Source organism: Genypterus blacodes, unplaced genomic scaffold, assembly GCF_046128005.1.
Source record: "Genypterus blacodes isolate CSIRO-AG114 ecotype Tasmania unplaced genomic scaffold, CSIRO-AGI_Gbla_v1 ptg000131l_1, whole genome shotgun sequence".
NCBI lineage: Eukaryota > Metazoa > Chordata > Actinopteri > Ophidiiformes > Ophidiidae > Genypterus > Genypterus blacodes.
In genome coordinates, this window is record NW_027466933.1 from 942,361 (window position 1) to 1,083,946 (window position 141,586).

Consider the following 141,586-nt stretch of genomic DNA (forward strand, 5'->3'; position numbering starts at 1 on the left):
CACTCCCATGAGGAACATAAACATGTAGGCATCTAAAATCTCAAAGAATTGTTTTGCTCTCCCTGTGATCAAGTAGCTCTAATTAAGAATCAAAGGCTTCGACCCACTGTGTTACAAAGGCAGCCACCTCACGGCCTCAGACCCCTCTGGGCCTCGCAGGGCCGCTGGGGTCCCTGGAGGCCTGACATAGGCCTGACAGAGGCCTGACAGTCGCCTGACAGAGGCCTGACAGAGCATGAAAGACACAACTGAAGTTTGTCAGTGGGATAAGAATCTGGCAGGTTGTGACATTTTACAAGACATGAAAGGAGAGAAAATGTGATTTTCAGGTCACATTCATCAGTAATCACTGTGGTTGTGACACTGTAATGGGAATGCAAACAATCATTACAAGCAAGAACCAACAGGGATCTGAAAATAGAATTGCTACTGAATAGAGAAATTGAGGCCATCAATCTTTGATTATATGAGCCAGCTGTGAGTCAGGATGAGGTGTCCATGTTTGACACATGATGCTGTGTCAAATCAGTTCTCTCGGAACTGCTTTGTATTTTTGGAGGTCTTCAGGTCTTCAGAGGTCTTCAGGCTCACATGCTCTCAGTCTGGAGTTTGGACGATCATAAATTATCCCCAGAACGTCTGTCACTCCGGCAGCCTCAGGCAAAGCTTAGACGGAATAGTTCAGCACAAAATTTTCACTGTAATTCCATGAAATAGCTTCCAAGTCAGACGGTAGCGGCCAGGTGTTCCAGTCCTGTGCCTGCTGTCAAGTTGTCAATGCTTATTTTGGAGTTTAGTTGATAAGGAAAGGCTCCTGAAGTGTTTGTGCGGCCTGGGTTTGGATCCTCTCCTCTGCACCCCTGACACATATGGGTTAAAGCACAGAGGTTGACCATACAGAGGTTGACCATAGGGAGGCAGTGGCTCAGTGGGTAGAGCTTCCGCTTTGGAACCGGAGAGTCGCTGGTTCGAGCCCCTGCCGAGGTGCCCCTGAGCAAGGCACCGAACCCTCAATTGCTCCCCCTCTGCGAAGGGTGGTAATGTAATGTAAGTCGCTTTGGATAAAAGCGTCTGCCAAATGATCGTAATGTTAATGTTAATGTTATACACATTTGCACTCCATTTACAAGATTTTTGCTCCAGGCAACCCAGCTGTGCAAAGCTCTGTCCCTCTCCCACACACGCACACACACTGAGGAACAACCATATTTTTGTGAGACAATTTTGCTTGTCTGGGCCTCATGGACTTGTTGTGTTTGCTCCTGCTGATACTGTAGGAAAATACATAGATCCATACACGAGGACCCCGATCCAGCAGGTTCTCTATCCTGCCTTTGGATAAATTGCTTGCATCCCAAGTACCTGAGAGCACACCTGAGGACAAGGAGCCTGTTGTGTGGTGTTAAGATGTTGCATTTTGAGCATGGATGTTGAATAACAGCATGTGATGTGCAAACCCAGTACAACAGAAACCTGCAGTGGTCGCACGCTTTCTACTAAACAGTAAATAAGAATGAAGGAACTAAGAAACCAACTCTTATACGTAAACGGTCAAAGGAGAATATTTTAATCTGATAAAAAAAACTACAGCAAATACACGGCAACAAGTAGATCAGTTATTAGTCATTTGCATAAAAGTGACAAGTGAGTAAAAATAAATACCAAAGTCACAAAACCTCAAAGATAAAGATGAAACTCAAAGACATACAGAAATATGAAAGTTAAGTAAGCAATGTAAGCTTATACAGTAAGTAAGCATGAAGCTATGGATGTAGTTATTCACAAAACAGTTGTAAAAAAATTTCATTTATATAAAATATAGATTTTATTATTAAAGTGTAAAATATAAACTATACAAACAGTAATATGCATTGAATACATCATTATCAGCATCTTTCTGAATAGAGGGGCTAACTTAAGCTCTGTCACACACACACACACACACAAACAGGCTATGTTTTGCTTTGATATAACAATTACTATTTATTACTCATCTGGGTACACCGTGTCAAATTCTGGCCTCTGTATTTTATGAATATGTGAACACACACCACCACCTAAAGCTGGCACCAAGTACAATTCCATTATATATTGTATACATATATTTCTGCACGTTTTATGTCATCTTTATATTAAATCTGTTCTCTAAAGCTCTGTGTGAACTCCACCTGCACAAGTAACCATGTCTCAGCTGAAGTCATATATCTTGCACAGTTTGACGTTTGTCAGGTGTTTGTGACTCATAATGGTGATTGACTAGTCCTGTAATTAGTGAGATAAATGGCACTGAGTGGCCTTTCACCACCATCCTACCTAAGGAAGGAGCCAAACTATGTCACTGAAACTGACACTGCAGGATTATAAACAGTTTCTTATTTTTTCAATGCACATAAAAGTCACAAGAGCCAGCCACATTCTCTTAATGACGCTTTTACTGCTCCAGACCAGAAAGGAATGCTTACACACACACACACACACACACACACACACGTGGTCCTGGTTCTGGTTGGTGGAGAGGGTCATCCATTAACAGGAGCTCTTATGATTAAAAACGTTTGTGTGAAAGACACTCACTGCACAATGACCTCTCAGGCTGCAATCCAGCACACACTGATAAATACATCTTGACTGTTTACTGCCAATTTACCTGCTTTTATCTATCCCGGGGACTGGGTGGTCTGCAACAATTACTTTCTACACAGGTGCAAATTGCACCGCTAAGTAAATTCCTGTTGGCCAGAGGTTGGTCTGGTGTCTGCACGGTGAACACACAGGTCAGCGCCGGAGTAACGCTAAGAGAAAAACCTCTCCACTACCATAACGCAGAGCTAACAACCTCATCTGAAATGAATATACCACTGATTGAGTAAATATGGCGGCATTGTAATGACAGAAGGGAGGAGCTCTGTATGAAAGAGACCGAACTGTCAAAACTGTCGAGATTTCTGAAACCCTTGTAACGTTGCTGGCTGACAGGTTTGCGACCTCTGCCTCTTGCCTTGATGCCTGGGGCAGGGGGCTGTCGGACAAACATCCTCTAATAGTCTAGTGGACCAATTTAACGTTTAAGTGTAGGCTGACCTTGTATGCAAAGTTTGTCAGTGACAGATGTTTCCCATGGTGACTGTAAAGAATCTCATAAACAAAAGCTTGACATTACGTTTTTACAACGCATATGATACCTTCACCGCTCGCTCTAACAAGCAGCCATGAAAACGCGAGTGCGAGTGGCAGGAGGCCAGGCATTGTAGGGTGAAACTGAAGGAGCGCACAGGAACAAGCAGCAGAGAAAAGAACTCACCCAAAAGTCAGATCACAGTCAAATTCTCTGTACAGTCTCTCCAGGACGACACCACTCGGGTCAAACACAAGGAAATGGACGGCAGCACCTACAGTAAGAAAGGTTGAAGATATTGTCGCTGTGTTATGCTTTGTCTAAAGGTCTTCGCCTGGCTTTATCAGGTAGCTATGAGTTCATCTCAGCGTTGAGAGGACAGGATGATGAAAGCATCTCGCTGCTCTCTGGAGGGAGCGTGGAGGAGATGGTGGACAAACGCTGCTCAGGATGTGACAACTTGATGGAAACTGCTCAGTAAATTAGGATGGTGAAGAATGTAAGCGGTGTCCATCTCCAAACGCTGTCATCCAGGTCCCTAAGCTCTGTGGAAGCTCCTGTGTGGTCGACTCTGCGAGGGCCTTCAGAGAAACATCACATCAACATCACAACATTCTCTCGCTTGCCGGCTTTGCTACAAGAAAGTCAAATCTCTTTAGAATGGAATGTTTTGGTGATTAATCCCAGCGAGTTCGTCGCTACACGAACGGAGCTCGACTCACCTGGATTCACAAAAGCGGAGGCAGGCGGCATCGGCCTCCAGCTCGGCGCAGACGCACCGCTGAGCATCTGCTGAGATTCGTCCGGCGGGTCGGCCTGCGGCACGTCTGAGTCGCTGATGTCCACGGTAGCTCGACATTCCATAAGGCACCGTGCGCCTGGGAGGGGCGAGGGGAGGGGAGAAGAAGGGAGGGGAGGGGTTGGATCAAAACAGAGAAATGCGATACTTCATACATAATACTCTGGACAAACATTCTGCGCATTTATGAATGAAATGTTTCTGCTGGAAGTATGAGAGGTCCTATGAGACTTTAGTCAAACTACCTCATACACACCATCAAACTCAAACACACGCAACGTCAAGCTCAGGCACACACTATCAAACTCTCTCACACGCATTTCAAACGTAAACACACAAACTATCAAACTTAAAACTATATGAACTATGATAAAAGTAAGAGACTAAGGTTAAATTATAATAATATACTACTTCTACTAATATTATTATAAATGCCTCAGCGACCTCTCATACGGGAGTGTTTGTTTTGTAGTAACCATCTGAGAATAGGGAAACGACCCCGTCAGCGGACACTATATTATTTTATGTGACCTCTCCTCTCAGACGAACCCCGAGGTGTGTGAAGCTCAAGAATTTAGGGGGCAAACAGGAAGGAGAGCCCATGCGGAGCAAACACAGTTTGATGTTTTTATTGTCTTCTCGTTAGATTTATGGTCAAGCAACTTCTTAAGCCAATGGTCACGGTCAAAGAATCCCAGGCGGGGGAGACAGAATTTGTACACAGGAAAAATCTCTCGGGAGGCTCGACTCAAAAAGAGATCCCAGAAGCCTAATGTTGCATGTGAACGTTAAATCAAACAATCAAAGAAACTCTTACAACACTGCAGCCGCACACAAACAAGCTTTGTTAACCTAGGGAATGTGTTCTGTCTGAAAGCTGACAAACACATTGTCAGAGATAAACCACTTATTGGCTCATTTGTGGATATGAATCATCTGAGTGTAAACGCTCCTGACTCATCTGTTGGGAAAGCGTCTTCTTTCTTTGCCAGTTGACTGAATCTGACGCCTGAGGTTTGCCGACGAAGATGTAAAAGCAATGGAAAGCTTACCCTGCTAAACTGTTTCCCCTCAATCTGGCATTGTCCTGTCACAAGATCCCATGCAAGGAAGTGAGAATTGGCCACCAGCCCTAATGAATACCGTGTGTTCATGCTGTAAGCGACCCGAGCGTGAAATGGATGCTCAGCTGTTCAGCTCTGAGCCAACTGGGAGCGACACCTGCCCACATCTCTCCTGCATAGAATGAGTTCACCTTCCTCACTTCCTGTATCTGATGGAATCCACTTTTTTTGTCTTTTATTGGAATATGTCGATTTGTCTCGACTTGCTAATGAAGAATAAATTGCAGTGTGTACCTGCAGGAAGAGCTGATGGCGGAATTGGCACGGGAAGACAGAGGAAAGAAAGAATGTTCTCCAACTATCCTGCCATGGATTTTAGTACGGTCAGAGCTCACAGAACTCCTCTGCGGTTTGCCACGTTTGGTTGTTGTTTGTTGAAGCATGAAGCAATGAATTGATCCTTTTCTTTAATGCACTAATTTGGGTGATTTCTGGTTCTCGTTTTTCATGCTGTACTGTAACTGTTGTCATTTCCCTCGGGATAATAAACTTTCATCTAATTAGAAGATTGCCCACATTAATCCAACTATAATGTAATGGCCACAGTTTTGTGCTTAAATGACAGCAATGAATACTTCATTGGTTTCACTTCCTAAAGATTGATGACGTTCACGACGTGAAAAGTGCTGCCGGGCTCCTCCACCATCTCATCTAAAATGTTTAACATACACTTCTTATATCTGCAGGGTAAAGCTCCCATGCGAAGGGTTCAGCAAAACTCATAGTCTGTTGGGTGATGAACCCATAAATCAGGCCAGGAGTCGACCGATCATCCTCCAACTGCTGTGAGTGATGGCATTTCTGCGCGGCAGCCCGACTGTTCTCTCTCTGATCTGATGGGATGTGTGAGTATTTTGTCAGCCGATGACAGCCAGGCAGTAGATCTACCTTATTGATTTTGACACGATGGCGCTGAAGCCAACGCCACGTTAGAACGTCTGTAATGCATGAAATCGTGTCTGGATTTGTTTGGCAGAAATTGCTTACTTTTAATTTTTTTTAGGAAATTTGGCAGCTCCAGTTTCTGATACACACCAGACGGGCTCGTGTGCAGTGAGTCAGAAGAGAAAATGCATCCTCAACACTGACAGGATGTCATTACTATTCTACATAGCACCGTAACTGTTTACACAAGGAATTGGAGTAGAAATGATGGAAGTGACACATGGATCCTGGGTGTTTTCTTCATTCAGTTTGCTCCTCCCTGGTTTGGCCGTTACCCGTTCTTTCTATCCAAGGAAACTAGTGGAATGCAAGGGGCAAGACTCGGTTGCAGGCAACACCAAAATAACTAAAGAACAGTCTCAATGAGTCTCTATTCTCTGTTCAAAGGTCCAGGTAAGGCGACATACATAACAAGCCTCAGAGGTGAAAGAGTCCAGACATCCAAACACAAGGCAGACAAAGAGGGATTCTAGAAAATAATCAAAGTCCAAATTCAAAGACACAAGGAAAAATTCAAGGACAGGAGCAAAGGTAAGCCAAGAAACATAACGAAACACTCGTCTGACATCAGGAATTACTACTTGTACCGATGCTGCCTGCCTCCGCTTTTGTGAATCCAGGTGAGTCGAGCTCCGTTCGTGTAGCGACGAACTCGCTGGGATTAATCACCAAAACATTCCATTCTACAGACGGGACTTGTGAAAAATCTCAAGATGCAACAATTGGCAAACATACAGGCGAGTATGTATATACAAGCGGAGGAACTAATGAGTGAACGAGGATCAAGTGTATGAATGATTAGGTGTGATGTGATGGCAAGTGTGGGAAACTTTAAGAAGTACAGCCAAGCCAGGAAGGAGCAAAAAGGACGGGAACAAGCACACTTCAGGCTTACATTTCGCACATTTCCATATCTATCCTCCCCTTACTATCCCTGTGGAGGGGTGCAGGTGGCTGAAGTCTCTGTCCCAGCATGCATCAGGCATAGATCATCATCTCTATCATGAAACCCATGAGCCCTGATTCACAAGATGGATTCAAACCCACCACCTTGTGGCTGTGAGCACCCGCCACTGATCCACAGTGATGAAGCCGATGATGAAGATCAGTAGCAGTGATAATAGCAGTAATAGAATTAATATTAAATACAAACACGTCTAAGCTTGTATCTCAAATCCCCTTTAGCACATCAGCACCATGGACAGTAACCCATATTATGCGCTGATCAATAAAGGGAACGGACAAAAAACTAATCGATTAGAAGAAGGAGGGAGGACCGTAATGATCGAATACTCTTGCAGGAATGACAACCCGAACTCGATTGATGTAGGACTCGGCGGGGGAACGTCTCCCCACACGCGGGCCTGCCGCCACTTGAACTCGCGGAGCCTCAGGCAGCAAAAACTGAACGTGGTATGAGCTGTGTTTGGCGATTGCGCAAGAGCGACTGGATCTTGAGCTGCGATTACCTCACGTCAACCTCGCCTTAAATTGCGACTGTTCACCCTAGACGCGGTGCAGGTCCAGAGATGCCCGGAGTACAGAGAGAATACTGCAGTATGCCAAGTACTTTCAGTTGTACATGTGAATGGAGAGGTGTCTTACTCGGGGGTGTTGATCCAGATGATGTCCAGGTGGCAGTAGTAGATGCACTCTTTGTCCCTGTAGGAGTAGCAGGTGCAGCGCTTGGGTCGCGTCTTTGACGCCGTCACCTCGGCCCCCTGCGCGGACCTGCCGGGGCCGAACCCCGCGGTCAGACCCCCGGGCTTCACCAGGGCATCGACCATAAAAACACCTTATGGGGGAGGGGGGGAATATAGAAGTTACGCAGATGAAGCATGGAGTTAACAGTTTGTCGCAGCTCGCAGGGTTCGTACCTTGTAACAGAATCAACACCGGCGCGATGAGAGTCGCGAGTCTCGCGTGGATGTGTGTCCTCCCCATATCAGATAGTCCCCAAATCACTCATAATGACGTCAGAGCGCACTTGTTGAATTAATCTCCCTTTAGAGTCGAGTAAAAATCCACAAATCGCTCATCGCCTGTGGTCCAAATCCGTCAAGTAGCCGCAGAGCTCCGTTCATATTCGGCTTCCTGCCATGAATCTGACCTGTAACCTGCAAGGAAGAAGAAGACGACTTGTGTGTGTGTGTGTGTCCGCTCAGTGCGCTTTCTGTTGGAGTCTTTGCAGCGTTGATGCAGCGCAAAGTCTTCTAAAGTCTCCAGCAGCTTGAGGTTCCCGCCCACGACTCCGCTGCTGTTTGCCGCTCCGGGACACGAACACGTGACACCGTGAGACGCGTCAAATCAATTTGTACTGTGAGAGGGGTCCAGGTAAGATAGGTATAGAAAAGATCAGTCTCAATGTTAAGCTAAATTTTTACATTTGACCCTGACAAGTGGTGAAATAAAAACTGTAGAAAGACACACACACACACACACACACACACACACACACACACACACACACGCACATGCTTGTGTTACATACACCACATTCCAAAACCTGTGTTAACCCTCAAAAGCCCTCATCTGTGGGTATGAAAACATTTTTTAGCATTTTTACATGATTGACGGTTGACTACTTGTATTTAGTTCCGCCCAATTTGGCACTGAGGAAGTCCCAATCCATAACTTGTTGACTCTGTAGATGTTAGCCTGTAAAATGTAATAATAATACATTTAAGCAGAAACAAAGGCACACAAATAACACAAAACTGTGGACCAAACATTTCGCAACAATTTTGTGTTTCACACCTTTTTTTCACACCTTGGGCACATTTCTTCACACATTGTATATCATTACAAGGCTGGAAATGCGCCTGAGGGCAAAAGTTCTGGTGCATAAAGCTGTATAGGGTCACATCATTACGGGGACCAGGGGGTCAGGGGGTCCGGCTCTGTAACACCTTCCTACAACTATTTGGATGATGGATGATGACAGCTGTATCATGAGTCATGAATATGAAGGCTTGCAGGTATGGAGGAACCCCCCTTATTATACCTGGGCCCCTGAGGCTACAGCTTTGAGGCCCATAATTCGTCAAATCTGGACAAACTGACCTCAAAGTTGACCTACGACATATGCACAAACACGGACCACCCTGTTATCACACACCAGCCATAACGCCAGCCAGGATTTCTGCCTTAGCCCCCAAAATCATTATCATGTGTGCTATTCCTTGCTTTCCTCTGTAGACCATCTGTTGTGCATCTCCTGTAGCTAATGGACCAGAAAGTGTGTAAAGTGTTACAATGTCTCCACATGTTAACTGTAAATTCCATGTTTTCAGTTTGCCCAGTCAGAACACTTACAAGTCATTGCAGCTGTTGATGTAGGTGAGATATAAATCTGGGATTGTTTTCAGGGCTGAGGGGATAAATGGATCATAAAACAAGTACACAAAGCTTATATGTAACACATTTGAAGAGTTTATTAAAGTTATTTACTGGGTGCGTTTGTTTTGACTGTATGCGGTTGTTGACCTTTGGTGTGATTATCTTAAAGATTTTACCCTGACTGATGGCTACAATTACACTCTACTGGAATCTGTGTAAGTGTGCGGCGGGTGGAGGAGTGCCTTAGAGAAACAAGTGCACTGTACTTGCAAGGCACCTTCAGGAGCAGTTGGGTGGTTCAGCGTCTTGCTCAGGAACGCTTCCTGGAACCGGGAATCTTCCGATCCCGAGAAGGCCGCTCCAGCATCCCAACACGGCCGCACCAATCACAACTTCATAAATTATAGAAGCTATAATCCTGAGGGAGCTCAAGTTATTGGACCTCAACAATTGTAATTAGACCTGAAAAGGGTTTTAAATGTCTGATGACCTCAGAATATAGACTCTAGCCTAGGCAGAGTGCAGGCGTACTGTGTTACGCCTGCTGCCTGGTCTTAATTCATCTTGACTTGTCTCATTGTTTGCTCTCTAGCCATAATTGACTTTGGGGTTTTGTGGTTTCCATTTGTCAGAAGACCACTTCTTAGTTTCTTAGTGGAATACGTGGTTTTCGGGATTTTGGCTCATTAGACTGGGGTTTTAAATGTGTTTTTTTTAGCGTACATAGCTACATCATCCTTCTATGTGGGCTGTTCGGTGATGCGTGTCGGTTTTCTGCGTCTGTGAACGCAACACAGATAAGAACACTGGAGCTTAGAGGTGGAGGGAGCGAGATAGGACCGCCAGGGAGAACGAGAGAGAGTGTGTGTGTGTGTGTGTGTGTGTGTGTGTGTGTGTGTGTGTGTGTGTGTGTGTGTGTGTGTGTGTGTGTGTGTGTGTTTGTGTGTGTGTGTTTGTGTGTGTGTGTGTATAGACGGGACCAGCAGCAGATGTTGAGAAGCTTTACCTAAAACTCCTCTCAGATGATTATGAAAACACACCCACTTTACTGAACCTCTTACAACAATTTCCTCTGTCTGTGTGTTACCTCCTGGGGGAAATCATTACTATCACTCACACACACACACACACACACACACACACTCACACACACACATACACACATAGGGGACAATCATGAAACTGAGTGGAATAGAGGAAGCCCACATCCTGCTCGTTTCTTTTGCGGTGTGTGTTATTTTTTTCTCAGCCTGTCTGGTTTTTATATCGCTTGTGGTAATAAATAGTCAAAAGCAAGGTAATAAATAAAGGATGAGGATAAATATAGATGTATGAATTTGGTATAAAACACTGAGCCCTCCCTACACACACACACACACCACACACACACACACACACGCACTCAAACTCACACAGAGATTTGTTTTTTATCTTGTACCTAAATCACAGGCACTCATCTATTATAGATAAACTTGACAAAATGCCATTTAAAGTTCCCTTCTACCGTTATGTTCTGGGCATACGTTCCCATGGCATTATTATTCGAATATAATATATTCAGAACTTTTATTAACTATGACGGGCCTGTTCCGCCACAGATTGCGCTGCGCCGGTGTTCTGTGCCTCAGCGCTCGTCTCTGGCGCCTCCCCCACACTGGGAAGCAGAGAGAATTCCACACAAATGAAGACCATATTCTGTTCCCCTTCTCCTGACCCTAGTTGTTATGGTGGAATGCTGTTAAGCTTTAACATGATATACCCATGTTTGTAAAGCATTGTAGGACTGGTCGGGCCCCACACAGCGTTCATTTCCCCACAATGCATAGAACATTAAAAAGTATACATATATAGCACAGGTATCTTCTTGATTATTTGTTTGCATTAATAAATATTACAGGTTTTGACAATAAAATGCATTATTATGACCTTTGACCCACTTCTAATAGTCTGGAATTTGAATTCTTTACCTCATTCATTCATGTTTGATATTATTCATCAGCACAATAATGTTGCTGTTTTTTAAACAAACGTCCTGAATCTTTAAAGTTTATCTTTCTTCTGTTTTGTGAAGCGGTCAGAGGCCTGGACACCCACTGGTTCATATGTACACAGTTTGTTCCCCATCTCTCTCTCTCTCTCTCTGTGGCTGCCCTGTGAAGTGGTGATTATCGCCGCCCCTTGATTCAACACAGCCTGAGGGAAGTTCACCTCAGGCCAGTGTTTGGCTTAACTGTGACACATTGGGTATGTGCACTTTGGGAATCCAGCTTCTATGTTGTCCTGCTTTCATTGTTCTTCCCTGGAGTTTTGTAAGAAAACACACCCGGCCACATTGACGCCGCGGATTTGCAAGCTTGCTGCGGTGAGGATAACCTGGTATGGGTGAGAGAAATAACAAACAGACCATAATTAACACCCCTCAGCCGCCCTGTAGGAATGAAGATAAAGAAATGAGACGTCAAATCTGCACACTTGATAGGAGTGAGGTCCTCACAAGGAAATTGAGTTTTGGCTGTGATGTAACTGTACTGTACATCATGATATGAAAGGGACAGGACTGACACATCAGACAGTACATCAGCGAGACTCACAACTGACACTTACAACTGCATAGATCCAAGGGGACAGACAGGGTGCCAGTTTTTTGAATGTGAGGCATGTCCTGAAATGCAGCTGGAACATATTAAACACATCATGGAGAGAGAGCGAGAGAGCACATCTGGGAAAACATAATTTAAAGGCTGTTGTCACATATTTTTGCACACAAACTGCCAATGGTAATGAGTCTTACATAATCTATTGTTTTGAGCCTTCACCCTATCTCACCTTTGCTTCCATGCCCAGACTTTTCATCAACAGATGTGATAAGAAAATGTCCTCCGACTGGGCAGGAAGAATGAACTTTCCACCAAGAGCCATCCATCATCAAAAGGGTATGGTGTATATTACTTAAAGCACTCAAAGTCAACCTGATGTCTCTCTCATGAGACCCTGTAAATTCCACAAACAATGAAAAGTGTTCAGTAAATGTGGAATTCAGCCTCATATCCATAGAAAATGTTGGTTGGCAGTTGCAAGCTGATCCTTATTAACAGATAACACTCTAAGATATAATTAAATATTTTTCATGGCCAATAAGTACAAAACACTGGTAACAAAAATTCTTTAGAGAAATGACGGCCAAACCCTAAAGCCACGAAGGAGCCATACTGCAAAATATGAGCTTCATTAAAGACTGATCCTGGATCGGCCCTTGTGGTTTCAACAGTTATTAAGACTGATGGAACTCATGTTGGCAGAGGTGCAGTTTCTGGAAGACATGGGGTCAAAACAGAACTTTTACACACACAAACAAAACTTGAGAATAGCCCTCAGTCATGTACTGTTGTGGTGGTGATGGTGGCGTAACAGCAACTCTCTACAAAGCATTGCTACAGCTCGTCACCTCACACTTTCACTCTTTTAAATGTAATGGTCTTCGTGGTCGAATCAATAACCTGTTTCATCACAAGCATACACTCTTATGAACAAATCAATTGGGTTTGAAAGTATGGCCTGATGATTTAATGGAAATGGATTACAAAGGTGTGCTATTTTGATTTGATTGAAGTGTTTTTCTGTGGAAGATGATGTGGAGGAGACGGAGGGCTTAAGTGAAAGGCCACTGGAGATGAAAATATCACTCGTATGTCAAGCTGTCAGAACGCTGATGCTCTTTAAGCCAGCAGCTTTAAATCTATGAATGTCGCCAAAGTGCGCAACATTTTCTTGTTGATATTTTGTCTTTCCTATAATCATCAGATTATATCAAGTCCCTCACAGGAGAACATTTAGGATAAAATCCATACATCTTATTACATGTAACAGCTTTTATTTCAGTGCATTTACATAAAGTATCTGATTACAGCTTATCTGTGGGAGATAAATGTTTTTAGTTAGTCTTGGCTCTGTGGGCGGATCATGTTTCCCATAGCTGAGAGGCCTGGACTGTACAGTAAATTCATGTGGGTATAAGCCGTAGGTATAAAGCCTGACAGATGACCAGATCATGCAAGGTCCAGGTTTAAATCACATCAGTTCCTGCCTTCTCTGATTATTAACCAAACTGTCTGCCGACAGTTTGGTTTATTGTTTGAGTAGAGGTGGGTGGTTTAGAGAGAGAGAGAGAGAAATCTCTACTGCAAACACCTCAGCAGGCTGAAATCTATTTTGCTTAACTCTCACTTAAGTGTAATGTCATCATCAAGCATCTGGAACAACAAGCTGTTCAGAGCAATAAATGCAAATGTAATCACAAACTGGGTCGTGAGCAAATCCTTATTTAGCTATTTCAGAAACACATAAATATATAGGGAATGATTTAATTATTTGAAACTACTGGAAAGTCCTGATGGCACTGAGCCCATGTTTTGCTCTCTATGTGAACAAAAAACATAGGAATGCCACAGTGACGGACATGTGCTCCAAGGAGCGGTGGGCCACTGCTGCTCAGTCAGATGAGTTTGTGTCACCACCATGTGGTGATATACGGTACATGCATGTACTATATACAGTGTTATTGCAAAGGACAGGGCTGAGAAAGTGATATTTTTCTCTATGGTATTTGTTGTGTTTACTGTAGATTATTAACTATACTTCCAGTTTTTAATCATAATAATCTAACTTTGGAAATGCCTCCAGATACACGATGCAGACGTAATGCAGTGTAATGACTCAAGAGCAGGGCCACACACGGACCACTGAGAGGCAGTTTAAATAGTTAGAATTTAATACTGCCCACGTGAAAATATATTAGATAATAATAACTTCATACCATTTCTAATTATTGTAAAAAAATATATATAAATATCAAACAAAGCTTTCGAAACTGAAATCTACGGAACGCGCTTTGGGACATTTCCACCTGTTGGTTGCGTAGTCACCATGACAACAGCTCCCTGCCAACCTCCCCGAAGTCTTGCTAACTTGCTCTATCTTATATTTCCTACATACAATTTTAGAACCAGCGCCTGCTGTTATTTATTCGAAGTCCAACAAGCTATAGCAATGAACAAGGTGAGGAAGAAACGCTTATTTACATTATGCGGGGCTGACAGGAGAAAAGTACGGATAGCTAGTATAGCGCGTTAGCTGCGGGTCATCTGGTCGTGAGTCGCTACACCTGGTTGTTGTCATGCGTTAGCAGCGTACTTAAGTATTGCAATTAATAGTAAAAGTATTTAATGTTCCTCATTGTGGTTTCCATTCGTCACCTTTCCAGACATCTGGATACAAAGGTTCACATGACTATCAGAGAAGAATAGAAAGGTAAGATGAATACTTTGCAGTACTTCCTCTTAGTGATGTCTCAATGTTAGTGACATGTTTCAATTCTGTCCACAGGGAGAGAAGAAACGGTGTGCGTTACAGATGTGGCCAGTTCAACACCATACAAGATGTCCTCCGCCAAAGACCAGGCTGGGTTGAAGTTAAGGAGTGAGTATAGGTTGTGGTTAAAGATGCATCATGTTATTACTTTGATCATGGATGTGATGTTCTTTCTTGTTTTCTCCACAGGGATGGAGATTGGGACTTCTACTGGTGTGACGTGGGCTGGCTGAGGGAAAACTTTGATCATTCTTACTTGGAGGAGCATGCTAGAATAAACCATTTTCGCAACCATTATGAGGTAAAGAAGCATCAGTCACACACTTTTAGAGATTTTGTGCAGCAATCAGAATATGTGTATTTATCTTTCTGCTACAGCTGACTCGCAAAAACCTCATGGTGAAAAATCTGAAAAGGTATCGCAAAAGCCTGGAGAGGGACATCGGCCAGATGGAGGCGTCCAAATGTGACTTTTTCCCGTGCACTTATGCACTGCCCAGCGAATATCATCTCTTTGTGGAGGCGTTCAGGAGAAGCCCCGGCAGCACCTGGATCATGAAACCGGTTAGCCATTAAGACCACAGACTTGATTCAGTGTAATGATGCAACCTAACAGAGGACCTCCTCCTTGTTGTGCAGTGAGAATGTAGAATTCAACTTCATTTGATTATTTAGGTTGCAAAATCTCAAGGGAAAGGAATTTTCCTGTTTAGGAAGCTGAAGGACATCATGGATTGGAAAAGGGTAAACACAACTGATTTCATCAACAAACTGAAGAGGAAATTATCAGAAACAATGGATGATAATCAACTCACAGATCGTATTTGTCCTTATACAGAATGGCAACCGCTCAGAGGAACAGACTGATGTGGCTCAAGTGGAAAACTATGTTGCCCAGTGCTATATAGAGAATCCCTACCTGATTGGAGGTAAGGATGTGCAGAAGTGTCTGTCTGATGTCTTTGCTTCTTAACTGTTTATGCTTTTCCTCCATCACAGGCAGAAAGTTTGATCTAAGAGTCTATGTACTGGTAACCTCAGTGAGTAAAGAACTATAGAAATCCTTCCATAATGTTCCAGGCTCTAAGTTTAGGTGCATGAGTGGTCTTTATATGTATTTGTGAATTTGTTTTTTCAGTATGTCCCTTTGAAGGCTTGGCTCTATCGAGACGGCTTTGCCCGATTTTCAAGTACCCGCTTCTCCCTCAGCAGTATTGATGACCAGTGTATCCTTGTCATTGTGAAGGTGTCATCATTTATTTTGCCATACATTTAAATGTATGCTTTGCACTCACCTGATTGCATCGTCTGGAGGTTTAACGTTCTTGTGTGGCAGTCATTTTCTGACTAATGAGGGGATCCCTCATGAAATATTCAAGCAAAGTTTGTTTTAAGTAGCCCAGTTATGTGCCTAATTTTGCTTTCATTCATTCATTAGTGCATTTCCTTAGTGCCTCTATTCAGATGTGCATCTCACCAATGTGGCTATCCAAAAAACAGCACCTGACTATGATCCTGAAAAGGTAATTCAGTATAATGTCAATAATTACGACGGTATGTGATCATTTTGTGTGTGTAAATATAGAGGTTTTATCTTCATTACACAGTGTTGCTTTTTTCCTTCCTTCCTTTACCGTGTCTAAACAGGGTTGTAAGTGGCAGATGCAGCAGCTTCGTAGGTACCTGACTGCCAAACACGGCACAGAGACAGTCGAGACCATGTTTAAAGACATGGATAACATTTTTGTCTGCAGTCTACAGAGTGTACAGAAAGTCGTTATAAATGACAAACACTGCTTTGAGCTCTACGGATACGACATTCTGCTGGACCAGAACCTGAAACCGTAAGGGCTCGTCCACAAGTGTGCACATCACTACTCATGCTCAGTAATACCTACACAGAAAACAACATGCACATACAAGTAAACACATGCTTATTTCCACCCTCCCTGCTGTAATAACATACTTACATTGTCAATGCCTCATCCTTTTCAAACAGTCCCTATTATCTCATCCTAACCATTTGCTTCTCCTGAGGATTTAGACTAAGGCTAGATTAAAATTCATGTCATTATCCTCAATTTTACATCTCTTCAAAGGTGGTTAATTGAGGTGAATGCCTCTCCGTCACTCAGTGCCAGTAGTCAAGAAGATTATGAGCTGAAGTTCCGATTGTTGGAGGACACGCTACATATTGTAGATATGGAGGGAAGGTAAACGCCTATTTCTTCACAGTCATTATTTCTCTATTTCTGATTGCTGTTCTATAATCGCGAGTGATAATAAGTGTGTTGTTTCTATTTGCCAAGTGATTAAAATGTTAAAAAGGCATTCCATTCTGTGTTATGACATTTTTTGACAACACAAACACAAGTAGAGAGAAGCACATTGGAAAGGTAAAACATTGTTATAATCTGTCAACAGTTAATCATTTAGTTGCATTTCCTTCCAATCACACAAGGTGAAAACAGTCTAAAGGGACAATGACAACAGAAGTTCCCTGCTTTTAACGATTCTGAAACTGCAATTTCATTATTTTTGGTTTTATATCATTAGGTTGAGTGGCACAGAGAGGAGGGTGGGCGGCTACGACCTCATCTGGAACGATGGACATGTCTATAGAGACGATGTCAGTGTAGAAACACTTGGCGGCTCCTGTTACCCTGCCAACACACACCTAGGTAACCTGAATGTTCTCTAAATGCCAGCTAATCTACACAGAAATCTGTAAATATGCAAGAATATGCACTCAACTACCACCTTATGTGATTGTTTGGAAAAGGTTATTTCAATAACAGATACTGCATCTGTACCTGTTGTCCTTTGCAGGGTGTTTGAACGACAGAGAGAAGCAGCTCCGCCACCTCCTCAAACCATTGGCAGGCCAGAAGAGGATACAATCACACACATGAGCTACTGTTGACTGTCTGCCTGCCTGTCCTACCACAGTGGCACATGATGCGTATATGCAAGTGTCATCATGGTCATGATGTCACGTATGTGTGTGGGCGTACACACTCACTGGAAATACCTCAAAGGCCACAGACCCTACCCTTGAGTGTGGCGAGGCGTTACACTGTTTTAGTGTCTTACTTGTGAACTCTGCATACACTGAGCGTACCATGTAGATAGTTTATTAATGAATTTTAGAATGACAGATGGATTCAAGATTTTTTTCCATGCCTTACTAATACTTCATTCAACACTGAGAAAAAACATACAATACCACAAACTGGGTCAATATAATAAACACATTTACAACCATTCCCATCACCTTCTCTTTGGCTTTGATGCTTATTGTGAAAATTAAGAGAAGAGTTGCAACGTAAACAATGACGTATTTCTAACAGAAGAGGTGCAACGTAAACAATGACGTATTTCCGGTTATCTAAATATTTCAACTGATTCATGCGCTGGTGGTTTATGCGCGCGTGCTTGATGTGTGACGCACTAAAAAACAAGTTTGGAGCTCCTCGGCGCCATTTTTTTAATACCTTCAATAGTTGTTTTTGTTTTTACCCCCTCAACGGTTGTTTTTACGCCCTCAATTACTGTATCCGGGTTTGGTTCGTATCTCCTCGTATCGCTCGTACTAAACAAACTATCTGACGCCATAGGTAGCCGCTATATGTTGTGTTGCTTAGGCACCTTTTCAGTATCAGTGGCTGCTTTTGTTTATCCAGTGTCCACCAACTCTCAATGAATAAGGTTAGTACGAAAACGCATTTGCATTCCGTGGGATTGACCGGAGGAAAATATGGAAATCTAATTTAGCGCGCCCGTGCCGGTCAATATGTTCTGATGTTAAAGTAAATATTTATGTAAATCTAATTATTCCACCAAAATAAAATATACTTAAGAATTGTAAGTTAGTATTTTTACTTAACACCGCCCATGGTTGGTGTTATCGATTGACACTTTGGGATTCATGTCTTGGTTTCCATTCTTCACCTTTCCAGACATCTGGATACAAAGGTTCACATGACTATCAGAGGAGACTAGAAAGGTGGGATGAATACTTAACAGTATTTCTTATAGTTGTGTCAAATGTTCTTGAAATATTTAAATTCTGTCCACAGGGAGAGAAAAAGTGTGCGTTACAAATGTGGCCAGTACAAAACCATACAAGATGTCCTCCGCCAAAGACCAGGCTGGGTTGAAGTAAAGGAGTGAGTTGGTTGTGGATAAAGATGCATCATGTTGTCCCACCGTTGTGCATGGATGTGATGTTCTTGTTTTCTTCACAGTGATGGAGATTGGGTCTTCCTCTGGTGTGACGTGGGCTGGCTGAGGGAAAACTTTGATCATTCTTACTTGGAGGAACATGCTAGAATAAACCATTTTCGCAACCATTATGAGGTAAAGAAGCATCAGTCACACAGGATTCTATGCCACAACTGACATCAGAATAAGTAGCTCATATTTCTGTTTCTGCTACAGCTGACTCGCAAAAACCTCATGGTGAAAAATCTGAAAAGGTACCGCAAAAGCCTGGAGAGGGACATCGGCCAGATGGAGGCGTCCAAATGTGACTTTTTCCCGTGCACTTATGCACTGCCCAGCGAATATCATCTCTTTGTGGAGGCGTTCAGGAGAAGCCCCGGCAGCACCTGGATCATGAAACCGGTTAGCCATTAAGACCACAGACTTGATTCAGTGTAATGATGCAACCTAACAGAGGACCTCCTCCTTGTTGTGCAGTGAGAATGTAGAATTCAACTTCATTTGATTATTTAGGTTGCAAAATCTCAAGGGAAAGGAATTTTCCTGTTTAGGAAGCTGAAGGACATCATGGATTGGAAAAGGGTAAACACAACTGATTTCATCAACAAACTGAAGAAGAAATGATCAGAAACAATGGACGACGACCCACTCACAGATCTATGTGTCCTTATACAGGATGGCAGCCGCTCAGAGGAACAGACTGATGTGGCTCAAGTGGAAAACTATGTTGCCCAGTGCTACATAGAGAATCCCTACCTGATTGGAGGTAAGGATGTGGAGTCACATGCGCAGAAGTGTCTGTCTGATGTCTTTGCTTCTTTACTGTTTATGCTTTTCCTCCATCACAGGCAGAAAGTTTGATCTGAGAGTGTATGTGCTGGTAACCTCAGTGAGTAAAGAACTATAGAAATCTTTCCGTTGTCTTAAGTTCAGGTGCATGAGTGGTCTTTATATGTGATCTGTTTTTTCAGTATATTCCTTTGAAGGCTTGGCTGTATCGAGACGGCTTTGCCCGATTTTCAAGTACCCGCTTCTCCCTCAGTACTATTGATGACCAGTGTATCCTTGTCATTGTAAAGGTGTCATACATTAAATGTATACTTTGCACTCACACACCCGATTGCATCGTCTGAAGTTTAACGTTCTCCTGTTGCAGTCATTCTCTGAACAATCTCTCATGAAATATTCAAGCAAAGTCTTCTTTAAGTAGCACAGTTTGACCCAGTTTCTCAGGCTGTGCCTAATTTTGCTTTCATCCACATCCCTATGGATGCCCTGTTCCCCAAATCTCCTTAGTGTCTCTTTTCAGATGTGCATCTCACCAATGTGGCTATCCAAAGAAGAGCACCTGACTATGATCCTGAAAAGGTAATTCAGTACAATGTCAAGAACATCAGTGGCCAATGATAGATCATGTTGTATATGTTAGCTTTTCTGAAATGTATCCTCTTTACACAATGTTTTGGTCCCTTTATCGTCTCTAAACAGGGTTGTAAGTGGCAGATGCAGCAGCTTCGTAGGTACCTGACTGCCAAACACGGCACGGAGATAGCCGAGAACGTGTTTAAAGACATGGATAACATTTTTGTCTGCAGTCTACAGAGTGTACAGAAAGTCATTATAAATGACAAACACTGCTTTGAGCTCTACGGATACGACATTCTGCTGGACCAGAACCTGAAACCGTAGGGCTCGTCCACAAGTGTGCACATCACTACTCATGCTCAGTAATACCTACACAGAAAACAACATGCACAGACAAGTAAACACATGCTTATTTCCACTCTCTTCATCTGCCTAAAAACAAAGCGGTAAATCTGCCAGTGACAGGCTCTTTGATTCACTATAGTGCATAATGACTTAATCTTCCATGTATCTGAAAAACGAGAGTTTGTGCAATGATCCTGCTGTAATGAACATATAAGTAAACCCTGCAGTAAACATAGCTAGATTGTCAATGCCTCATTCTCTCCTTATCCTTATTATCTGATCCTCCATTGTACATCTCTTTATAGGTGGTTACTTGAAATTAATGCCTCTCCGTCGCTCAGTGCCAGCAGTGCAGAGGATTATGACATGAAGTTCCGATTGCTGGAGGACACACTACATGTTGTGGATATGGAGGGAAGGTAATTGAGTTGTTGCTATTTATCAAGCTATTGTGTTTAGAATGCATTCCATTCTGGGTTGTGACATCTTTGACAACACAAACAGAAGTAGAGAGAAGCACATTAGGAAGACAAAACATCCTGTGTCATAGCAACCAATTTAGTTGCATTTCCCTCCGGTCACAAGGTGAAAACAGTCTAAAGGGACGATGACAACAGAAGTTCCCTGCTTGTTTTTGACGATTGTGAAACTGCAATATAATTATCTTTGGTTTGTATCATTAGGTTGAGTGGCACAGAGAGGAGGGTGGGCGGCTACGACCTCATGTGGAACGATGGACACGTCTATAGAGACGATGTCAATGTAGAAACACATGGCGGCTCGTGTTACCCTGCCAACACACACCTAGGTAACATGAATGTTCTCTAATCGCCAGCTAATCTACACCGAAATCTGTAAATATGCAAGCATATGCACATAATTACCACCTTATGTGATTGTTTGGAAAAGGTTATCTCACTAACAGATACTGCATCTGTACCTGTTGTCCTTTGCAGGGTGTTTGAACGACAGGGAGAAGCAGCTCCGCCACCTCCTCAAACCATTGGCAGGCCAGAAGAGGATACAATCACACACATGAGCTACCAATTTATGACTGTCTACCACAGTGGCACATGACATTTGCAAGATGTCATCATGGTCACGACTCACTTAAAATACCTCAGCTGCCGCAGGTCGCCCTGTGAGTCTTGGGAGAGATAAGGCCGTTTCAGGGCTTTAGTTGTGAACTCTACATACACTGAGCGCAACATATAGATCATTTATTAAACTCTTTTAAGAATGAACAGCCGGTGGAGTGCAAAACATTTATTTCTATGCCTTACAAATACTTGCATTCAACATTGAGAAAATACATACAGTACCACAATCCTTCTGCGTGCGGGTCAATATAATATATACACACATTTATAACCAGATCACCACCACTCCCATCAGCTTCTCTATGGCTTTGATACTTGATGTGGATATTAAGTGAAGTGGCTCAAACAGAATACATATCACAACATTTACACTGATGTAATGTTTCCATGAATGAAGTGCACATGGCCAATCACAAGAAATTGATAAGACACTCTAATGTAAACATAATGTTCTAAAGACAGTTCCAGTCCGCAGTGGAATATGGAGCGGATATGCATGACGTATGCATGTTACACTTAAAAGTCCATTGAATGGTACAGCACAAGAGACATAAAAATACATTCAGCTCTTTTAACTTTGTTTTTCCTTTTGCGCATGATGATGTAAACATAACAGTGACAATGGAAATGAAAGTCCACCACAACACTTTTCATAAATATAACTATGGTATACAAAATTTGGAAAAATATGCATTCGTAGCAAACATTACGCTGTCTTCAATGACAGAAAGAGCTCAGCTCTAGGCAAAATATATTGTCATAAACTACAATTCAAGCCTATTGAAACGTGATAAGCCCTTAGGAACCAAAATTTAAAACAATTGCACAAGTATGTCTGGAAAAAAAATACATTTCTGCAATACACCACCATTTATTGCATCTCCTTCTTTTCAGGCAAGGACACTCATTTATCAAACATCTTCAAACATGAGGCACAAACAAAGAGTAAAAAAAAAAAAAAGTAACATCAAGTAAAGTGAGCATTGAGAATAAATACATTCCAACATCAAAAACAAGTTCACAAACGATGATGATATTGAATGACTTAAATGTAATGATCTATATTAAACGTCACGGTGGATGATTTGTATTTCTCCTGTTGAAAGCCGTCCAAAGGTCGACATTAACAGCGTATTGTGAGAAACTACTATGCAGTGCAACAAGAGTTCAGTCTACGTTAAAAGCTGTTTTTAGAATCCTGGTAGTGTTAACTGCTGCAGTGGCTCTCAGGTCCACAGCTTTTCTGATTGTATAGGTACTGTACATGTCGATGATATATCTGTATTCCTGTTCTACTACAAGTCTTATATTAATGTCAATACTTTGAATTTGCTGCTGTATAATCTCTATCACAGCTGTCCATCTACTGTATGTTGACCTTTTTGAAGGCTGCAGACTACTAAATGATGTAGACTGCAGTAGAACAGTTATTGTATGTTAGTAGCACACGTATTACACAGAAAGCGAGTACAGGTTCAGGCTCCCGTACATAAGTAACCACTAGGTAAAGCACTATAGGTCTATAAGGGTTACTTTGCAACAAAGTGCACATTTTTTGTTTTGCCATTCTGCTTGCTGCTCAGCGGGGCTTTGGAGAGAGACTGAGGCTCTTTAGCGGGCCGTTTGGTAGCCGTTTTAGCGGCCTGACCTCCTGCCTCCGTCCTCTGCCAGTCCTTCTCTACCCTCTTAGATGAGATGACCTCTCGCTTACTCGCAGAGAAGACGCGCTTCTCTGCACCAGCTGCTTTATTGCCACCGGGCTCTTTTTTTACATCTGTCTCAGAATTAGCTCTGACGCGGCTTTTTCTTACCTGACCTCTATTGTTTGGGTTACTTCCAGATTCTTGGGACTGCTTGCGAACATTGCCTGCAGCCTGCATCTGTCTGAGATGACTCCTTCCTGCCGAGGGACTAACTGGGGTCTGCGCTCCTCCACCTCCTCCTCCGCTGCCTAGTCCTCCTGTGGTCCTCCCTTCTGAGGAGGGGGCCCGGGTCTCACTGCTGCTCCTCTTGGCTGGCGCTCCAGGTCTGGCTTTGTGTTCAATCAGTGGGCTGAGCCTTGAGTGACGCTGATAGGCGTAGGCAGAGCAGCTCCCATTGCACAGCGGGTAGCGGATGTGACAGTGAGGGCAGACTGGGAAGCGGGAGTGCTGGTGCTGGGTTGCGGCAGGTGATGGGGGGTTGGTGACAGGTGCAAAGGGGAAGGCTCGCTGGCTGTGCCGCGGACCTTTAGGAGAGTTGAGTCTGCTCGGTGGAGCAGTGTGAGGCCTGGGCCCGTGGGCTGTGGTGGCAGAGGGGAAGCCCTGTGGCCGTGTGCGGCTACCGGGCGGGCGACTACACTCCGCTTGCACCGTCTGGATCTGGAGCCATTCCAACTGCAACAGTCTCTCCAGATACTTCTCTAAGGGCCCTACAGGCTTGGGTCGGGGGGCGCCGCGGCCTTCTGTGTGGAGAAACACTGCCAGCTGTCTCAGGCTCCAGCTGTTGAAGGGAGGAGGCAAGAATTCCGGGTAAATGTAGCTGGGTTTCTCACCGTCGTCTTCATCAGTCTCGTTCCCACGGGGTCCAGGGAAGTCTGGGGGGAAGTCATTTGTGTTGATGACCTCAGCCCGGAGGTTGAGGTGAGGAGGGGTGCAGGGGGTACAGGGGGAGGGCAGTATGGGCAGCCGCTCAGAGTCTGACAGATCACTGGCGCTGTCGGTGTCGTCCTCCTTCTGGTTGTAGTGCTGCCGTAGTGCCTCTGGGGTGGGGGCAGGGGACTGGGTTAGGGGGTGAGCCGGCATGTGACGGAGCCCTCCGATTGGGGAAAGAGGCAGGGAGAGGGCTCGCCGATTTTTCCCCATTCCCCCTCGATTCTGGTCGAGCTCGGCGGTGCATTGGGATAGCCGTGGATTTTCTCGTTTTTCTTCTTTCCTGTGTGCAAATGAGTGTTTGCGGAGTTGAGGTCTCAAATCTCCCTCTTCTTCGGGGCTACACAGAGAGATGAGTGTCAGGGAGAACTACAAGAGATTCGGATGTTTACCTGAAGCAGCAAAGGATAGAATAGGACTACAAACCCTCCTCCATACATACCTGGAGAGCTTGCTTGCATTCCTCGGAGTACCAGATTTACCTCTTCCACCTTTTTGCTGTGTACTCTGTAAAACAAATATGAGTAAATGTGTGTGATTATTTGTGCACACGTTCTCTGACTTCCTGAATTCCTTAAGCCAGATGACAAGAATGAAGCTGTTAGCCATCCTCTCACCTTTTGGACTGTTACCACCGTGTCCTTATCCTGACCTGGTCCCTGGAGGCCATTTTTCATTTGGCCCGCTGCTTTCTTCATCTTGTAACCTTTCTTTGAACTGTGGAAACACGATAGGACAGGCATTCCTCACACTCCGCCCTCAGCTGAAATATAAGGAGGCTGATTCTCGCCACACACCGCAAGAATGAAGCACCTACCTGGGCACCGGTCCGGTATTTTCAGTGTTTTTGACCCGTATCTTCTCCTTGGAGACGACGCGTTTCAGTGTCGTGGCTGCTGTGCGCTCCTGCATGATGGGCCCCATACTGCAGGTCGCAAGGGGGGTGTTCGGTTTCGAATCCAGCACAATTTCTTTTAAATCAACGACACTGTAGCTATAGAACCCAGCCTACATCTCGAAACAGACGCTCCATCCTTAAAATGAGGCTAAAAACACCCATTCTCTCCAGAGTGCTGCAGTGCATCATGCGCATATGTCGACGGTCTCGATCCTCACGATACACTCGTCCTCCTCTTTGGGGCTTTTCGTCGTAGGTTCGCTTCCCTGTTCGGCTACGAAGCTGCAGTATTCATCAATGACACGGTGACTGCAGTCTGGTCTGTCATCATTATCGCCATTAAAGCTCTGGGGCGGTCAGGCAGCGCATACGCTTTGTTTGGCTCGCCGTCCCTGTCAGATAGGTTTGTTTACCTGCCGCTCACTGGCTCCCCGCGAGCGTGAATGGGCGGACGCGGGGGATTCTGGGAGTTGTAGTCCAAACACGTCAGTCGCTGTTAGAAACGCGACACGTCTGTGCGTTTCCGTGTGTTCGGCTGTCGTTACAATGTCGTATTCCGCCCGGGTAGCAGACATGCTGTGTGTTTAAGGAAACGGAGAGCTATACCGCGCAAACATCTAACCGCCACGACGGGAATCACTCCAGCTCCCAGGGAACGTCAAGAGTGTTCCGGACCGTTCGTAGCTTCAGAGTAACTGCGCGCATGTGTGCAGATCTCCACCGCGAATAAGCTTCACACAAACATGTCTGCGCTCGTATCATCACAGTGATTCTGCTTTAACTCTCGGGTTTCCGCGCCGGACTCCGTGACGCAGCAAAACAGCCGCAATACAGCGCTCAATAAATGGAGGACCAGGCTGAGGCTTCATCCTGCGAGTTCATGTTTGTCTCCCGCTCCATATCTGTGTGTGGTGAGGCGTTGTGACGTCAGTGTAAGTGTTTTATACACAGATAACATCATTTTGAGCTTTGTTGTAAACAAACAAGACAACGCTACAGAGAGAAGTGCAGTCAGTCACGTCGCTCAGTCCTGCAGCTCACACACACACCCACTTTCCTGTTTCCTGCTGCGTGATCCCAGCTCTCCAGTTGTCTGCGGCCAAACAGCTTCGAAACGACTTATACAAGTGTTATAATGGGACTATGCTGCTGTCAAAGCGAGGAGAGCTTGGGGAGGAATGTGCTGAGTCACTAATGGATTCTGATCATGGCTGTCTGTCTTCATAGGTGAGCAGGAGGCCAGTTTTCACACAGCATGGATAGAGGAGGATGGTTCATCGGGCAGGACAGGATTTCAACAAGCGAGTCAGAACATAGTTCCACACACAGCAATGTGTCAAAGCGCTGCATGACTGCTAACCTGACTGGAATGCTCCAGGCTGATAGACCCGATGCAGAGAAGAAACCAGTGCCAATCCGCCCTCCAAGCCCCAGAGTCTCTCTGCCAATAGACCCGGTGCTCCGCCGGACGGCCTCCTGTGAGCCCCTGCCTAAACCCATCATCCACCAACGCTCACGCTCCCTCCCTCCCACCTCAGAGAAGAAGAAGCGATGCAGACATGTTGGGGTGCGTTTTGTCGACTCCTTGGGCCTCGACCTGGAGGATATCAGGCTTTTCCAAACTGGAGAAACTCCAATTGTACCGCATCATGTCATCTTCAGGTTACTGATGGCAGCAGAGATGGCAGATGAGGAGCACCTTGAGATCTCCTTGCCGTATCTTAAACCGTTCTTCGACCAGCAACCTGGTGACCACCCCGAGTTCCTGAATCGCCTGCATGTGCAGAAAGTCTGCCTGGAGAGAGTGTTGTGTGGTGAACTGGGCGTCACTGGAATCACACAGGTCCTCAATGTGGATTTTAAAAAGGATGTCACAGTTCGCTATTCCTTCACCCAGTGGAAGAGCTGCACAGAAACGAGAGCATCCTGGGTATCCACCATCACTAAGACCTGGAGAGGGGGTCAGCTCAACTGTGATGTTTTTCATTTCCACCTGCCTGTTCCACCTTTCCTGATGCAAGGGGCAGTAATAGAGTTTGCCATCAAGTACAAAGTCTGTGGGGCTGAATACTGGGACAACAACCACGGGCAGAATTATAAATTAGTTTTCCATAACTACAAGCTCACTGTGCCGAAAGGATGTGAGGACAGCATGGTGCACTTCATTTAGAACGATGAGCAAATAAGAGAGAAAACCTTTTTAGAGCACTTAACCCTATAGACTTGGTGAACTGATGTTCAAGTCCGTAAAACTGAAGAGACTATACTGCTAAATAACATCTGAGAGAGTATTTGGATTAAGATACTTTATTTGTCATATTACATACAATTCACGATCAAATCACATGCAACTGAAATGTGTCCCTTACGTATCACACACACATGTGAACACATTAGTTTAACAGCATTACAAATATATATTACTTTATAGTTTTCAGATAATACATCATTTTATTCATTGGTGTGTTAAATACATATTTCTTCAGTTTCTCCACACATGCTGTCCACCAAGTGGACATGTGGAAAAAAACAAAAATTTAAAAAAAAAAAAGTTTCAATTTTTTGCCCAAGGAGAGATAAAAACTTAGGAAAAAATCTTGACTGAGGCTGTCATTATAAATGAGTTTGCCATAACTACAAGCTCACCTTGCCATAAGAATGTGAGGACAGCATGAAGCACTTTATTTAAAAAGCTGAGCAAATAAAAGAGAAAACCTTGGGGCAGGACAGGATTTTAACAAGCGAATCAGAACAAATAATACAATAAACAGCCGATCTTCACACTATAGAACCTTTTTACATGATTTCATAACTGAAAGACTGCTGATCTTGATTAATAAAGCACAATTGCACATTATCATGTTTGTGTGTGTCTCGTGTCACGTCAACTATTAGCTGTTAGCTACAGGCTGAACTTAACTGTGATGGCAAGATGGTAAGCAGAGATAGTAAAAAAAAAAAAAAGTATGAGCGGTCCAAATACTCTGAAGTCGTGGCTCCTGAGGGGAACTAAAAGGAGGAAATCTGCGGATCGGGAGGAGGATATTGCAAGCAGCCTGGGCGACTATGAACTGAGTGTAACGTTAGCAGCTACATCATTAGTGGGAGTGAAGCGTCCACAGCACCGGTAGCTGGCTGCAAAACATTCAGGAAATATGACCCGAGAGTTGCATCAACCTTGGATTCGGCTGCTTATCTTATCTTATCGGTGAGCATCTACCTTATGTAATGGGAGTAAAAAAGTCTTGCCTTCTAAATTCATTGCAATAATTCCATATCACTGCAAATTTTTCAGTCGATATAGCACGATATATTAGAGGGGATCGCACAGTGTGAGATGAAATTACTCATTCAGCATCTGATTGACAATTACACCACATCAGCAGAAGTACACAGAAGAATTCAGAGTTTTAACTATGGCTTCATGGCACAAAACAGCAAACCTCCTGGTGTAAGATTGGCAGAGGGTTCCAATGACTTGGGCTTAAATGCCATTCAGAGCTGGTGTTTACTGAGTCATCTACCCATTATGTTTGGAGATCTTGTGCGTCCTAATGATCAGCACTGGTATTTGTTCATTTTATTGCTTCAAATAGTCAATATAGTGTTTTCCCCACCTGCTCTTTCATGTCAGTCACTTGCCACTTTATTGAAAGTTACAAGATGACATCTTGCCTGCTGGACTGTTTTGAGTTCACCAACAGACGCATTGTAATAAATTGCTGTGCAAAAAACAGCCAAATTCTGACAGTATAATACTGTTAACCATTAATACAGTACTTTATTGTAGAAAACATGCATTCTGGGCAATACTTACCATTTTCCATAAATTACAGTAATATATTGTGAATCGCATTGCATTGTGGGGGTGATTTGAATCAAGCCCCTGGAATTACGGAATTTTACAGTATTTCTAGAGGAGATGTTGAACAGAGCGGCGAAACCAACTTCACTTTCAACAATTATCCAGCTGAATTCTGCACTTTATGAGCAGGTTGTGAGGTAAGTTGAAAGGTAAGTTCAATATTCATATATCGTTCAACTTTAGTAGTAAACGTAGAAGTTATGTTACAAAGCTAGCTTGCAGCACGCTAATGCTGCTTTGTCGTCGAGGTTTTTGAATAGTTCAAAAAAGTTTGTCATATTCAGGGTTTTATTTTCAGCTGGCTAGCAGCTAAAGGCATGTTGTGCTTAGGGTTTTGGTAGTTTGGTCTCTTTTCTTGCATGTTTACCTGGATGGCTATCCTTAGTTTTAGCTAATGTTCAAAAAGTATTTTTAATAGAGCAGGTTAAAGCACTTTTTAATCACAAGTAAAACATATATTGAAAGTGGACGACAACACTAAGTTTCCCCAGAAAGCATGCTTGGAGAAGCTCGTGGGCAGTAGCTCAGTGGGTAGAGCTTCCGCTTGGGAACCGGAGGGTTGCCGGTTTGAGCCCCTGCCGAGGTGCCCCTGAGCAAGGCACCGAACCCTCAATTGCTCCCCCCTCTGCGATGGGTGGTAATGTAATGTAAGTCACTTTGGATAAAAGCGTCTGCCAAATGCTCGTAATGTAATGTAATGTTTAAGTTAATACTTAAAATGCACTCAGTCCACTTGAGATTTCATGGTTTTCTTTTGTCAGTTTTGATGCTATTGTGTAATTGTCATGGTATAGACTGAACTACAACATTTGTGTTTTGTATTGGCAGCTGTCATTGTTGTTAGATTTGCTTACAACATGTTCCCATGCCAGGTGTGTGGTACAGAATGTACCTCTGTATTGGCATATGTAAGGCACATGAGAATGCATAGGAATATTCCAAACTCAACTTTTAAATGTCTTAAGTGTCTTGTCTGAGTGCAAAAGGACATTCCAAAAATGTGCAGCCTTCAAATCCCATCGTACAAAGTCAGGAAAGCTACAGCTGGGTTAACCAAGAAAATCTGCTCGATTACTATCCTCTGCCTGAATTCACTTTGGGTGGCATGGCATTAATAGTTCTCCATCATTCTCTCCTCTCATTGTAGGTCAATGTCTATGTTGGTAGAAGGAATCAGAGGTATCATCCTCAAGGCATTGCCAAATCTTTCTGAAGAGACTCAGTTGCAACTCATTAGGCTTCAAAGCTCTGGCCTAGAATCAATAGAAGACCGGAAATATGTACGGCGAGAAGACGTGACTGACCTCCCACCTGTTATTAACCTCCGTAAGCTGTTGGATGCATTTAAATCAGGTAGGGCAAATGTAACTCAATGTTATATTCAAATCTGGAAATGAACATAAGCCACCAGCTAACAGGTACATTTTCACAATGTTCAAAGTTCAAAAGTTTTTTCAATCTACCAGCTACTCTGTCACGCCACCATCTTAACAGTGACTTACTAATGTGTTCTTTTTCTTTGTTCTAGAGACAGAGATGGTCACGCCAGATCTTCAGATTCTTCCAAGCCCCACACTGGTCTCAAGCCCAACTCCACTGGAAAGCAGCTCTCCACTATCAACCTCACCATCCTCAACAGCCACTACATCGACAGACCTATCCTACTCCAGCAGCACAAGTAGCAGTGCTGTGCTTTGCTGATGGGCAAAATATATGCTCTGAATCTGAGCTATCGCAAGGAACTTAACCCTTGTATTATGTTAAGGGTCAATTTGACCCATTTCAGTTTTTGTGTTGATCAAAGTACTGGTTTACCTTTCTTTTTCTTCATGAAATTTTGTGACTTTTCCTCATCTGGGGTCATGAACTGGTGTGTAAAATCTGGACACTTTCAAGTGTAGCGTTAGGTCTGTGCAGATTTTGGTTACGATGATTGATGATGTTGGCGGGTCATTTTGACCCGGACACTTTAATGTGGCTAAGTAGCTGTTCAGATCCAAAATAAATCCCCAATTATTTATATTTTGACTGAGTCTGGGTCCCAGGGACCCAGATGTGTGGAGGGGAGGAACTTTCTCTCCCTTGTCTCCCTTGAACCTTCTCTCCCTTGTCCTTGTCACCATTCTCATGTCACCTCTTTTACAAACACACCAAAAATGAGCTCCAGAAGGTTCACAGCTGAGGAAGCTTTGTCGTTGATTTTTAACTGGGATAGTGATGCGGAGGAAGAGATTTCAGAGACAGAGGATCTTTTTAGAGACCGAGGACAATGTTATTGATGATCCAGATTATCAATTTTTCTATGATGAGGAGGATTCAGAGGACCAGTCTGCCGTTGTCTCTCCATCAGATGAAAATCAAGGAACGCAGAAATAATCATCCACAGAGGGGACATGGGCATCTAAAGATAATATAATATAATAATAATAATGTAATATAAAATGGTCAACATCACCACAACAAAGCCTAGGCAGACTGTCATCTTCCAATGTCATCAAAATGACTCCCGGTCCTACAAGATTTGCTGTCACACGAGTTGATGATATTCAATCAGCATTTCAGCTCTTCATATCCCCACCAATAGAGAGGATTAGACTGGACATGACTAACTTGGAGGGGAGGCGTGTATCAAGAGAAATGGAAGCCACTGGATCAGACTGACTTGCATGCTTACATTGGAATTCTGGTTTGCGCTGGAGTGTACAGATCAAAGGGAGAAGCAATTTACCGTGTGTTTTCTGCAGATGAAAACACACGGTTACATTGTGTCCATCATGTGGAGAACATTGAAAATGTTGAACATTGAAAATCTGAGAAAATGGGGCAAGTTAAATTTTAGAAAAACATGTTCGTGAAGAGGGATAAACTTTAACTTATTAGTTCTTAAATTTAGTGTTGGAATTAAAAAATTTTTCTGTTTAGAATTTAGTCTCTTTTCTCAATGTTTATATTTTCTTAAACAAAGTTGTTATTGGTTTAACCTGTTTTTTTTGACTGTTTTGAGTGGATTTACACAGTACGGGTCAAAATGACCCGCAACATAATCAACGTGATTTTTTTTCAACATAATACAAGGGTTAAATATACTTTTGAAGTGTTTCAGAAGCTGTTCCTTGATCTTGATGGACTGAAAGCCCGTGCAAAAGTAATGAGTCTCAAGAACGGTATTTTCTGAAGATTCCACTTGTTTCACAGCACTATCAGATTTTATTCAGATTACATTGTTTTGTATTTTGAAGGCCACTGAAGTGGCTACAAAACTGATAGTGTAACAAAAGGGAACTCAAGACAAAATTCGAGATTGTTTCTCTGACAAGTTGCTTTGGTCTTTTGTCAGGTTGGCGAGAGGGATGACGCCAAAAGAGAGCTTCAGCAGTGCACAATGGCAGTGTTTGTCATCAGAGAGGAGGAGGATCCGTTAAAGCCACCATGTGACATAGGCATCATTCTTGAATGTGTAATTGATGGCAGATCATTAAGCACCTCCACACCCTCTTAAATAATTGCCTAAGTCATTTTTTTTTTACAAAAATTATTTTTTTGCCTAAATCATCTCATGATGCTGGCCACCTCTGGTAAAATTGCCTACATCCTCAGTTAAACAGATTGTGCCATTCTACCCCTTTAGTATAATTGCCTATGTTTTATTTTGCCTAAGTCGTCATAGTTCGGAGCGACGGTTGCGGTTATCAGAATCGCAATGCATGTGTGGCGAATGCATACTCTGAGCTTGCAAGGAAATATGGGGTACTAATAACACAGAAATACCTTGTTGCAGGTCATACACAAATGGAGTGTGACAGCATGCATAGTACTATTGAACGCAAAATAGTTGCAGATATCTTCACCCCAAGAGACTATGTCATTATACTCCAGACAGCCAGAATCAGGCCATCACCTTACCATGTGAAAGTGTGTGTGTGTGTGTGTGTGTGTGTATATATATATATTCAGTGAATTGACATACTCTATCTTGCATATCAGATGCGCTTTTCAAGTAGAGTTAGTTTTCCGATTTAAAGTCATGAATAAATGTTCTGCATTGCTTTCTGAAATTATTCAAATTTCCCATTTCAGGTGGAACAGAGCATTTGACATGTTGGACACTGGATGATCAGCCTTGAGGGTCATGTCATATGTGAGGGTATATCCAACCAACGTTTGTGACAGGGCTTGCTGCTCTGTTTTCCGTGTACATCTTCAACCTACAGAAACCAGGAAAACGCAACCTGTACACTTGAATTCATTCAAAGGTAGGGCTTATCCAGTGTTGTCGATGTCCTCTCTCTCTCTCTCTCTCTGACCAATTCATATATTTGCAGATTTTTTCTATCCAACTTCTAATTTCACAGTATTGTGTTTAACACGCGCTTCATTGGAATTAACCCAGAAAGAGGGACAAAGTCCAGCCGAGGATAGATAATCTCCAATAAGACCGGGGGAATCGTCCACAAGAAGTCTGTAACAGTCAATACCAATGTCTCTACTCTGCTGAAGAACCTCGTGGACTTTGAGTGGAATTTCTTATAGTGAGGGCTCTCTCCCAGGCATGATATCAACACAGCCATGGTAACTTTTTAAAAATGTATTTTTTGTAATGTATTAATTATTTATTTAGTCTTTGTTTGTTTATGATAAAAGACGTGGTCAATGCTGAGTTAAGCTAAAACGTTTTAGTCACATTTTGTATGGCGTGTTCTCTTTTTAGTTGGTAATTGTTCATGTGTTTCAAATAGGTATATTTCCCCCCCCATGTGTTAAAATCAGGGCTGCAACACAGCTGCCAGCACTTTACAGGACAATTTGTTACAGTGCACATTGCAGAGAAGTTGGCAGAGGAGCTATTAAGAGTGGCAAATGAGTGGCAAGTACAGGAAAAAGTGATGTGCTGTGCGATTGATAATGCTGCAAACATCACCAAAGCCATCAAAATTCTGACCCATGAATGAATGTTGCAGTGCACCCATGCACCACCCATGTCTGGCGCATACATTAAACCTGATGATTAGAGATGCCTGAAGCTTTTACCCTGAGGGTGGTGAAAACAACCTTGGACAAGGTAAAGGCTAATGTTGGGTTTTTCCACAGAAGCACAGTTCATTTGTTTTTGTGTTAAATCAAAATAAAAGCTTGATTAAAATATTGAACAAAAGTAAGAATGCCTGCTTTGGTAACAGAACAAATGCAAAAAATTAGGTAACTATGAGGCTTCTCATACAAACACTGAATGCAAAAGGGTTTATCAACACACAAACCATTCATATTTGCCAAGTTAGGCTAAAATATAAGGCTTCAGATAATAAATTTGAAGCCGTTTGGGAGCCGAAAGAGCTCTACAAAAAGAGCCCAACTTCCCATCACTAGTCCACAAGCTTATGTGTGAGGCCAGAGTGGTTGCATTTCCATTCCATTTAGACTGTTGGGCAAATAAACAGAAAGCCAGGCTGGAAAGTTTGTGTGATGTATGATGTTTGTGTGTGACAGAACCATCATGGACCCAGCGGATTCATGTTTCCTCCCAGCCGTCCTCACCTCAGCCTGGTCGCCACTTTACGGCCGCAGTCCGTCCCGTTCTCCAGCCAGCAGCCTCGCTCACACGGTGTCGCCCTGTACGGAAAGGTACATGCAGAAGGACCGAGCCGGACCTTCGCCTTCCAAGCGCCAACGGAGGGTTTCTTTGGGGGCGGGTACTTGCCGTGACCCAATTCCTGTGGCGAATCTGGAACCTCCATCTTCCCAGACTGCCGCGGCCATGGGGTGGGATTTCTCGTTCGGCAAGGCGTTCCTTCGACTCCCTGCTCCCGTGTCAGTAGCTTCCATACTCCCTGCTCCTGTGTCTCAAGCTTCCGTTATGTTACAGGTATCGTGGCTGACAACCATGTACAAGGATTATGTATTCTGCAAAGCAGAAACAACAAGTGAGACAGACACTTTGTGTCTGTATTGCTTCGCCTCGCTCAGCAGAATTTATTTCCAATTCAGTAAAATACAAAAAACACATTACTTTAAATTTCTTCTTTCCTGTTAACTATTCCTCAAGATTTTCAACTTAAAAGTGCATGAGCTTTAGCATATTACAACATTTTCAACTTTCAAGTGTTAAACGTTTTAGCAACACATCTATAAGAACACACATTACAGTTATTAGCAGAGATAAGTTGACGCACCTTGTGGCGGGAAAGCTAACCCCGAAACACACCTTGCAACACTGTTTATAAAACTCTCCAACTTTTCTTTTATTCAAAATCTAAACATCACTCATTCGAACTTTGTGCTAAGTAACATTGCATCTTCCTCTCAAAACGTTACTCACCTGCAAAACAGATGAGACAGGTACTTTTCGCCTCGCTCAGCAATATGAGGGAAATCAATGCACGTGCGTATGAGACGTAAAATGACTGCCGCAAACAGACTGCTGTGACGTGCTGCAAACAGTCGCTCGACTAGCGCGAAGCGCCCCCTGTTGGCTACAGCAAGAAATGTTCACACAGCAAACAATGAAACAAAAATGAAATGTTGACGCACACATGCTTTTGTTACCGTTCCTGTGCCTGTTGTTTCGTGTCCTCCGTGGCAGTGTCTCCCTCTCGATCCCCAGTACTTTCCCGTGCGCTCGACTCCGGACCTCCGAAAGGTGTTTCCATTCTTGTATATATTTAATAGCAAATTTAATTTAAGTTTTGAACAAATGTGTAAAAATAAAAAATCAGTTTGATGATGTCTTATTATTTAATTACTATTTAAAACGATCTAACAAATCATTATCGTCATCGTTATTAGCTAGATGAGGTCTTCTTATTTATTTATTACGAACGATATAACCAATCATCGTAACTCAGGCAGTTAGTGCGAGATCTGTTATGCGCATGCGTAGTGGCAAGAGAGAAAATTGGCGCGTTTGCTTCTGGACGGAACTAAATTGTCAGACGCGTTAGAAGAAGTTAGAAGAACCGCCGTTTCATGGTGTCCTAGCTTCATTCTTGTTATTGTAATGTATTTTTAGTTCCTATTCAAGTCATAAAATGTGTTGTCCACTTGTGAACGATCTACACGGACCGCGGCGGCATTAATATGTATACTCATTCTGTTTGGAAGTAGCAAATGTAAGCTAGCATGAGAGACAAGAAAATGGCGAGCTTTGTTTAACGTTTACAAGACAAAAATAAGTAATATCAAGGTTTAACCGATTTAATTTGATATAAAGAGTAGATTAGATAGGAACTGAGCCACAATATGTATGTTGTATTACTAAAGCTAACTCACACTGATTTATTGCTGTAATTTAAAGTAGTAGTAAACATTTAGCTTATGGACTTTAAAATGGATCTTTTACTTTTACAGTCAGCTGAAAGACTGTACAGTTAAAGCTGTGTTGGCTCTCCTCAGTGGGACAAATGGCGCCTGGTCCACAACAAGAGCAGGTAGGAGGGAAACACCTGGCATATGTAAACAAGATAACAAAAGCGAAACTGTCAAAGCTTATTGAGGAGTCAAACGTGTCCATTGATTGCACTTAAACCTAACCTACACAGACAGTCTGTATATCCTATATATCGATGAACCCTCTCATGTGCAGCTGGAGAAACTCATAGACGCAGCATTGAAATGTGGGGATCTGCAGGCACTGGCCTTGTACGTGCATCAGGATCCATATGAAGCAGCTGCTTTAAACTGTTCCAAACTGTTTCTCTCCAAACTGGACAAATTATTCAGCAAGGTAAAACAGAACCAAACATACTCTGTGATATTTAATACTGTTTTGTTTGTGCATTTAACAATATATCTATTTTCTTATGAAGGGCTTAGATCAGAAAGATGTCAAATCAGCCAGTTTGGTTTTCACAGTCCTCTACAAATGTGGGAAAGACTTGATGCTGCCTGGAGGACAAGGATTACCTGGGGTCATAGATCAAGGCCTGGTCAAAAAGATAAGTATAGCAGGCGTTTAAGGTACTTAAAGTACTTAATTAATGTCCTTGGGCACATATTCATAAAAACTGCATATGTGCACATGGTTCATTGGTTTGAGAAATGCAGGCAGCTTTGGATCCAATGTGGCTCCCAGAGGAATGAGACCCTGCTGAACCTTTCGGAGTGCTTCTTTGAGTTGTTAATGGTGAGCTAATATGGAGCAGTAAACTCAAATGTCTACAGATTTGTGCAGAATGACGTTTTGTGTGAACATGTGAAAGTCAAATCAAACGTGCAAGTGTCCATTTTATAATAACACTCACATTTTATTTTGCCAGGCTGTTCATGGAGCATGCAAAGATGGTATGTCATCTTAAGTGAAAGCTCTTTCTTTTACATGACACGTTTCTATCATCCATTATTGATGTGGTATTAGTGCATCATGTATTTTACAGGAACATACAAAGTCACAGAGTCCTTTCTGTATCCCATTGGCCAGCTGGCTGCAGACCCCAGAATCCATATTGCTGTCCAGAAAGAGGTTTGGAATAAGATTTATAATTTATTTAAGAAACTTTATTAAGAATTGTGGATCAGGGTTGTGCTCAGAAATGAATTTGATCATAATCTCACCAAAGGCCATTCGGAAATTCAACATAATGCTGGACAAAATCCCCATGGAGCTCAAGAAACAGAGGAAGATCCTGACTTCTCAGGAGGCCTCAGATGTCATGTACGTGTGTGTGATGGGCCTCACCATTTTAACATAATTCTTGATCGTATCTACACACAACTCAGAATCCTCCTTGTATTTCTACAGGATCAAGCTGGCTAATCATATATTTGAAGGTGGTGGTAAGTTTGCTCAGCAGAAAAAATGTCCCCACAATATGAACAATAAACACCTCAAAAATGTGCACAACGCTCTTTTCTTGTCAGATTACGACTTGCAGGTCACCTTGGTGGAGGCATTGTGCAGAATAGCCTCTTCCACACAGAGGAAAGAGCTATCGAAGCGCTGGTTCAGCATGGATTATGTGGCCAACGGCTTTGCCAAGATTCGAGATTATGAGTTTGAGACGGTAAATGAAATGCAGTTCAGCTGAGCGCATCACCCGTGTCCGTCACCGTCTTTGTTAGCTGTTTGTTTCACTACAGCGGTGCAGTAAACCAGCCGTCTCACAGGATTTCATGTGAATGTGTGTGATTTCAGGATTGCCGTAAATTTTTGAACATGGTGAATGGGATGCAGACAGACAGAAGGTACACACACACACACATGCCATAACTCAGGGCCCTGTGCAAAAACTGAGAGAATGAATGAGAATGGTTATGTTAGCACTTTCCCCATCTCAGTGATGTCATTCACACATATAGTATAGAGATGTAACACTCTGTGGCAACATTAACATATTGTCTTTTGATTGCATCCATATTTGCTTGATGGGGCTGTGCTGTAGAATAACAATCTCCTGTCTGTATACAGAGTGTACTCCTACCCTTGTATGGAAGTTTATCTGGATAATCATATGGTCAGTATCCACGGAATTTCATTTCAGTTTTTATGATGTGTAGGAAAATTGGGAATTTTACTTTTATTTCTTGCATGGGATCTGTTCAATTGATAAACACTCAGTAATGCCTGGGAACAAGTAATGACATTACATCAGAATGTCTTTATAGCAGTCTGTATACATGTATGAGCTCCATTGTGTGCTGATGTTTTGACACGGTGCGGTTATTCTGTCAGCTGCTGAAGCCGTCTGATGATAAACTGGAAGAGTTCTGGATCGACTTCAATGTTGGAAGCCGCAGCACCTCTTTTTACTTCTCTTTGGCTGACACAGAGGTACTTCAACATTCAGCTCACTTAATGTTACATCTATGTATTTAACAGTGGTTGTACATGTAGTAGATACTGACATTGAGTCCTACAAGTGTGAGTTTTGAGTGCCGTTCCCTTCATGCAGGACAGTCAGTGGGAGACGATATGCATCACTGAGAATGAGGTCCAAAGCTACACAGTCACAGGTAATCAGCACACAAAGAATATTGAATTACTGCTAGTTTTAGTACACAAATAGGCCACTTTGTTACATGTTGATAGTATCTGTCTACACACTAGGTTCTTTGTGATACATAGTCATAGAAACATTTGTGGCACTGGCATTACATGTCTTTTGAGTGTTTGCCTTTATTATGATGTCTCTCTCTCTCCCTCTCCCTCTCCCTCTCCCGCTCCCAGAGGAGGATAAGATGCAGGTCTTCAATCTAAAACTGTCGGAGGTGGTGATCATCGGTGTTGTGGAAGGGTCTAACCTCACCATCTACTTTAGCTCCTGCCTGGACATCCTGCGAGCCGTTCATAGTGTCTATGGACACGGCAAGAATACAGTAGGGACACCACAACCTGATGATCATTCCGTTTATGTTTTGTTATTGAGTGTTAGAGATATTACAATGGCAGAGAAAATAACTTGGCACACTCTAAGAAGATAATTTGACAGCTTTTATTTTTAATGAGTTTCTCAAGCTTAAGGGTTGGTCTGTGATTGAACTCGTATCATCTTGCACAATCTAGGATTGCTGCATTCTTGGTTCTGCTCCAAGCAGAGTGTTAAAGTATTGTTCAATCAGTATTCACAAAGCATTATTGCTTGCTGTTTGCTTCTGTCTGTCAGAGATTTGTAGGAAAGAAGAGGACATCTGTAGTGAAGACCACAATCCAAATTGTTATGGATGAGAACTCCCAGGTAAAGAAAAGCTGAAATGACTCTTTAGTGACAGCTATTATGGAAGGAGGAGTTATCACCATTGCCAACACATTTATATCAGTTAAGAATTAAGTTTATGTGAAATGTTAAATGTGCTTTGAGCATTTTGGAAAGCTCAATATTTCATGAACATCAATAGTTTGTGTTTGTCGTTCCTCTTCTGTTCCCATGCAGTCTGTAGTTCCAGAGAGTCAGATATCTGCCAGTCAAAGTGAGAAGAGTACTGCCCCCTACTGTTTACCAGCCCCTCCTGCACTTGCACAGGTGAAAGACATTTGTGTTCTATAAACATCAAGTACAACGTGTGGCATCAAGTCTGCATGATGACTAAATGTACGGAGTATATAAAGTGTGAGTGTGGGACATCCTCACAGTCAGTCTGGCTCAATCTGGTGCAGGAAATTAAATGGTTTCTATTCTGTAGCTGTAAATGTGCCGTGAAGGGGGCAAGAATAGAATGTTATTGTATGAGGTCACAGAGCCACAGAGTTCTGCTCTGAATGGTTTACTCAGGGTTTCTCTTTTGTCATCCAGATGGTGACACCAGCCAAGTCAAAGATGTCAGAAGCCACCACCTTCATCACAAGCAGCTCAGGAGGAAGTCATGGTGGCAGCGCCATCTCTGCTGCCAAGCCATTACGTAGGTGACGCTTCAGTCTGTCCTGTAAGAAGGTGCTGAAGGACCAGGTGTGGAAAGAGGAATGATAGAATAGAAATGAAGAAATTAAACAATTTAAAGCATATGTAACGTTTTAAACGCTTTTGGCTGAGACATTACAGCAAAATGATACAGATATCTTCAGCTTCTTCTTCTTCAGCTTTTTCACCTTTTGCTTGGCTGACATATTACAGTGTGAATTGAGGGACAATTGACTCAACATATGTTAATGGCATGTATAGTTCACATATCAATGTCCACATCTACCATATTGCCTGAGCCGGTTCACATTTTTTCTATGGGTGCAGTTGATCTAAACCAGGGGTTGTAACATTGTTCTCTTCTCCCTTTTGGTCTCTCTAGGCTGGGGTAAAGAGAGGCCGTCTTTGGATATGGTCTATTCATGTGACCAAGAGGGACAAAGTGGACAGCTAAGCACCGCTGCTAAGACTGGTCATGTCACGAGCCGCAGCAGTGCAGTGACACTGGCCACGGCACAGCAGGCAGGAAACACGCTGTGTCGCAGCGAACAAAATGGGACATTGTGTTTGTTTTTTGTAGTTAGCAGTTGATTTGAGTCACTGTCTGACCAGAAGATGTAACATTTAAAACATTTAAAACATTTAAAGACACACACACACACACACACACACACACACACACACACACACACACACACACTGGTTTCACTGTGTTCTTTTGTCACTTATACTTACTCATCTTATCTGCTGCCTGTTGTGTTATCTGTGTGTTTATCTTACAGAATATCCCACTGGCAAAAGCAAGAGAGACGATTCTAGCAGGACAAGGAAGAGAGCAGGAGCCTCAGGGTGCAGTATTATTAGACTGACATTGATTTAACCCAGAAATACTACCACAATGTTAGTGTGACCTGATCAGTGACCCTTTTTTACTTCCAGAGCAAACATTCATACCTGACACCCAACCCACTGGGAACAATGAGAAAAACATGTAAGCAAAGTGACGTTTGCTTTTCAGCTGTTGTCATCATAACCGATCTGTGATGTGTGTGTGTCCATGTGCACTGCTGCTGGTACACCAGTGTGTACAGCATTTAACACGCTTATGTGTGTAAATTGTAGATCTTCTAATAGGAACAAGCGGAGGGTTTCTGAGACGGTAATGCCCACACAGAAAGAGAAGTCAGGTATGCAATGATTTCACTCTTCTATCTTCACTGTCTCTAAGGTGTATTAGAAAAATAGAAATTGTTTCATTAGTTCTTCCTGCAATGTTGCTTTGATGCCTCATAACGATTTATTGAAAAAATAAAAGTTTGTTCTCTTAAGAGCCCCGGTTGTGTCTGGAACAGCTGGAGTGCCCATCCTCAGCCCAGGGAGCAGAATCAGGCCAAGTCAGCTACAAGCACTTCCACAGCGACCTCACTCAGCGCCTGCAGAAGGTTCTCAATGAGGGGACCTCAGCTCCGCCACTTCAGGAGCCAGGACGGCAGTCTGAGATCAGGGAGGACTGTCGAGATAGAAGCTCTGCTAGCATGTGTAATGCCCCATTGTGTGTTTCTAAGGAGCGGCAGGTCAAGAAGAAGGGTAGAGCTAAAGAGAAGAGAAAGGGCCAGATTGCATTCAAAGCAGATGCTTCTCCAGCTAAGGCTTCGCAAGCTAATGTCATGAAGGCCACAAGAGTTGAACTTCCTGGGGCCTCCTCTAGCAAAGAGATGGTATGTCTATCTATGTTTTGAGCAGAGGAATATCTGTGTTCTGCTTCTTCATGTTGTGTTGGCGTGTTGCTTGTGTTTGTTTCACTCAGAGAGATGCAGAGGTAGCAGGCAGCATGGTGAAGCTCATCTCCAGCCACTACAAAACCCTCCCCCAGTCCACAGCCAAGGCAGAAGTACACACTGACCTTCAATGCTTTTTTCCAGCATCTGTCAACAGGTAAACACACTGATGACTGCAGGGTGTGTAATGTGACACTACAGTAAGAAGCTGCAGTAAGTTAACAAATGTCATAGCTAACAGGACGGCACCAACTGTTGACTTTTGTGTGTCTATGACAGGCCAGTATTTGATAGGAGCTGGGTGTCGGCGGCAAAAGTAAGTGATCATAACTTGACCTCCTATAGTCGAGGCACACAGCAAAGGTTTTCGAGGCACACCTCCAAGTTGTTAACAATGACCTTGATTTGCTATAGACGGATGTATATGGAGCTGTAAGCGTGAGGAAACCTCGGGCAAAAAACCCCAGGAGGAGGTGAGGTCGCTCAGCAGAAGCTCTGGATTTGATCTTTGTGCTATCAGAGTATTCCTCTACCTCATGTCTGACCTTTCTCTATGCTATAGTGAAGATATTTTTGCATTCAATGTTGACGAGCCATCGCGTATTGGGGTAAATATTACTCAGATTTTGTTGTTGAGTATCTACTTGCATGTTGTTTTGGTGGTTAAGTCGCTTTTTGATGCTTTTAAGGGAAACAGCAAAGTGTTCACTGATGCCTCAGCGTTATGGAGCAGGTTGGTCTTGAATCTGCCAAAGTTTGATGTGTTAAAATCTGTCCCAACTTAACACTGTTCCTGTTGTTTAACAGTGACGTCCGTGACTCCTTTATACTCCCCAGCAAAAGCACAACAAGAAACAACAAGAACAAACAACCTGTGGCAAAAGTACACTTTGATTTCAATGATTAAGAGCTGTAGGCATCCATGGTTGTGTGTGTGTGTGTGTGTGTGCTCCTGTACTTAATACAAGCATTTGAAACATTTCTTCACCATGATGGTCAGAAATAGAAGGATAAGCATGGTACGGTGCAGGGCGAGCAGTCAACGCCCATATCTTCTGTGCCTTGTGTGTGACAGGAGACACGATATGTGAAGAGGCACTTGTTCAGTGACACGGACACTGACTATGCCATGACTGAGGTCAGCTGGGTCAGGGAGTCGTGCAGGAAACCCAAACCCAAAGTTGCCAAATACTCCAGACAGGCCCGTGACAAGCCCAAGACGTTTGCACCGGATTCTTCGTGTAGGCTTTGGCAAATTGAGACTGGATCTTTAGCATTTAAGTATTTAAGCAAGCACACTATTCAAAGGGAATGTATGCTGTGTACTTGCAGCTGAATCCCCAGATATGGTGCCTCCCTCTTCAAAACCTGTAAAGGAAAATACCAAACTCAGTAAGGTAAGACAGTAGAGCTGTATGTATCTCTATTATCACTCTGTCTACACAAATACTTTCTTTACAACCCTGAGATTTTCTAGTCATCCACAGTGTGTCACTGTTGTTTCAGCAGAAGAAGTCCTGTATGAAGGAAGCTGTGGTGCAGCCAAAAAAGCCACCAGCAGGAGCCCCCAACAGACCCACAGCAGCAAGCAGGAGGCCTCAGAGGGCTGCAGCCTCCGCCACCAAGAGCTACAGAGAGCCAGATACTGAGGACAGCCAGTCAGAGCCAGAGCAGCTTCCTGTTCCTAAGGCACCACACACACACACACACACACACACACACACACACACACAAATGTACTGTATGTTTTATGTTGGACAGTTACAGTGGCCACAATAGACTAAAGCCAGAGTTTCTTTCCCTATTGCTCCTTCTCCTTCACTGACCAGTGGCGAAAACTTGAGACAACTTATGAGGAAGCTAGAGTGACGAAGAAAACTGTGAGCAAGCAAACCAGCAAAATCTATAGGAAGCTACAGAGTGAACATCATAGCAGTCAGTCGGAGTCTGATCAGCCAGCCAGTCCCAAGGTAGAGACCTCTATAGCTACAGAATATATAAATACAGATATAGATAGATGGAGTTACCCTGATAAAGTTCTACATGACATGAAGCATCTGTATTTCTAGCACAAACTGCATTTGACAGCAAATGATGACAAAGTTCAGCCACAAGCAGGTTCTTTCTCAGGTTTACTGGGCTCCTGAGCTCAGGAATACTACAGATTGTATGAATGTACATAGTTAACATTTTGGATGTTCCTCCTCTGGTAGCCCATTTTCTATAAATGTGTTCACAGTAGTGTTGCATTTGTTTCCTTGTCTTTATTGTTTGTCCGTCCACAGAAATGGGTCTTAGGCCAGCATGGGACAAATGGGAAGGTGCCTGTGGAGTCTGCTGGAGTAAAGAAGAGAAAAAACATATTTGAGCAGTCATCCATTCTTCCTTTAGAGCTGGAAAGCAACAGCCCATCAGATTTAGATCATCACAGTCCTCTCACAGTGGGTGTCCATCTCTATCTACCTCTTGGATGAACGAGGCTTTACATTACTGCATATATACATTACTGATTATGATGGTTGAACCTTTAAAGTCCTGTGGCAATTTACACATTTGTGCATACATGAACTATTGGCTCTCCACATAGGGTTCTTGGTCATATGGTAATGGAAGTGTGTCTTGGAAATGGTTTTGTGCAGACCCTAATTACAGTATACAGTAAGTGCACATTGTGTTTGTGTCCTCTGCAGCAGAAACCTCGCGCCTTCCAGAAGCAGAAGAATGAGAAGATGCCTCGGGCATCTACGAAGTTAACTAAGAAAAACGACTTCCCGGTTCAAGAACAAACCAGTGCATTGAAGGATTCCTGGGCTGCTCGCCAGGCCTGTGGCTCCCCTTCACCCATCGAGAAGATGAGGCTCAAGTGTATGTGGAAAACCACGCGCCGGCATAACGGCTATGAGATCAAATATGCTACATATTTCACGATTACTAAATTATAATGTAATAGAACTTTTGACATGGCTCAAAGAGGTTTCCCATCATTAACACACACCGTTGTTTAGATTCTATTCAAATGTATGAGGGTCTGTAGCGGTGTGATGTGTGCACATCTGACACATTGCAACATGCCTCTGTCACGCTCAAACACAGTTTTCTAAATGAGTCACAAGTCAAGTTCTTCCGAATTTACAAAACAGGTTCACTTGGCCCACCCAGTTTCAGTCATGATTATTGTTGTTACTGCCTCTAAGAGCTCAACACATCCTTGTTATCTGTGTTTGCACAAAATGCATTTTAATGTGATCTCCCTTTTGTAGAATTTCTTTTAAAGCCTCAAAGTGTTGCATAAATGACCTGAATGCTCTTGAACCTCTTTACTGTAAGTTGATACGAGGGAGAGCATGTATATATTGACCCCCTGCTCTCTGTGCACCTCCTGAGACCAGCTGTTGTGAACATCTGTGCTTATCTTGGACCCTACACAGCTGCTGAGATGTTGCCCCCAACCTTGGATGTGGCCTGCTCGCCTCTCCTGACTCCACAGGGATCCCCTCTCCCTGCATCTCCCTGCCTCCCCCTCCAGGACACCCCTTCGCCCATCCAGCACAAACTTCACACCGCAGTCAGCAGTAAAGGGAAGTCAAAGCCCTCCTCTTGCTGCAGTGAGAGGTTCATCACATCTAAGACTCTGTCCCTCCACTCGGCCCCGTCACTGAGTCGTACTGGTCAGACTCTTGCTAAGGGCCCCAGTGCAGCGCAGGTAAAATAGCACTTTACCAAAAATCGAACCTTTGTTGATGTTTGTAATGTATCAAAATGTTAGAAAGCTATTATATACCACATGTTGCCATTCACCTTCCTAGTATATCAGAGACTTGAAGCCTGGAATATGATGTAGTCATTCAAAAGTCTGAGCACGTGTCCTCTTCACTCCATATAAGTCATCCCACATTATTTTACATCTGTGGGTGATTCACACCTTTACAACATGGAACCTGTTGACGTCAACTAGCGGTCATGTGAGAATTGTCACTTGAATGGAGTCGTGAAGTATTGTATGACTGAAACCTTCAGAGGGAGTGAACCTAGAATTTAAGGCGTTGTGTCCTGGACCAGGGGGTCGCTGGTTGAAATGTCCAGACCACATGAGAAAACGTGCATGGAAAAATAATGAAACTCTTCCTACAGCATCAACTTTTGAGGTTTGAGGCTCCCACTACTAACAGAAGTCAGGGCTAAGTAGAAGCTAGAGAGACACTTGGTGACATGGGGCATGGTTCAGATGGGAAAATTGACTTGGCTGGTTGAGTGAGTTTGGTAATGAGGCATATCATGTTGGAATTACGAGTGATGTTCTGAAAGATTAAGCAGCTTGGTTGAAGTGACTTATTTAACACCAGACAGCAGGAAATAATGTTGCGACTCTCCATCTGTCCCTGGTAATGCACTCTGGAAAATGTGTTATTTAACTGTCTAATCCATGAAGAGCATGGTGATTAGATAACAGCCTAATGCGCTGCCATATTCCTCCCTGTCACTCATTCACTCATGACTTCCTGTCCCTCTTCACACCAAAATCACTTTGTTTGTCTCCAGATAAGTCCTGTTGAGGCTCTGCTCTCCGTACTCCAGTCTCCTTTCCTGCTGCCCTCTCAGCCCCTGTTGGCCTCCACAGGACTGAGGCTGGACAAGTCTTCCGTCCCCTCTCCTCTCCAGTCACCGTCCCTCGGAGACACCTTTGGTCATCGCCTTCATTATGACTTCAGTAAAGTGTCTCCGATGTCCCATATTTCCCTAAGCAACTCATCCACTAAATCCTCCTCTCCCAGCAGAGTGAAGGGTAACACCAGTGCCGCCCAGGCTGTGGCTCATAAAGTAGAGGTAAGGACGGCTTTCCAGCACTTTGTGTGTAATTATCTTAATGAGGAGAACACAAGTGGGAAGGGAAGAAGTGAAATTGTAGAGTGGTGGAGTCTCAGCAGTGCAGGGAGAGAGACCTTGTGTTGCTTTTACCTTGATGACTAACACATTATGTTCCATCCTGACAGAAAACACCAAGTTCAGACACAAAACCCAAGTCTGTACAGAGTCACAGATCAGGTGAATATGCAACCTGGACCTTTACAGGTTTCCTCCGGGCCTCTCTCTCTCAAATGAGAGGCCAGAGTCAAAGCATATCTGATGATTGATTCACATAAAATAGATTTGCACCCCATGATGTCATCCCTGTTGTGGATCATGTGTGGTTCCTTATTGCAGGACCCAGTCACAAGCGCCACTTCTCCCATTCCTTGTCCAGCAATTCAGAGGACGATGTGAAGGTGGAAAAGAAAAGAAGCAAGTTTAGAGGGCGGCACTCTGCTCGGCTGAAGCCAAGGAAGTTGCTGGAGCCATGTAAGACATACATCTATTTATTACACCTCCTTGTTGTGAAATGACAATGATCATATGTAGTTGTGAGTGTTATGAGCAAAGCCAGCGTAGTTTTTATCTACATATCGTATGTTTGCCATCATTGTCATAAGCCTACCGCACTGTTGTAGTGTGCTCTATAATGTCACTTTAGCTGAGTCCCAGTCGCCCTCTTGGTGATTAATATGCCTACTGAACGTGACTGTGTTCTCTGTAGCCCCAGAGGTGTCTGCTGAAGGAGAGGCGAGTCAGGCCGTGTCCTCTGTCCACGCCGGGAGCTCCAGTTACTGTGAGGTGGAAGCGCAGGACATAGACGAGGAGACAGAGTTGCCCACAATCAGCGGAAACACAGATGACGTGTTCCAGCAGTTCGGCACGGAGCTCAAGAAGAAGTTCCAGGTTTGACACCCATAGTGACACAATGCTGTAGAAAGCAGAAGAGCAAGAGAAAGAGAGAGGCATTGGTTGCTTTACCGCCTCACTGCAGTCTGTCTTACCCCTGTTTCACTTTACACCACTGGGAATATTGTGTGTGTTGTTATTCAGGGCCGTTGTAAGATGGTGGAGGTTTACAGTAAGCAGTCTCTGAAGACCGTCCAACAGCACATGTCCTCCCTCAACGTGGAGGTCAGCAAGTACAGGTCAGTCAGAATGCCAGTGCCTCCCCTGGGATGAGTCGACTAAATCAATTTAAAAACATCATAATGTGGAGCTCTGAGTGATGTCTGGTTGTGTGCTAAAGTGAGACATCTACACCTCTCCTCTGACTGTCTGTCTGCTGGTGTCAGGTTCCCACCATGGCTGCTACTTTGTTTTGTTACAAGCCTCTTGTCTCACAGCCTCCATCAACAGCCAGGGTCGTTTGCGTCTCATTCAATGTAGTTTTCCTTCATGATCTCACTTTGTCTACCTCAGGACACAGAGGCTGGAAAAGGTCCAGCAGGTCCTCCTGGAGGAGATCCAGAACCTGGAGCAGGAGAGCTTACTGAAGAACATGGAGAAAGACCTGGCAGTAGGTTTAGATCAATGTTATGATCACAACATATCCTGCAGTATAACCCTGTAAGTGCTTGGGGAGCATTTGTGTTACGTTGTGTCCATGTTGTGTTTCTCTCTCACAGACATACTGGAAGAAGCAGTCTGTGGCCTTCAGTGCTTACCAGCAGCAGGAGGCCAAAAGGTGATATTTAGGACGTGTGTGTGTGCGTTGTGTATGTGTGTGCTCCCTGAAAGAGCCATGTTGGTCAGTGTGAAGGACTGAGTGGAGCTATCACTGCATTCATTCCAGCTTCATTCTCACCTGGACAGCGCTCATATGTTCATGTAGAGAGCTTTAGCCCTGATCCGGTCCTTCTGCTCCTCTATGAAGCAGGTTTTTCTTCTGGACTTTGCCCATGTTGGTATCAAGTCATTGTTCATTCTGTCCCTTAAGATTCTCTCAGTTCCTGCTGCTGACAATCACTCCCACATTCTCCCACTGCCACCAGTCTTCACAGTAAGGTTGGTGTGAGAGGGTTGCAAGCTGTTCCCCTCTCTCTGCCAGCATTTTGCATTTTTCTTTAATCAGATCCCACATTCTGTCCCTAATCCATCGCATGTTACTTCTTCTGAGCCATAAGCCTTTTGTTCCGGCGTGGTTTCTGTATGACCGCTCTGCCTCACAGGGCAGATATGTGCTGGATGCTGTCCTGGTGTGTTTGTGTCGTATACAGTCTGCTGCATCATGCACGGTTTAATATTGAGAAAAGTGTGAATGTGTTTGTGTTTGAGTCCATAACCTTTAGAGCAACTACACAACTCTGAACTGTTCCACATAACGTGAGCATCTGTCTGATCCTTTACCTTCGGCCTGTGTGCGCTCACAGCTTCTTCGCCTCTCCCTTGTTTGGTTTCTCCCTCCAGATACACAAACCTGAAGAAAACCTTGGAAAACAACGTTTGTCCCAGCTTGGAGCACGAGCAGCAGATATTCACATCCCAGGTGTGATCCTGAGGACGTACCTTCACAGCTAACACCCGATATATGCTTCACTTCTGATTAGCGGTGCAGATACTCGGCTCAGATAGCAAACGCAGGGCACACTGCTTTTGGCCGATCATGTGAAAGCTTCATTTGTCTCACGGGGTATTTGTCTGTTCCCGTATCGAAAGAGAAACGTGCGTGGCTTTTAAATATACCTCACCTCTGCTCTGTCTGCCGTCATTTTTTTGCTGAGCACTTAGCTTTTGTCATTGTCTCGTGTCAAACTGCCCCCTGCGTGTCCCGACGGTGGCATCATCTGTCACCGCCACCTAAACCCTGACGCTTTGCCCGCTGCTTTCAGATGTGTCACATGAGGAAAGACATGAAGTCGGTCCAGGACAGACTCGTCTGTGAGATGGTGAGTCTGCACCACGCCGCTGACCCTTCAGCTTCAGAATGGTATAGTTACTGTGTTGTTCTGCGCGTGTGTTTGTGTGTGTGTGTGTGCCCTGTACAGCAAAAGGGAGAGATCCAGACGGTGAAGAGAGGCCTACATGCTTTGTTTTTCCCTGAAGGAGCCAGATTTTGAGTTCAACACGCTGGAGCCCAAGGTCTCACCCCCATAGGTCATGAACTACACACACTCTGCACACTGAGCCGTGTACTTCAGCTCTATCACAGCAAAGCCTTCAGTGTGTTTCCCGTCTCCTTCTGCCTGGATTATATGGGACTGTTTTCACTCAGTCTCTGCTGGGCTATGCTGGGCTGCTGGTGTTGCTACAGTTCTACGGGTCTTCATTTATTCATGTGTTAATATATTGGCCTTTACACGTTCTTAGCTTGTACTATTGTACTTATTAATGATTCATGTTGGTTATTTAAGCTTTGAAAGATGACACAGTGCCTCTGAAGTGTAAAGTCATAATACGGGCCTGTTTAGGCAGGAGCCACATCTGAAATGTCAAACATAATAACAGTTCTTTAAATGAGTTCTTTAGCCTCGTTCTGAATTGGAAAACGAAATAAAAATGAGAGGAGCCGTTCTTACAAAAGACCTTGTATTCTGAAGACAAGTAGTGCTTACAAAGGTATTTCTCTTTTCAGTGAAGACATTGTTATTCTGTATGTACACTTCATATCAAATTCACCCCCGTAACCCCGCCCACCCCCAGACCGCACAGTCCCAAGTGACACGTTATTCGTCGATTAAGAAAAGGTGAAGCTGGTCACATGCACAATCCCCCCCCCCCCACACACACACACACACTACACGGTTCACACCGCCGTCTCAAAGTCCATGAAATAGTACAAAAAACAACACTGACTGAATGACAAGATTGTTTTTCCTCCGCTCTCATCCAGAGAGACCGAGCTTCTTCTGCAGTCCTCTTTGTCCAGCCAGCTTTCATTTTAGAGACACACAGTCGTCTCCAGGACACACTGCTGCGAAACACGTCCCTCCGCCTGCGCCCCCCCAACCCCCAACAGCGATGTTATGATAGCCGAGGGGGACTGGCAGAATTGTAGAGAAGCGCTGAAGGCGGGAAAAGCTCCAGGCTCTTTAAAAGCGTCACCGCTGAGCAGCTTCTCACAGCGCCAGAAGAACATTTGAGCTCAGCATTTCTTCACGGAAGAAACTCTCTGCTTTCATGGTCGATGGAACCTGTAGACGCAGAAGCAGAGAGGAGAAAAGGTGCGTTAGAGGCGTACATCACGGCAGCAGAAGGTGCCTTTGTGGTCGTACCCCCTTACATCTATAAATCTCTTCAGGGGAGCTATTTTTAGCACAGCCATTAACGTGCTGAACGGAAGGATGCCGACTCTCTCCTCTCCTCCCTCTGGGTCACTGTTACAACACGCAAGGTGTTTTCTGAACACGCTCAGCCAAGGACGCTGTGGCATCTGATCATTTGTCCCTGCTGAGGATAACCTGCCCTTCCCCCATCGAACAGAGCGCCACATCTATCTTTAGCTCCTCGCTCTTCTCTGGCTGAGCAAGGAGAGCTAAAATTAGACTCCAGCAAACCAAGAATAGAGCGCATATGCCTTCCTTAGCGCACATCCTAAACACACACAGACACACACACACACACATGCTCTTGCCCAATACTGACCTGGTTAGGTGTTTGCTTGAGGCGTGCACTTCCATCTCAGTGCTTTTGAACTCGTTCAGCTCTTTCCGGATGGCAGCCTGCAGAGGGGACAGAGAGGCCGTTAGTGTGTCCCTAAGTGCCCCGGGTTCACGGGGGGACAGTGACCTCTGAGCGGCCCCAGACCAGCAGAGAGGCGGTGTAATGGAGACTTCGTGATCGCATGATAACAGCAACATGTGGTGCCGATGGTGTTGATGAGCTCTTTGTTGACAGAGCAGGTGAGATGAGTCTGTGACACAAAGAGGCTCTGACACAAACACCTTCCACTCTGTTTTTCCACTCAGACCCACCTTGTCTGCCGCAGAGAGCCGAGTCCACGGCTTGTCTGCTCTCCTGTCGTAGTCCTGAGCTTTGGCCACTTCCACGTAGTCGCTGAAGCGGATCAGAATCTTTCTGTCGCGAAGTTCGTCTACTGTCGGCCGCTGGTTTAGCTGGGAAACAAAGGAGTGGGTACAAAGGGTTAGAGTCAGAAGTGCTTCATCACATATTACTCTAGGGAAAATGTAGTAGTTATCAAAACAAATAATGATATGTAAAGTTTATAACATTAATATAAATGATTTTTGGGAGATTCCTCATATTAGAGGTTTCAGAAGTTATTATCCGGTTATTAAATCAAGATACTATTACATTTTCAAAAGAAGATAAGCTGAATCCTTTATTTTGAGATATTAAAACAATAATATGTGGCTTTGTATAGAAATGCAGTATGGAAAGCACTGATGGAGTGCTTTATTATTGTTATTATGATGATTCCATTAGACAGTCCATGCAGGTTGAGGTACAGTAGTGTAACAGCAGCAGTACCTTTCTGTTGAGCCGCTGTTTGATCTCTCTCCTCTCCTCCTGCTCTGTCTGGTCGTTTCTCTCTGGAGGAAGAGAAATCAAATCCATATTTTAGATGCAAAACAACAACAACAACATACAGTATATAACACAAATCATCTAACGTATATATCTATACATAGAAATGGAACACAGTAAAAGCTTTGTTGTCTCCACTGACTTGACTAAAGCACTTGAGGTCTCATGCATGAATAATGGAGCAGAGCAGCAGCATCAGACTCAGCCCGTTGTGGTCTGAGTCTTATTTTGAAAACAACTTCAGCAGCGTCTCACACTCACGTTTCAGGATGTTTCGGCTCTCCAGCTCCTCCACATTCGGTCTCTGGCTCAGCCTCCTACGGAGAAACACCATAACCACGTTTTGAACCATCTCGGATGCAACTCTCGGGACTAAAACACTCCTCCTCCTCCTTCTTCTTCTCCTTTACACCGGCTGCAGCTTCCTGACTGTGCGCGTCCCCGACAGGAATCCCCTATACTGTCTCCATCTAGCATCCACACCGCGGCTGTGATGCTTGGGCAGAGGCGCTCCCCACATCTGGAACGACGACACGCAGCGCGATCCTGCTGTTTGTGCTTGTCGTCGTTTTTTTTTTTTAGCAATTCGCTCTGAATCTAAGTTCGAAGCCCGGACTCTGCATCTCAGGTGCGGCCGCTGTTTGGATCAGCAGCTCCGGCGCTCTTCCACTACTATCCTCTCCTCACACACAGGCGCTTTTGAGTCGGGTCGTGATGGGCGCGCCTCCCAGTCTCCCCGGTTACTGCGCGTGTCATTTGTAAGAGGCGGCGCCTAAAAGCAACATCCGCCCACTCACGGCTTTCCCCAACCTGCTGCTCCCCGACGCGAGCAGCCCGGAGTACACACGCTGCTCCACACACTCACGCTACTCGGACACATTGAATAGAACACAATAGAATCGTTTTAGGAGCTAGTCACGGATTCTGTCTAATGCTTTCAACACGTGGCCAGAAGTATGTGGACACCTGTTAGCTACATCTTTATGGTACAGAATGTAATAATGGTGCATTTAAATACATTAAGCACCTTTCAAATAGAGTGTGTTATTAAATATCGCCTTAAATTGTCCACTCAGCCTGCTTGTGTGTATTCTATAACAGGGGGAGGGGCTTATACTGCTGCTTTTGGGGGGAATCCCCAGTCGTACCAGCTCTGATCTCAGCCTCTCCCATCACTGCTCTCACTCAATCCCTTTAGTCGTTATTCTTTACACTATGATTCATTGTTTTTGTACTATTTAACGTAACATTGCTTTAGTGTTAGTGGGTGTTAGGGAGGGACGTGCACGTGTTGTTGTGTGTGCTTTTTGTATGAATCTTTGACTGACAGCTTCTGAACCTCGAGGACAAAGTATCTTAGTATTTTGAGCATACTGGAGCCCCGACCTCACTAATTCCCTCGTGGACAAATGGACGCAAATCCCTGCAGTCATGATCCCAAAATCGGGCGGAAATCCTCAGGAAAAGAGTGCAGGCTGTCGTAGCAGCAGATGGCAGAGGGATCACATACAGTAGAGCAGATATACAGTAGAGCAGATTGAGCATAAAGAGAGTCTGACACGCACATCATCCGTCCATGGTGTTCCACTGTCAATTCTTGTTTTTTTTAGATACAGACTTTCTACAAAAACCACAACGATCTGTGTGGTCTGTGTCTGATGAACGAGCTCCTTTAGCTTTTCTCATCATCAAAGTACGGGACTTATTCCTTCTTTGTATAAATAATAAATGTGACCTGTACAGCAAAGCCCAGGTCACACACACACACACACACACACAAACACACTGCAGCACACGTGCCTCCACAGACGTGGAAAGGCCAAACCCTGAAGTCCTCGCAGCAGGACTCCCTTTTATCCCCACACCTCAGCTTAAACCCCAACCTTTATAGTTCTGGCCTTGAAAAGGAATCAAAGTTAGGTCACAGGTACTGAGACCCAAACACCTACAAAGCAGCTCAGGTGGAGCGGCACACGTGTGGCACTGGGTGGGCCGGGACCACATACACATACCTGCTAATGAAGCCATTGTAGCGGGCAGATTCTTGATCAGACTGGTTGAGTAGATCTTTAACTTAAAGTTGAATTAATGCTAACAACAGAACAGAACAGTAGAGGCTTTGTGTCATAACAAGTTGTTTTCATCCAGCTGAGGTATTAATAACACTGGCAGGGATCCTCAAGCGGAGTTCAGGGAAAGTTACTCACACTTGTAGATATTTATACCGCCTGTTATTCTCAGCCGCCTCACAAGTCAATAAGGTATTCCAATAGATCCAGACAAGCAATTGTTAGCTCACACGTGGTTTACCAGAATAGCATGAGGAAGTATTCATTAGCTCAGCATCCCAGACGGGTTCACTGATGAGCTGTGAGCATAACAATGTGGAAACACCACAGTGACAAAGCTGTCTCAGGCAATTTCATCATATTGTGCGTAATCAGTACCCAGGAATACGAGCGTCTGTCTCCAAAGATGCATCGTCCCTGTGTGATTTTTAAGCTTAATTAGTTTCCTATCAAGGCGGTTCTGAGTGTTTCAGCCTCGTTTCTTACAAAGCAAAGCAAAGACAAAGCGCTGCAACAGTTGTGAGTGCATCGCAGCTGAAACAGAGCAAACAGAGAATCACTACTGAAACCCCAGCGGAGACGGCATCCACTATATTATTGACCCGGCCGCCGAGTTGCCTAGCAACAACACTCGATATCTTGGAGACAGTAGTGGTCTCCCGCAGCAACTTCACACTTCTCCCTAGCAACACACAAATGGGATTTCACTCCTACACACCGAGCTGCATGTGTTTATATAGAACCGCTGTCTATTTATAGAAGGAGTCTGTTACCTTTGTTTCTCTCTCTGAGTTAAATAATTCAGATTTCTCCGTCCGTATAAAGACGCTGCTCCAGATTTACTCCATTGATTCACAGCTTATTGTTCTACATCTCGTGATGTAAATGAACCAAAGACACCGCCTAGGTTTGACTGAAGAGAGGCAGAGGCATTACTCGGCCCACATGGCTTCTTAAAATATCCACATTTTTGATATAATTGCAGCATTAAGGCTTCCAAATGTAGTCCCTGAATGCATCACGCTGACGCAGAAGCCCCTCCTGGCTTCGGCGTTACCATTTGTTACACAGGATGCTCTGCTGTAAAGTGAGCTGAAATAGAAAAGTGTAACAATGCCAGAGAAGAGAAGAATGGAGGCGATGTCATCAAAAGCATGAAGACTTCTTGAGTGGGAGGAAGAGGCATTTAGTCTTTTTTTTTTTTTTTCCTTTAATTTCAAGCTGCCAAACTGAAACAAAAGAAGACCAAAATGGCCATGGGCGTGCTTCTGTCTTCAACCAGTACAGTCTCCTGCCCCCACATGCCATTATTCCTGCCTTCACAATCCCCAAACAACATCGTCACACGCAGGAGCTGCATTATTGAACAGAGTCGGGAGCTAAGATTAGAAACAGGAGTGCGGGTGCAGCAGAAGTGCAGGGGCGCGGCGTCGCTATAGATAGAAAGGTCATCCATCAACTGACGCGCCGGACGGAGGGAGGGAGGGAGGGATGGGATGGATGGACGGACAGACGGATGGACAGACGAGGTGTCGCCCTCCACCTTGAGCCCTGGCGGCATTTTCTGCTCCATCTGCAGCAAATATGAGCAGCGTTTCCTCCCAGCTGCAGACAGGAGGGAGGGAAAGAGGAGATTGGATCTAAGCCCACAGACCTCTGCAGGCGTCGGTGATGGATCGTTTTGTCATTCGTTTTGAATACCCGGGGGGGGGAAATGAGCGTTTCTTCTCTGATCACTCTGCCCTCCTCTTCACCATCTCGCTGCTATTTTTAGCCAGGATTCCCTCCCAACCGGTGCAGTGCGCAAACTCATTTATAGCAATGCAAACACAATAGGATGAAAATGCATCTCGCCTGCTGCTAATCAGGGAATATTGTTCTGAGGGAGATCACGACTCCAATCCAACGCCCAGCAGCTCTCCTAGAAACACGTCCACTGTCACCAGCAGAGCAGATCTCACAGGCAGATCCATTGTCCAGAGCTGTAACAGATTAACCCTTCAGATCCAGATCTATATACAGTAGACAGTATGTATCTGCCTCTGTATCAGGCCTGAGTCCAACCTGTTGATGCTCAATCACAGGATTCACCATTGGCTTCTATGTGATCCAGAGATTGAAAGTAAGCAGTCATAATGTCCGCTTAGTTTTGTTACATAAATTTTGCAATTACTCTCAGTTGAATAGTCTGAATTTCCTTCTCCAACCGTTTCCCTGTCCTCTGTCATTTCTAGGTGCATTATTTAAATTTGTTTGATTTACATAAAGTTCTCTTTAGCTCAGCCCTTGTGTGTACCTTCCTCTTTTGTTACGCTCTGAGGCAGCTCGTACATTCTCAGGGTCGGTGCTTTCAAAACACAAGCACTACTCTCTGTGGAAAACCATTTAAGTGTGTGTGTGTGTGTGTGTTTGTACAAATACTCGCTGCTTCTCTAAATTCCTCCGCGATGCAAAGGTTTGGGTTTTTCCAGCCACATCAGCAGGAAGTAAGAATTGGTTTGTTCTAAAAATGGAACTAAATCAAAACGTTGCAGTTGTCTGATCCCAGTGGCGTGACTTTGAGGAATCAGGTATTTACAGTGTAGGTGCAGCCGCTCTCACCGCTGTGCTACAAGTGGAACCTCCAGAGCTCTTACGCAAGCCACAGTCACACTACACTCCCCCTGCTACATAAACAGTTTGCCTGCACACACACACACGCTTCTTCTCAATTGATGACAATGTGGCATCTTCCTCTGGCGACTCTAAGAATAGACCTGAGTCGTCTCAGACACAGACACACACCTCTTTCCTGGCTGTGACTGACTGCTCAGCAGGTTGCGTAACGTTACAGCAGCGTGCCTCCCTTTGGCACCCCGGTGTTAAAGAACCAGGGGCCTTGTGACGCATTCACACAGGCGGCTGCTGCTGCTGCTGCTGTCGTCTCGTTGGACCTTAGAGGAGGTCTCGGTTGTAGATGAGAAAACTGAATGTTCTCAGGCACAGACGCAAAAACATCAGCGTGGCTTCATGTACATGGAAAGTTCCTGGAAGCAGCGTCACTACTCCCGACATGGAGAGGCTGTTTGTGTTTTGATGACATCTGCAGGTTAACATGCCTGCATATTCCCTGACACAAGATTAGAATTTCAGCGACTTCATTCAGTTTTGCAGCCGGTGCAACATTAATCTTCCTCCTATTCCGCCCCTTGGGAATCTGCTCAGTTGAAACCTTGATTAGTTAAAAAGGTTATCTGCTCAAACTCAACAACAACAACAACAACAACAACTTCCCACCATCAGGGCCGAGCCCGGGGGCAGCGTTCCGCCCGAACGGTCGGCTCGGAACAATGGCAGATTACACAGCAAAAATCGAGTCAACACCAAACAAGAAGATAATCCTTTCAAATCTGATTCTCTACCTCGCTGCCCCCTACTGTGTCGTGTCACCGCATGTCCGTAAGTGTGTGCTGCAAATCCCGTCAGCACCATGGCCGGAGCTGTGATGTGTTTGTGTTGTTTCATTTAGTGGCCTTTTGTTTGCAAAAACTGATCCAAAAAAAGACAGATTCTCCTTTGCTGCAGCACTACTGTGCACACAGAGTGAGAACAGGTGATTTTTAATTACTAGTCGTTGAACTGCTTGTGATGACTACAATTTTTCTTTGAAATTTTTACTCAATTCTATAAATTTTTCAGTTTGTTTTTCTTTTAAGTCTTTCTAAGATTTTGAATTTTTTGTTTTGAATCTTTTATCAGTTATTTCTACAGTTTGTTCCCACATTTTCTTTTTCTATGTCTGGAATTCTCTACAAACCTGACTGGAGGCTGGAGGGGGACTCGTCCAGATTCTGCTCCTCTGTCTAATGAAAGTTAGCAGCGCAGCTTTTAGTCAAATTAAGATTCAGTGAGAAGTAAAACAGCAGATTTATTTCAGACTCTAGAGGGTTAATTGGCGGCCTGTGTGATAGAGTGGATAATAACAGGAAGGATATTTGTGGTAGAGCAGAGACGAGCTTGATGAATCACATTAATAAAACATTTAAAATTGCCACCACAAGAGAAACTATCCAACCTGGCATCCCAAAACTGGATCACACCGGCTTTATTAAACTGATGTCATCAGTTCAATCGGCACCAGAGGCACAGACGGCGATGTCGAGAGGATTTCATTGCTTACTTGGCAAGTTTCATCTCAATCTGCTGTCGGATTTCCAGGCGCTCCTGGTCGCTCCGTGCCGGGAAAATGTTCCTGTCCTCCAGTTCCTGTTTGCTGGGCCGGTTCCGTAGTTTCACAGTTAACAGCTCCTTCCTTAGCCTGCGAGGAAGTGTGCCTGCACCCACGCATACATGCATTTATACACACACACACACACACACACAAGCAGGCCATTAGTAATCAGATACAAACAGGAAACAAACTTCTATCGCCGGCTCTGTCAGAGATTCCATTTTCCGTTTTATATCATAGCTAAAACATTAAAGAGTCGATGAACGAGGTCGTCCATCACTCCTGCCCGCTGATATGAACGAGCATTACATCCCATAAAAGCCCCAACCATCGATCTGAACGTTCTTCAAACTCACCCGAGATGACAGAATCGTTCCAACCCTCCAGGTCGTTGGGGAGGCCCGAGGTGTTGGAGAAGCACTGGTCCAGCCGCACGTTCTCCTTGTTCTCCTCTGCCTCCTTCTTGGGCCAGTCGCCCCCCAAGCAGATGCCCCCCAGGGCCGGCGTGTGCTGGTTCTCCGAGCTGCAGGAGCGCGAGAGCCGTCCGTCAGAGCACCACAGGCGCGGGGGCGAGCCCTGCTCACACCCGTCATGGACGCTGAGGGGACATAAATGTCATAATGATGAGGATGCAAAGATTATGGGGATTAAAGGGGAAACAGCAGCTCAGGATCATTTATCAAATGAGGCAGAGGAAGTAAGCAAAGCCTTGAATGAGTCAGCCTCATTCTCTGACCTCGTGTTAGTGGTAATAGTGTCAATCTGCAAAATCATTGTCATCAGATTAATGAAGCAGAGTACAAAGTGCAAGAATTCCTTTTCTAATCCAGAGTAGAATTAAGAAGGAAACCCTGAAAGCACTCCATTCAAGTACAAGTTGCTCAACAGTACATTTACGAGCTCCTTCCTTACATCTCCTGCCTGTTCTTGGAAGCGAAGGCTCTCTGTAGTTCCTCCATAATGCAGCTAGGGGGCATAGGAGGGTGCATCATATTGCCTATATGTGGGGAGCCCGAGGTGTTGGAGAGCCCTCGGAGCGGAAGGGTCAGGGCAGACAGGCTCTCCGGGGCCCTGGGGGGAGGCTCCTTGGGGAGGTAGGAGTTTGGCAGGTGAGTGGGGAGCGACGCAGGGCCTGAATCTGCAAGGGAGGAGGAGCAGAGAAACACGGGTCTGAATCTGACCTCCAGCTTTAGATAGAAGAAGCAGCATGTACATGTACGTATAGAATCAGACCTATATATATATATATACACCTATATATAGTCTATGTGCTCCACTGACCTTCTCCGATGTTCAGCTGGGGGAGAAATTTGGGAGGTACTTGCGGCGGGGAGGTTCCTAGCGGCATCTCCTCTTCTGACCTCTCCTCCATCTGCTCCCCTACATCCTGCAGCCCCTCTGGCATATCCCCAATGAGGGGCACGTCCTCCTCTCTCTCCTCCTCGGGCTGAGGCATGTTCTCCTCCACTCGTTCACAGTCTTGGAGAGGAGCTGCAGAGGCACACAAATGCCACAAAGTCAGCCGGGCCATATCAAGATGAAAGAAAGAAAACAATGTCAATGTTTAGTTTTATTTGCCATTTGCCACTTCCAGCAGATGAGGGCAGCAGAGGTTAATTTTATGTCATTGAAGCCTCTTTGTCTCCCCCTATTGGTTCACACTGAGCATAGAACATAGACTCAAACATAATGTACACAAATCCATTTCAAAGCAAAGGTTCTCATCATGGAATTCATGAAATATGGACTACAAACCTAAATGTTATTACTCTATGCACAAATACTATCAAAATAAGCAGGATTTAGTACATTTGCGTTCATTGAATGCACATTTAAACCCTCTCCCCCTATCCAGGGCCTTTCATCAGATTGATCACAGTTATCTAATACACTCTCATAATCAATCTGCTGTGGCTGAGGCTCATAAACGAGCTTCCCAACGATCCATTTCCCCCCCCGTATCCGTTTCCTCCTCTGCTCTGAGAGTTTCCATTGATCTGTTGATCTCTGAGCGCGGCGTGGGGCTGTCCTACCTGGAGACGGGTGATCCTCCACGGGACCCAGGTACTCCACGCTGCTGACGTGGTGCGGGGTCAGAGGTCCCCCGAAGCCCCCGAGCAGGATGCCGCCGTCTGAGCAGCAGCCCTGTGTGGGCGAGCTCGGGTCTCGACATAGAAGACTGCTGGATAATGCTACATCTGAGAGGGGGAGGGGGGAGAGGGGGGAGTGGAGGGAATACAGAGGAGCCAGGAGTCAAATGCATGAAATGAAATAAAATTGAATAAAAAAAAGAAAAAAAAAGATTAAATTAAATGATTGATCAAAGAAATACATAGATATAGTCATTAATAATAATAAAAAATAAAATAAATGACTTCTTCATAAATTCATTCATTTTAATATAATTTTACATAATTTTGTCTAACAAAAAAAAAAAATTTTTAAAATCAATTTCAATCCATAATGTAGAGTAAATCATAAATGTATTAATCAAATAGCATTTTCTAAATCTAAAGGTGCTGACGGAGGCGTGTGTGAATTCCTGCAGATGCTGCCGGCTGCTCGTCTCCGTCTCATCTTAATTTGATGAGCACATACTTAATTCAAAGGGTTGGAGTCGTGTCTCTCCACTCCCTCCCACTCATTATCTCCCCCTGACCTGCTCATTAAAGCAGCTGAGGCCACATGTCTGTATGTGTGTGTGTGTGTGTCTCTCTCAGCAGGTTGCCTCTTCACCCCGCCCCCGCTCGGCGCCCCCTACCTGTGGCGCTCTGCTTCAGCTTCTCATTTTTCTTTTTCCTCCACTTCCACGGCTTGAAGAGGCGCCCCAGGGTGGCCAGCTTGCTGTTGCGTCGGATGGGTGGCGTGTGGACGCCCGACACCAGGCAGCCGGTCCTCAGCACCCTCTGCTGTTCCACGACCTCTACTGCAGCGGAGACAGAGATGGAGAAGAATGGGTGAAGAAATGTAAGCATGGAGCCAAACAGGAATGTGACGGCGACGGAGAGAGAGAGAGAGAGGAAGTGAGGGAGAGAGGGAGAGAGATGAGAGCACAATTAGTATCCCCGCTTTACTGAATAACCCATGATGGACTCCAAGTGCTGTGAACTGATTGAATTAGAAAGCCTAATCTGATCAGGCCACACTCCCTCTGGGCCGCTGCCTCCCTGTGAATCCCTTCCCCTTCCAGCCGTACGTCACATATCAAAATAAATATGTCTCGCACTCCCAAACACTGCCGAGGGCACATAAGGCTCCACAGACGCAAAGAAAGCCTCGTAAGACTACAAAAGACTGATTTCCCCAGGAGACCAACAGGTGTGCCAGCCTCTCCGCCTTCCCAGAAACGGCATTAGTCACGCTGCTTGGTACAACGGGGCCCCTGTGTCTCATTGTGTCATCCTGTCTCCCTCTCAAAACGCCTTCCCTCACAAGATGTGCTCCGATCCATTTAGTACAGGGACCACATGTTCCAACAACACACTGAGTCAGAAGTTCAATATCTCAACCCTGGTGCAGGAACATGAGGTGTCAGGTCCATCTTCAGATCCATTAGAGACGGGTTAGTGCTCTAATCTTTACTAATATTGGACAAACAGACGTCTTTCGCAGTTTAATGTCCAGGGAGAGACGAAGAACAGAGCTGAGGATCAAGATTGACGACCCGAGGAGTTACAGGATGACATCATCATCTCAATTAAACAATCTCCTCTTACCCATTAAGATAAAACAAGGCGAAGAAATGCATTTTTGAAACCAACAGCAGTTTAAATCCTTAATCTGTGACACGACACGTAAGGCACCGGATGAATGTGTGTGTGTGTATAGAGCACAACAGAGCAGAATACAGAGCGGTACAGTAGAGCGCAGCACAGATCGTTTCCCTCCTCTGCCTCGGCTTTACGTTCACGTCACAGACGAGCGCTTCCTAACGCCGGCAGCCCACTTCTGTCTCCTCTGCTCCATGTTCCATTCTCTGTTGTTATTGTTATTCTCTGCACACGGTGGCTTGGCTTCTGCATGTGCCGGTGTGTGTGTTGTGTTGTGTTGTGTTGTGCGTGCGGGCAGATGAAAGCGGGGAAATGAAAGAGCGCAGTTTGAAGAGCTTAGTCCAACTTATTCATTTGTCAGAGAGGATGTCCTGAAATTATACTGTTCTATGGGGGAGGAGAGAGCTGGAGTTCAATCAATTATGGCTGTGACTCAGATCAGGAAGTGCAGGTCTGCGTCTCTGTGGGTCGAGAGCGCTGTTACATGAAGTCACAAAGAGCCAAGCAAGAGGAAGTGTGTGTGTGTGTGTGTGTGTGTGTGTGTGTGTGTGTGTGTGTGTGTGTGTGTGTGTGTGTGTGTGTGTATGTGTTTGTGTGTGTGTGTGTGTTGTGTGTGTGTGTGTGTGTGTGTGTGTGTGTGTGTGTGTGTGTGTGTGTGTGTGTGTGTGTGTGTGTGTGTGTGAGAGACATACATGCTGTACGTCAATGTGACCAGAAATGAGAGTGAGAGGAGCCGGAGTCTTTGTTCAGATGATCAGCTGAGGGGACTAGGATTTGGAAGGGGTGGGGGTGTTGGAGAGGAGGAGAGGAGAGGAGAAGGAGAGGAGAAGGAGAGGAGGAGAGGAGAGGAGAGGAGAGGAGAGGAGATTGACATTTTAACCCTCAAAGTTCCTGTAAGCAGGTCACTTGACCACACACGCTGGCCTCAGTGTGTCATCATGGCTGCTGTCACACACTCAGCGTGGCAGATGAGGCGCCACACGCTGAATCCAGGTCAAGCTTGAAGGAAACACACCCAGAGAAGGGAGGGAGGAAAAAAGCTTAAGCAAGAGAAAGAGAGAGAGTGGGGGTAGGAGGAGGGGAGAGAAGGGTGTCTGTGTGTGTGTGTGTGTGTGTGTGTGTGTGTGTGTGTGTGTGTGTGTGTGTGTGTGTGTGGAGAGGAGGGAAGGGGAGAGGAGGCGGGGTTAGGCCCGCTGCTGTTGCCATGGCGACCACATCCAGATGCTGCCGCAGCAGTGAGAGCCAGCGGGAGGAGCGAGTCAGTCTGTAGCGGAGAGGAGGAGAGGAGAGGAGAGGAGGAGAGGAGCCCCCCGCTCAGACCCAGCCACATCTAAAGGCAGCGACAACCCCCAGTGCATTGTGGGTAGGGGGGGCCAAGCCACATGGAGGATGAAATCCGTCTGCGTTTCGAAAGAGGGAAGGAGATGGAGGGGGGCGGGGGTGGAGAAGGGGGATTCCAGGGAGCAGAGGAGAGGAGGAGAGATGGGAGGGGGCTGTTGCTATACGGAAGAGCTTGCAGGAGAATGTGAGCTCGTCCAATCACAGAGCAGCTATTTATAATGCATATCAAGTAACTCTTCATTTTTCATAGAAGTGGTGGCTCTTCAGAGGAAATGACAGCAGCTCAGGATTCAGGTGGAAGCAAACACAAAGAGGCGTCCACGGTGCCGCCCGTCAGCGCCGCACAGGCCACGTGCTCGCTAATTAACATGCTAATGCAAACAGGCTTTATCAGAGCCACGCGTCACGCCGATGCAGGCGGCCGTGAGCTCATTCGCTACACGCCAAACGCAAGCCTGCACAAACTGTAAACACACCTCACATCAGCTGTGGCGCTTGAAGGCTTTAGGATAAAACCACACATTTACACAGAACAAAAAGTGAAACATAATTCATCAAACATCGTCAAAAATACAGTGACACAAAACAAACGAACTCTACTGTATATTATGTTCTGCAGAAAGTGCAGCGTTGGCTCAAAATGATTTAAGAGAGAGTAAAGTCTGTAATATGGTAATGGAACTTGGCAGCAACACAAAGTACAGCTGTGCGCCGCCAGAGGCCACGCCCACTCTAGCATCATGTCAGCACAGTAATGAGCACGACATTCTTGCTTCAGCCCGCAACGGAACAGGGAACGCTCCGACTGATGCAGACGCCCCACATATCACATCATAAACAATCGCTCTGATTGGCTCATTTAAGCAACTTATGTAAACACATGTTAGCCATTTTGGATCAGTTTGGAGGCAGTGAGACAGTGACGGCTGGTCAACAGGGGGCGCTACAGTGGAGCTAATGCACACCTGGATGAAGTGGTTTTAATGAGAAGCAGGATCCTGAGTCGCTCAAATGAAACAAACATGTGCCAATGTTGCATGGGTTGTGTGCGTGTGTGTACGTACGTGTGTATGTGTGTGTGTGAGTGAGAGAGAGTGTGTCACTGCTATGGTGTGTCATCGCAGCTCAGCACACCTGACTAGCAACAGGTAACAAAGGAAAATGCAGTTATAACACGAATATCTTCTTCTAACGTAAACACTGAAATACTTTGCACTGACCACAGTTTGACCCCACACTCAGACACACACACACACACACACACAGCTGCCTCAGGTGAGAGCGAACCGACAGGACGTGAAAGGTCGTCACGCTCTATTAAAAACTCAGGAACTCTAAAAATAAAAGGTGACTTCAAGAGAGATTAATCTGTTACTGCAGCTTCATCTGCAAATGTCATTCTGAGGCAAAACCAGGCAGGCGGAGGGAGAGGAGGGAAGTGTGTGGAGACGAAGAGCGACGAGGACGACACGGACACGAGCTGCTGAATGTTTGGATTTGTTTTTTTTTAAAAGGATCCTCTCATAAAAAACCCCTGAATCAGATCTTGACTGAGTTCTGAATGGAGTGCAGTGAGTCGGTTGTTTGCTATTCTGAGGCGGCCTTGGAGAGGAAAGGGAAGAAAGGAAATACTACACGTCCTTCACTCCTAAGTCTTTATTTGGCTTCTCATTGAGTTAAGCTTCATTTACAAACTACGGAGGAGAAATGTCTTTCTTTACTCAACAAGGTAAGAAAAGTGTAAAGGACGATGGATCACATGATGAAGAGGAAACAAACTTCTTACTCTTACTGGATTTTTTTATGTACAGTATTTTTTTTTTAGGGATTTGAACCTTTACCCTTACTTCATTTTTTAGGTGATTTTGAGTTGACATATTAAAATATTATTAAATATAATTTATTTATTTATTTATTTTATTAGCATTGTGATTTTATAAATAATAAAGAGGTAGGTTTCTTTGTCTAAATTATCTGTGATTTGTTTGTTCTGCAGTATTCAGTCAGTAACAGTAAGTATTCTCACTCTTTGAGCTGATAATGGAGGCAACACGTCCTTCCTCTCCTCCTAATCGCAGCTATAAATATCACCAGACCGACCCAGGACCCCCGACGTCTCTGAAGGGCCCACAGATTGTAGCGAGCTCGCCTCCACCGCCGCCGCTCGTCCGCGCAATTGACGGAAAACGTGCCCTTGAACGCATCGCCTCCTTACCCGCTGCCACGCCAGCCAACCTCCTCGCTTTACCCCCTGGCACTGCAACTGTGCCGCCATCTGTCTGTGAACCCGCTGCTTTGGGGGTCCTGCCACAGCCGGGCTAACAGCTACCAGGGAGGGAGAAGAAGAGGAAGAAGAAGAAGGGGGGGGATGGACACGAAGAGTGTGAACGCAAGACAAAGGCTGAGATCAAGAATGACGGCCAACCGCAGAAGAAGAAGCAGAGAGAATGATGAGCATCGATACCATCAGACCAGGTGTGCTTCTTCTTTCAGATTCCTCTTTTCATTGTTCTGTTCGCCAACACATAAACGATGAAATGAGTGATGACAGGAGGATATCGGGTCGTCATTCACAAATGCATTTCTGACGATTTAGTGAGCAGAAATCTATCAGCCGTGATTACAACCGACGAGGTCACATAGGTCACATCCTGTAGTCACCTGAGTGTCAATCAAACTGCTGCTGCGTAAATGAATAACTTCAGTATTCTGTATTTTTTTTTTCCTGGATAATTCTTCCCCTTAAAAAAATCTCACTTTCTTCTAAGCTGTCATCTTAAAGCTCTCCGGTCGTATGTGCGTGCTGTGAAGTGTAACTAAGGGAACAGAGGCGATAAGAGTCTGCAAAGGTCAAACCTCCACGTCATCAAAGTGATTACAGGCCGAGTGTGAAGCTCAGGCGTGTGGGCTCCTGGCATGGAGTGAGTGGAAGTGATGTCAGCGCGGCCAACAGCCAATGGGAGAGGCCCGGGGGCACTTGTCTTGTTTGTCACCATATGTTGGTGTTGGAGAATGAGGAGCAGTGGGAGGCGTCGCGTGTCAGCATCCATGATCCAGAGCCGCTTCATTCTCTGCTTCTTCTCTAAAGAATCTGTTCCTCCAGAGTGGCGTGAAATGCGGCGGACAGATCGGCTTAAGGACGACGTCACGCTCGACAAACGACAACAAAAAGTCACAGAAAATACACAAGTGTGCTCAGGAGGTGTTTGTTCTCTTTGTTTACACTAAAGATTCAACTTATGTCCCCTTTTTCCTCTCCTTTACATTCAGCAGGTGTTCCTCTGCTGAGTCCCTGAGACACAGAAACTGGAACATGAATCCTTGGATCAGGCATGTGGACATTTTGTCAAGTCTTTACGTTTTTGGGCGGCGTTCCCGCAGAGCGAAATGTCATCCAGTTCCATCAAAAAGCTCCGGCCAATCACGTAATGGAACGTCTCGCCCGGCACGTCGCTGCAATCTATCACATTAATCTCACAAGTGCGAGATTCATATCGACTGGTTCAGCTCGCGTTCCAACGTCCCAAAGTGCTGCTGGCAGGAGACTGACAGAGAAGTCAAACTGCAGAAACACACCAACATGGAAGAAACCCCGTCGGCAGTTTAGAGAGACTTTCCGGGAAAAAAAAACACAAAAAAAGGTTGCAGTTGTATTGACGGCTGTCAGACTCGATCATATTTAGCGTTAAAAACCCTACAAGTGTTGTTAAAGCTGCGGTTTGTGGGTGTTTGCAGTCACAGGGTGGCTTGTTAGAGAGTCCAGCCTCACAATCAGGTGGGTGAAGCTTTGGTGTGTAATCTATTCCTGTTATTGCCACTGATTTAGGTCAAAGCCTGAAAAATTCATATGAGTGTGTGCATTGAAGAGGGAGGAGGGGGGGGGGGGGGGGAGTGTGTGAGAGCAATTACTCATTATACTCAGCATATATGGCAGGGCGTATACTGTGTGTGTGTGTGTGTGTGGCTGCAGCAGCTGGTCCCTCAGATCACTCTGGACTCCCTCCTCTCCTCCTCTCTGCAGGGAGGGAGGCACATCGTGGTCTCCAGGCAGGAAAGACAATGGGAGGTGCACAGAAGATACAAATACAAATCACCGCGGTTACGATGTCGCTCACACTTCAGATTCGTTGGAGAGCCTGCGGCGACATGAGCGGGGGCCGGGGGGGTTTGTTTAGGGGCCTGAGAGATGGATGTATGATGACAGGTGTGAGTTTGCCGTGGCAGTTACAGCGCCTGAGAACGCAAGAGGAAGAACGCAGTGTGATCACGTCCACGCCGCCATCATGGAGCCATAACTATGCAAATCCAAATGTTTGACACATTAAGTAGACAGTTCTTAATGTAAACGCTCGGTGGTTTACATTAGAGACGTAGTTTGAACTCTGAGATGGAGACAATTTGGTTAAGTTGACGTCCTGCAGAAGAAGAAGAAGAAGAAGTGAGGAGCACTCGCCCAGTATTGATTTCACGGCAAGCTCGTTTGTAAACAACTGATGGAAAAGGTCTCATTTACATTTTGTTCAGCATTTTCTTTACATTTTTTCTCCTGGAATCGTATTGGAGCCCTGCAGTGTAAGGTAACGGTCAAGTCGCTCGCCGCCTCTGACCTGATGGAGGCACGAACGCGTTTAAGCAGCGTAGACGTTACACGCACAGGCCCGTGTTTTCATTAAAGCGTGTAATAACCGCATCAAAAACCACGACACGGATGTTACGTGACATACTGGGGACAGAGCGCACACAGTCCTGACATCATGAACTCAACTCATCTGCCAAACCAGAGATTTCAGGTTCTTGTTCTCTCACTTTACTCCTGATGTTTTGAAGCATAGATTCTATTAATGTACACACAGAACGTCTGCAGACTCTGGCGAATATGAGACGCTTGCTCTTTGTGCAGATCTAGCTCCTTTTCTGCTGTCTAGTGTGAGCCAGATGAAAGACAAATCAGAAACTGACTGGAAGGGCTCGGCTGCAGCAGGGAAACTGTCTGCAAAGGGTTCCCACGGTTACAGATGAGCTCTATTTGTACAATTGGAGTTTCTCGTCCGGTCGCTCTGTGCCGGAGGGATGCAGAGGTGGGGAAGGAGACGTGGCGTTTTGTCTTAGCGGAGGTACGGCGTGATGGATCAAGGAGCCGCAGTCCATCAGTCAGTGGCGTGTGTGTGTGTGTGTGTGTGTGTCACCAGTGTGGCCTTGGACCAGACTGGAATGTTTGGCTTACATGGATGTGCAGCATGAATAGATTGAAATTGTAACTTCTGTCCCTCAGCCTGTTGGATGGAGATCCCTGCTCCAGCCCGGCGCTGTCCGCGGTGCTGAAACGCTTCCTGCCTGTACCGCACTTCCATACATCCTGCTTCAGTCCGGCCGTGGGATGAAAAGCTTCAATTAATTTCCCTTCCTCTTCCTTTACCCTTCTAGTCGAGCTATCGGATCCATCTATGTATTTAATTTGCCTCCTCCTCAGAGGCCGAGCTGAGATGTTCAATAGCGTTCCGGAGCCTAAGTGCCCATCAAGCTTGACAGAGAGCTTCACAACACTTCCCCCTGGCCTCTGCGGTGCTTTAAAGTCAGCCAGGCCGCCTCTCTCTACACTTCCTTCCTTAGTCCAGCTATAGGTGACTCCCCTCTGCACCTCATCATCTCCCCCTGACTGGATCTGAACAGGTGTGAGGGCGAGGAGGGAGGAAGGATGGGGGAGGGAGAGGAAGGCTGGGCCCGTGTGATTCATACTGCAGTTTTGTGTGTTTTGACCAATTGGAAAGTGATGGAAATGAGGTGAAATGTCAGATTTACAGAGATACAATGATGAACTTTACTCATCCCCAGACTTCCCAGGGTCACTGAACGCACAACAGATGTGAAGGATCCACCTGTGTGTCAGATTTACAGATCTCCTTCTCTACTTCTAACCTTCCAGATTGTGTGAGGACTCTTGTTCGTCACCTTAAAGATGCCAGAACGTTCTACTGAGCAACAACACACACACACGCACACACACACACTGGACCAAATGTTCATTCTGGTGGATTAACTCTCATTAGTATCTGCTAAATTGATTTCAACAACATTTCTAACAGTGAGTGAGACAAATTGCCGGCCAGAAGGTCAGAAGCTCATCTGAAAACATACGGGGAGCTCAGCACTTAGAAAATGAGTGGTTAATGGACTAGAACGTGTCAGAGCAACAATATTGTCCTTTAAACAGCCAGCGAGGGCAGGAGGGGGGAGGGGGAGGAAGAGGAGGAAGAGGAGGAACCTGCTCAGAGGGTCCAGGAGCTCCTCAGGCTTCCAAAGCTCAAACACACTTAACGTTCTCCTCCACGTCATCCATCATAGTGACCAGTTAGCAATTAGGATAACATCTCCTCCTCCTTTCCTCTCCGCTCCAGCCTCCTTTCCCCTCGCTCCCTCCACTCTTCTCACACACACACACACGCTCAGAGCCCAGAGGAGACCCCGCCCCCCTCTTTCTCCACACACAACTTCTCCGGAGCTCCGCTTAACCTTTGCCGTTTGGGGCTAAGCAGCTCCATTACGTGCTGGGGGTCTGTGACAGGTGTGCAGCTCAGGTCCTCGCTCGCCCCTCTCTCGCCCCTCTCTCTCTCCCAGGGCCGCCTGTACAACTGCCTGGCTCCTTCTTCTTCTTCTTCTGCTTGTTCTTGCACATTCTGCCCGTTTTTTCCCCTTACTTCCTCATTGCACAAGCTTACACACAACCTGCCATTTCTCCGGCAGATCAACGCACACATGGATGCACAAGGCAACAACACACAGACGCGCAGGTGTATTCGTGCAGATACACACACACACACACACCAACTGCTGCAGCAGCACATGGCTCAAACGCTGTCAGAAGGCCTAATCTGCTCTGCGCCCACAGGGAGCGGGCATGATGCGAGGCTTTTGTCGCCGTTGTCGTCGTCGCCGTGTTTTGCGCCGGGAGCCAGCGAGGGCGTCGGCAGAGAGCGAGAGCCCGACAAGCCGTCCAGATGCAGCTTATCTGCCGCCCCAGCGCTCAGCGGGCTCAGAGCCACAATGAGACGACAGGACTTCCAGCTCTGTTAAACCTCTCACACACACACACACACACACACTCAGGAGACGTTCTTGCTTTTGTCCCGGAGAGCGAGTGCCTGAGGAGGAAGCTGACTGAAGCGCAACTGCAGGGAAATCTTGTGTTTTACCAGCTTCTTCTGTGTGTTTGTGCAGAAGAGAGAGTCTGAGTTGGGTTTGTTTTGCTGAGTTTGCAGGATGAACTTCACAGAGTAACAGAGATCTCCAGCGACGACACGTTTCTCTGAGTGTGTGAGACAAAACTGAAACCGTGTAACTTTCCTCCACTATCAAATAACGCTGAGTTAACTTAGCTGCTGAGTCCTCCTGCTCACTAACGAGAGGAGGATGAGACCGGAGCTGGACGACAGTGAGAGCTGATATTCCCCGGCTCTCTGCGCCTCCTTGAGTCGGTGATAAGTGTTTCTGCTCAGCCTCTGTGGGCACAAAGAGGCCGACTGAGCCGCTCTCCAGTGGATAGACCCAACAGGTGGCCCTGACTGACTGACACCGAGCCCCTCAGGCTGCCAGAGAACACCAAACGGTACCGCAGTGCAGCCTGAACTGTGTGTGTGTGTGTGTGTGTGAGTACGTGTTTCCTTATGTCCTTCATGATGCAGTTGGCGTAATAACAAACAAAGAAAATACAAAAAAAGGTCAGAAGAAGCAGAACAGGTGCTCGCTGATCCACAAATAGGACCCCAAAGTCATCGCACGTGTGACTCACTGCTTATAAATAGAAACAACAATACAGAAGCAGCTAGAAACGTAAACAAGAAGCTGCATCTTGTGACGCAACACACACATGAAAGAGCTCAACGTCTGCCTGGCTGTAAAGATCATAAACTATTAATCACTGGGAAGAAAACACATAAATATCTAAAGACAATCTTGGTTCTCACGGCTGCCAAATGTGATTAAAAACTCAATGACACGTTTCAGGCCCTTTTATTTAAAATCTTACAGTAAATATGTGAAAGCACAAACGATTAGTGTCTACACACACACGTGATCGCATCCTGGCCCTCACAGCTCTCACTCCTTTCTTTTCCTGTGGTTGTAGGTTTTTATTTCTCTGTCGACTCAAACCTCAGTGGGTGAGTGCAGGTGTGTTTCTGTGTCGGCCCTGGAGTGGGAAAAGTAAGAATTCAGAGAGAGAGAGAGAGAGAGAGAGAGAGAGTGAGAGAGAGAGAGAGAAAGAGAGAGAGAGAGAGAGAGAGAGAGAGAAAGAGAGAGAGAGAGAGAGAGAGAGAGAGAGAGAGAGAGAGAGAGAAAGCAGCTAATAATAAAAAAATTCTGTTTTTCTTGCAGTTTTTCTTAACTACTTGAGTTCCTGGTGCTTCATTTCCTTCTGCACAGTAGCAGATTAGTTGCTCCACATTCTCTTCCACGCTAACCTCTGACCTCTGACCCTGGTCCCCCTATCAAAGCCTCTGAGACCTCCACGTCCATCGCTCCTTCTCTCTCTCTCTCTCTTTCTCTCTTTCTCTCTTTCTCTCTTTCCACCCAAAGAACAAAAACATCAACAAATTCTCCTTTGAGCTGTGTCGTGGCTTCAGTTTGATCCGGACCGGCCAAAGAATCCCGAGTCCTTTCAAACAAACAGCACTGATCAGCAGGAGACGGACGGTTCCTCGCCTCATGTCATGGCGGCTGCCAGACGCCTCAGGGGAGTCGAGCCCACAGAGACCAAATAAAATGCTGCATTAAGCTGAAATGTCAAATATTTACATGTTCATTAGCGGATCATTACGCAGAAACAGCCAGAGTGCCGCCAATAAACTGGGGCCAGGATCCATGACGGACAAGATGGAGCTGCAGCGAGTCACAACACGGGACCCCGAGACTCAGTGCAGTGGATGTTAAGGAAACGCATTTATCCCACCAAAGGAGGCGCCAGCGTTCCCAGGGATCTCTAATTTGTATCGGTCCATTTGGCCCAATCAGACTGGAGATGGCCGTCATGAGATGCCCCATAAACAACACATCTAGGCTACAAACAAGAGCTTTATTTATGACCTCCAGCGCCGTGGACATTTGCCGGTGTGACACATTTATAAATCAGCGTTCGCTGGCTGCTGGACCGGAGCAGAAGAGCTCCTGGGCCCGGATGTCAGCTGGAGAGCAGAGCAGGTAGCATCTCCTCCCTCTGAGCGCGAACACAGCGTGTCAACCTGTTTTGACATTTCCCGCCTAACAAACGCAGACTTCAAAGGATTCCGAGCCCTCGAACGAAAAGGAGACGCGGCTAATGAATCTCTGTGATCTCGGGGTGTAGCTGAGGGTCGGGAAGGAAAGCAAAGTGTTTCTCTTTCAAACTCAAAAGAAATTGCCTGAGAGAAGTTGTTTCCACCAGAGGAACATCTGCCTGCCTCAGCTGTCCTTTCTGCAAAACAATTTGTACACATCTAACGTTTCTACCCGTTCCGTTCCTGCTTCCCTCCTCCTCCTGTAGCTCTTCCCGACGCTCCTGCCCGACTCCTCGCCAGCTCGTATTTCTCCCGCTGTCCTGCCAGAACCTGAGCTGAAGGATGCTTTTATGGAGCGGAGCCACCGGGGCAGCCGTGCCTGGACGCCTTCCCCGTCCGCAGAGCGTCAAGGTGTCCTCTCCACACCATTACCTTGGTCGACACTCCGCAGTGACTTAGTGGAGCTTTGAGCGAATGTGACGTTTTATTAGCCCGGAGCATCTAAAGGGTCCTTGTCTGAGCAAACTAACTAAACAGTGGGAGATTTTTATATGGCCGCCGCTGTTAGCAGACTTATGTTCCTCACCAACGTTTAAATATAGCTTTAAATCAGCCGCTCGGGGGGAGAACGCCTCCATTCAGAGCTGCTCCAGACAGACGCAGATTAACAGGACACATATGCAGTAGAGCGGCACGTACAGTAGAGCAGCACGTTGCTCTGACTCGCCACAACATTCAACATAGCGACGCTGCCTGTATTGACTCTTTGAGTAAGCGGATGAATACGGTGTCAGCCTCCGCAGCTGTAAGGGCCACTGTGTTAGGACAGGGGGGGGAGGGGGGGGCTGTCCTTGCTAAAGTAATCAACCACCCAGAGAGGGCCAGGATGTGTGTACTTAAGGCCTCCAGACACCAAGGCCGACGTCCAAGCAGTGACAACAGCCTGTGTCTTTGCTTTGCGTCATGGATCCACATTCAGACACAAACGCAGCGGCGCACGTTGGACTGCGAGGCATCGAGAGTCAATATTCCCTCCGGTTGAGAGTCCGCTTTGTTTAATCAAGCGCCACCAAACCCCAGCGTGACAGTATCACATCCACCTGTGTGTGTGTGTGTGTGTGTGTATGAAACAACACACGATTGGCAAGTAAAGCACAAACAGTCAAAAGGTGAATGACTCTGTTTCATAAAATCTCATTCAGTCGAGTGTTCTTCATGTGTGTAAAACTGTGTGTGTGTGTGTGTGTGTGCGTGTGTGTGGGAGACAGCACTGACTCTCTCCAAGCCCACACATCATAACCACAAATAGACCAGTTTAAGCAGAAAAGACACCCCGAGCGCCGTGGAGAAGCTAGAACACAGAGCGTTTGTCACAGGGTAAATTTAGCAGTCACACATTCGCACGAGTCCTGAGCAACACAGAGTGCTGGCAGGCTGCTGCCCCGGACACTAATGAAAGATCACTTGGTTATGTGCACAGAGACGACTAACAGGCCGCTGACAGACGGATGGAAGAGCTGTGAGGAGGCAGAGCACACACACCTGCCTCAGCCGTACATCCATACATCCAGTCTGTATGCAGGCTGCATCACGTGGAAAACAGGTCATTGATCACAGCACTGATCAGCTCAGTGTGTGTGTGTGTGTGTGTGTGTGTGTGTGTGCTGTCAGTGTCAGAGCAATATGGGAGCAGATGTGCAACATGCAGCAGCCAAAATTCTCGGATCCATGTGGCTCCTGGGTAACAAGGATGAAATATGTGTGTGTGTGTGTGTGTGTGTGTCCTTCTCTGTGCTCACGCTTTTGATAAGAGAGCAGCGAGGACCACACACACGCCGGGTTTTGTGCAGATAAAGGCAAGTGGCATCACGCACAAAGCCATAAATAACACCTTGTGTGTGTGTGTGTGTGTTATTGTGTGTGAATGGCCTCCACGCTGGATCCACCAGCAGCGGCTACAGGCGTCTATTCCAGCCGAGCAGGAGGAGGAGGAGGAGGAGGGAGGCGTGCAGAGTCCATTCACAGATGCTCGCTCCAGCTATGCCACATTAATTTTCAATTTGCATCTCCACGCCTCGACATTACGGCTCGTTTTTAGTGTGTGTGTGTGTGTGTGTGTGTGTGTGAGTGTGTTTTTGTCACACTCTCCCAAACGTCTGGAAGCATCTCCGCGCTAATTACCGCTCGGTGTCCCGGCGTCCCACCGCGCAGGCATGAGCCGCCTGCATGCAAACCGCTGCACCGCCGAGCCGAGCGACGGAAGCTGCGGCTTCACGGAGCGGAGACGCACAAAACACACAGAAATACAAAATAAAGAGACAATCTGATCCAAAGCGCTCTCTTACCTGCGCTGTGCACCAAATCGATGTCCGGTTCGGGGAGTATGTTCGGGTCACTTTGAGACCTGCCTCGCTGCAGACAGCCGTCTAATCCGTCCGATGAAGCCATGAGGAGGCAGCGCAGGAATCCGGGGATGAAATATTAAAAAGCCCGAGCGGAGGCAGGCAAGGTCAGCGGGAAGATGGAGAGATGAGAGGCTGCAGCCGCTCCGAGCGTCTACCAGGGAGCCATGGCTGAGCAGAGACTCCGTATATGTGTGAGTGTGTGTGTGTGAGTGAGTGTGTGTGCGTGTGTGTGAGTGTGTGTGAGAGAGCCTGTGTGTGTGTGTGTGTGTGTGTGTGTGGATGTGTGTGTGTGGATGTGGGAGGGGTGATGTACCCCCGATGATGCCCGTCCCTGTCCAGCAGCCTGCTGCACACACACTCATGCTTTTATGGATCTTACTGGATATTTGTATAAACCAACACACCGATATGATAACACACACACAAACACACACAGAGACACACACTCGCCGCATCGTTTATTGTCACGGTTCCCCCCGGTTTGCGGCTCTGCAGAGTGACGCTGTGCTCTGCCAGATGCAAACATTGTAATTAATGATTCCACCAATGATATGATACATTAATAGGTTAATTAGTGTGAATGCACCGCTGGGTTGTGATGTATGGGTCAGGAGATGAGTCAGACATGTTGCACACCTAAATTATCATTCATTTATTTTAATTTATTTATCACAGAGAAAAATATATTTGCTTTTGTCGAGCTCTCGAAAATAGAGTGTACTGTTATGTGCAACAAATCTGGAAGAAATATAGGAAATAGGCGATAAATATACACATAAATTATATTTAATTTTCCTCATGAATTTGATAATAATCTGATGAAACACTAAGATACACAGTGTTTATGCGGAAAGAAATTGTATTGTTCATTATGAGCAATCCAAAGCCTCGTTAAATATAAGGGGCACCGTTAGAACATCATAAAAAAGATATAAATAAAAATTTGCTTTGGCGTTTGGGGTTTTCTCGTAAAACGTCTAAAAGTGTCATAAAATACTGATAACAAAGCAGCTTCGCGTCAGCGCGCCACGTGACCATGTGGAAGCAGCTCATTGGCTAGTGGAAATTGTGACACAGAACACGGAAGTGCGCTGCAGTTGAAGATAGAAAAATGGCAACTCGGTGGTTCGGCTTCCCGGTTATACTGCTAATTCTCTGCACTTTACCGGTTTTTGTCCTGAGCAAATCCCCCGAAACCACACCGACAAGTGACCCCGATGCGGCTACAGTCACTGACCCGCAGGTAGATACCGAAACAGCGGAGCCGACGGTCGAGGAGAGGCAATGGGAAGCGACCGAGACAGGTGAGCCGAACCCTGGTGGCGCTCCGGCCGAAGAACAGGCCACTTCTTCCGGCGGAGCAGCTCCAGCCTCACCGGCACCGCCACCCAAAGATGACTTCCAGGAAGAACTGGTCATCAGGCCGCTTCAGTCTGGAGATATTTACTCCAGCTTCCAGTTCCGGACCCTGTGGGACTCTGACTTCATGGGCGGAAACAAAGGTCTGCATCCCCACAGCTTCAGCCTGTCGCCCCGTCAGTCTGCTGTTTGAAGCTCATTTACACTCCATTACGTCAAACTTTATAATATGTCATTTGTTATATTTACAGTTTCCCACTACCGGCTGTTCCCCAAGTCCCTCGGTCAGGTTATTACCAAGTTCTCTGTGCGGGAGCTACACATCTCCTTCACGCAGGGCTACTGGAGGACCATGCAGTGGGGGCAGCCCTTCATGCCGGCGCCGCCCGGAGCCGAGCTGTGGGTCTGGTTCCAGGACTCTGTCACTGAGTGAGTGTGGACACATGGAAGCACCTGAACGCATCTTTGTCTGAACGTTATTATTATTACTATTTTGCACCAGAGTTCATCAGCATCAGAGAGTAAATATGTGTCCTAAAAGCACATTTATGGCGCAAAGTAATTTATACTATATTTAAACTATATCTGAATAATAACTTACCAAAAGCTAATCAAAGTTACAAAGAAGAATGTGTGTTAATTTTATTGCAAATGAGCAAAAAGTGTGAAAATTGTGATTGAGAGGAAAACGCCATCTAAAAATATTATTATTGAGAAACGGATATTAAAGTCAAAGTACTGATGACTGAATGTTCTTATGAGAAATGAAACATCAGAGAGGAGTCCAGCTGTCGTGTTGTGTTTAGAGGAGCAGATTTTAATAATAGATGTGCTGCAGGCTTCATGAGTGTGTTCTTTTGGACAATTAATAATTCACTTGGTTGGTTTCATCCCTCTGCTCTGTCAGCGTGGACGCCACGTGGAAGGAGCTCACCAACGTCCTGTCCGGTATCTTCTGCGCCTCGCTCAACTTCATTGACTCCACCAACACCGTGCAGCCCAGCGCCTCCTTCAAACCGCTGGGCATCAGCAACGGTAGAGCCAGGAACTCCCTCAGCCCACCACAGCTTCTGCAGAGCTTTGTGTTCTGTATGAATTGTTGAGATTGAGTGTGTGTGTGTTTGCCTTGTAGTGACCGACCACCGCTTCCTACGCTATGCCACTCTGCCACGGGAGATTGTTTGCACTGAAAACTTGACGCCCTGGAAGAAGCTCTTACCGTGTGGCTCCAAGGTGTGTGTGTTTCTTTCTTTCAACAAGACACAAACATTCAGTGAAATCCTTCGCTCACCCCTCAGATCGACTCCTCCTTCATCTTTCAGGCGGGTCTGTCCCTCCTGATGAAGTCGGAGAAGCTCTTCCACAGCAGCTTCCACTCCCAGGCGGTGCACATCCGGCCCGTGTGTCAGGACTGGCAGTGCAAAGCCACGTCGTGGGAGCTGAGGCAGACACTGAGCGTAGTGTTCGACCTTCACACGTCTGGACAGGGCAAACGAGGTGAGCCGAGCCCCGGCGCTCTGAAAGCATACACGCCCTCAGCTCGGCTTCTCGGTGATGTGTTCAGGGCCTGTCTGACTCTGTCCTGTTGTTGTTGCAGAGTGGTCTCTGTTCAAGATGTTTTCCCGGACCCTGACTGAAGCCTGCCCGCTGGCCTCCTCCAGTAAAATCTACATCGACATCACAGACAACCCGCAGGTTTGGTGGAACTCTCTCCGTCTCCCAACATGCTCACGAAAACAAATAGTGTGTGTGTAACCGGAGCGCTGCTGGGTGTCGTTTTGCAGGGGGAGCAGTTTGAGCTGAGCCCCGCCACGCCTCTGCTGACTCAGGCGGTGGTGTTGGGCGACAGACGGACGTACGCCGTGTACGACCTGACTCAACAATCCACCTTCGGCCCCATGCGCTCGCTCAACCTGCTGCTGCGCTGGAAATCCACCGAGGGTGAGTGAGAGCTGTACGCACCTCTGTGTGGATGTAATAAAGCAGAGAGGTGGAGTCAGAGAGAGTTACACATGAAGTAGGAGCACTTATCAATCTTCTATACACTTGATATTATTCCCATGATGCATCTCTGCCCCTCTCCCCTCCCCTCTCAGGCGACTCACTGCGCCCCCTCCTCCACGGCGAGCGCTACGTGGCCGGCTACGGGCTGCAGACGGGAGAGATCCACACGCTGATGTACAACAACCACCCGTACAGGTCTTTCCCCGTGCTGCTGCTGGACACGGTGCCCTGGTACCTGCGTCTCTACATCCACACGCTGACCGTCACCAGCAAAGGGAAAGACAACAATCCCAGTACGTCGCTCCGACACGAACGAACTCCAAGTCTCCAGCAAACAGAGACTCATGTTGTGTCTATGTAGTTGCAGTGTCTCGCCACAGGGAGGAGCACTCGAGTCGTGTTTTGTGTCATTATGTTTTTTAAGGGTCAAACAGTTTGAGGTCTTTCTTGGTGTTTTGCTTGAACGTTCTAATGAGACGTTGTCCCTCCCGTCCCCGCCAGGCTACATCCACTACCAACCGTCCAAGGACCGCCTGAGGCCGCACCTGCTGGAGATGCTGGTCCAGTTGCCCCCCAACTCCGTCACCGAGGTCACCGTGCAGTTTGAGAGGGCGCTGCTCAAGTGGACCGAGTACACCCCCGACCCCAACCACGGCTTCTACGTCGGGTGTGTGCTTCAATTCACAGTGAAGGTGTAGGTAGGGTTAGGTGTTTCAGTTTGACTAAATCCTCTTCTTTTGACTCTCAGGTCTTCCGTTATCAGCTCGCTTGTGCCGAGTATTGTTGCCATGGATACAAACAGCTCTCAGGAGCGTCCACTCTTCAGCAGCTTGTGAGTACACAGCAGTTTCTGACCTTACAGGAGGAGAATCTGCATTTCTCCTCAGGCAGGCTCAGTTTGATGTGATGTAGCTCAGCTAAGAGCTTCTTCTTTTTCTTCTTCTTCTGTTCGCCTTCCTGCAGTTTCCCCTGTAAAGAGGAGTCCAGTTACTTTGTGCGCATCTACACCGAGCCCCTGCTGGTCAACCTGCCCACCCCGGACTTCAGCATGCCCTACAACGTCATCTGCCTGACCTGCACCGTGGTTGCCGTGGGCTACGGGTCACTCTACAACCTGCTGACCCGGAGCTTCCAGGTGGACGAGCCCAGCCCGGGATTGGCCAAGCGGATAGCCAACGTCATCCGGAGGATGAGGGGAGTGCCGCTCCTCTGAGCCTGCAGGGAGGAAGATGTCGTTTTTAGTGGAAGCACTGGTAAATATGTGACATTCAGGGAAGAACTGAGTCGAGCACTGAATATATGAACGGTACGAATGTTTGGAAAACCGGCGACTTGAAGGTTTTTGTTTTCAGATTGAGGAAGATAAAAGAGTTGTCTTATGAACTTAAAGGTATTCAGGGCAAGTTCCAGTCTAAGACTGCTTTCACATGATGAGTGATGTGGAGACATGGAGACATGGAGAGTGTCTGCATGATGAGCAACTGATGACCAAGAGAAGAAGAAGCAGTCTGGATTGACCTTTTTAAATGTTGCATTATGGAAGAACCGCTGAAGGGGAAGAGTTCCTCTCAAGCACCCGGCTGTTTGTCTGTTCATACCTCAGTCTCACCCTAGCAGCTTTTCTGGACATAACAACACAATGCGTCCCACGGCTCTGTTCTGTGAAAGAGTTGCACACGGTCCAGAAGACAACTTCCTGTCTGTGTGGTGGATTTTGCGTCTACGCTTGCATCTCATCTGTCTCTGTCTCTTCACTCAGCCACCTGATTTTAATGATTAAATAACAAAGTATGTCATCAGTAACTAACAATATAAAAGCTAAATTAATAATGCATATGAATATTGACTAAACAGACATCAGTGTCGACATGGCAACGTAAATGAGATGAGGTCACATTTAGCAGTGATGCGTTTGAGACAGAAGAAGACACTCGCTCTTGTTCTCTGTTTCTATCTCATCCTCTCTCTCGGTCAAAGCCGGTGACCTCTGACCTCAGCAGCAGTGTCGGTGGCGCTCGTCGCCCTGGAGGTCAGGAGTCACCGCTCGTCATGTGAAAGCAGCCTTCAGGCAAGAAAGTGTCGACTTGTGTGTGCATGGAGGGAACATAAGGGCTTTGTTATGGTTTGATAGGAACCAAAGCTGTGCAGCACTTTGCAGCCAAAACTCTCTTCTTGTTTTGTTTCTTGTTTCATTTGTGGTTTGCAGATGGGGTCGGTATCCCTGAGCACCTTTGGGCTCCGTGTTGCGTTTACACACAAACACGAGATCATACAAACACACAAACACACACTACAGTGACGTCGACCAACACTATGCATGTTTCTCACACCTACACAGATCAAACACACACACACGGAGGTCAGACGTTGCCAGGTCTGATCCCAAACAAAGCAGCATCAAACCTCAGCTCTGGAACATTCAAAGCCCCTGCATGTTTATTAGATTCCCCTCTGTAATGTTTATTTGTAAGGAAACATCCAACGCCTGGGGAGAGAAGAAGACAATTTCTAAATTTTCCAAAAGAACAGTTAATTTATTGAATATGAATTCTTTTATAAGGGATGGAACTTGTTTGTTTTGTATTTATTTTCAGCCACTATTGCCTTCATGATGGGCAGCACACACAAACCAGACACACAAACCAAACACACCAGTGACGATGTTTGCACTCATCGCTTCAATGTGGAATCATAAACATCTCGCCACCATTAAATCAGACTTTTCCCGGGGGGTTGTTGGTTCATTCAGGTCAATGCGGTTGTGTTCAAACTGTCATTGAACACTTTTTAGCCATATTTGTAATTAGTTTTTACAATAATAATCCTGTTTCCCCTGCCAGGAAACTCCGTTGACTTGCTGCTCAAACAGACAGCAGCTATAAGAATGTGTGTGTGTGTGCAAGTGTCTGAAGAAATGTCTCCATTATTGCCTTTTCATTAAATTGCCTAACAAATGAAACGTGGTATTTGTTTTGTTCCGCTCAGTAGCCGTGCGCAGAGAGAGCCGAGCCGTCTCTTCCCTCTGTAAACACGCCGCCTCAGCACAGGCCGCTCTTGTGTTCGGGCCGCTCAGCGTTTCTCACCCTTGCACACGTTTGGCAAAACAAACCGGGGGAAGAAAAAAAAGCAACATTCCGCCCCAGCTGATGCTCATCATCTCCGCTCGGCTACAAGCTCATGATTTTCTCACGCTGCTGCCTCATTGTTCCCGATCTGTGTTTGTACGATTCATAACCACACTCGCAGTTCATATTCTTACATTTCTTATCTGTAGACTTTGTCCTTGTGTGATTTGTGAGGATGTGGTGCAGCGACTCAATGCAGCAGAACTTCTTGGCCTGGATCTGAAGCCCTTTCTGCCAGTAAGCTCTTTCCCTTTCTTGGCACATTTTGTTTGTTTTCGTAGCCAAGCTCTGGGCTTTCTGGGCCCATAAAGGAAACCTCTGTGAGGGCTCAGACCCCCGCAACCGCCAAGGTGATAAAAGTAGCGGAGACTTTAGGTTCTGGAAATGTTTATTGGACTGAAGTACAAAGAGACACCGAACGGCTCCAACTGTTCAAACGTCACAGGCACCTTATATTACACACCTTATCCTTACATATGTATATCCTCCTTTAAAGCAGACGTGAATACTAAAGCACTACAATGTTGCAGAAGCGACCACTTCTGTTTTAAACTACTCAAGTAAAAGTAGGATCCTGAAGTATTCTGTAGTGAAGGTCACAGCTGGTAACTGTCAGAGGGCCTCACCCTGTGTAACTTCCCTCTTTCTATCTGTAAATCTGTTTGATCAAGTTTTACTGCAGTATTACTAAGTATACTAGCATGTATTCCAAAAGGTACAAGCACACTACAAGCTATAACTACACAAACCAGAGTAATAGCAACACCACACATAAGGATCAAGTCAGAATATCTTTGTGGAAGCCAACGCTCCAATGTGCCGGTAAACCTGTGAGAGTGGTGCGATGAAGGATGCTCGTCTTCATCCTCATCACCACCTCATCAGCAGGGCTCAGTGCAGGCGTGGCCGCAGGTCGTCCTGCAGCACTTCTGCCTCTCTGGACACTCGCCGTCATGGTGGCAGTACTCGGCACACATGGAGGTGCCCTGGGGACGGGGGCAGCGTCCTGGCTTCACTGAGGGGGGGGGGGGGGGGGGAGTTAAAGGCCGTTAGAAGGTTTGACATAAAGCGTCCCTGCTGTTGTTTGGCCTGCAGGTCTCACCTGTGTACGGGGGCATGCACTGGTGTCCGCAGCCATTGGAGCAGCACTTCTCCTCGTTGGGACAGTCGCTGTCATCCGAGCAGAACTCAGCACACATCCCGTTTCCCCAGAGCCTGCGGGGGCACACGCCTGGCTTTGCTTCATGGACACAGATCAGTAAAGACAACAGAAATGTCATTTAGCACAAGATGGGGGTTAACATGTCTCAGTAAAGTGGACAATCAGGAGGAGGCAAAGAACACGTGGGGATAAACTTCTCATGTGATCAATCTCCAGTCAGATTAGCATTAACCAAACAGAATGATTTAGATATAATTGCTTTTCCAGTTGAACAAATATGTGATTTGTGTCTCTTACTGAACACTGGGGGGACACAAACACCTCCACTGCCAAAGACGCAGCATTTGTCGTCCCCGGGACAGTCTTCATCACATTTACACCCCGTCTGTGATGGGACAACCTTCAGAATGCGAGGACAGTTACCTGGTAAGAGACAATGAGGACAAACAGAGTAAAATGATCAGCTGTGAACCATCATGAAGTTTACTACACATAAACCTATGACCATCTAGGTGTGACCAGAATCAAACTCACCTGATTTGCCTTCAGCTCCAGCAGCAAAAACTGCATTTAAGCTCACAAAGGCTAAGATCAAAGCCCAAACTGCCCAGGAGTGTGTCTCCATGATCACTTGTGGAGCACAAAAATGCAGTTTGGACAAAGATCCCAAAGTATAAAGCTGCAGGATGAGCAGCCCAGCCGGAGCACGCTGGGTCCCTGTGCCTGCTGGGTTACGATCCCCAAAATATAATATTCAATTTCCATCATTAAATCATCAAAACAAATTATGCATTTTACACAAACTGACACCAAATCCTGAGTAATTAGAATCCTGAAATGTGAAATGTTCCTGAGGTCCCAAATAGCAAACTTTACTACACATTACTAACTCATGACGTGTCCCCTCATGTCCCCTCCTGTCCCCTCCTGTCCCCTCCTGTCCCCTCCTGTCCCCTCATGTCCCCTCATGTCCCCTCAATGAAATGAATGTTACATGAACATATTTTAGGCAACGCACAAATGATTAATAGATGTGTGATAATCAGAGAATAAGTTAGAATAAGAGTCTTTATTTGAAGATGGATGATGTCATGGGGCAAAAATGTGAGGAAAACAAAAGCACCTTTGCCACATTTGGAGCATTTTCTGCCTGTAGGCTCTTTCCATTCTTCACATATTTCATTTGTTTTTACAGCCAAGCTCTTGCTTAGAAAGCCCATAAAAGAGTCGACTGTGAGAGTTAAGACCCAAAAGCAGCGAGCTGATAAAAGCACAATACGTCTTAGCTTCTGGACGTGTTTATTGGGTGAAGTACAAAGAGACAGAATGCCCCAAATCATAAAAAACACCAAAGTACCTCATTGAAAGTAGAGTGCATACAGCATGTTGTCGTTTTAAGGGGCAGTGAAAATTATACCAATGTTGTAAAGTACTCAGGTAAAAGTCTGAGTAGCAGCTTATAGCAGGCACAAGTGGAAGAGCCAGTGAAGCATTCTGACTGCATTACAACATGAACACAACCTACACAGCAGTCTAAATCAATCAGCATCCAGATTGTAGCATTACATAATAACTGCAGGCTATTCTGCTAAAGAATCTGACTAAACACACACAAGGTCATGGAAATGAATGGGAATTCCAGGAAGATTGCCCCCCACCCCCCTTTTTTTTATGATTATCCCACATGAATGAAATCAAATAAGAGAATGTGCTGGAGGATGCAGATCGGAGCATCACCGCTCTCCGGTCAGCAGGGGTCACTGCAGGCACCTGGCAACACTTCTGCCTCCAGGGAAAACTTGACCATGGATTGTTGCAGTACTCGGCAGGATTCACTTGTACAGGAGAGAGAGATAGAATGAACCAGAGGCACATTTACAAGGTTTCAGGCAAAACGACCAGAAGAGTTATTAAAGGTTTGAGTCCCATAGCTCACCATGCACTGGTGTCCACAGCCATTGAAACAGCATTGTTTGTTGAGGGGACAGTCTTCTTCAGTAGAGCACATTTCCACACATATACCCACCATGCCAGGATCCCGGCGAGGGCACGTCTGTGGATCAGCTTCATGAAAATATAAAACCAGAGAGATCAATATAGAAAATAGAAATGTTTTGTTTTAAAAAAGATGAGTGTTTTGGTCACATATCAAACCTCTGAATGGTTTCTTGCACTGATATCCACACCAGGTGGTGCAGCATTTCTCTTCCCCGGGACACTTGCCGTCATCATAGCAAGTTCCGCGATGCAGACACCGGAAATACCCCCCTGTCCTGGGAGGACACGTGCCCGGCTTCACTTTAGGAACAGATTCAAACAGACGGATCAATTTATGAAATAGAAATATTATATTATACATTGTATTATTATCACATTATCATAGATTAACTTCACTATGAGGCACACAAAAGCCTGAGCAGTTATAAGGTAGAAAGTGGTGTGTGTGTGTGTGTGTGTGTGTGTGTGTGTGTGTGTGTGTATGTGTATGTGTGTGTGTGTGTGTGTGTGTGTGTGTGTGTGTGTGAGGGTGTATATGTCTGTGTATGTGACTGTGTGTATATGTGTGTGTGTGTGTGTGTGTGTGGCTGGACTGACTCCTTGCTCATGTATCTTACCTGTGGCTGGGTCCATGCAGAGCCTTCCACAGCTATTTAAACAGCATTTCTGTGTGCCAGGACAGCCGCGGTCGTCGGAGCAGGGGGGCAAGATTGAAAAGGGACACGGCTCATTGTTCCACCTCCAGCGAGGACACGCTCCTGGCTTCGCTGCATGGACACATCAAAACACAGAGCTCAATGTGGAGAACAGAAGCTGTTGGCCGATGAACATTTACAAGAAGGTAAAGACACAATCCTATGGAATAAACCTCCAATACTGCTTATTAATGGTGAATATGAAAATCATCTGACTAAGCTTGGTGACCCAGCAAGTGGTGAAAGGTCACCAAGGGGTTAAATATGCACATACCATTGTGATCATAGCATCTGATTCCAAGCAAAGTGGAAAGCACCTAATGATACCATTTCTTCCACCCTGAAATGTTTCACAGCCTACCATTACATCGTTCCTGAAATTCAATCATGTGATCTATGGGCCAATCTGAAATCTGTCCATAACACAGGAATACATTTGAAAACAAAAATGAACAGGATGTGTGTTTGTATCTGGGGCAATGCGATACAGATCAAATCTCTGCTCAGACAGCAATAAAGCAATCAGAGTAATCAAAGGTGCACTTGTGTGGATCTTACAGAGAACAGGAGTGACACAAGCTCGGTGGCCACAGCATTTTAGGCTTCCAGGGCAATCACGATCACATTTACACTTCGATGATGAGGCAGAACTCAAAGTGAATGGACAGGAACCTGGTTTGGCATCTGAAAGAAAGAGACAATGATGGCGAAACACAGAAATAGAATGAGATGTTTGAAGACCAGATGATAACTGATCTGATGATGACAACAAGATGATCAACAGTGCCTTCCAATGATGATTCTCATCCTGTGCTTGAGAGCAAATTCAATCCATTTCTAGGACTTTGTAGGCACGCTTGAAAGTACCGGGTGGTTGGAACTGGAATATTCTGGAACCCTGATGTGGATTGTGAGCCGAGTAGGTCCAAGCCAGGGACAGCAGACATTTCAAGCCACTCTGATCAGCCTTTACTGAGTTACACACACACAACCCTTCAAAGGAAAACTCACCGTCTGATCCGCAAAAAGGATGTGGCATGAAGGAAAGGCTTGAATTTACTTTCACAACGGCTCCCAGAGTCAAAATCAATACACAAACTGCCCACGGATGAGCCTCCATCTTCACTGGTTGAACACAAGAATGAGTTTGACAGACAAAAATCTTTTTATATATACAGGTGAGGAAGATGAAGATGAGCGGGCTAGCAGGGGGGAGCTGGGTCCCTGTGCCTGTCAAGTTAAATCCTGTAAATATGGGCTTATCATACTATTTCTACTACTACTACTACTACTACTACTAATAATAATAATAAGGAATATTTATCAACTGAATTAAACTGTCCACTTACCCAGACTACCTGTTTATCAAATTTGGGGTTATAATTGCCCACTGAATGCTGCGATTGACCATTACAGAGAGCTTTATAATAATAATATAATAAGTCCGACATAACTCAGGAGCAAAGAAAGGCAATGCTCTCTTTGCCTCAGCTCACACACTTATTACAACTGCTTTATAATAATAATATAATAAGTCCTACATAACTGTATTTTCATTTTTGAATTTATTCCGAATATACTTTTCAACCACATAGAGTCTCAGTAGTTTGCTGTAAGTGACACCAGGTGAGTTTAGTCTGGAAGTGATTGATTATGTTTCATATGAACATGAACTATCCAGATCAAAGCTCCAGTCCGACCTCCTTAAACTGATTGTTAGTGATAGTTTAAAAGCTGCTTTCAATCGGGAATGAACGTGCGCATTGTTTGACCCTTCCTGAAACTGGGAGGGACACCAATAGCATTTGTGTTTTTCTAGGACAGCTATCATCCCATTTTCACTGTAATCAGATAGCGTCACTTCCCCCGGTATTCAGACAAGAGGAACAATTGAAATAATTGCAAAGAAAGAGGACAAAAATGAAAAACGATCACAACAGATCAGTGAACTCAAATATGACATCTGGGAACACCGGGCCAGTGGCATCAACTAACTAGAATGAGGAGAGGCTTTATTCAAATATAAATACATCAAATAAAAACAAGTCAAAAAACAGGTCAGTATGTACTTCAAAACAAAACTGATGGTCTGCTATCAGGTTTGAAATTTACAAAGTCTTTCCAGTTCTAAATCAGCTGTATCTCCATGTTCACACATTCTTTGTGCGAGGACACTACATTCTGTTATCATCCCACCTTTCCTTCTGATGATAGGGTATCTACGTGGACAAACACCGTCATCTTCAGTATCTTATGCACTGGGCTGAGATAAGACTATTTGTTTATAATCCTTGTGTGTGTGTGTGTTCGTGGCTCTGTAGGCAGTTTTTTTTTTTTTACTGAAATTCCCTCTCCACTTGCAGTTTGTTTCAGAATGAATGGATGGATGTTGTGAAATTATTATGATTAGTAGTAATTATTATATTTACTCTGGTTTAAGATTATGAAAATGCTTTAAAATTGTGGTTTGAGAAATGACCCCCAGAAAGACACAGTCAAATCTGAGGGACCATGTTTACACGTGTTTACACCTGTTGTAGACACATTCAGGTCATAGATGAGCTTGTGACATGTATGTTCACAAATATGATTGTTATTTCCTCAATACTCTGACCAGATCCGTCATTTGGTGTCTCCTGTTGCTTGTCCCGCCTTGCCTTTTCTTCTGAGATTCCATCTGCTGTAGATGAAATTTACTCATCACTCGTCATCCAGAGTTGTCTTTGGGTCTTGTTCAGCACAGGTGCTCCTCTTTCTGTACCAGGAAACACGCAGGGATGTGTCCTATTAGATATGAGACGATTTGGTCATTGATATGATTCAGGAGCCTGATCTTGATAGAGTTGTGCCAGCCTCTGCGATGACGTACCGTTTCAAACCACAGGGTGACAGTGTTGCATTTTGTGGGCCAGGCCTGCACAGGAAACAGCAGCAGATTGATCATATAAATAGCAGGCTGCACTGAGAGATGGCAGCTGTTGAGTGATAAATTGGGGGAAGAAACCAGTGTGTCCTTGAGATTGAATACAAGAAACAAACACTGCAATTATGTGGGCATTCACCAGGTTTGTTTAAAGTTCAAGTATGGAATTCGTTATTATGTGGCCATAAATGTTCTCATTCCGTTCGTACCAGCTGCAACCATAATGACCTTATGTCCATTGGTACTGTGTAAGAAATCCTTACTTAGAACAGTCAAAATAGTCTGTAATCTTTTTTTTTTATTATGAAGTTTAGATAATCTGCAGATGTAATTAAAAAACAGACTCAAATAGACTAGTTAGATTTGATGCAATAACCATAATATCATAGCCGAACTGCAACATAACACTGAAAACGGAAAAGTGAAGATTGAACTCAAGTCACTGACAGGTTTGCTTCACTTATTTTTAGAAAAACTGATTTCTGGAATTGTTTATTTCCTTCTAAATGTTAAGCTTGGTCAGATTGTTGAAACGTGAGCACCAGCCTTAAATGTGTATGTGTTTCTTATGTAAATCATATTTATTGATAATAAGTTTGATTGAATGTATTTTATAATCAATCTGGTAAAGTTAATAACAGGATGGATATAAAAAGACCCGATAAGACATGAATGCAACATATCCCGCCCACCTCGAGCTCCTATTGGACAGTTTTCCGCCTGTCAATCATGTTCGAGCTCACTGTTGAGAAAGTTAGCGGCAAGTTTAAAACAGGTTTTAAACGCTGTGACACCAAAACGTCTCGGCGCGGCAGGGAAATGTCCCAGCCGGCAGCGGAGCCTCACCTCCGGGGAGGAAGAAGACGAGACGACCGCTGACAAACCGACAGGACAAGATAGGGGGAGCGATGCTAACTGGTCAAAGTTATTTACGGACAACCCACCCGGATGTTTTACTCAGGTGAGGTAAGAGATGTTTTATGTTATCATTAATATGACGTTAACGGTATGTTATTGCGACTGTAATACAGGACATGATGATTTAGTTGTCGCTGATCCGCCGTGAAAAGACAAACAACACTCTGAAGTATGCTAAACAACACGAAGCCAATGTTTTTGAATGACGTCACCGGCAGCCACTTTAGTGTTACACTATATGCCAACATGTTTACATCCAATGTGAATGCGTAATGTAACTAAATAAGGTGACGAAATTAAGTAGAATTCAGGGACGAGAAAATGTCATAATAACTAAAATGTATAGAAATTATAACGGAAAGACTATGACAAAAATGAGTCAGTAAAAATGTGTGTCAAAATTAGCATAATCTTTCATTTCAGACAGTTCTAACTGCAAGAAACAGACTGGGCACATTCAATATAATTAATAAATAAATAAAGGTTTTCTACCTCGGTAAGAAAAATATCAAATCACAAAAGAAAGTGTTTTTGCTCTCTTTTATTAAATATTTTTGCGGTGTACATGAATAAAACAACAAAATGTTCGATTTGCAGTACCCCTCATCGCCTGTAGGTGGGGGTATCCACTTTAAGATGTTATCCAGGTCTTTTTTCTTTTCCCCCTCTATTTTCTGTACATTTACTCTGGTCAACCACGTTACAATGAAGCAGGATTACAGCGGAACAGAGATTATAACAAAAATACACCAAATATATAAATAAAAATACAAATCCACTGTGCACATGTTTTTCTCTGGGGTGTTTTGTTATTGTGATAGCTATATTTGCAGATGTTGCAATGCAGTGGAACTATGTAAATGTATTCTGTCTTGCTTTGATTTGACTGACAGGTATCCCCCAAACCCTTAAACAGGGCGCATTGGAGGGGTTATTATATTATACAGGGTGCAGTGAGTGGCAAGGAGTAATTTTACCCCCAGGAAAGCAAAGGCCATGCAATTTACATCCCTGTGAAGGTGTTGTACTGCATCGCTTATAGCAAACTCTGCAGCCAATAGGATCTTAGCTGAGGGCTTTTTAAGTCTGAGATCTGTTGTTCGTCTCATTTATTTCTGGGACTCTGACATTTCTGACAGGTGAATGGGTGTCAGTTCTATGCATTGCCTACTATACGTATGTATGTATGCACACACACACACAGGACATGCAAAGGAGGCGGGGGGTATTTTCATAATTTGGTGTTGGTTTGTGTAGTTTGTTGCTTTCTCGCCACAAACCTTGTGCGTTCCCCTGCTGCCCCCTCCCCCTTCCCTCTCTTTGCCTCGGATTTCTTTTTTTCCCTTCTTCTGTCCTTGGGAATTCAATCATGTAACACTGTAGCTGGATACCGTTCCTCTATGTATTCATGTAACAAAGCTTGGCGAGTGGGTGTTACTGTATGTCCTTGAAATGATGTAGATGGTATCACTTTCACTGCTGGCTGTGAATGTTCAATGTGGGAGCTGGTGGGTCGGGGTGTGAGGGGGGGGGGGGGGGGGGGTGGTCAGTGCGACTGTAAGTAAAAGTTGGAACAGATTTGAGAGTGGTGAAGTATGCTTGGTTGTCCATAATGAAGCAATCAGGCTCAGTTTGGCCCCACTTTGCCTTTTCTATTGTTACCAAAGACACACGCAGATGGAAGATGAAGACGAACAATAGAAAATGGATACGCCCGCACAATAGAAACACAGAATGAGGAAATATGGCTGACATGAGGTAAAATGAAGACATGTCAGCAGATATTAGCATTTGGGCTTTTGATCGTCCGACTCCGCGGCGGTGCTTTAGCATGAACGGCTCCAAAATTCAATATCCACATCTTATCTCGCCAAACAATTAAGACTGACTATTAAGACAAATGATTATTGCTTTTTGAGGGCCCGCGCTTTCTTTGAGAAACTGAAAGAAGATAAGTCAGATAGAACAAACCTGCTGGCAATATAATCAGTATTTAGGTGAACAATGCTGCCTTTGGAACTCTCACTGTATAAATTGTACTTAAGTATTAAGCTGGAACACTCTTAGGGGGTTAAAGAAGTAAAATAAATAAACAAATCTTCATAATACTGAAGGCATTTGCATTTAGTGTCAAATATGTACCAGCAAAATGTAAAATAGGATATAATGTCAAAGAAAATTAAATAGAAAGAATAAAACACAAACTTCTGCACAATTTACTGCTGGTTGGTCAAAAGCTGAAGATATTGAGAGTAACCCTGATGTACAAGGGCAACACAAGCAAGTAAAAAAAGGTCAAATGTAGGCTCCAGAGGTTTCTGCAATCCCGGAATGAATATTTTGAATTTTGGAGAACAAACCAGAACTCCAGTTTCCTTGTCGGAACCTTGTCCTGTGGAAAAGCAAAGTCATATGCCAACATGATAAATGGACACAATTCCATAGATCTCTCTCATATTGTTTCCAGACTGACCCAAAACAAGTCTGAAGGCAACCTCTTGACCTCTAAGCCCCTCCCCCCCAAGGCCTCCCACAGTCAAGCGTGTATTGCATTGTGCATTAACCTGCCATTGACCTCTGTATGCTAAACCTCTTAATGTTCCACTCTTAGTTTATCTTCCTGGGACTGAATCAGATTTTGTGTCTCAGTTCAGCCCCCGGCATCCACAAATGAATGCTAGGTACAATGTTGGGGGGCACAGGGGCCGGGGAGGAGGGGGGTAGGGGGGGGGGGGTGTCTCATCTTTAGAGGACATGCATGGAGGTGAGAGCAGATGACATTATGCCATCTGATGGAAAGAGAAGTTTCATTTTGTGGGCGTAAAGACAGAGTGGTTGTTTTCCACACTAAAGGCCCCCTACAGGCTGGAAATGTAAGCATGGCTCCACTTTAATGGCTGTAATTATCACTTACAGGCCCGGGCAATTATTCCTATTGTTATTATGGCCAATGCGCTTGACCGCCCCGCCCACAAATGCCTCTACTTATTCCACTAATACGCAGAATAATGATAATCCTATGATAATGTTTTGAAGTCAAAATAATACTAATGCCTCTAATGATGAAGCATGCTCAGAAATCCCTCCCGTCATCCCATTGTCTCCTCTGGCGGAGGAGCAGGCCCCCACGGCCCCATGGGAAATCTGTAATGTATTCAGCCAGGCCTTGGGAGTAAAATGAAAACAAATGTGGTGTAATAAAGGAGAGAAGATGAAGCGATTCTGTGATGATGCTCTCTACCAGCCCTATAAATCAAAATAAAAGTGGAGCAGGTCATACGTGCCCCCCCCCCCCGATATACACACCCAGACCCACTCCCCGACACACGCGTGCATACACACATGCATACACAAATATAGAGGTGAGAGAAGAAGAGGAAGATGTGGGAAGGTGTAGGGATAAAATCTCTACACCTTCTATTCTTAGCAAAAAATAAAAGATTGTCACTGCATACATTCTGCTACATTCCTAACAGATTTAAAATGTGTTAGACATTAAAATTAAACCTCATAACACGCTAAATTCTCTCTGATAAATTCGGCATAAACTCAAAATTCTCCTCTTCTTCTGCACTCCAAAATCAGCGCCACATGTTCCAGATTCAGAGAATTAAACGAGCTTGGAAGCCTGTAGCAGCAGCAGCAGCAGCAGTACCACTGTCCGGCTGTAGGGGCTGCTGTGGTGTCAACATACAGTACATGCAGCCAAACCATGGTCCCAAACAGAGAGCGAGTGCGTGAGAGAGAGAGAAAGAGAGAGAGCAGGCGTGATGAAGCTCATTATGCAGGGAATTCAAGAAATTAAAATGGTTTAAAAAAAGCAAACAGCTGGTTATTTTGGCCCAGATTTGAAGAAAACAGCTGAACAAGTGAAAGAGGGCCTCACCTTCATAGAGGCCGTCCACATCGCCGTTTTACCCATGATGCCGTGTGCTAGGATTTAAGGTCAATAACAAGCAGTCTCTCTCTTTACACATATATATATATATAAATCTTTAGTATATTCCTGCATTAGCTTGTGATGAAATGCGAGCCCATTCCTTCCTTCCTTCCTTCCCTCCTTCCTTCTACCTTCGGTCGCTTCTCAACCCTTCGCTAACTTTGAAGACGGCAGGGCGACTTTCTCTCTGACAAGGTCTCTGCTTATTACACAGATAAAGAATAGCAAACAGAGAGGACGATAAATAATTGATACCTAATAAGTTGAAAAAGAGCACGGCGGGGCTGTTTTTTATATTATTACTATTATTATTTTCGGGCCCAGAATAGAGAAAGCCTCCTCAGTTGTTTATTTTCTCCTTCCCTTCTTTCTTTTCATGTCCTTCTCATTTTACGAGCCATGAGTCAACACAGCACACGTAAATGATATTTTGACACAGAGAGCCATGAATAATGCATTTGAATTTACTTTTATGCCAGAGTTAGACCCCCGTCTCAGCACCCTTCCTCCCCCACCACCTCTCCCTTTTCTCCTCTCTGTTCCCCCTCCTCCCTCCTGTCCCCCCTTCCTCTTTACCCCTCTTCCTCCTTTTTCCCCTTCCTCTCTTCACTATTCATCCTCATCAGCCCTCATCCTCATTTCTCTCTCTCTCTCTCTCTCTCTCTCTCTCTCTCTCTCTCTCTCTCTCTCTCTCTCTGTGTGTCGCTACCTCCCTTTCTCCTCTTGTTCCGTCTCTGGTGCGAGTCCTCTGTCAGGCAGCAGAGATGAGAGCTATGGTACAAGTCACTACACTGGGGGGAAAAGAAGGAATTCATGAATGTGTCAAGATCTGGTTTTGAGGTTTTTCAAACTTATTTCCTCTTATCCAAGGAAAATAATCTTAGAAAACACAAATTGCGTCAGCGTATTCTATTTTTTGGATTTGTCCTGGTGTGATGTTTCAGGAGAAATCAAGATGGCGTTTCTTATTTTATGAGCTCCCTCAAAAGTCCTCTTGTTTGTAATCCAGTTCAGAAAGTCTCATTTTCTTTAAATCTGTCAATGCGGTGAAAATATTTCCCTGGAAAATTCTCTCCCCTATCGTTTCAGGAAACCAGTCGGTGACGGTTGCTATGAGACATTGTCTTGCATATTCCATATTCTCACGCCATTACTGATTTTGCTATTGTTTGCTCGACTCGACCGAGTTTGGCAGCGACCTGCTCGAGTCGCCGGCACAATGCCACACAAATGGGCTTTTAAGAGTCGCCTGCTTATCTGCAGAAACATATAAATTATAGCTAAGAAAGTTGAGGGTACAGAACGTGCCAGGTGTGTCAAGTTTGTCCCGCTGTCCTCGGTGATGGACGGGTTGGTTTGGTTATTGCACAATGGAAGCACTTGGAATTGACTTGGCAAATAAGTGAAGGAGTACTCGAGGTAAAATAATGCAGGTCAGCGCAACAGAGAAACAAGAAAACATTAATTTAAGACAAATCATCAGATTCGAGCAGCTGTAACTCCAATTTCATGTTTGTATGAAGCTAAACTAAGCTAAAAATATCTACCTTTGAAACATCACCACTTTGTTACTGGGTGAGAAGAATTCCCCCAGATTACTCAGAGATCTGTGACCTGAAGCTCCATCAGCGTTTCTCCTCCTGCTCGGGTTCCTGCTCGCTCATGCAGTTTGACAATCACCACTCTGGAATTGTTCTCCAAAGTTACACCGCACAAGACTGTTGGAAGGTTGTGCTTCAACTTTTTGGAAAAAGTAAAAAAATGTCTCCCACCACGTCTAATTCCTTGGTTACTGACCAAGCGATGTTGTTTTAGACGAACCGGCTGCGAGGCGAGCGGTCCTCCTTTCCGCGTCTCGGGTTTGTTGCTGCCTCGGAGGTCAGCAAAGCCATTGATGAAGCCAACAGCACACATTGATTCAGTGTCTAAATTAATCATCCATAACTTGATCTGTTTCAACAGAGTCGTCAGCAGCCGGCATACTGCAGCATCAGCAGCGATCATTCTTCTCTGCCACGCCGCTGATGTTTCGCCCTGGGGCCAATCACACATCACACACACGGCATGGGTGGGTTTTTTTCTTTTTTGTTAACGAAATGAAAAACATTTATTCTCATTTATGGGAGAATTCACCTCCTGACAAAAGCAGGAGGTGAGGAAGAAGGAGCTCACCCTCGCCATCAGGCCGCTGCTCTCGGGCAGCCAGGCCAGATTTTCCCAAATGAGCGTCTGTAGTCCATGATGGAGTTCCAAAGTATCTCTGTTTGTTCTTTATACACTTCATAAAAGGCCCTGTTAACATTTATCTTTTTAATATCTGGCAAAAAAGTCTTAAAATGTGTTTCTGGGAAGCAGAATACAAATCAGGCCACAATAATAAAACACTATCTGACATTCAAAAGTGTTTCAATTTGACTTAATACGTTTGTAAATGACATTTCCGAGGCGTTCATTCTTTGTTTTCAGATCTGTTTTAATGGTTTAAGCCTTAAAACGAAGGAACGGTAACATTTGAGTCTTGTCTAGCAATTTTCTTACTTTGCAAACTAAACCCAGAATGAAAGAGAGTGAACATCAACACACACACACACACACACACACACACACACACACACACACACACACACACACACACACACACACACACATTTGATTTTTATATAGACACCTCTGCAGTTTTAACTTTTCACTCTTCACCTCAGCTGGAGCTTCTTTAGATCAAATCTCATCACACAGAAGTCTGAATTTACACAATCCAGGTTGTGACACCGGCCCCTGCAGCCTATACAGCATAATCTACTTAATTTATACATTTGAGTAACAGAATTTCTTATCCCTTTGGTGCCAAATCCCTCCGCTGCCACGAGGCACCGCAGGAGCCGGGATGAATAATCTGCGTCATCCTCATTTGCCTCGTCAACCGAGCTTCTCTTCATTCATAATTCACGTTTGATGAAAGCCGCTGACCTGAAAGTACGGGGAGGGAATTGGCGCTCCGGAGTAGGACTTTAACGCTGCATATAGCCGTCCTGTACATGCCTGCCAGGAAACATCAATAACTGAGTCCAATATCAACAGAGGGATCGTGTGTCGTTGGTGCTCGTCCACATGGGAACACGACACTGACCAAGTTACTACACACATACTTTAGATTTTAATGAACTCTGCAGCGACACGGGGAACATCTCTGTGTTGTGTTTTATATGTAGATACATTAAGATCTCACAGGAATATAGTGAATTATTAACATAAGAAATGGGATTGAAAGTTTTACTAGAACTATAAGCAGTGTGTTGTAGTTGAAGTAGGGTTCCATCCCTCCAGAGTTCTACAGGCCAAACAGCAGAACTCTGTTGTCAAGTGGTCCAAAACATTATCAGGACACATTTGAGGTAATTCACTAAAGAAATGAAGGTAACTATGGGCTCTTGCTAAATACACAACACAAGGATTTGAGCTCGGATCAGAACTTTCCATTTAAATAAGCAGATTAATCAACTGTGTCGCCCCGACCTGCTAATGAGGAAACTCAGCTGCACAAAGCATTTTTTCCTCCATTCTGTTGTTTTTTTCCTTTAATTTGTCATCCATCTGTGTGTGTCCATGCCGGGCCCAGGAGTTATCAATCAACCCGTGTGGTCGGCTCAGCAGAGAGATCACACACGGGCGTGTTTTGACATGAGACGGGAACGCTATAGAGTGCTCTCCATTCAGAGAGGGATCTGACCAAACACGTTTTTTACATCAGCGTGCATCATGTATGCACGTGTCCACATGTGAGTGAGTCATTGTGTGTGTGTGTGTGTGTGTGTGTGTGTGTGTGTGTGTGACTCTGCTGTGACCCAGAAATGACTTCTTCCCAAAGGCATTTCAAAAGTGCAAACACACAACATGCACTTGCGTTGTTCCAGTTGTGATGTGTGTGTGTGTGTGTGTGCGCCACATATCCTCACCTATGTTTATGTTGAAGCATGTCACACACATACACACAAACACACACACGCTGTAACGTGTCCAAGACATTTCAGAGTGCAGCAGATTTTAACCTCAGACAAGTTTTTGCTTTGTGTTTTAGTTGGCATCACTTTGTTCTCCGTCCGTACAGCGAGCAACAATGGGAACAAACGCTTACGATGACAAATAAACTGTAAATTAGTGTGTCACCCTTACCCACAATGCATCACCCTTCAATGAAAACTCAAAAAGAGAGGATGAGTGCTGTTTAAATGATTTTTTAGGAGGAAAGTGGGTTGGAAACTGCCAAAATAATCTGGTAGAAGAAGTTTCTCAGCCTTAACAAGTTAGATCCTCTCTCTTCCCCTTTGCTGTAAAACAGGAGCAGGTTTCACTTTAAATCTATAGGCTGTTTAATCACAGCTAAGTGCATTAGTCACCACGTTGGCCTGAGGGAGGGAGTGTGTTCACAGCCCATCATTTGCCTCCATATCTGAGGCTACCATGTCCCTTTAAGCTAGACTCACTCGCATCTCCTCTCGTCTGGTTTCTCCAGCGCAGCCGTTTCGTTTTGTCTCAAGCTTCTCAAAGCGATAAGACGAAAAACTTCCCCACTATAAAAAAAAGTGGGGCATTAAGACAAACCGACCTTCATCGCCACGCCCGTCCTGCATCGGCGTGAACATCATGGTCTGTACTGAAACGCACCACATGACTCATCTGGGAGTCTGAGTCATTGTTTCTACCTGAATTCAGCGTCTCAGAGTCTCAGTTCTACCACAGACACACAGACACACACACGGGCGCACACACCTACAGACTTCACACAGACCGAAGCTGCCACCTCAGCGTGCCGCCCACGCTCGACTTAAAAACTGGGACGATCTCTCGTCTTTTCTTAACGGCCCAAACGCTCGAAAGACGCCATCGTATCGACTTCAGCGGGGCGTGCGTGGGGAGCTGTGTCACTGCTGCCTAACCTGTGACCTTTAGGGAGAGACGTCTTTGCCTTAATGCTTTTCAGACAAACGTCTAAGCTCGGTTGAAGTCCGTCCTTTGAGCTTTACGAGAACCGTACCTGAGAATGTTAGTGATGGTGTCTGAGAACTACAAGTAAATATAAAATAAACAACCTAGAATAGTCAGATGAGCAGCTCGAGGGAGGGAGGGAGGGAGGGAGGGAGGGAGAGAGGGAGAGAGAGAGAGAGAGAGAGGGAGGGAGAGAGAGAGAGAGAGGGAGGGAGGGAGGGAGGGAGGGAGGGAGGGATGGGAGAATGGCAGCTTAAGTGAAGGATGGCTGGTTGAATGACTGATAGATAAGTAGATGAGGGGATCGCTGACTTTATGGGTGAAGGGTTGCATGGATGGATGGATGGATGATAGATTGAGCTGATAGTTGTTAGATGAATCGGCGGATGGATGGATGAACAGGTGACACGATGGAAAGAACACATCGTTGATAGAGGGCTAGATAGACGGATGAATAGTAGATTTATTGATATCTTACTAGATCTTAAACAGAATAGAACTGTAGAAGCATTATATGATCAGGAATAGGTAGAGCACACACACACACACACACACACACACACACACACACACACACACACACACACACACACACAAGCAGGAACAAAGACCTTGGACTCAGACTTAATCAAGTAAACTTCATGTGAAGTTGCAACCTCTCTTTGAAATGGATGCATCTGTGCCATTATAGGGAAATAATTGTGGCCACTTTCATCCTCCGCGCAATTAGTCTCTCTTCTGTGAAGTCGTCCGTCACATAAAGGACAAGAGCAGACAGAACCTCCGTCACTTTAATCATTCCTCCCTCTTTCCCCTCCCATCAGAATGGATCCAGTTCCAAACAGTTGAATGTCAACAGCTCCCCGCATCCTTCAGGCCGCGTTCAAGCTTTGTCTGAGGCGCGTCGACGTCACCGGCGACGTTTTCAACACCAGGGAACGCCGCGGCCAAACCGGGATCGACGTTAAGTGGTTAAGGTTAGAACAACACTGTGGTCGTGGTTAAGAGACAAATGAACTCTCGCTTCCTGTTGCGATAATGTGATGTGAACACACAAGCGTTGGGTGTCAAAGTGCTGCTTTGTTTACACGACCGATGCCCCCAAAGCCTCAGCAACACACACACACACACACACACACACACACGCGCTCACTCAGCACTTCCTGCTTTGCTACAAAAACATCTTTTTTTGCAGCAGGACTTTCTGTTCTGTTTAATAAGAAAGATAAATGAATGTACGCTTCAGTTTATTACGCAATGTGTAGGATGCAGGGATGAACTCAGCTGTCTGTGTGTGTGTGTGTGTGTGTGTGTGTGTGTTATATGTGGTTAAGAGAACATAATCATGGAAATGTGAACAAAATAAGGATCTACTATTTATAAAAAAAATCTCGAATTTTTCAAAAAAAAAGACCCAAAAATCCCACCAAATGTTTTATAAAAATGTTTGTATTGAGGTTGCAGCTGATTGGTGACACACACACACACATTCACACTGCAGTGACACTTTCATTTCACATTATTCTAGTTTCCTTGCATTATGTTCATATCTACTTACATACAGTACTTACACATACTTACACATTCTGCCTCTGATCCCTGTTTGTCCCGGTAATGGCAGATAAACGTGTCCAGCTTAGCTTCAGCCCTCTGAGCAGCTCCCCTCCCCCTCCTCCCCTCCTCCCCACCTCCCCTCCTCCCTCCTCGTCCACTGATCTGCTGTGGCATGTATTGTTTTGGAAAATAAATCAGTGGAGTCTTTCCACTTCATGCACGCGTGACATCGTTTGTTTCCCCTCTTAACTCAATTATTGTCACTTAGTTCATCTGCAGGGCAGCGCTGACCTGTAGCTACAGTACGCAGGGAGCTTCATACGCCATTGCCGCCCGCCGCCGCATGAGGAGACGCCCGCACCTCCGGCCCGTCCGTTTGTAGCGAGCGTGTCATCCGACTTGTTTTTCTGTCACCCAATCCTCCCCCCTGTCCCCCCTCTCTCTCCCTCTCCCCCTCGCCTCAATCAAATAAGCTTTAAGGTAATTGTGTCTTTGTGTCATCAGGCACAGGAAAAATGATAATCCATTCAATTGTATTCAGTTTTTTGCTGTTGCTTTTGTGGCACCGAGGATTTAGCAAAGGCGAATTATGAATAATTGGCTTTGATCCAGAATGTGGGCTGAATAATAACGCCTGATGATATCGCTGATCGATTAAAAAAAAGCTCCAGCCTCAGTTCAAACCTTAGATTTGGCCCAGAAGCTTCCTGCTTATTCATAATCGCCAAACCCGTAAACATAAATTGCACCACAAAAGTCACGTTGCGGCGATGCACAGTAGTTTGAGTTTAACCTTTAACCTTTGCTGCCTCATCAGCAGCTGAAACGTCGCCTGGTTTGGATGCAGAAAGTCAACTCTGTGAATAATTTAGCATTAAACACGAGAGGGCCAGATGTTATTGAACACACACATTAGAAAAGGTCTTTGTTGTGTCAATTAGTTGATTAAGTATCATCTACTATGTTGCCACCGGAAACCCGATCGGCTCTTAAACGGATTCATATTACAGGAGATGAGGGGGGCGAGAGAGAAAGGGGACATTTTCAATTACATGTCAGCGTGTCTGACTGACAGTGGGGCAGCATTTGATCGGGCTTTTACTTTAATTGCTCGCATTTCATTAAGTGTAATCATTTATTGTGGAATTTAATCAGCCGGGGATTCAGCGAAGCAACTGTGTGTCGGCCCAGAAACGGACTTTAGAACACATTCAGTCATAGCAGCGCAGGGTTTATAGTTACACACACACACACACACACACACACACGCAGCAATAGTGTTCATTTATTCTTCATTTAGCAATTTGGACAAACAATCCTCCAATCAGCACTTACGACGAATAACTGAGCTGAAAAATCATTTAAAAGAAGAATCCCTCACCTTTTGTAATACTTCATAAAGTTTATAAGATACTTAGAAAGCTTTGAGGCAACTGGAACTCCATGTTTTTATATTTCTTCCCACACAAAATACTTTCTTCCTACACAAAATACTTTGAAAATCTCCAGCAAGCCGACTGTGGTTTGCACGGGGAAAGAAGAGAGAAAGAGAACAAGAGCAGCTTAACAAAGGAGAGCGAGCGAGCAAGGGTGGATATGAGAAGAGAGAGAGAGCGCGAGAGAGAGAGAGAAAAGTAGAGGAAGATGAGCGCAGCAGGGAAGAATCATCCTTCTAAATATTTAAGCCAGCGCCTGATCCTCAGCTGATGGGTCCAGACCCGGCTTCATTAGGTCAGGAACATCACAAGACCCCTGATCATCCTCCGCCGCCTCCGCTGACCTCCCAGCAGGACGCTCCGGAATGTTTCTGACTCCTCGTCCACTTCTTCCTTCTCCTATTCACCTGCGACAAGGAAGTGAGGAAGAAGAGAGGCGTGAGTTAAAGCGTTGATTTGCTGAATCAAACTGAATTTTAATCCAAACCGTGAGCGCAGATAAGAAGAAGACTGCTGTGAGGAAATCTGCCCTGTCAGCAAAGCAACAACAGTTTATAAACCCAAAGTCCCAAACAGATCCAATACATAAACACTGAATGAATGTTTAAGTTCAGGTGAAAGTGTCTTAGTTTGCTTCCTCTAACTCGTCCACTTCTTCTCTTTTTGCCGCAGCACTGCTGAGTGTTAACACGGCCATTTTAGGTCTCTAACAAAATGCTCCTGCTCTGCTCTGATTGGCCGGCTGCCTCAGGCCCGAGTCATAATAATAAAAGTCATAACAGCACAATGGAAGAAATATATATATATATATATATGTAGTTGAAATTGAGGTCGCAGCAAAGTGAAGCAGAGTTTGTGCGGCTGTGAGAATGTGTGAAAAGTCCTGTAACTTGAAAATGTGTTTCCCAGGAAATGTGTTGGAAAATGATGAAATCTCCTAAAAGTTTTGCAGAACTTACAGAAATGTTGGATGTCGGATGTTCTCGTTTGTGTGTGTGTGTGTGTGTGGGACGGGGCCCAGGGTGACGTGAGATGTCGACGTGTGATTCCGTATTGACGCACAATAAAGGGTTCTGTCAAGTTGGAGCGAGCGAGCGGATGAGTCAGACTAAGTTAGGAAAAGCGTCTGAAAGGTTTGGGGATCGGAGCCTGGATCAGGTAAACAAACGGCAGCTCAAAGGTAGATAATACAGAAGTTAATACTGAAAATACTCAAGTTACATGAGTCTAGCAGTAACGTTCCTGTTTTCATCATAATAAAGTCGTTACATTCTCCTCTACATTTATCGCTTTGCTCAAACTGTTGACTTGACGTCTAAAAAGCACCGCGCCTTTGTGTTAAACTGCCACCAAAATAGAAATACTCAAGTTAAGCACAGGGAACTACAGATTAATAAGTCATTAGAGAGTGTGTGTGTGTGTGTGTGTGTGTGTGTGTGTGTGTGTGTGTGTGTGTGTGTGTGTGTGTGTGTGTGTGTGTGTGTGTGTGTGTGTGTGTGTGTGTGTGTGTGTGTGTGTGTGTGTGTGTGTGTGTGTGTGTGTGTGTGTGTGTGTGTGTGTGTGTGTGTGTGACTGCACCTGGATGCTTCCCTCCTCTCAGACGCACAGTGGAGCCGACTCGGTGAGGTTTTTCAACATTGATCCGTTAAATTTGGGCAGAAACGCCACAAAATGAGCATAAAAACAAAGTGGCAGAGATGGCTACACACACACACACACACACACACACACACACACACACACACACACACACACACACACACACACACACACACACACACACACACACACACACACACACACCTCCTCTGATATTGTTTCAGGGCGAGACGCGGGGGGGGGAGCGTGCGGCGGTTTCATTCATCTTATATATGCGGCGTGCTGTACGTGGGTGTTCACCTAACAGATGGACATGCTGATCTAAATTATAATCAGGTTATCCAGTGAGGAGAGGGACAGATCATCATTGATGGGCACTGCATTTGCATAAAAGCACACACACTGCTGCGGGGGGGAAAAAACAAAAACACACACACACACACACCGCCTTGACATGAGCCTTTAGTGTTAGTTTGGGTGTGAACGTACAGAGGGACAACACAGGAGAGAGAAACTGATCCAGAGCAGAATACAGCGGCGGCCATTTGTGTGTTAAGTGTCAACGCTACTTTAGTGTATCTCTTTCTTCTCCTCTTCCTCCTCTCCTTCTTCCTGTACTATCTCTAAGTCTATGACATCACTTTTCCTCTTCAATCACAAAAGGAAATCACAAGTTGTTGTTGTTATTATATTAAACCTCTTTAAGTCTTTAAATCAAATTCATCCCGGAGCATTTATTCCTGTGAGCGCAAATATAATCAAACTCATTCTTGTGTGTGTGTGTGTGTGTGTGTGTGTGTGTGTGTGTGTGTGTGTGTGTGTGTGTGTGTGTGTGTGTGTGTGTGTGTGTGTGTGTGTGTGTGTGTGTGTGTGTGTGTGTGTGTGTGTGTGTGTGTGTGTGCGTGTGCGTGTGCGTGTGTGTGCTTGCGTGTTCCCCTTATTTCCACGTGCAGAGAAACTCTTTTGTATGTCGTGATGGCAACATTTTCACAATGTTCTCCTCCACCATCTGTGGGAATGTGATACCTTTCTATAGCTGAGCGAGAGAGAGAGGGAGGGAGGGGGAGAGAGGGGAGGGGGGGGGGGGGGAGGAAGTGGCGTTCTCTAATCCCAGAATCCCTCACATCGAATCATGCAAATTCGGTGCACTTTGAAGCGAATCCAGCTCCTACCATATGCAGAGTGAAAACAACAATCTATTATGCATGCATTGCACCAAGCTTATGGTAATGTTATTTCACTGCCATTCCTATAAAGTCACATTTGCAGATGCACAACATATTTAAAGTTTCCCTTTTTAAAAAAACGATATTTGTCTCATTGTTGGTGTGTGTGTGTTTTGGGTGTGTGAAGAACAGGCTGGACGCCGGTGCGCTGCAGCTGCCGACGACAACGACGCCGCCGATGTGTTGTGTGTGTGTGTGTGATGTGTTTGTTGTTCCAGCTCGGCAGTGATACTTGAAAATTGGACGGCTGATATTTGCTTCTTTTCAATCTGCGCTCGAGAGCTTCTTTCCTTCCCATTTTCAAAACCCTAAGTGCTTTCTCGTGATGCCACTTCCCGTCTCTTCAAAACCCCCGGCGACGCGATTGAAAACTTCCCGCCGTACCACAGTGCTTGTTGTCACGCCGCCTGGAGTCTTAGTGACCGTGGTTCTGTTGTTGCTCGTCAATAAATGGCCGTGTTATCCTCTCAGAGTTAATACGGCCGGCGTCGGGGAGCAGAAACTTTTTCCCCAACCAGGTAGCTCCTCTTCCCCGCTGGTGTACACCATGACGGCTGCTCTCTGCTGCTCTCTCACGCTCTGCCAGCCAGAGAGCTGTCAGCGTGCTGCGTTTCCTCGCCTAAACATGGATGGATTAAGAACACAACATTAATGATATTTCCATTTGTTGGGAGCATAATTAGGGCCAGCCACATGCCAAGAATCATTTTCCATCTTGGCTCGTCCTAATTTGGGGGAGGAATCACGCAAAGTGTAATTGGCACAACGAGATGTGACTGGTGTCTCCCAAGTGGATCCGCCGCTTTGTTACTACACGCAGTTCTTAATGAAGAGACTGGCGGCTCACTTCATTATGCTGCATTGTAATCTAAAATAATATGCATGAGCCTTCCAACACAACCGTACAAATAAACATCATTAAAACTTAACTCCTTATGATGTCTCTGTCAAAGGTGGATCTAAAGACATCAATCTAATCGTATTCTATCTATCTATCTATCTATCTATCTATCTATCTATCTATCTATCTATCTATCTATCTATCTATCTATCTATCTATCTATCTATCTATCTATCTATCTATCTACCTATCAGCCTGCTTACTTAGTGGTGTTGAGTTTGCGTCCTCCCCGTGTGGGTGCTGTTCAAGCGGGGATGGCATGCTATTGAAAGGACACACGCACGCACACACAAGCGCGCCGGCACACACATACTTTGCGGTGTACCTGTTACAGTACCGTTATGAGAGATGACAGAGTGTCAACCATTTTCTTGTTGATTATGAAACCTATTTCACACCCAGAGGAGCTGTTTGTGCTGCAGCGCTGCAGGTGCCTACAAGTCACTCAGACACAACACTTGACGCTCTCACAGGCCAGACTCGACTAATTGTACTTGACTAGGTGCTGATGAGGACAAGCCAGGCAGTGAGTAATCCATACACACACACACGCACACACATACGCTGTAACACGACCAAACAAGTTCAGTCTCAAATAAGCGATGGTTGGCCCGAGGCGTTTTTATTTCATAATTGCGATTTAAACCACAGGGCCTGAGCTTTTAATTAGAGTCTACATAATGAAGTTAAGACTCTAATATACGTGGGGTTTCCTGCTTATCCTGAAGATGCTGTCAATATTCTTGTTCTGCGTTAATGATGCAACCTATAGTGGGCAGTAGAACGGGGGAGGCGGAGCAAGTGACAGCATGATCGGGCTCTGATCTGCCCCCTACTGGAGATATGTTTACATTTGTTAGGTACACGGCGAGTACAGAGGCAAGTGTGTGACGTGTGTACTTTGCATGCAGGTTGTGCTGTGTGACTGAAGTATGTAGAGGGCTGAAGAAATAGTCAAGGAAGGGAAGCTGCAGTGTATTTTTGGTTGACCAAACAAACAAAACAGACACTTAAAGTCACCTGGCAGCACTCAGCGATCAATAGTCAATAGTTCCAATTGTAGAAAATAGCAACTAAGTGGATCCTTTGCTGCTGTAATGTTATTGTCAACAGTATCAGATGAAGCATCAAGCTAGCAAGCAAACCAATCCGAGCACTGCTGGCTTTGGGGCGGCCCCTTAAAGAGACAGTACCCTTATTAGTTTTCATTCAGGGTGAACAACTGTGCTGCAAGTGTGTGCGATGTGTTTTTGCACATGAAAGCACCGTGAAGCTTTCAAAGTAGAACCCAAATGAAAATAATAAAGCAATATTTAAAACAGAATAATAAATATACATGGAAACTGTAAAATATTTAAGCGCAATCTCTGAAAATATTGCGTTAGATTTTCCATTTGAACGCTGCAGCAGTGAGATGGAGAGAGTGAGACGCTCAGCAGCGCCCTAAAGCAAAGGCAAACCCTTGCATTTCTGCACATTTGCATCCACACTCCCACGCATACCCACAACACATACACACACACACACACACACATAGGCATGCGTCCACGGTCATCTTCATACAGCAGAGACTCTGGCTCTGTGCTGTATGTGAGCCTTACAGCATGTGCCTACACCTCATAAATCCATGGGATTTGAGGAATAAAACTGTTAACCTACTGTCGAGAGCGGGGGGGCTCGGCGGGGGGGCCGGCGGATGAGAGACGGGACGGTGGGGCGGCTTTATCACCCACACCGGCCTCACGGAGCCCGGGTGCTCTCTGCCAGCCGCACTCCCCAAGTTCTTCTGTGCCAGTGGAGCATTGATTTTCCCCACTGTTAGCTCACATTATTCCCCTTTTCCTCAGAGGGAAAATTGCTAGGATGAGGAAGGGGAAAAAAACCAAAAAGGACTCCCTGTGATCGATTGGTCCTCTGCGCTACTGAATTCAGGTTACAAGCTGAGGGAGATGAGGAGAGGGGAGGGAGGGAGGAAGGAGGGGGCAGATGAGGAGGATGAAGATGCTGCACATGTTGGTCTCATTGAGGCGAATACAGGCTCATAAAGTGAAGAGGAGGAAGACGCACCCATGTAGCGCAACAACCAAACCACAGAGCGCGACTTCTTCTTCACCCCCGGTTATGTAGTTAGTGTATAAATCATCACTTTGTGCTTTTGCGTACCTGTTAATTAACTTGTTGCCGAGTTCTTTGTTGTAACGCAGCTTCCTTAAGACAGCTTGAGGTGTTTACCGCCGATCAGTTGACGCTCATTAGCCTTTTGTTGACTTTAATGGCTGTGTTTGGAAAAGAAAGACTATATTTGGAAGCAGAAAATAGCTCATTCTTTCTCAAACAAATACAACATTGAAAACACAGCTGATAAAAACACACACATCCTCAGCTGAGTACTCTGGGAGTACTGCTGCTGCTACAGTTTGACCAGTGACTCATATTAGCTGTTAGCTATAGTTAGGATGGACCAGAAAAGAAGGTAAACAACAGGCGGGCAAACAAAGAAATGCCAATATGGAGCAAATAGAAGAGCATTGCGCTGACACAGAGCTTTGTATGAAAGTGCTGCTTTGCTTCCATCTGTAAATGTCTGTAAATTGTAGTTGACAAAATGTGACACGTAGCTACCTGCAGTGACGGCTGTGCGTCTTCGCCCGACACGCCGGCGCTGAAGCTCAACCTCACCTTTATTTCAGCAGGCTAATGTGTAAAAGCCGATGTTGCTGATTCAGTTCTTTGACTGTTTCTGTCACTGTTCATTGTGTTTACGTGTTAAGGAGAGGAAGACATATTTGTTATTTCCTGCCTTTTGTCCCATTTGTTGTGTCACTTCACGACGACGTCAGGAACAATAGGAGCTGCTTGAACAGCAAGTTTGCCTTCCATTGATTTTGGCTTTTATGTGTCACTTAAAAAGCTACATGGTGCAAAAAATGTTTTAGCAGACAGGGTGGCTAATTTCAGCTTGTAAAAAATCTTGACAGTTCTGCCAAGTTGTACACAAGAAAACAATTTGTGGAGGCCTGATTTTACAGAAGAGAATGTCAAGTACGCACGGATCACACCGTCAAACATCTGAAGTCAAAGTAGCAGCAGTAATGTTCTCCATTTGTCCTCCATGCAGCGGCTTTCTCTAGAGCACTTTTCACACCTCACACGGTGAAAAAGCCAATAATTGCAAAAGCGCCGCACAGGAAGCCGGCGTCACTAATTGAACGTGATATTGTGGCTGGAGCGAAAAGTTGGCAACAAAGGAAGAACATCAAGAGGACAGAAACAGTATGAAAATAGCTCCTGCCATCAACAGCCAGTCACTTAGCCGCGTGCCATTAATAAATAATGCTCCGTCTTCCTCCCAGCCATCGCTGCCACTCGTTTTAAATGGTATACATTTTCATTAATGTCACTGGGTCCCTCCTTAATGTGCCGTGCTGCATGTTAGCTGAGCCTTTCTCTGCGCCTCTTAAGACCATTATGTTAGCAGTGATGCATATGAACTTATTTTCCCATGATGAATGTGAAGGAGGGGGGGGAGGGGTGGGGGTGGGGGGGGGGGGCGGCGGCACAATGGTCCTGTGCTGCTGCTGCTGACCTGCCGATTGTCTGAGCGGTCACGTGTTCTTAAAGGCCCCGGGAGGAGAGGAGCCAGATATTGCGCGTGTGGTGTAATTCTACGTATTCATGTATAGAAAAACCGTAACACCAAGGCTGAATTCTTGCGGAAATGGACACATGTTTGGCATTGAAAACGTGCGCTTTCAACTTTCCTTGACAGGGTTTTAGTGTGTGTTCACTTCCTGCACATCGCACACATCGCCATGACACCGACCGTGTTAACACATATAGAGCTAATCAGCCGTACAGCGGTTTGAGGCTTTTTGTTACATTCGTACATAAACCTCTGATGTCATGTGATTGAGTTTCCCTGTTGCCATAAATAAATAAATGAACACAATATTTCTTGTAACAGCCTAGAAACCACATCACAAACTACCACCTAGTGTACATAATGTATATCTATAACAGAGGGGAATAACGCCAACAATGTAAAGATGATCACGTTTGTATTAATCCTTATTTTGTTGACACGATGATATTCATATTATTCCAGTAATAAGCTTCTGGATGCTGTTGTTTACGTGCTGCAGAAACCATTAGTTATGATTAAATCGTGCATCAACCCAGATGCCAAACTATACATTTAAACGCCCTGGTTAAACACATAATCTCAAACGTCCCTCTTCCCACACAGCTTTGCCTACACTGACGCTGTTTGCACCGTCTCCTTTTTAAACGTCTCCATCCGTGCGCTCAAACGAGCCTTTAGTTTCCGTGACAAAGGTAAACAAACGCGGCAAATGAGGCAGAAAATAATACAGACTATCGCTTTTTCTGGTGCATCTTTAAAGGGCCGCAGCAGATTAATTAGCTTCTCAGGTGGAGGAGACGCAGGGTCGCAGCACTTGTTGCCTCTTGGGTGTTCGCAGCAATGATGGCTGCTACAGGGAGGGAGGGGCGAGGAGGGCGAGGGGGGGCGAAGCAGACACGTGGTGCATTTTATTCTGAACAAATCGGGAAGGAAATTCAATGATTATTACATTGGGAAAACATTTAAAGCAGAAAAACACATCATTACCAATGTAAATGTCATGTACTTGCGTTATTGGCTCATATTCTGATCCCACACCTATGAGACAACGCTCACATTAGAGCTAAACGGCCAATAATCTTTGTTTTCATTTGTGTCTTAATAGGCTAAGCTCTTCTTTCTTCAGGGGTGCAGAATGGGCGATAAGCTCTGTCACGTTAATTACATCAAAGTAAATATTTCATTTTGGCCAAATCTGATCTTGTGGCTGCAACATTCTTGTAAATGGAATTTTATCTGTAGCTCAGGACCATTAGTGGCACTGAGTTCTGAGGCAGCCTAGAGGACGGTAATTAAGTCCGCTCAGCCGTGACTAAACATTTTTGACGTTTTTCCGAGTCTGGAATGAACTGTCAGTGTGCACAGAGAGTAACCATCTTGTCACATTGTGTTTGTATAAGAATAGCAGAATGCTGCGCTGCTGTGCTGCCAGTCCAGAGTTTCATATCAGACATTTTTCATTATGGAAAAAAAAGGAATGAAATGCAGAGAGAGAGAGAGAGGGTTGAGAGGGAGAGCAAGAGAGGGTTGAGAGAGAGAGAGAGAGAGAGAGGGGGAGAGAGACATCTGCCCATCTGTACAGTGTGTGTGTAACCTGTTTCTAATGTAGTTTGTACATTTCATGGCAGCATCGTGAGAAAAGGCACCAAAATAACGTTTGTGTAAAAAAAAAAGAAAAAGTGAAAATGTTGAGTGTTTGAGGAATCTGGGCCAGGTCTGACTCTGCTCTGCATCGCAGCCTGCTGATGGATCAAAGCCGTCAGAACAGCCCAGTTTCTCCATTTGTGCTTTTGTTAGATACTCCTTCTATTTCTTTTGGCCTTCAGCTGAGGTGTGTGTCTGCACGTGTGTGTGTCTGAGCTCCTTCATTAGCAGGAACTAAGGAGGATCTCAGCAGAAGTTACCGTATATTGTGATACATTTTGCATCTCATTTCACTAAAGGTACCCGGGTGCTAATGTGTTCCTCCTCTTGTGCATGCAGATATAATGAGTTACATTATAATGAGCGAGAGCTATAGCAGAAACCAAATCCACCCGTAACAAGGTGACTTTGAACTTCCCTCTGAAGATATTCCACCGGCATCCTTAAGAAGAAAACAACCAATGTCTTAATAGCCAATACAAGCATTCCATCAACTTTGGTATGCTTGAGTAAATTGAATACCCCTGCTTTGCCTTTTGTTCTAGAAAATGCATCAAATTGATTGAAAGAAGCAATTACTGAACCAGGGAGCCTGTATTGATTTTATGAAAGTGTGCAATTACTTTAATTGGAATAACCGTGTCTCGATTAGATGTTGGTAGTGGCCTATGTTCCAAAAAAAATGTCTCCATTGTACATAGTTGGTTTTGATTTTGAGCAAATTCTATTTCCAGTGCAGCCCAACCTTTGGTGTACCCGATTAGCCCGTTCATTTGGTTGTCTTATTCTGCTCATTTTCGCTCGAAGACGTTCAATCAACACAGGTTCTGTGCTAATGAAAAAAGTCAATGGCAACATTAGCAAAAATTCTTTTCAATGTCACATGTTTGAATGATTCCCCTGTGTGGCGGCGACGCTGTGGGTTTTTCTTTTCTTTTTTTTTTCATATGTGCATCAGCGCACAAATACACACACACACAAACACACACACACACACACACACACACACACACACACACACACACACACACATACATACAGTGCTGTGCCGCCGTGAATGCCCTTTTATGAACAAATGAGAACTGTGTTTTGTCCCTGATTGTGTTGGTTGCCAGGTACGATTGAAATGCATCCCCTGCTCCGGCTATACTGAGTTAGAGAGAGAGGGGGGAGAGGGGGGGAGAGAAGGGGGGGGGGGGGGGGGGGGGGGGGGGCGGTATAGGGGGAGAAATGAACAGTGAAGTCAAGCCTTAAATCTGGCTGCATATCATGTGACTTGACATTGAGCAACCAAATGAGAGAGAGAGAGAGAGAGAGAGGAAGAGAGAGAGAGAGAGAGAGGGGAGGGGGGATGGGGGGGTGGATAGATAGACATAGAAAGAGGGAGAGAGAGAGAGATGTGCAGAGAGAAAGAGAGGGAGAGACAGAGGCAGCTGGAGCGAGAGAGAGAGCGAGAGAGAGAGAGAGAGAGAGAGAGAGCAATACCCCCATAAAACCATCTCTGCTTTCAGTTCAAATAGGTCCTATCATCTCCATGACAACAGTCGTAATGGTAACATGGAAATATATTAATGTAAAACCATGGCAACGTTCTCCAATTGAATTAAGCAGCACCTGTGCACATTACAGAAGAAGATAAAAGACAAAAGGAGCCAGCTTCTGCTTGCCAAGCAGCTGTGGCTTTCAGACCTTAAAAACCCATCTACATTTCCTGAACGCGTTTGTTTTCCAATGTTTCTGTGCGGCAAATTACCGTAGCGTTGAACGCTTTCTGAGGGGTTTTTTTTTCTGTGGTATTTGTGCAAACAGATGAGAAGCTGAATAATTATGTTCCTTTTTCCACCGACTGAAGCCCAGGTTCTGTGCCGGGTGCAGTGTATCTGGATTAAGAGTATGAGTGTTTTACCATGAAATCACATAATGGTGGAGCAATCACTGGGATAGGTAAAAAAGGGCGCCGTGTTTGTGCACAAAGAGACACACGAACTCGCTGCATTGTGCTCCCTTTCACTCCAAACACAGGCAGTGTGAGAGAGTGAAAGTGGTTGTGTTGTGCCTCCTTTTTTCTCTGAGCTGGGCTGAAAGAGAAAACATTATCTACATCACCATGCCATCAAATCTGATGGATTTTATCCCATCCCCCCCTCACCCCCCCTCCCTCTTTCTTCTCTCTCCCCCAAGCCTCTGTGTTCACTGGTAATGGCAATGAAACATTCTCTCACCCTTGAAAATGCGAATGTGTGTGTGTGTGTGTGTGTGTGTGTGTGTGTGTGTGTGTGTGTGTGTGTGTGTGTGTGTGTGTGTGTGTGTGTGTGTGTGTGTGTGTGTGTGTGTGTGTGTGTGTGTGTGTGTGTGTGTGTGTGTGTGCGTGTGCGTGTGTGTGCGTGTGCGCGTGCACGCCTGTATAGGAAAGAAAGAAAGCAAGCGAATGAGAGCGAGCGAGTGAGCGAGCAAGAGAGAGAGAGAGAGAGAGAGAGAGAGAGAGAGAGAGAGAGAACTCACAGCTTTCTCTTAAAGGATAGTGTTGTACCCAAACATGTTCGGCTGCCATATTTTATTCATGCATTTGTTTTACTGGCACTCGTGTCCGACGCAGAGACCGGTGCAGCCGAGAGAGAGAGAGGGAGAGAGAGAGAGAGAGAGAAAACCCTCATCCTGTTGTCGGTGCTGTCGATACAGCTCTAATCTCCCATCTCTCAGGGGATCCAATGAGAAACTATTTTCTCCATCCTGCTTTCCATTGTGATGCCACTCCTTCCAGACTCTTATCAATGCCTGCCAATGGAGAGCCGCACACCGTGTGTATTAAGTGTGCTTATATAAGGCACTCAGGCCTCGCTCTATCTCACCCGCAATGGGTCAAAATTGCATAACCATCTCTTTAAAAATCTCCCAGCTGTTTAATGCCGGGAAGGCTGTGAGCGCGAGGGAAGGTGAAGATTTACAAGAAATCAACGCTGAGTGTAGTTTGGCCCACTGTCAAATCCGCACCGGAACACAGAGGCTGGTGAGCCGCACATGTGTGTGTGTGTGTGAGGTCTGCACGGCACCAGAGCCTCCCATAGTTTAGATGAAGATACAGCGACACGGACGCACAGCCTGAGAAAATATGCAATCTTCTCTCGCGGCTTTAGAGTCAAGGTGAGACTGAATTAGAGTCAGAGCATTAAATTGTCCCTTTTTACTCTGAATTCAATCTCAGCTCACGTGCCTGTTGCACAAAAGCTTCATTTCAGTTCCTCTCTGTAATTAATTCTGATATCTTGCCCTGAGCGAGGCCACACAGCAGCTCCTCTTCCTCACTCGCTGTCCTGCAAAAACAGCAACTTCCTCTCGTCAAGCGCTCCAGGTTATCGCGCAGTTCGGGGTTAGTCCAGGAATTGAGGTGAACTTTGTGTAGGGTTGTGCGTTTTGGCTGCCACGACTGTCCTGCATTAGCTTGAAGTGTTGGATGTGGGAGAGATCAGCAGTGTGTCACATCCTCCCTTTCGTTGTCTTGGTAACAAATGTTCACCGCCGTTGTTTACATTGTTTAGTGGAATCAAAAGTAGTTTAACAGCTAACAAACGTGTAATTTTGCTGTTTAGTTACCAGGTCCACAGTAGAATCTTTACCTATTTCTTTACCCTGAAGCAGCTCTGTTTACCTTTGACCTCCATCCTATAGTAACTTCCAGGCGCCTTCTCACGTCAGTTCGCTGCTTGTCGAGAGAATTTGTTCTTAGGAAAAATAGTAGTAACGTCCATCTACGAGATGGGAAGTAATATCCCAGGGCTCAGGCAGGATTCCATCAAACACAGACGGATACGTGGGATTTACAGGCAGGCGAGGTGGAAGGGCTGCCTGCAAGTCTGCATCCAGGGCTAATGTAAAGAAAAGGATTCAGCTGATGTTTCGATTGCGAGGTTTCCTGAATCGTGACTGTCGACCCGCATATTCACAGATATTTACCTTTATGTTATCACGCAGAAAGCAACAGAGAGCAGCGACCAACAAGTTACCAACTTGTATTTGAGTGTAAACACTGGAGCTGCTGCACCATCAGCTTTTAGTTTCACCAACCGCCTAAAGAAATAACATTTCACCACCGGCAACGACACACAACAGGGAACCCAAGGCCGAGGACGTAACGAACCCCACACACACACACACACACACACACACACACACACACACACACACACACACACACACACGCACACGCCACACACACAGCATTTCACACCACCTGGGCTGCATTGCAACATTGTGTGCTCATAATTCCCACATGGAGTCTCCAAGTGTAGCGCTGATAAGATGCAATTGTTCAGACGTTTGTTGTAAAAGGCTGCAATTATGAGATATGGATCCATAATTATGAGATAGTTTTCTCATAATTGCAAGACTCTCAGTCGTAATTATGAGATATGGAAGACGTAATTACAACAAAACGTCTCCAAATTTTATTTTTTTGTTGATAGATGCGATGCTCCTCCTGTGCTAAACCTGTTTGTGTTCTTGGAAACTCTGAGATACCTGATTGACTCTGCCCCGGCCTCTGATTGGTCCAGGCATTTCCGGGGGTGAAGTCCTCCTTTAACACTTCGTACCCCGAGATCTGAGGCCGTCCCGAAGCGTCTCAAGGTCTTCTAATAAATGAATCCTGTTTGTCTTATTTCATAACCTGCACACAGAGGCCAGTGAAGGCATCATCCTTCAGCCCAGATAAAGATCAAGCATGCTTCATTTAATCAGTGGATGGAACGCGAGGACGCAAAAGCAGCGTTTCACCACCATGCATGATAGAGATTACACAGAAGCCCCGCCCATGCCGCAGGTCCACGCCGTGAATGTAAACGACAGTGAAAAATGGGCCGACCCAGGCGGACGGCGTCTATAGAGCGTCTATAGAGCGTCTATAGAGCCGCTTAAATACAGGATTCATTTCAGTTCCATCTGAAAGTAAAGAAACGACGTAAAATACAAAATGTTGACTTCTTACCAAATAAATTCCTCAAAAACATGAAGCCAGGAGGAAATGGAATGTTTTTAATGGATGTTATTGCTGTTAGATCACATAAAATGACGCCTGAATTTAAATGAGCCTCTCTCTCTCTCTCTCTCTCTCTCTCTCTCTCTCTCTCTACGCTGGGTAAAACATCTATAATTTGAGCTATTCAAAAAGAATCCTAATTGCCCGCTTGAAAGGGGCCGTGATTGGATGCTTGAATTTCTTTATATAGAAATGAGTCACAATTCCTCTGCTTGAACGACTGACAATTTCCACTGGCAAATGAAGCCCGAGCGCCTTGTTCAGCGGCGGCCACAATGGCTCCTGTTTCCCTACACGTGCAGCAAACACACGCACTTAAACCCGGAGATAAACCGCGTTCAGATGGAGCCAAGGATCCCCCCCCACAAATGTTGTGCACAATCCATGATCTGGGTCTTCTTTCTAAATTCAGATATCATTCAAAGCTTCGACTCCATTCTGGATATGAAATAACGGAACAAAAGCTCCTACGGACGACGACGACGCGTACGAGCTGAAACGCTATCGTTCAATTAGAAGAGTCTCTTGAATTTCCTTGAAATGAAGAGCTAAATGAGACGTGGCCAGACTGACAAGCCCGTCCGCTCTCTTCCTCACTGACTGCTCCCTCTTCCTCTTCACGCGCGGCACAAACGCACGCATATGGTCTCTCTCTCTCTCTGTTTTTAAAAACCCAATCACGAGTCACTGGATGGAAGCCGTTTGGGTGATTTTCCTTAATTATGCTTCAGGTGTATGACACAATGAGGACGGCGTGTCACTCAGAGCGTATCCCGGGCGTTCTTTCCTGCCTCTCTGCGAGGTCAGATCCATCTCTGAGCGTTACTGTACTGTGTGTGACTTCTGTTGGGAGTCAGCGTTTTCCATGTGTGGAATAAATCAAGAAAAGCCACACATGGACTTAATCTGTTAGTGGTTCAAATGTCAGAGGCTTAAAGTCCTGCGCCCGAGAGTGTGGGAGCTGCTGCTGACCTCCGGGGGAAACTGGGTCGCGACCTCCTTGTCTGCGGCGCGGCGCGGAGGACATTACAGCAACTCTACATCTGTTCCAACAGGCGTCGAGAGAGCGATGAGAGACCGCCGCCACCGCCGCCGCCGCTGCACGTGCCGCGATGAGACGGGTCTAGACGCCAAACCACAGGACTGTTCTCCAGTCTCTCCCCTATGAACGGATGAAAGCATCGTCTCCTCTCCTGGTTGCCGACGTGCTCAGGCCGCCTCGTTTGGTTCCCAAACCTGCTGAAACCAGCCGGGTCATCGTCACCGTTGAGTGGTCACGTCGGCCCCCCTTAACGGGAATCATTGCTTTTAGACGTCTGTTTCGGCCCCTCAGGTCAGAGTCTCAATATATATTAATTTGAACTGAATGTGGCAGAAAACACTCCGGCTCCTGCACTTTGTTTCTCCTCCCTTAATGAGCAATCCTCACTTTAGTATTGTTTACTTTTACAACTCTTGAACACACCTACCTAATAGCACCATTAGTAATCTGAACATGTCCCAGCATGCATCACTCTTCCTCCCAAATGCCACTATTACAATTTTATTACTTTATTTATAAATGGGTTTTATCCCAGGGGTTTTCTTGGGTTTGACCATTTTATCATATCAATTGTTTTATTTCTTTAATTGACCTACTTTAATCTCTTTATATGTCTATTAGTCTCCGTTTACTCCTCCTCCATGATGTAATCTGGCTTTTTAATCTTTTAGACGGTCTTGCCGGATCTTTATTTTCATTCTTTCATTTATTTTTGATTTATTATTATGTCAATCAATCATGTAAAGCACTGCTGTATGAAAAGTGCTGCACAAATCAAATTAGAGTGATTGATTGGTATGAAATGTGCTTTATACAAACACATTCATCACACACACACTCAATCGTTTTTACATTAATATTTAAACTTTTTTCCACAATTTGTTACAAAATTGTTCATTTTTTATGTCGCCGTATCCAAGCTCATTTTCAGACACAGAGATCAGTGTGAACTCTGTGTTTAAACACACACAGCAGGAAGGAATACAGGTCTTCATTTATCATCCACATCTTTACTTCTACCAAGAGACTTAAAGTAGAACCTAAAGTAAAGAAAATAAAGTAAACCTGAGGTAAAGTAGTAGTTTTACTTCTCAGACTTCAACAGCTGGAAACTAGAAACTAGAATCTGGACATAATTGCAGTGAAAACAATCCTGCCAGGGTTCAACAAAGGACAAGGACAAGTCCACGATACACAAGTACAAAGACGCTTCACCTGTAAGTGTGTGTGTAACGTCTACATGACCACTGGCACAACAGATTACAAAGGCCATTTTGTTCTGTTTACTACTACATCTGTTTTCTTTCATAGACATAAATGGCAGATATGTAACTCAATTTTACACATCGCTTGACAAATCTGAACTGTTGCAGCTTTCAAACCACTTGAAACTAGGAAAGTAAAGTACTGCAGTGTGTGTGTGTGTGTGTGTGTGTGTGTGTGTGTGTGTGTGTGTGTGTGTGTGTGTGTGTGTGTGTGTGTGTGTGTGTGTGTGTGTGTGTGTGTGTGTGTGTGTGTGTGTGTGTGTGTGTGTGTGTGTGTGTGTGTGTGTGTGTGTGTCAGGTTTGTCTTCACTGTTTCCTGCAGCCTGGATGTCTGTCTGCGTTTTCTCACTTCCTTTGCCAGGCCGTCAGATTTCTTTCTGCACGATTTCACCGACACGCCTGATTAAATAAAGGTTAAATTAAAAATAGCAGATAAAACTGTCAGCATGTCACCAATTAACCTATAAATGGGTTTCATCGGCTCAAACAATGTCTTTATTATTATAAATGAATATGAATGAATTAAACTTTGCTTTTTTCATCTGTAGTTTAACCAAAACTAAAGTAGTATTATTTTTATTTATTATTATTATTATTATTATTATTGCCAGAATTTTAAGATGCCATACACATGTGATTCATCGTGGTTTGAAATTGAAATTGATCGGCGCATCAATTCTTATATTGATTGTGAATGAAAACGTGTGATGAGTTTCTGGCTTCATGAATAATGTGGAAATGAAAGACACAGCCTGAGATACATGAGGAGACAGAAGCTCACCTGCTCACATCACACGCCTGCTCTCACTCTGGCAGACCATCACTTAACTTTACATGAGTAATGTCTGTAACTACGACAACAACACACGATTTCTGCTGCCCCCCTATCAGAACATATTTATATTTGAAGAATCACCTGTTATGTTATTGACTTCTACGAGTGGCCTTCCAATTCCTACTACTCCTAACTACTGAACTTGAACTCTCCACACACAGAGGACACAGAGCTGCAGTGTCACCGGGATTCAAACCCAGGACCTTCATGCTGCGAGGCCAAAGTGGGGCAAGTAGTTTTTAATACTTCCTTAGTCTTGTTTCTGAAAGTATTTCTGGATCTGAACCTCGTAGCAGCTGTTGGTCCTCTAGTGGGCGATTGTTTTTCATTCAGTCTTTTACTTTTGAAGCAATCAAACAATTCTTAAGATATTCTGCCATCGTGGAATTCAATGAGACTTAAACAAAACGTCACATTTTCTTGCAATGCTGCTTAATGTTCCATTTGAGTGCATACATTTCACAAAAAAAATGCAAATATCATCCGAATCAAGTGTGAGGTAGTGGAGAAACTCTTTCATTCTACAGCACAGACTGGTGGTGCATTCAGGGCCGCCGCTAAGGCCTATTCAGCTCTTCCTACCTACACACTCACTGCAGGCATTCAAATCTGAATACCGTGGGAGTGATGATGATGATGAGCACCAAAAGTTCACTTCAACATAAAACAAAGGTGAAGACATCATGATGTTGTTTAGTTTCATTTTACTTAATTTAAAAGTTGGTAACATAAATATTTCCACAAGCAAACAAATATGAAACATGTCGGAGTCAAAGGAGTGTGAAAGAGAGAGCAGACGTTATGGCTTAGCTTCTCTTTGTTGCTCTATGTTCCTATCACATACTGGGAGAGTGAAGTGGGGAGCAGCTGGGTGGAAAGCGTGACTGCTCATCTCTTAAAGCTACAGGGCCGCACACAGCAGTCAGAGTCCGGGGGCCCACTCCCCGTTGTATAAGCTGATTATCAGGCTGTACCGGAATGTTTACATCCCGCTGGCTTCTGTAAACATCACCTCATGACATTAGATCCAGCTACATTTGTTTGTCTACACTAACTAAAGGAAATAAGGGGTTAATCTATGCGTATTGTCTGTGTTTGTTTGTCGTGTAGATCTGTTTAAACTTTGCAAATACAAATCAACAGTGCAAATGTTGTGATTGGTGGATAAAATGCTGCAAATTTCAGGAAAGGACAGTGGAAAAATCTGTGTTTTTCACCGCAAAAAAATGTTAAAATCTCTGGGGAGGTGGGGGATGGATTCAACATTTTATGAGCAAAATAATGTCAAAATTATTTCAGTAGTAAAGTTAATCAAAACCCAATCTGAGTGCAGAACCTCAAGCAGTCAGAGCAGCAATCCACAAAGTCTCTGTTTGTCTTCATATGTCAGAGTTTGATGACTTCACAGACTGGAGGCTCGCTTGACTGGAATTTACTGGTGTGTGTGAGTGTGCTTGTGTGTGTGTGTGTGTGTGTGTGTGTGTGTGGCGGGGTGGGGGGGGGGATTATTCAGCATTCATGTTTTTTGATTTAGCTGTCCAAGGTCATTGGAACACCACGTGCAGTCTGTTTAGAGTCGATTTTGGAGCTTTAAATCAGAGCGGCGCTCAGCACTTCCCTTTGTCTTCACACACTCCATCCAAATCAGCACCGTCGTCTCTGCACAACCTCAGCCAGAGCGAAATTATCTTATCTACCTTTCATCTTCCAAAAAATGTTTTTTTTTCATCTTCATCACATTTTTATTTGGGATTAAAGTAGAGCTGCATCTTTGTGTGGCTCTAATTGCCATAGAGCTTCAGTAATTAAAGGACAATAAAGCCTTAGTAGTAATTAGTTTCTCTTGTTTGGTTGCTAGCCCATCAATTGTGCTTCAATAATACTGATCATTAGCATGCGCCTGGGCAGTGAGGGATGCTGGGAAAGGAGCCCTGCACACACAGCACTCCACATTCCATTCCCATGAAGCCATGGCACCCAGCCATGTGGTTTAACCCTCTGTGTGCCGGGGCGGAGTGGCAGGACGGTGTAGGCCTGCGCTGTAACAGAAAGAGGGTGCAGCGGCCTGGTGGGTGTCATGGCCGGCGTCTTCGTCCTATGAGAGCGAGTGAGAGCAGCAGAAGCCGGCAGATGCGACCGCCGCGGCTCCTGTTGTAGCTGCGTGTTCCTTTATTCTCATCCAGGTTCCCATAATGGAAGCCTGTCTGCGATGTTGTTAAGGAGTGATGCAGAGGGAGCGCTGCTGCTCTTCTAATGCAGACGCATCCCTGGATCTGGCAGCATTAGGTGGCGTTACAGGGAGAGAACAAGGACTGTACGGAAACTGTTGCATGATAATAACGGCGGGCTGCAGAAAGCGCTCTCTGTTCTGTACTTTGCCTCGACGTGATTGAAAGACAATGGCGCTGTGGATGGGCCATTTCAACATCAAATGTGCATGCACATCACAGGGCAAGGGTGTGCTATCCATCACATTCAGCCAGCTGTCAGATGCAGCTCTCACGGCCCAGCGTCTTCACACACACACACACACACACACACACACACACACTCACACTCTCACACACACATTTGAAACTGTGTGGCGATGGAAGATTAAGCCTCCCCTGTACATATTCCGCCCGGCTGTAGTGTATTCCACACACCGGCCCTGTGCAGGAGGAGGCTGTGCTGCTTCCAATCGCTTAGAAATGTAAGAACAAACTACTTTAGAAATGTTGTAATTACTCCATAAACAGAGGAAATGAGTGTCAAAACACACCAAACGTGCTTAACTTCACTCCCCCCTCCTTCTTTTTCTTCTTCTCTTCTCTCCACAGACGTTACAGTAAGGTGGGAGCTGTGCTGAGGCCCCGAGCTCTCAGGACTACAGACTGGGATTGGACTTTGCATAATCAGGTGATGTCAGCATTAAACACGGAAGGTTCACTTTGCACTCATGCAAATACGCAAAAAACACACACACTCTCACATACATACACACACACATAGAGACACACAGAAGGAAACACGGCAGAGGAGCGCAGCGCAAACCTCCTCCCGTCCCGCCTGCACTGGCACAATAACCCAAATGGAAGCCTTTCTGTGCCACTGATGGGAAGCAGTGCGCGCTTTATAAATGCACACACACACACGCTCTCACACACACACTCACAGACACACAACCCCGCGCACACACACACACTCACACACACACACACACACTCACACACACACACACACACACACACTACTACATTTCCAGCTAATCAGAATCGCGCAGTTGCAGAAAGGGAGAGCGGTTGCCAAGGCAGCCACCAATCTCTCCCCTCCCCCCTCCTCCTCTCTCCTCCTCACTCCCTCCCTTCCTCCTCTCTCTCTCCCTCCCCTCCCTCCCTGTGTTCCTCTTTCCCGTGTATTATCGGCAGAGGTCGCATGGCACAGGGAAGAACAGTCCGACCACTTCTGCACTGGATCCAGCGCACGAACATGCCCGTCCATAACAAAGCCCGTGTGGAGTCCTGAGCGCAGCGGGGATCAGACGCGGCGGGATTCGAGCCTCACGTTTCAGCAAACAGCACAGATCTCATTTCAGAGGATCTAAGTTGGAGGTTTTTCCCCTGCTTTTATTTGTTTTTGTGTGTTCTTTTTGCCTTGTTGGGAACATCGGGATAGTTTTCTGCCACACACTCTCACACACACCCCCCCATCCGCCAGCCAGCCGCTAACACGTGCGTCTCCGTGTCATTCGGGCTCTCCGGCTCGGGGCTGAGTTGAGTGTTCTCATCCCGGCGCGGGGCTCCGATCAGCAGCAGCAGCAGCAGCAGCAGCAGCAGGAGGAAGAGGAGGAGGAGGAGGAGGACTGCGCATCAGCAGAGTTTGGTGCCGAAGTTCGGTCGCGAAACGGATGTTGAGGGAAGAGTGCGCAGAGTAACTCACCCTACTTCTTTTTTTCTTTCTTTCTTTTCTTTCCTGCTCTCTCTCTCTCTCTCTCTCTCTCTCTCTCTCTCTCTCTCTCTTACACACACACTCTCTCTCTCCCTCCCTCTCTCTCTCGCTCTCTCTCTCTCTCTCGCTCACTCGCTCTCTCTCCCCTCGCCCGTGTTTGCTTAGACAATAGTGAGTCAAAGACGGCCGAGAGTGATTTCATGCCTTCAGTCTCGCTCAGCCTGAGATGGACGTGAGATTCTATCCTGCGCCCCCGGCCGGTGTGGGTTCATGCTCCCTGCCGACTGACCCCAGCTGTCTGAGCCCGTTGGACTATTATCACACGAACAAGGTAAATAAAAGCTACAATACAAACACCAAGCCCACTGTGTTCACCTGCCGGGCTCAGGCTCAGACTCAGGCTCAGGCTCAGGCTCAGTCCAGCAGCTTATACAAACACACACACACTTACAACATTTTACGCAAAGCAAAGCAAAGCGCGTGTTTTTTGGACGCGTTTTCCATCCACAACAAAAGCCACACACACACACACGCTTACACACACGCTCTTTTACAAGTGTCAGTAAGTTAAGATGACCCGTACTGGAACTGGAACGGGATGGGGGAGGAGGAGGGTGTGTGTTTGTGTATGAGTGTGTGTGTGTGTGTGTGTGTGTGTGCGTGTGTACATTTTAACGTAGTTTGAAACCGGACGCACACTTTGTATCCGCTGCTTCTCTAAAGAACCTGCAAATCCTTGTTGTTGTTGTTGTTTGGAGAGGAAAATGAGCTTCCCGATCTCCCCCAACTCCACCCAGCGAGCTTATTGTGTTATTCCCACATTCCCAGCGTGCAGTTGCGCTCGCACAAAGCTGGCATTAAGTGTCCCACCCGATGTGGAATACCAGGGGCGGTATAGAATCCATACTGCCCCGCTCCCTCTGCTCCCTGCTCCAGCCTGATCTGCCTCCTCCTCGCAGCTAACGCGGCTCTCTCTCTCTCTCTCTCTCTCTCTCTCTCTCTCTCTCTCTCTCTCTCTCTCTCCCCCCCTCTCTCCCTCTCCTTCCACGGGGAGTCCGGCGATTAAATGGATGCGAGCCAGTAAATGTAGTGTTAATTACTTTGTAACGAGGATCCACTGAGGCTTTGGCTGCCTGCAACTATCACTCATCCCTCCCTGTTAGTTTTGACACCCCGCCGCTTCTTTGGCTTGTGACCCAACACTGTAGTCCACTGTAAGCAAGCAGGTGGCGATTAACAAAAAAAAGAGAGAAAAGAAAGAAAAAGAAAAATGAAGCTGTAACTGAAACACCCAGGCTTTAGTTTGTGTCATTGTGAGAGACGGAGGGATGACACACGGCTGAAAGTACGAAGCCGGTCAGATGCAAAGATGTCACGAGAGATACAAACGCCACAAAGTGAGATAAGATCACAATAAGGAGACTAATGAGGATGGTAAAGCTGTAGGAACACCAGAGGGCTTTTGAAATATTTCATTCACCGACCTGCTGCTTGTCTCTCCACCGTCTCCCTGCACCTGGCTTGAATCAGTCTGTTGTTGTCACTTACCCTGGGCTGGGGAAGGAGTCGGGACTTCTTATAGTTTTCTTCGACCCCTCTCTGACAAACGTGTCCTTTTTTAGTTCTTTGGCTGGCGTTCAAAGAGCCATAGATTGACTTTAGGGTGCGACAGCCTGGGGGAATGAATGCAAAATAAACAGTTGGGAGCGTTTGTGTCTATAGGCTGTGTGGGCAATGGAAAATCTCTCTAACGGAAAAGGGAACATTCCAGTAATCAACCTACAGATTCTCAAAGCGTTGGAAGACCTGAACACAGTGTTGGTGTGAGCTGCAGAGAGGTTTGGTGTTTGGCGTGTGTTTGAGAACAGAGGGAAACAATCCGGTCCCACTTTATGAGCCCTCCATCTCAGGGCCTGTGTTCAGAAATCTACTGAGTAAGATATTTCCACCTGCGGGACAGGAAATCGCCTCCGTTTGTGGGTCAAATGAATGCATATCAAGCTGCACGTGTGTAATCCTGAGAATGTGCTGATGGCACAAACTGCATGGATCCTGTAGGCAAAAGCCACTTAGATATTAAATCATACAAAGTGCTATCACAGAGGGGGGGGGGAGTACAAGCATTGGTTTGAGTTCTTAAGCCGGCATCAGAAGGTGCAGGCTGCTTGCTTGCTTGCTGGAGGCTTGTGTTCCACGCGGGGAGGAGGTCTAATCTGCTATCATCACCTGTGTAACATTAACTACCTTCACTAGCATTGCAAATGAGGCCCGGGACCAGCAGGGATCATTTGGTGTCCTGTGAACACAGCGCGCCAGGTCAAGTTCCTTTTCAGCTTCCTTCATACGCTTGTCAAGCTGGTCCGTGGCGGCGTCACACACACAGACACAGACACACACAGACGTACATGCGTGTGATTTCAGATCTGGTTGCCCATGTTGAGTTCTGCCAGTGTGTCCTTTCTTCAGCAGTGTGTAGGCAAGAGGCTAATCACGGAGTTGAGGCCAAATGTTTTTATTGGACTCACTTTGCATATTCATGTGGATATTTTGTTTTGTGGCTCATTTGAATTGGTTAGTGTCTCACAAGTGGATGCACTGGCTTCTGGTTAAACTCGGATATACTCTGCTGGGATCAAATTGTTGGCAGAGAATCAAACCCATTTGAATAAAAGGAGGCTGTTGGGTAAGTTGGGTGCGTTTAAGCTGCCATGTTGACATTTAGCAGCGTTACTTTGCTACAGTTTGTGTTAAAAAATAAATAAAAAGCCAAGCAATTTGCAGGCTGAGGAAACATTTCTGCCTTTATGGCTCTGAAATGAAGAGTGTTAATCTGACTCACACACCATCTTAATTGGAAAACATGAGCGTGTGCTTGTATTTCACTTTTACAGTCGGCGTATTTGCAAACCGTCTCCGTCTGAGTGTCGTGTGCGGTCACAAGCCTACTTTGAGTAATTAGCAAGTTTACGCGACTTCCACCGAACACTTGTGCCGCCGCCGCCGCCGCTGCGCTTTCAGCCTTTTGTCAACTGCTCATTTGGAGCTGCAGCTTCTTTTTCCTCTCTAACAGATCAAAAAGCTTGCCAGCGATTGATTCTCTCTGCACCTTATTCAGTCGGTTCATAACCGTCATCAAAAGCTGTTGGAAAGGTTTCATTTAGCCCGAGTGTTTCCCATTACCGACCAAAGAAGGCTTGAAAGGAGCAAACGTGATTCTTTTGACCGCATTTGTCCTTGATTGGGTTTTTTTAAATAATGCCCAAATCTTTTTTTTGTAGCCACATAAGTCTTGCATCAGCCGAGATCACATTCATCCTGGGTTGCAAAAGTACTGCACTGTAAGGAAAGAAAAGGCTGAGGAATGGGCAGAGATAGACAGAGAGAGAGAGTGAGGGAGAGACAGAGTGTGGGAGAGAGAGAGAGGGGGGGATGAAATGAGCAGAGAAAGTACTTAAAGTGCAGATTTAGATGATTCACAAAGACCCATAAATAACCCTGAAGATGTCTTCTTCAATACTTTCAATGCTCTCTTTATTTCACTGAGTGAGTGTGTGTGTGTGTGTGAGAGTGTGTGTTTGTCACTGTGGTGCCTTTCCACAGCTGAGAAATCACACTGGATAATAGCATTATAGCAGCTCGGCGCTCTGATGGTAATATGAAACTCTGCTTGTTTGAGTGTTGCCTGCCCGGTGTTGGCACATACGTGTTCTGCACATGTTCCCCTGTAAAGCCCCTGCCAATTTCAACTTTGTAGGGGTTTTTTCTTCTTCTTCTTCTTCTCCTACTGCACATACAGCTGTAATTATACGGCGGCCATTGGTTTGTCCCGCACCTTCGGTTTGCTCTGGGAAATGGGTACACAGTGTCTGCCGGCTTATTTGAATACCTTAATCAAACAGTGCTGACTGCTGGTGCTGAGGTGGGGTGCTGCCTACCGCATGGCAATAGGATAGAGTGCAGAGTAGGCCGTGTGTTTGTACACTCAGGCCCCACCCAGCTCATATATCCTCCCAACAACTGATATCTGCCTAGATAGGACATGACTGAAGAGCTGGCTTTGTTAGTCGGTGGTCTCCTCTGCCTTCAGATAAGCCCTGGGAGTGATACGCTCCAATTTGACTGCCTTATCTCGCCTCACTTTTATTACAAGATCACCTTGTGTACGCCGAGCAAAGGTTTGATTACTTTGAATTTAGGCGTTCGGTCCATTTCCATGTCGTTTCCACGGCATCGCCCAGGGGGCCGAAGGGAAACACGCATCCGACGGTTCCACCCAGAAGTCCCATTTTGTTAAACGTGTAAGGCTAATTCATATCTTGAGTGCATTTCTTCCACGCCTGACAAATTATCCAGGCCCTGTAATGCCGGCTGTGCTATTTGTTCACATTCAAAGGGCCCTGCAGTGATGTCGCTATTGGGTAATAACAAACTCTGTGGTATGTGACAGAGAGAGAATCAAAGGATGAGTGAGAGTCAAATGGGTTGAAGTAATCAGTGGCCCAGTATGGGGACTGTGTCTCTCTCTGTGTGTGTGAGAGAGTGTGTGTGTGTGTGTGTGTGTGTGTGTGTGTGTGTGTGTGTGTGTGTGTGTGTGTGTGTGTGTGTGTGTGTGTGTGTGTGTGTGTGTGTGTGTGTGTGTGTGTGTGTGTGCAAACTCGGGGCCATTGAAGCGTTTTGCTGACTATGGAATCACAATCACAATTGCTTTCATAGCCCTGTGCGGAGGAAGGCCATGCATACCACAGTAAGGGCCGGTGACACACAGTGAGCAGGGGCAGAACCAAAACATCCACTAAATCATATTCTCCCTGCCCCGACACACGGGGGAGAGTTTTAATAGGGATTCCGGACCATTTGAAATCATTTCAATAAAACTGAAATTGGCTCAGACATTGGCTGAGTCACAGCCTGGACATGGAGCGGAGAAGAGAAGAGAAGAGAAGAGAAGAGAAGAGAAGAGAAGAGAAGAGAAGAGAAGAGAAGAGAAGAGAAGAGAAGAGAAGTCCTTCTTTCCCTGCAAACCACACAGAGGAGCCTACATGTGTTTGTTTGTGTGATTTTTGCCTGTAGATCAAGAGAGATGCAAGTTTTGGCACAAGATAAGAGGAAATACAAGCAAAAATAATAACCATCCCAAATGTCCTGTGTTTATGTTAGAGTCAGTGTAGTCAATGGCGTGTGTGTGTGTTTGGTGTGTGTGTGTGTGGTGGGGCGGGGTGCTAATTACCGGCCCTGGCAGAGGCCTCAGCTTCTCGCTCGTCTGTGGGTACGAGCCCTCTTCCCCCCTCAGCGTATGTTGCCATAATTAAGACCAGTCGGGCCGCGCTGCAGTGTGCTTACATTAGTCAGCCCGGGACTTCCCATGGGGCATTGCGACGGCACTCTCATTTCTGCTGCAGAAGAAGAAAGAGCACGAAACAGTGCCAGCACCTGCTGCAGACTGCACCCCTGGGTGTTTGGTTAAATGGTGATTATGTTTGTTAATGGCTGTGAACAAACTGTCTGTCTGTCTGTCTGTCTATCTATCTATCTATCTATCTATCTATCTATCTATCTATCTATCTATCTATCTATCTATCTATCTATCTGTGATTTGATCTCTTCTGTCGTAAAGTGATGAAATGAAATGTGCAGTTGTTCCAGCTGCTCTGTATTTCTTTTGGAGTTGTGTCGACATGGTAACGAGATGGCTGGAGCTCTGACAGGTCCTGTCAAAATATTTCTGTGTGACACTTCTGTGATACTCTAATTTTCATTTAAAGAGGGCAAATTATGTAGATTTCCACTTCCCCATATTCATTTAGGGCTCTATTGTGTTAAAAAAAACCTCACACTTATTAACTTGCTGCCGCACCGCTATGCACACTGAGTGAAACCCGGACCTGTTACTTCCTCAACACATTGGTTCACAACACACTCAAGGACAGATGACTAATACCACAACATGTCCCCTTTATTACTGATATATAAGCTTACACACACACACACACACACACACACACACACTCTCACACACACACACACGTATGGAGGATAAACTCTTATATCGAACCCTCAGCAGTCATATTCAACACACTCAGACAAACAGAGAAGAGAAAGTGTAACCAGGGGACGGAGTGCCACAGAGCTCCTTCTGTGTGCCGTAGAGATGTGTGTGCATGTATGTATGTACATGTATGCATGGAAGAGGCTGGAAGCTGGACAAACATTCCCAGTTGTCCCAGCTTCCTGAGGTATGTCCTGTGCAAACACGGCGGGCCACAGTAAGCTCCTTGCCAGGGATTTCAGGCTCTCTTCCTCTCTTGTTTTCACTGAATATCCTTTACAAATATTAGCAGCCTGGTGTCAGTGCCATGTTTGCGCCGCGGCCTGAAGGGACGGCGCCCGAGCTAAAGTTTAATTAACGGTCCAAAATGCAGACAACTGTGGCCGCGACTTCCGGCCGTCTGAACGCCGGCAAAGCGCAGTCTATTAACGCTCGTTTGACAAATTTGATCTCATCTCCGTAGCTTAATCTCAGCGTAAATGGCCCGTCGTGCGTCCTGCGCGGAGGCCGCCGCTCATCACCGCGTCTTTAGTTTGCTAATTTGCGTCGGTGTCTCTCATTAACTGGCTGACATGCATTGATTTGGACTGGCAGAGGTTTCCGCTTTGGGGAGGAGGTTGGCTGATAAATCCATGCCATCCTGAATCTGCTCCTTTTCCCTCTTTCCTCCGTCTGGCCCCCGTCCCTCGTCTGTCAGGAGCATGTGTTTATTATGTGTGACATATTTAGCAGGCAGATATAATTGCCTGCGCAGGGCTATAATCGTCTGCGTCCAATTCAGTCGGCAGAGGCTGCGGGGAGCCCGCAGAGCCACCGAGGTAATCAAACTGTGGCTCACTCTTCCTCTCTCAGAGCTAATGACGGGCTTGGTGATCGTTTAACACGAGGCGAGGGAGACGCGCGGAAGAAAGTACAGTGGAAACGCTGTTTTGGAGACGGGGCTTTGGTGTTGTCGGCGGGTCGAGGGTGAAGCGCTACTAAGGGGAAAGAAGGGAGAGAAAGGTTGTGAAAACGGAAGGTTAGGAGGAAGAAGACAAGAGGTCGAGAGAGGCAAGAGGAGCTGTTGAGAGAGCGAGAGAGAGAGACACACACACAGAGGGCTTGGCTTTGTTGTCAACCTATTTAGTCTCAAACTGGCTACCAGCCACACCGTTGAGTGATGTTGCTAAGAAAAACAAACAAAGGAAAGTGAAGTCAGGTTTTTGGAAATTCTGACACAGTCCATGGTGTCACGGTGCTGAAGGCCGCGAGCCGCCGCCGCTGCAACAAGCCTCAAACAAGCTCGCAGCAAACTCACAGGGCTGTTAACACTGCAAATACACAGGAAAGGGAAACTTGAGCGGAGCTTTTTATAGAATTTTTAATAACACAGTAGACAGTAGTGAAAAACCATAGCCTTAAGCTGCACTTACTGGCACAGCCCACATGAACCGAGAAAGTGTGTGTGTGTGTGTGTGTATTTGCTCCACCACATGTGGGCAAAAGTGCATGAATGCATACATGCATGTGTTTGTGTGTGTGTGTGTTTGGTGTGTGTGTGTGTGTGTGTGTGTACACATAGTCAGTATGGGATCAGGTCAGCAGGTTCTGATGCTGCAAACTCAGACTCACAGTCCGGTCCAGTTCTTCTGTCAGAACCAGAACTTATCACTCATAGAGCCGGTTAATCCGCCTCAACTCGCGCTCTCTCTGCAGCTTAAATTAAAAGGAAAAAGGGACCGAGGGACGTGGCCGTGTGTCAGGGAGCGTCTAAAAATAAGCGGTGTAAGTATAATAGCCATCTTATTTTAGAACAGCTGGAGATAGAATCAGTGAGTCAGTGAGGAGTCCTGTTAGCAGGAAAGGAAGAGCCATTGTTGGTGAGTTTAACTTTTTTGGTGTTTATATCACGGGAACAAATCTGTTTCATGCTTTGTTGCGGTCGAGTACACACTGTGAACACACAAACACTAACAAAGCAAACAAAACAGCCACAACACGCCTCGAATATCCGCAGATCCATTTTGTGTCAATAAATCAGATACGCCTGGAGGATTTGCCAGTGCGATGATCTTGTGAACAGGGCGAATATCAATTTCCTGGACTCTTCTTCACTTTGCTTTGATCCGTCTCCACCATCTTGTACATATAAAAACATAATTACAGTGTTTTGTTTGCCTCCGTCTCTGAAACTAATGGTCTAATCCGTGTAAATGCAGGTGCGGTAAAGGTTACATGTTACAAAAGCAGATGTAAAGCGACTATCAGGCCCAGGAATCGTACTTTGGCACGGACACCTGTAGAGTAAAGTGGAGTCTCCGTGGTGGTTTGGCGGCGCTGTACCTGTTGCTGCAGCTCAGCCCAACAGGTCCTGGACTGTCATAAGCAGAAACAAATGTTTGTGGCAGCCGGGGCGGAGAGAGAGGGGAGTGAAACTGAGAGATGGTCATGTTTTATTAAGCCTGATAATGCAGCCTAATCTGCGGCTCGGGTTACACACTGCTTTGTGGGTAATTAGAGATCATGTCGTATGCCTGGCCCGCTTGAAAAATTGCACTCCGCCCTAATCCCCTCCTATCCGCCTTTCGCCCGCCGCCTCCCTCACTCGCTCCCTCGCTCGCTCCCTTGCTCCCTCGCTCCCTCGCCTTCCCTGAGAGCTGGCTTCCTGTCAGGAAAAAGGCAGCAATAAACAAACACGGCAGACATTTTTGTGTTTCAGGTAGCCGGTTTATACCTTTCCCTGAGATAATTGCAAATGTGCTTACATGCTCAGAATTCAATGAGAGGAAGTCGGAGTGGAGCACTTTGTGGTTTGCTTTGTGGAACTTGTTAGATGAATGACTAATGCCTCCTGGCAAGTGCCCCAGGTTTACTATTACCAAAACAATGGCACTTGATACAGAGCACCGTAGCCTCGGTTTTCACACAGACGGGAGCTCAGGCTGCTGTTTTCTTTTGAACCCTAAATGCTGACTGCCCATTCATGCTACATCCCCCCAACATGCACACGCACACAAAGGAAATTCTCAACTGACACACAGACTTGTTGAAAAAACAACAGCGTCTTTCATCGTGCATTGTCCCCGAGTTTTCCATTGTTAAACACCAAACGTTTCACTTTCTTAGTCGTCGGGTTTCTTTTATCGCCACGTGTAAAACAGGAACTGTGCTACACAAGCGCGCCGTTATTTATTTATTGGTCGTACGCAGATTAGGGTGAGGAATTGATGGCGTCTACATGAAGAATAATGACTGAAAAGTAATAATTCAGTGTAAAAGCATCAGCAGCCACCCAGCAGGAACTCAACTCATTGTTATTGTGGTAAACAGTGAGAAATATGTGCTGAACATGATTGCAGTTAGCAGCCCTGCCCTTTTTCAGGATGGTTCCTTAAAGAGACAGTACCTGAAAGAGCCTGTTTTCACTCTGTGTGCACAGAGCTGCTCCCTTAAATTCCAGCATTTTTATATTTTAATTTGTAAGATTAGTGAACAAAATGCCTCAATTAACCTTTATAGTACATCGGTGCTTTAATCCTCAATCATCAACCTGAGAGCAAAGTGTGCAGCTTATGCAACATTTAGGTTTGGGGGTCGTTGCAAGGATGTTAGGTGGCTTTGAAGGTGCAAATCTTTGCGGTTTCACTTGTGACTTTAACACAAAACTTCATAAATGATCTCAGCCACCGCAGGGTTAAACATTAAGCCTGCAGGTCGAGCACATGCTGCGTTTCCCTTGAACCTCGGTGAGGTCTGGTGGTGTGAGAGGAAAATCCCCCTTTAGAAACACAAAGTCAAGCCGGAGCTGAACGACACAGAATGACTTTGTCTCCTCAGCGTGTGTGTGATAACTCAGAGGAAAAGTGTGAACTACTATGATCTGGGCATGAATAGGAATGAAAACAGTACTGACACCAGACTCCGTAATAATAAACATAACCTTCATCATTTACTGCTGCAGTTTATCCACGCTCACATTCTCACAGCGTGGCGGTGAAGTCATTAACCTGTGCAACCTCACCAGGCCACCAGAGGGATTCATGAATTATCCTTTATACTCTGACGGGGGAGATAAACACACACGGCTTTAATATGGCCGTCATGTAAGAAAACCAGCTTTGAAACAGCTTATAGACCACCTGGTGTTGTATTTGTATATATATGTGAGAAAGTACAAACCCTTAGTAGCCGCACACACAGATGAGTTTTGATAAGGCGCGTTCGCTCTCTGGCTATTGTTTGTGCGGACAAAGCAAAAATAGGTTTACATGCATGTGAAAGCTAAATATCATGAATTGATTGATCAGACTAGTGAAGTACCTTGAATGATGTCGTTGTAAATCGATGACCTCAGCTTTGTAAATGTTGTAATTGGACTAAACCTCCACATGCCTTTCCTCAGACCCCCTATACTGTGATTACGCAACACATTTTGTACGTTCAATGGAATCCTGTTAATTCCGTCCATTCGCATTTTCTGTCCTAATGGCAGCACAGGACAAAGATCTGAGTGCGGCGTGGATGCAGATGGGCATGAGAGTTGAACCGGAGCTGTGACGGCTCTCTGACTCCAGAGGGCCGGAGCTTCTCTTTACTCCTCACCTCTACCTGCTTCTATTCCTGTGCGACCGTTTAGATTTTCCGTTCAGACGGGAACTGTTAACCATAATAAACTATCAGGAAAAAGAGGTTTTGTTGTCCTGCCAGGCTTAAACAATTGTAGGGAAAACACTGGCATGTGTGACAAGTGTTGTTTCTATTTTTGCATGCAGACATTCACTGCCAGCACTGCAGTTAATAACGCCCGGCTGCAGATAGATCACTACACACTTTGTGATTTATGTTTGCAGATATACAAGATATGCAAAGATATGGGAAGGAAATTGCCAGTAAATGTATATTTTACAGCATTTTCATGTTTATTTAACCCCTTAGCTCTTCACTGCAGCACATTGTTCTTATACTTTGTTTGTATAGTTCTTATTCAGGGATCTTTGCCAAAATGTTAATGTTGTGTACCTAAAACAGGAAAAGTCAATGTGGTTTGTATTTAAAGGAGTAACTGTTGAGTGAATACCTCCAGGATTCTGTCATGTTTGGGCTGTTAGCTGTTCTCTGAACTACGTCATGCAAAGACTTGACCTTGTTACGGTCGCTAAGTGCTTTGATTGGACAGAGATAATAAGAAAAAAAAGTCCAGTTTGTTCCATTAGAAGTGGGTGAGTTACAGACCAACTGCAGGACGACACGTGTGCTCCCTTTATGCTGGGAACACACACACACACACACACACACACACACACACACACACACACACACACACACACACACACACACACACACACACACACACACACACACACACACACACATATGGTCCTATACAATCACTCTTTTTTTTACCCTTACACCTCTGCATATCTGGCACCCCAGCTACACACACACACAACCACGCATGCACACACACCCTACATAGCTTCAAGGCATTTCATTTCCTCTCCTCCTCTGACAACATCACAATATAATGGGACACGAGTCACGTGACCACAGCAAGTCCATGGAGTGATCAAATCGCTCTCTCTGTGTCTCTGTAGCTTGAAGGGCAGAATGGTCAGTCGTTACATCAACTGCAGTTGGTTCAATTACAAAAATGTGCTTTGTGTCCTTGTCACAAAAAGATTTATGGAACAGAAAATATTGTAATTATTCCTTTTCCTTTCAGGATTTAGAGAAAATGCCATGGAAACAAAGCTGACCTTTCTTTATTTAGGTTTAACTACAACAAATAAGATTCATCTGATTGAATTAGCGACGGTTGAGACACAACACAAAGCTGTTCATTTAGCCTTTTCACACAAATAAGATCCAAATAAAATCCAAATAAAATCGCCACCTCTTCATTAGGGACAAATCAGAACTTGAGTGTGAAAATTTAACTCAGTCTTTGACCTTTAACCTCTCCTCTCACTTGGGCACCCTTTGTAAAGTGACCCCAGCCTGGCCTGGTTGGTAAACATGAAGGTGTAGTTCACTGAGGGCACATAGTGAAACTCTAACACACTCTCTGTGCTTAGAGCTGGTCACGTTGCCAGTTCTCTCACTTCACGTCTGGAGCCATGCTGCGGTCGGCCCATTTGCTCATTCTGGGTTGCCAGGTATTCACTGTGTTTCCCCGCTCTGTATTATTGTACATTTTCTTTCGACAAGCCTGTAATTAAGTCATCTCAGAGCCTTGAGAGCAGGGCTGTAGTGCGCCGAGCTGAGACCAATCTGTCGCTAATTGTCCCGAGTTTTAATTTCTAATGGAAGAAGGGCCAGAGGGAATGAAGCTTAATGAGGTGCTCTCTCTCGCTCTCTCTCTCTCGCTCTTTCTCTCTCTCTCCCTCCCTCTGTGTGTGTTCTCTTTTATCGGTTTACTGTAACTGCCATCGCCCGTTTGCATATAGAAACAACAGCGAGTGAGTAAAGATGTTCCCTTTTGATTTCATCACCTCATTTGTGTTTATGCTACAGAGCACTCAGGGCCTCTCCCTCTGTCCAAACGCCTTCACACACTGCATGAAGGATGGTTGAACCTCAGAATATGTTCTAGAATAGATTGTGCGTCGACTCCCTCAGAACCAAACGGATGATTTTTCCCTAAAAGCGGCGTGACAGTGGATTCCCTCCCAAAGTGACTCGTGCTTTCCGCCTCTCCATCTGACGTTGTTGCTCAGAAAGCAAAGCGACTGTAAGCGGGAAGCGGACAGGTTGTTTACGTTGCCTCGGGAGTGTTTGTGTCATGATTTAGATTCCAGGCATTTCAACATCTACATGAATCTGTTTAGACTTTTAAGGTTGCAAATCAAGCCTCCAGAGAGTGAAGTGGACCAGCTGTGTTATAACCCTGTTAGGTAGATTTATGTGCCGGGCTTGAGCAATTGAGTTTTTTACTTATAATGGATGAAGGAAGCAGAGGTCAAAGATCGCATGAGAAATGAGGCTCACTCAGTCTGTAGCGATGTTTATCTTTTAATTTGAAGATTTCTCTGTATTCATTTCGTTAATAAGGATTATAAATCATCAAGTCTGTCATGTTCACAGTGAAATCAGCCTGATCACTGAGCTTTTACACGAGCACTCAGAGGAGAAAAACACACTGGCGCTATTCAGAAAAGACTGAAAAGAACTCGACTGAGGCTTTTTTTCAGAAACATTCGGTGACTTCACTGTAATTCTTCTACCTTATCGCTTTGGAGTGGAGTTTGCTTTTGCAACTGACTCAAGGCCCTTCCTCTTATTGTTTCAATATGTCAGAGCATTGTTTGAATGAGGTCACCCATTACTGATCTGGCCCGCGGCCAGCTTGACTTCAGCTGATTTAATTGAATCTACAACATGAGTCAAACTCAAACAAGCAGAGACTGCTTTGCCCTGACAGCCTCATTACTCCACATTAAGAACTCATTTCACAATGCATTGTGACTTTGGGCTTGACAAATGGAGGAAAAGGATGAAATCAAATAAGTGAATACATTTTGGAGGAGTACTCGTGAAATACTGCGGCTGGAAATACTCTGATAGATTTGTTGTAGGAAAGCCAAAAACTAATCTTTCTTCTATTTTGTGTGTAAGTTAATGTGAATGCCTTCTGGGTTAAAGTGTCCCCATGTTTGCAGGCTGCAGTAATGGAATGACATTCAATGCCATTTTCCCTTTTAAATGGAATTTTTGTCAAAGCCTTATGAATATAACCTGCCTTGTCAGTCAAGCCACAGCCGAGCTGAGAGGAGAGCAGAAAATAACCTTTCAGTGCAGATTTACTGTTGGCTATGAGCACTCCAAATAATGAAGCCTTTATCACTTCTGTGGCACAACAAACAAAGAAGCTTTGTTGTGACATACCACAAGATGTCATATCAGGCAGAATAATGACTTATGTTGCGTCTGTGACACATATACAACATTCATAACATCTCTGCTGTGCGCTCGCTGCATTTCAGCATTTCATCATCTCCAATATCGAATAAATTTCTCAATTAACCACGCATTCTTTGAGGGCCGCTGGCAGCCCAGCCAGAGCTCGCGGGGAAAACGCACGGCCGGTGCGACGTGCCAGGGCCTCCCTCCACAATAGGGAAGGAAATGTTGAGACTGCGAGGGCTGCGGAGTGGAGATATGGCAGTGTTTGCTTAGGGCTCGGTATCGGGCACAAAAACAAACATGGCTGCTCTTAATGAGCCTGTTTGCCTGCCAAAGGTAAAGACAGCTGTTGTCTCTCAGCACAATGGAACAGGCCTCAGTGGCACGGCGCACAGAGCAGCTCTCGCCATCCCCATAGTAACGCTCACCTTCTGTGTACTTAAGAGGGAACTTATTAAGTCCTCTTTAGAGATAAATAGTGAGTAAAATGTAAATTGTGAGGGCCATAAGGCACTTTCATAAGGTGTTACAGTGAAATGAAAAGGTTTATGAAGTCTTTGGAGTGCTACAAGTGAAATTGCTTGTGGGAGTGAGAAACGTCTGTGAGCAGCAGAGAGCGACGACTCGCTCGCTGCGCCGGTGAGTGAGAGCAGAGGAAACTGTTTGATAAGAAAGAACACGTGTTGTTAGTCCGTCTAGTGGCCTATAGTTTGTGTCTTTCCGTCTCTCTTTGGACACTAATGCACGAGGACACACAGAAGCTCAGTGTGAGCTGTCCAACCATCAACATGCGCTTTTCTCCCTTACAAGAAAATTAATACGTTCTTGCTGTACCTGTCCAACTGAATGGACACTGACAGCTCGCTCGGCTCCGTGGCTAAGTTTAGCAGCGTTTTTCTGAGTTAAGAGTGAAATGACTGCATTAGCATTTTGTTGAGAGGAAACAGGAAGTATTAAACCATGAAAAGCCCCCTGGCCCTTTGGACAACTTGAGTTATGGAACTTTTTCTTCATTCTTATATTGACAGATTTGAGTGTTTCAATTGCAGAGCGGACATAAGTCACATGTGGATAAAAGCTTGCCTGCTGTTTCCACACTGCACACTCCAAAACTACAGGTGACGCCATTTAACACAAACCGCAGCATCGCACAACAAATCGGCTTGTGACAAAGATAGAAAGATGTTTGATAGGATCTATGATGTATAAGGTAATGAATTTGACTGACACTGGAGTTTAATGCCAATACAGATCTAATGTTGAAAGTGGTTTAGGCAGGGTTGATTGATAACTTCTGAGCCTTTATATCCTCTATAGTTTTTTTTTAATAAAACTCATTACTAAATATTAAAAAAATGTATAATAATTTAAACACTTATAAAATACAGCTTGTTCTACTGCATTTTTCATTTTACATATCTGCTCACATACAAATAATGCGTCAGTGATAAGCAAATAGCAAATAGCCGCTTGCTGCTGTATCGTGTGGCTGTGGACTTCTTCTTTTGTGAGATCATAAATGTTAATAATGTCCCCATAATAGAACACAGAAGTGAACTGAAAGAAGAAGAAGGAGAAGGCTACAAAAAAAAAGAAACAACTGAAGGAAATAAGAGTAAAGCTGAGTGATTATATAGACTTGCATTCATGTAGTACCTTCATATGTTTCATGGAGCCTGGATGTGAGAGGTGTCCAGTGTTCAGTCCTGCCTAACAAATGTCCTCCATTATGTATGAAGCCTGAGGAGTCTGGCTGACAAACACACTGTTGTTTGATGTTACACAACAGGTAAAATGACATCATACACTGTTCAATGTATCGTGTGTGTGTTTAAGCAAACTTCTACAGACGCACGGTTCTGTGCTTTATGGATTGACTGTATTTACATTGAGTGACTTTGATAACGGAAAGCAGTAAAACCCAGTGGTAAAGCCACGCGACTCGTTTTGGTCATAATCGTCCCACAAACTCACACAAGTCTGAGATTATATTTGAATGAGATTACAGGAACATCACCGCACACACCAAGACTTTAAACGTCAGGGGAATTCATCTTTCCCCCTCCAGCATTCACTGTACATTTGATTATTCTCTTGTGAGAAAACATTAGCATTACAATTGGATTGTGGTTGGATTGAGGCTTCAGATAACTGTCACCGCGGTGCTGTGAAGGCCAAAAGTACATTTCCTGTGTGACTGTTTCACAGAAATGCCACATTACTTAGCTGGTGCTGCTTTCTGGGCCGAGAACGTTCCTGACCGCAGAGTTAACGCCACAACAGGTCCTGGTTGCTCGTGCTGTGAGTGTGAGCTTTGGCCTTCTCACCAAAGTGTGGGCAGAAACTGTTGAGCTGTTGATGTCGAAAGGGGGTTTCACCAGGGTTGATTGATAAGTTCTGAGCCTATACGTACATATAATTTTTTATCTTAATCTCCTTTTGATGTGAGACACTTTGTGCCACAGCAGATGTGACGACATCGTCTAAACCCAAACTGCCTCCACTTAAAGCCTTTTTGTTTGGGGGAGAGGCCAAGGGGGCCAAATCAGGTGAGTAGGCTGGTTGCTGACCTAGTTTAAAGCCACAATCATGGGCAGCAGCCTACAAGTACATAATCACATGAGCACTGGCCTAGTTGTGTCGTTCAACTCACAGAGCCTTGGGTGCCGTTTGAACTTTACATTCTGCATGATACTCACATCATTACCATCATAACCAAAGCACCGTATATGGTACTTGTTGGGCTCAGAACTTAATAATCAACCCGTGTCTATAATTAAAACATTTGATCAGATTTTGTACTACTTCCGCAAAAAATTAAACAGGCATATGGGTTGACTGATAAATTCTGAGCCTGTCTTCTTGACCATGTGAGACAAGCTCAGAATTTTTCAGTCAACCCATTGGCTGCTTTCACATGGCTTTACTTTGTTTTGATAATGTACATACCCATTGTAGCAGTGATGTTCGGTGGTCTGTCACAATCTTTCAGTGATTTTGAGTGTTGATTGATAAATTCTGAGCCCGAGTGAATGCTGAGTGAGGTCATTATAACTTGTATAATCAGACTGAGTCTACTCAGTGTCTAGACTTGATTAAAGCCCTTGAGGGAGATTTTCCTTATTCGTTTCTACATGATATGGGAGATGATGAATTAAAGATCCTTTATCATTTACATTACTCCACATGGTGTGGATTATGGCTTCTATTTCCATTTATGCTACCGTTGCGTTTCTTCTTCACTACACTTCTTCTTCTCCCTCTTCTCAGCTGTAATCTGTTAATTCTTCCCCTGTGTGTTTACAGCTGTGACTTCCAATTAGGCGCCAGATTCTTCCGAGATTTACTTTCGGAGTGATTCCCACAGGAGGCGAGAGAGCAAATAGCTGAAAACATAAGACATGTTGATCCTCCCTGCTGAGTTAGTTACCTCGCTGAGAAAAGATGGCGATACTCATTTCCACCGTCTAATGTGTTTGCTTTGCGCCCTATACCAAGTGTCAACATACAGTGTCCCATAAGTCCTTTCCCATTTGGGGTGAGTAGGCAGAACGGAGCAGGGCGTCGCTGCGTCTTTCATATTTCCCTTCCTCTTTATCGTCGATTTGTGTTTTTTTTTTTTTTAAGTGGCGAACTTCTGGGATGTTTAGGGTGAAAAGTGCACTAGTCAGAGATTATTACTTAATAGCCTCGGTTAGTTGTTGATTGAGAATAAAAAGCCAATTATCGTAATAGGATGTGGGACATAATGACAGAATTAAATGAGTGTGACAGACACACAATAGGCCTCTCTGTCATCGCCTTAGCCCAACTTGCTTATTAGAATTAATCTGGCCTCATTAAAAATGCAAATGGCTCAAAGTCATTGACAGAGTTTACATGTTTTTATAACATTTAACTGATTTAATTACATGGAAAATGAAATGCTGGGATGCCCGATTGAATTTTTTTTTTCTATTTTTCGTCACCCTCCTGCCAGTTGCCAGAGAGAAATGAATATTCACTCTTGCCAGGAAGGGAAGGTAATGAGATTAGTGCGTAGCAGCTCTCGCTCTCCCTCGCTCTGTCTCTCACTCTCTCCCTTCTTCTCTCTCCCTTCTTCTCTCTCTCTCCCTCTCTCTCTCTCACTCTCTCTCCCTCTCCCCCTCCCTCTCTGTCTCTGTCTTTTACCCTCCCTCTCCCTCTCGCGGTTTGGTTCATCGAAGCAAGGCGAGCTGTGTTATTGTTATCATTGAAAACATTTTATCTTGGCCTCAGAAGCAGCAGCTACTATATTGCGAGGAGGTGAGAGTTTGTGATTTAAAAGACTCGTGAGGCCATTTTATGATTCATAGCTGAGGGAGAAGAAGAAAAAGAACAAGAAGGAGAAGGAGAAAAAAAAAACCCTATTCTGATTCGACTTCGACTTCTTCCCTGTGTTGTTTTCCTGCGCTTTAACTTCGACAGCAGTGGGGGAGACAGATCAGAGGTGTGAGCAGACAGATGTAATTGTCTAAGGTGTAATGACACGCTGTATAGCCCTCAGCCATGTGTCACTCTGACAGACGCGCTTTGACATTTTCAGTTTTTATTCCAGTTAGTCGTAAATGTTTCCACTTCCCCAAAATCTGTCACATTGTCTGAATATAGAGGAGATATTCTTCCAACATTCAGCTCAGCATTTTGACTCATTTGCATTCTTGGTCCAAACACTAAGGTTCATCTGGAGTGTCTTGCTCTTATATAGACGTATATATGTTTTATTCAGGCTTTGTTTACGCTCTAAACCGCTTCTTCAGTTTGCTCCATCAGCCAATTTGGACACGTGAAGAGTAAATGTGATCAAACGTGGGGGTCACTGTGCAAAAAATAG

At 45.1% G+C, this 141,586-nt stretch overlaps 10 protein-coding genes across 11 annotated transcripts in view; 6 read left to right on the plus strand and 4 right to left on the minus strand.

The window, feature by feature from the left end:
- Window positions 1-3,585: 3,585 nt before the first annotated feature.
- Window positions 3,586-8,113, minus strand: edn3b (endothelin 3b). The gene is made up of 4 exons (XM_076163487.1): window positions 7,861-8,113; window positions 7,589-7,778; window positions 3,838-3,993; window positions 3,586-3,696 (listed from the first exon to the last, which is right to left on the minus strand). Exons 1-4 carry the CDS (start codon window positions 7,925-7,927, stop codon window positions 3,654-3,656), a joined length of 456 nt encoding a protein of 151 aa, XP_076019602.1. The 5' UTR covers window positions 7,928-8,113; the 3' UTR covers window positions 3,586-3,653.
- Window positions 8,114-14,368: 6,255 nt separating this feature from the next.
- LOC143010822 (putative tubulin polyglutamylase TTLL9) lies at window positions 14,369-17,601 on the plus strand. Its single transcript, XM_076163368.1, has 14 exons — window positions 14,369-14,377; window positions 14,583-14,629; window positions 14,705-14,797; window positions 14,879-14,990; window positions 15,068-15,253; window positions 15,365-15,433; window positions 15,528-15,618; window positions 15,689-15,729; window positions 15,828-15,915; window positions 16,154-16,212; window positions 16,337-16,533; window positions 16,789-16,902; window positions 17,246-17,370; window positions 17,519-17,601. The coding sequence occupies exons 1-14, from the start codon at window positions 14,369-14,371 to the stop codon at window positions 17,599-17,601; spliced, it is 1,314 nt and encodes a 437-aa protein (XP_076019483.1).
- A 787-nt stretch (window positions 17,602-18,388) lies between these two features.
- Window positions 18,389-21,662, plus strand: LOC143010823 (putative tubulin polyglutamylase TTLL9). The gene is made up of 14 exons (XM_076163369.1): window positions 18,389-18,397; window positions 18,649-18,695; window positions 18,769-18,858; window positions 18,937-19,048; window positions 19,130-19,315; window positions 19,427-19,495; window positions 19,589-19,679; window positions 19,762-19,802; window positions 19,885-19,972; window positions 20,223-20,281; window positions 20,402-20,598; window positions 20,929-21,042; window positions 21,307-21,431; window positions 21,580-21,662. The coding sequence occupies exons 1-14, from the start codon at window positions 18,389-18,391 to the stop codon at window positions 21,660-21,662; spliced, it is 1,311 nt and encodes a 436-aa protein (XP_076019484.1).
- A 222-nt stretch (window positions 21,663-21,884) lies between these two features.
- On the minus strand, window positions 21,885-25,661 carry fam217ba (family with sequence similarity 217 member Ba). The gene is made up of 4 exons (XM_076163321.1): window positions 25,171-25,661; window positions 24,971-25,070; window positions 24,796-24,860; window positions 21,885-24,693 (listed from the first exon to the last, which is right to left on the minus strand). Exons 1-4 carry the CDS (start codon window positions 25,275-25,277, stop codon window positions 23,253-23,255), a joined length of 1,713 nt encoding a protein of 570 aa, XP_076019436.1. The 5' UTR covers window positions 25,278-25,661; the 3' UTR covers window positions 21,885-23,252.
- Window positions 25,662-25,792: 131 nt separating this feature from the next.
- ppp1r3da (protein phosphatase 1, regulatory subunit 3Da) lies at window positions 25,793-28,108 on the plus strand. The gene is made up of 2 exons (XM_076163479.1): window positions 25,793-26,183; window positions 26,479-28,108. The coding sequence occupies exon 2, from the start codon at window positions 26,507-26,509 to the stop codon at window positions 27,419-27,421; it is 915 nt and encodes a 304-aa protein (XP_076019594.1). The 5' UTR covers window positions 25,793-26,183; window positions 26,479-26,506; the 3' UTR covers window positions 27,422-28,108.
- Window positions 28,109-36,510: 8,402 nt separating this feature from the next.
- sycp2 (synaptonemal complex protein 2) lies at window positions 36,511-50,125 on the plus strand. The gene is made up of 37 exons (XM_076163370.1): window positions 36,511-36,537; window positions 36,693-36,833; window positions 36,916-37,044; window positions 37,128-37,232; window positions 37,366-37,390; window positions 37,483-37,568; window positions 37,666-37,760; window positions 37,848-37,882; window positions 37,967-38,109; window positions 38,241-38,290; window positions 38,514-38,559; window positions 38,778-38,876; window positions 38,998-39,058; window positions 39,273-39,421; window positions 39,709-39,780; window positions 39,976-40,065; window positions 40,336-40,441; window positions 40,823-41,003; window positions 41,563-41,627; window positions 41,812-42,158; window positions 42,248-42,375; window positions 42,498-42,534; window positions 43,294-43,459; window positions 43,551-43,615; window positions 43,728-43,907; window positions 44,909-45,083; window positions 45,647-45,921; window positions 46,758-47,042; window positions 47,210-47,261; window positions 47,421-47,555; window positions 47,791-47,972; window positions 48,120-48,214; window positions 48,489-48,585; window positions 48,695-48,753; window positions 49,476-49,554; window positions 49,898-49,954; window positions 50,054-50,125. The coding sequence occupies exons 1-37, from the start codon at window positions 36,511-36,513 to the stop codon at window positions 50,123-50,125; spliced, it is 4,191 nt and encodes a 1,396-aa protein (XP_076019485.1).
- Window positions 50,126-50,824: 699 nt separating this feature from the next.
- Window positions 50,825-75,639, minus strand: phactr3a (phosphatase and actin regulator 3a). The gene is made up of 12 exons (XM_076163453.1): window positions 75,537-75,639; window positions 61,594-61,758; window positions 60,866-61,030; window positions 60,114-60,323; window positions 59,745-59,970; window positions 59,189-59,430; window positions 58,782-58,935; window positions 52,815-52,870; window positions 52,497-52,558; window positions 51,980-52,120; window positions 51,651-51,727; window positions 50,825-51,199 (listed from the first exon to the last, which is right to left on the minus strand). Exons 1-12 carry the CDS (start codon window positions 75,637-75,639, stop codon window positions 51,184-51,186), a joined length of 1,617 nt encoding a protein of 538 aa, XP_076019568.1. The 3' UTR covers window positions 50,825-51,183.
- Window positions 75,640-76,688: 1,049 nt separating this feature from the next.
- On the plus strand, window positions 76,689-81,472 carry pigt (phosphatidylinositol glycan anchor biosynthesis, class T). The gene is made up of 11 exons (XM_076163440.1): window positions 76,689-77,098; window positions 77,207-77,384; window positions 77,863-77,990; window positions 78,088-78,188; window positions 78,278-78,452; window positions 78,553-78,650; window positions 78,740-78,896; window positions 79,052-79,252; window positions 79,461-79,626; window positions 79,708-79,791; window positions 79,923-81,472. The coding sequence occupies exons 1-11, from the start codon at window positions 76,708-76,710 to the stop codon at window positions 80,170-80,172; spliced, it is 1,929 nt and encodes a 642-aa protein (XP_076019555.1). The 5' UTR covers window positions 76,689-76,707; the 3' UTR covers window positions 80,173-81,472.
- Window positions 81,473-82,965: 1,493 nt separating this feature from the next.
- wfdc2 (WAP four-disulfide core domain 2) lies at window positions 82,966-87,061 on the minus strand. The gene is made up of 9 exons (XM_076163371.1): window positions 86,951-87,061; window positions 86,483-86,623; window positions 85,862-86,011; window positions 85,401-85,544; window positions 85,183-85,310; window positions 83,781-83,925; window positions 83,544-83,669; window positions 83,187-83,324; window positions 82,966-83,099 (listed from the first exon to the last, which is right to left on the minus strand). The coding sequence occupies exons 1-9, from the start codon at window positions 87,057-87,059 to the stop codon at window positions 82,966-82,968; spliced, it is 1,215 nt and encodes a 404-aa protein (XP_076019486.1). The 5' UTR covers window positions 87,060-87,061.
- Window positions 87,062-122,284: 35,223 nt separating this feature from the next.
- The window catches only part of LOC143010885 (TOX high mobility group box family member 2-like), a 73,987-nt gene continuing 54,685 nt past the window's right edge, over window positions 122,285-141,586 (plus strand). The window contains exon 1 of one of the 2 annotated variants that reach the window (XM_076163467.1): window positions 122,285-123,138. In XM_076163467.1, coding sequence (XP_076019582.1) covers window positions 123,034-123,138 — 105 coding nt within the window. In that variant the 5' untranslated portion in view covers window positions 122,285-123,033. The remainder of the gene's footprint in view (window positions 123,139-141,586) is intronic. The other variant, XM_076163466.1, reaches the window with a different exon arrangement.

Coding starts and splice junctions, on each gene's coding strand:
- edn3b (XM_076163487.1), bottom strand. CDS start 7,927: ATGGGGAGGACACACATCCACGCGAGACTCGCGACTCTCATCGCGCCG. Junction 7,779..7,860: donor GGTGTTGATTCTGTTACAAG/GTACGAACCCTG, acceptor CTCCCCCATAAG/GTGTTTTTATGGTCGATGCC. Junction 3,697..3,837: donor CTCCGCTTTTGTGAATCCAG/GTGAGTCGAGCT, acceptor GTTTCTCTGAAG/GCCCTCGCAGAGTCGACCAC.
- LOC143010822 (XM_076163368.1), top strand. Junction 15,254..15,364: donor GCACCTGGATCATGAAACCG/GTTAGCCATTAA, acceptor TTGATTATTTAG/GTTGCAAAATCTCAAGGGAA. Junction 15,619..15,688: donor GAATCCCTACCTGATTGGAG/GTAAGGATGTGC, acceptor CCTCCATCACAG/GCAGAAAGTTTGATCTAAGA.
- LOC143010823 (XM_076163369.1), top strand. Junction 19,496..19,588: donor ACATCATGGATTGGAAAAGG/GTAAACACAACT, acceptor GTCCTTATACAG/GATGGCAGCCGCTCAGAGGA. Junction 20,599..20,928: donor CTGGACCAGAACCTGAAACC/GTAGGGCTCGTC, acceptor ATCTCTTTATAG/GTGGTTACTTGAAATTAATG.
- fam217ba (XM_076163321.1), bottom strand. CDS start 25,277: ATGGGGCCCATCATGCAGGAGCGCACAGCAGCCACGACACTGAAACGC. Junction 25,071..25,170: donor AATACCGGACCGGTGCCCAG/GTAGGTGCTTCA, acceptor GTGTTTCCACAG/TTCAAAGAAAGGTTACAAGA. Junction 24,861..24,970: donor CGGTGGTAACAGTCCAAAAG/GTGAGAGGATGG, acceptor TTTGTTTTACAG/AGTACACAGCAAAAAGGTGG.
- ppp1r3da (XM_076163479.1), top strand. CDS start 26,507: ATGGATAGAGGAGGATGGTTCATCGGGCAGGACAGGATTTCAACAAGC.
- sycp2 (XM_076163370.1), top strand. CDS start 36,511: ATGGCGCCTGGTCCACAACAAGAGCAG. Junction 42,376..42,497: donor TTTCCAGCATCTGTCAACAG/GTAAACACACTG, acceptor TGTCTATGACAG/GCCAGTATTTGATAGGAGCT. Junction 48,215..48,488: donor GTGGAGGTCAGCAAGTACAG/GTCAGTCAGAAT, acceptor TGTCTACCTCAG/GACACAGAGGCTGGAAAAGG.
- phactr3a (XM_076163453.1), bottom strand. CDS start 75,639: ATGGCTTCATCGGACGGATTAGACGGCTGTCTGCAGCGAGGCAGGTCT. Junction 61,031..61,593: donor GCTGAAGCAGAGCGCCACAG/GTAGGGGGCGCC, acceptor TCCCCCTCTCAG/ATGTAGCATTATCCAGCAGT. Junction 52,559..52,814: donor GAGCCGAAACATCCTGAAAC/GTGAGTGTGAGA, acceptor CTCTTCCTCCAG/AGAGAAACGACCAGACAGAG.
- pigt (XM_076163440.1), top strand. CDS start 76,708: ATGGCAACTCGGTGGTTCGGCTTCCCGGTTATACTGCTAATTCTCTGC. Junction 77,099..77,206: donor CTTCATGGGCGGAAACAAAG/GTCTGCATCCCC, acceptor TTATATTTACAG/TTTCCCACTACCGGCTGTTC. Junction 79,627..79,707: donor AACCACGGCTTCTACGTCGG/GTGTGTGCTTCA, acceptor TTTGACTCTCAG/GTCTTCCGTTATCAGCTCGC.
- wfdc2 (XM_076163371.1), bottom strand. CDS start 87,059: ATGGAGGCTCATCCGTGGGCAGTTTGTGTATTGATTTTGACTCTGGGA. Junction 85,311..85,400: donor GTGCAAGAAACCATTCAGAG/GTTTGATATGTG, acceptor ATTTTCATGAAG/CTGATCCACAGACGTGCCCT. Junction 83,926..85,182: donor GCTGTGGACACCAGTGCATG/GTGAGCTATGGG, acceptor CTCATCCTGCAG/CTTTATACTTTGGGATCTTT.